Source organism: Phocoena phocoena, chromosome 18 (assembly GCF_963924675.1).
Source record: "Phocoena phocoena chromosome 18, mPhoPho1.1, whole genome shotgun sequence".
Taxonomy (NCBI): domain Eukaryota; kingdom Metazoa; phylum Chordata; class Mammalia; order Artiodactyla; family Phocoenidae; genus Phocoena; species Phocoena phocoena.
The window spans coordinates 16,704,037-16,848,215 of record NC_089236.1 but is presented as its reverse complement, the minus strand read 5'-3'; the positions used below and the strand labels follow the sequence as shown (position 1 = coordinate 16,848,215).

The window sequence follows — 144,179 nt, the reverse complement described above, 5'->3', positions numbered from 1 at the left end:
GCTAAACATCGTACAGTACATAGGACAACCCCACAGCAATCATCCAGACAAAAATGTCAGTAGTGTGGAGGTTGAGAAACCCTAGTTTAGAGTAACAATATTTATTCAGGTGAATGCTATGCTTTATTTATTTTTATTTTAAAGCAATCTTTTACTGTATATAGTGCGACCTAATATATATCAATGTCTTCCAAACTTTGGTTTGTAGAGCAAGAATAGCAAGTCTTGAGAAATGCTCTTTCTTCATTACCCCTCCCCCATTTCCTTCCACTAGACTCCCCAGGGAATGAATGAAGCAGTGTTCCAGATCAAAATTGAAAGGCCAGAAGGTCTCAGAGAGATTTGTGACCTTAAGCCAATTAGGTTAATGGCAAGGCCAAGACTGGATTCCAGAACCCCAGATTTCCACCAACCCACTCAGCCTGGGAGGCAGCTGCTCTGTTCCCTGGCTAAATCGGCTAACACCGTTTGGTACCTTAAGAGGAAACTGCCCTACAAATATGGGCTGCGTGACTTAGCAGGAGTTTAACATGAGTATTCCTGCTTCAACACCCGGGACCCAGCCCGCTCTCACGCAACTTTATGAGAATTTAGGTTGACTCTGTGAGGCCCCCGAGCTCTGTGCGGAATTGGATTTATGCAAAAACAACTGCGATTCATAAGTGCGAAGGAACTTCAAATAAATGTAGGTGATTTCGTCATACAAAAGGCAGAGGGAACTTAATACGTATATTTAAGGCTTTGGAGAAACGGCTTTTAGTTTGAAAGGGGTGGGAGGAGCTGTCCTCCGTCCCTAGAAGCTTCACATGTGGAAAGGGCCAGAGGAAGGTTTTGGCAAAGCCCTTCTGCATCTCCGTTCTGCAGTCAGGTGTGCCCCAGGTGGGCCCTGAGTTCCCTGTCCCAAGTACCTAATCCCCGGAATGTCACCTCCCTCATTCCCACTCCGAGGTGCTGAATCTCTGGGGGAAGCTCGACTTTGGATCCTGCGACTCAGCCTCGTCTGCATCCCGGTCCGCTGCCCTGCCCCAGGGGGAACCTAAGCAGGGGGATGGATGCTGGAGGCCAGACTCACCTTCAGGTGGATGGGGATGGACCGCTCCTGCTGGAGGGGGCCCAGCAGCGTCTGCTCCACGCTGACCAGCTCCGAGGTCGAGTCCACCACGCGGGCCAGCGCGCTGCGCATCGCCATCTGGGCCAGGGTGCAGGGCCCGCGACCCCGGGGTAAGGGCAGCAGTTCCGCGCCCCCCTCGGCGCCTCGCACCACTTCTACCTCGGGGGAGCTCGCCCGCGCCCCGGACCCCACATTCCTGGCCCCCTTGCCCCCGCCTTCCTCCCCACGCCCCTGCCCGGCACGGGCCAGCCGTGGGTCTGAGCGACGCTCTGGGGCGGCGGACACGTGGTCCAGGTCGCGTGGGCTCCCGGGGGCGCCCGGACCATCCCCCCAGCCCCACTCCTGCTGCAGAAGCTGCAGGGTGTGCAGAGCCACCATTTGGTGGCTGATGGAGGCCACTAAGGGCGCGGGGCTAGCCATCGCCTCCGCCCGCGGCTCGGCGCGCTCGGCCTTCAGGTGAAGCAGCGAGCGAAGGAGGCGGGGCGTTTGGGGTCGCCAGGGTCACTCTTCCTAAGCCGCAGCTCCTCCGCCTCCTTGCCTCTCTGCGCGTGGGGCCGGTCCGTCCCGTCCCCCGCCAGCTGTCAGTGACCTACGCTGGCCACTGAGCTCGCTTCAAGTCCGAATAGGCTTGTTCGGAATCAAGGCTGCCTGAAGTGCTGCTTCCCTTACACCTGAAAATCAGCCAAATGCTGAGCGCTGGTTCCTCCTCCTCTCCAGGGCTTACGCTGGCATGGCCGCTCTGTGTGGATGCATCTATCCGCAGGGATACCCCGCCCCCATCTCCTCTGAAGGATGCCTACCGGTGACCGTTCACGCCCTGGGGACTGGGGATGGGAGTGCACGGGTCAAAGACCCACCGGGAATCGGAAAGTGTGAAGTGCCAGAGAAAAGCTCACAAAACGAAAACTGTGCTTGATCGGCCTCCCTCCCTTTCCCAACCGTAGGGGAATTTTCAGGAGCTTCGCGGAGTAGCCTTCAAGGCTCCTGTCCCCCATACAAAAGAAGGGGACTTGGGTATCTTCTCTGCTTTGCTCCAAGCCACATGTGCTGAGAAGGCCCGACTGTCGAAGCTGAAGTTGCATCAGGGCCCAGCTCTGCCTGTTCCTGAAGCAACTTGCGAAGCAAGGGCTTGGCACTGTCCGGATGAGGAGGCTAAATGAGTTTTTTTGTGAAACTCCCGAAGGACTTAGGCAGCAGAGTTTGAAGCTAAATCCTTTTACGAGCCATGAACCCAGGGACAGCTGTACAAATAGTTGCTGCTTTTAATTAAACCTCACTTCGCTACTTCCTTGACTTAGGAAAAAAGACTGGCAAATTTATGCTTTGATAGATTGGAAACTATTGGTGTGCGATTACACTTTAAAAAAAAAAAAAGACATTTAAGGGGAATGGTATGGAGGACTGTCTCAGAGCAGCATGGTTTTTCCACTTTTTTCCTGCATGGGAAACCATGTAGATAACCCCACACGAAGTAAAGCAGAGGACAAGGGTGCAGGCCCATGGCAGACAAGTAGACCCTAGAAGACCCGGAGGATGGGATTTCATTCTTCCTTTAGAAGGGAGAGTCCACCTTTGGTGCTGTGGAATAAGATCTGGGGAGGCCCTTGCATGGGAAAGCTACTCCAGTGAGTCCATTAGTCGAGAAGTGCAGTCATCAGAGATACGGGGAGGGATTTGGGGTCCTTTAAGGTTTCTTTAACTCTGGGATAGTATGACCCAATATAATCCTCCCAACTCTCCAGTGAAGGTTCCTTCTAATTCTCAGTGTTTTCTTCGCCTATGAAAACAAATCTGGATGCCAAGGTAAAGAAAACCTTTCTTAAACAAAAACAAGTATGTTCACACTAATTATAACTAAGTAAAAATGCATGTCTGTGCATTGACAGAGAGGAAATTACTTTGGAGGGAAGTAAATAGTTTAATATTGATTAGATTCTCTTGATCAAGTTACTTAAGTTCATAATGAAAAAGAGAAATTCTTTTTTATGTGTATGTGTTTTTTTAATCCTCAAACATTGAAATACATTAGGTTCAGCAGAGACTAACTGTGAATAACAAAAACGAACCCCTAATTTCACAAAGCACGTCAGATCTCCAGGGGTGCTCCTCTTTCCAGATACGCAGGAAATCCTAGTAGGCCAAGTCTTCCACTATCAAATGACTGACTCAAAAGCTTCTTGACAGATGGAATTCCAGCCAACTGCAGAATTGAAATCACTAGACACAGGCTGACCTGAGGCCCCACTATTCTACATACCAGGCTGACTCTGAGAGCCATGAGACCAACTGAACTGCAGGAGGTAAGAGATGCGGGGCCAGAAAACCATAGAGCCTACGGGATGGTACATGAGGCTTCAATAGCTGCCTAGGTTTTCTGGTATCCTTTAGAGAGCACTAGATTATCCCGCAACTCAAGGCTTTGTCTGTCTTGGCCATGAGCCACCTTTTCCTTTGCCATGACCTGAAATGGCTGATGTTCCAAAGCTGGATATATGAGGTCCTAACTGAGGAAAAGTATACATAGACTATTGAGATGAGTCAATAGCATAGCAGATCCGCCTTTGATCTAAAACAGCTCCAAAGTTATATACGCTGGGCTACCAGACCAGGTAACAAATTATACACTCCCTACTCACTATACTGACAATTTGAGGCCACTGGATAATAAAAGGCACATTCAAAGGATGAAGTACTGGACACCTATATTTTTGCTTCACAGTATCTATTTCACTATTTATTTTATTTATTTTTTTTTTTTGTGGTACGCGGGTCTCTCACTGTTGTGGCCTCTCCCGTCGCGGAGCACAGGCTCCAGACACACAGGCTCAGCGGCCATGGCTCACGGGCCCAGCCGCTCCGCAGCATGTGGGATCTTCCCGGACCGGGGCACGAACCCGCGTCCCCTGCATCTGCAGGCGGACTCTCAACCACTGCACCACCAGGGAAGCCCCTATTTCACTATTTTATGTAAACCATACCCTAATTTCCCAGTAGCTATTCCTCCTCCTCTACACTCAGTCTGTGTCATCAGGTAGGATGAACCCGTCCCATGGCAGAAGTGGACTGGAGCATCTAGGCTGAGGCCAGTCACACATCAGTACAAGTTCCCATTGTGAATGGTCAGGAATAGGCACGTGACCCAACTACAGCCAATGACAATCACATTTAGGATGCTTTCAGCTGAATGTACTGTATAAGAGAAAATAATGGAACTAGAAGAAGGTGTAGGCCAAAAGATGAAACGGCGAAAAAGATGAATTCCCCTTTAACAAGAAAGCTTCACATAAAATAGTTTAATCAATAAGTTATTGTCTCAGATCACAAGTCTTAAGGTAGGATGGCCCCAGGGTTGATTAATCCGCAGGGGTGTCAGATATCCAGGGGTACTCCTCTTTCCAGAAACACTGGAAATCTAGCTTCATGAGGCTAACACTCCTAATATCAGATGGCTGACTGCAGGGACCCCTTGTGGATGTGAAACTGAGAAGATGTAAGTTCTGGAGCTTCTGCAGCCATCTTGTGAGTTTGAGGGGAGAGCCTGCCTAGGAATGAGCCAACACTTAAGAGAGAGAAGCCAAGAGATCTAGAGAGAGACCAGTGGTCTTATAACACCATCTGAGCCCCACATTGTGCTGCGTAAGAGGAGAACCCCATCTCTGAGCTTTTCAGTTATACAAACCACTAAAATCTGTTTTGCTTGAATTTACTTTAGGTTGAGTTTACTGCCTCTTGCCGCAGAAAGTCACAACTGAAGCAAACTGCTTGACATAGGTTACAGGATAGATAAGCTAATGCAGTGACCCTATGATCCAGTGCCCCTCAGGCAAACACTGCTAAAAGGTCCCTCCGACCTTTCCAGCAAGGCTTATGTCATTTACCTCATCTTTCTACTACCTTAGCAGTTGTGGGAAAAGATATTTGAGCAACTCTCATCATTCCTAAAGACTGACGGGAGCATTAGAAAATGACCAGTGGAGACATTCATGACTCTGGGCAGTGTGTGATGGAAAAGGGAAGAGGATGGAAAACTCAGTGAAGTGAGAAGCAATTTTCTACCCATTAATATACAAGGTAGAGCATTGTTAGATAAACAAGTATTCTGGTGCTTTATTAATCCAAAGGTTCTTTTCCCACATGAGCAAAAGATACGAACCCCTATGTGGAATCATGAAGAAGCTGGGCACAGTGAGAACAGAAGGGATCTGGAAGAAGGTACAGCTATGTGGAGCCTTTCTCAAAGGCCTTGGCAAAGCCCAGATACATTTGAGCCCTCCTTATATACTTTGGCAATTTCCTCCTAAAGGGATCCAAGAAAATTCCAGAAATGGAGCCGTTAACCTTCAACACACTCTGGTGAAGTTCATAGGTAGGGGCAAAACAAAACATGTGCAAAGAGACCAAAGAGTTATTATTCTTGAATGAAAATTATGATTGAGGAGAAACAGATGCTTAAGCGATGTACCGAGATATGAAAATATACTGTAAAAGAGAAAACAATGGAACTAGGAAAAAATGGAAGCCCAAAGAAAAAAGAGCAAAAAAGGATCAAATTCCCTTTTTAAACACACAATTGTAATGTTTGAATATGCCAAGTCATAAAAATGCACATGCAAGTCTAATTTTGGCCTAAACGTTTGATTTTCAGAAAAAAAAAAATGCAGTCCTGCCACAAAACCTCTGAATTGCCAAAAACAATTGTTTACATAGGGCAATGTGTTTTCAGGACATCTTGTATGTGCTGCCTGCCCAGACCTTGTTAAGCTGGTGAAGCTAAGGGAAGCTTGGTAAAACTAAGTGTAGAAGAATAGGGAAGTCTAGTAAAGGGAGGGAAAAGAGAAGTTAAAAATGTTGAACCCCATCTGCTGGTGCTGACATAATCTGATGTGCAGTGTAAGTCCTCGACACAAAATGCAATTCTTTCTGGACATACACATCATTTTACTTGGTTCTGCCTTAATAATAAGTTTATTTCCAGGAAGAATTCTTGATGTTGGCAAAAAAAAAATCAGAAGTGGTTTTTAAAAGAGTAAATATAACTTTTCCTATTTCTTCTACCTTTGGTAGATGATTTCGTGCTTAAGAGTAAGAGAATGGCCATGGATTTTCATGCTGCCTACACATGATTCCAACAAGACAGCCCTGCCGGGTTTTCCCCTTTATTTCTGATTACAAGATGTAACCCCTGAAGAATATCCTTTCCCTTAATGGGAAAAATCTAAAGCCTGCTTGGGTTCCTGAACAGTGATCCCTTTCCTATGGTAATTATAATGAAAAAAAGGGGGTGAGAGGGGGGATTGGGGGCACATGGTTTTGTGTTTAGCTTTTGCTACAAGATCACCATGCCTGTGTTTCCATGAAGTCAAAACTTCATGCTGGGAGGTTCAGTTCAGTCTCAACTCTTAAACCCTCAATTATATGTGTAGATATGGCTTGTAATATTGAAATTGGGGGAGAAATAGTAAAAAAAAAAAAAAAAACGGAGAAGAGATAAATATGGGGAGTGCTTTAATCCAACTAAATTCCAGGTTCTTTAATCTTAGTGGGAAAAAAATGTGACCACCCTCATCGCTCTTCATGATCACCCTTATTTTCAAGCTCTGGTAGGTACCCTTTTAACATGATGGGGGAAAAAAATGCTTGACTTGGATTGATATATTTTTTAAAATTTGATCTTCCCTATCCCTTTCCTTACATTCATCCTCATACCCTTATGCATTGTTTTTTCCTCTAAGAAATTATCTACTCTTGTTCTCCAATGTCTCTTCTGTCAGGCTTTATGGTTGAACAGACATTGGGGTTTTATCCACCCTCTCATTTTCTCCTCTCTCCCTTCTATTTTTCCAGTGATCCCTTTCCTATGGTAATTATAGTGAAAAAAGGGGGTGAGAGGGGTGATGGTTTTGTGTTTAGCCTTTGCTACAAGATCACTACGCCTGTGTTTCCATGAAGTGAAAACTTCATACTGGGAGATTCAAGTCAGTCTCCAACTCTTAAACCCTGGGTGCAGCAAGGGAGAACTAAACCAGTTTTTTTTTTTTTAACTTTATTTTATTTATTTATTTTTTTAGACAGCAGGCTCTTATTAGTTATCTATTTTATACATATTAGTGTATATATGTCAATCCAAATCTCCCAATTCATCCCACTACCACCACCCACCCCCGACTTTCCCCCCTTGGTGTCCATACGTTTGTGTCTCTATTTCTGCCTTGCAAACCAGTTCATCTGTACCATTTTTCTAGATTCCACATATATGTGTTACTATACTATATTTGTTTTTCTCTTTCTGACTGACTTTGCTCTGTATGACAGACTCTATGTCCATCCACCTCACTAAAAATAACTCAATTTCGTTTCTTTTTATGGCTAATATTCCATTGTATATGTGTGCCACATCTTCTATATCCATTCATCTGTCGATGGACACTTAGGTTGCTTCCATGTCCTGGCTATTGTAAATAGTGCTGTAATGAACACTGCGGTACATGTCTCTTTTTGAACTATGGTTTTCTCAGGGTATATGCCCAGGAGTGGGATTGCTGGGTCATATGGTAGTTCTATTTTCAATTTTTTAAGGAACCTCCATACTGTGCTCCATAGTGGCTGTATCAATTTACATTCCCACCAACAGTGCAAGAGGGTTCCCTTTTCTGCACACTCTCTCCAGCATATTTTGTTTGTAGATTTTCTGATGATGCCCATTCTGACTGACATGAGGTGATACCTTATTGGAGTTTTCATTTGCATTTCTCTGATAATTAGTGATGTTGAGCAGCTTTTCATGTGCCTCTTGGCCATCTGTATGTCTTCTTTGGAGAAATGTCTATTTAGGTCTTCTGCCCATTTTTTGATTGGGTTGTTTGTTTTTTTAATATTGAGCTGCATGAGCTGTTTATATATTTTGGAGATTAATCCTTTGTCCGTTGATTCATTTGCAAATATTTTCTCCCAATCTGAGGGTTGTCTTTTCGTTTTGTTTATAGTTTCCTTTGCTGTACAAAAGCTTTTAAATTTCATTAGATCCCATTTGTTTATTTTTGTTTTTATTTCCATTACTCTAGGAAGTGGGTCAAAAAAGACCTTGCTGTGATTTATGTCAAAGAGTGTTCTTCCTATGTTTTCCTCTAAGAGTTTTATAGTGTCTGGTCTTACATTTAGGTCTTTAATCCATTTTGAGTTTATTTTTGTGTATGGTGTTAGGGAGTGTTCTAATTTCATTCTTTTACATGTAGCTGTCTAGTTTTCCCAGCACCACTTATTGAAGAGACTGTCTTTTCTCCATTGTATTTCCTTGCCTCCTTTCTCATAGATTAGTTGACCATAGGTGCATGGGTTTATCTCTGGGCTTTCTATCCTGTTCCATTGATCTATATTCCTGTTTTGTGCCAGTACCATACTGCCTTGATTACTGTAGCTTTGTAGTATAGTCTGAAGTCAGGGAGTCTGATTCCTCCAGCTCCGTTTTTTTCCCTCAAGATTGCTTTGACTGTTCGGGATCTTTTGTGTCTCCGTACAAATTTTAAGATTTTTTAAATTCTAGTTCTGTAAAAAATGCCATTGGTAATTTGATAGGGATTGCATTGAATCTGTAGATTGCTTTGAGTAGTATATCCATTTTCACAATGTTGATTCTTCCAACCCACGATCATGTTATATCTCTCCATCTGTTTGTGTCATCTTTGATTTCTTTCATCAGTGTCTTATAGTTTCTGGGTACAGGTCTTTTACCTCCTTAGGTAGGTTCATTCTTATATATTTTATTCTTTTTGTTTCAATGGTGAATGGGATTGTTTCCTTAATTTCTCTTTCTGATCTTTTGTTGTTAATATATAGGAATGCAAGAGATTTCTGTGCATTAATTTTGTATTCTGCTAATTTACCAAGTTCATTGATTAACTCTAGTAGTTTTCTGGTGGCATCTTTAAGATTCTCTATGTATAGTATCATGCCATCTGCAAACAGTGACAGTTTTACTTCTTCTTTTCCAATTTGTATTCTTTTTATTTCTTTTTCTTCTCTGATTGCCATGGCTAGGACTTCCAAAACTATGTTGAATAATAGTGGCAGGAGGGGTGGATTAGTGCCTTCCCACACTGGCTTTCTGTGCTAGGAAAACAAGAGAGGCCAGCAGACCTGCTTGCTTTATTTGTTTGGTCATTTTAATCATTTTGTTTCAAAATATTATTGAGAATGGTCAGAAAAATTGAAACAGGTAAAAATCATTTAAAAAATAAAAATCTGATCAGCATGATTGAAGTGACCCATTTTTTTTTCCTTGGATGTAAAAGATATAAAATACTTTAAAATTTATGTTTACATAAAAATATAACATTACATATTTCAGTATAAAGACTGTCTATTTTTAAATTGTCATCATCTGGTTCTCTGCTCACTGTTAATTAGCAAGTGGGATCTTATAGATGCTAATCTGACCATAAAACTCAAATGTTCCATAGAAGTGATCAAATTTCCAAGTATTTGTTCAAAAAAATCATATGTAAATTTTATTTGGTCTGTACTTCCCATTTGAAAATTAAAACCACATTCAATAGGATCTTAAATGCCTCTGTTCAACTATCTAAGCTTCCTCAGAAGCTTAAATTGTAGTCTTTGGTGGATCATTCTTAGATAATGGTAGATAATTTGTTAAAGAAACATGAAAGGAATTCTTAATGCCCTATTCATTTTAGCTAAGAATAAAATCTAATACTTTAAGTGAATGTTATTTTAATACACAATTCTTCTTAACAATGTCTTATTTTTTAAAAAAATTTTAATGACTATTATTCCAAAACCGGGTAAAATCTAAAATATATATGGTGGGCAATATATATTTTTTGCCCATATATATATTCATGTTTCTAATTAAAACTTTTGTAGCCCCCTTAAATTTCCATGCTAATCTTTTAAATTCCCAAATTTAACACTCATAGGGGAAGCAACGCAGTATCAAAGCTAACAGATTGGGCTCTTATGGATGATAGAAACATCTGCCTAGAGAATTCAAAAAAAGAAACTGAAAAACTGTATGAACAAAGAAGAATTGACTTCAGATACGTGCAGTCAACATACAAAAACTGATTAGCATTCCTATGTACCACAATAGCCAATTAGAAATGTCAGAGGGAAAATGGTCCAATTCATAAAAACAACAAAGCTACAAAGTAGCTGGCAATATACTAAACATGAAAATTTTCAAAACTTATGGTTAAAAACTACATGTAAAACAAAATTACTACAAACTATAAAAGAAGATCTAAATAAATGGAGAAAAATACTTCTTTTCTAATTGAATAGTCCACATTTGTAAAGCCATCAGTCTTCTCTAAGTTAATCTATAAACCCAATGCAATTCCAAGAAAACCTCAATAAAATCTTTATGAAGCTAAGCAAGCTCATTCCCAAATTGAGCTTCTCAAGTTGATCTAGAAGAGAAAGCCTCAAAATAGCCAAGAAATTTTTGAAATAAGAACAGTTAGGAGGGACTTTCTCTAACACATATCAAAATGTACTCTAAGCTGTACTAATTTTAAAAGTGGGGTAATGGTACTGAAAGGGACAAATAGATAATAGAGTAAAAACAGGTATTTATATATATACTAGAAGCATAATCTCTCTATATAGTCTATATATAAGTATATTTTCATTTATGTCATATCAGTGAAGGAAAAATTAGTGGTATTACAATTGGCTATCCATTTGGATGAAAACAAAGATCTGTTCCAACTTCATATGCAAGCATAAATAATAAAGTGCTAAATACTTCAGTTAGAAAATACTGTTGTATATATTTATAATTACTGAGTGGGAAAGGCATTTCTAAACATGATACGGTATGTATACATCATAAAGGGAAAACTGGATAGATTTTATTACATAAAATATTAAAACTTTATTTGATGAAAGACATCATGAATAACATTTAAAAACAAGTAGAGTCTGAGAAAATATATTTGCAACATAAAAAACAGGCAAAGGATTAATATATGAATATAGAAAGAATAACTATAAACTTTTTTTACAAGATGGATTTTAATGAAATATAGGCAAAGGATATAGAGAAAATCAATGGTCCAATAAATATATGAAAAGATAGTCAGTCTCACTGATTATCAGGAAAATGCAGATGAAATCAACATTCAGTGGTACAACCACTATGGAGAACAGTATGGAGGTTCCTTCAAAAACTAAGAACAGAACTACCATATGATCCAGCAATCCCATTCCTGGGCACATATCTGGAGAAAACCATAATCCAAAAGGATACATGCACCCCAATGTTCATTGCAGCACTATTTACAACAGCCAAGAAATGGAAGCAATCTAAATGTCCATCAGTGGAGGAAAGGATAAAAAAGATGTGTTACTTATATACAATGGAATATTACTCAGCCATAAAAAAGAATGAAATAATGCCATTTGCAGCAACATGGATGAACCTAGAGATGATCATACTAAGAGAAATAAGTCAGACAGAGAAAGACAAATATCATAGGATATCACTCATATGCAGAATCTAACTTTTTAAAAAAAGAGATACAAATGAACTTATTTACAAAACAGAAACAGACTTACATATATCGAAAACAAATTTACAGTTACCAAAGGGGAAATGTGGGGGGAGGGATAAATGAGGAGATTGGGATGAATACACAACACTACTATATATAAGATAGATAACCCACAAGGACCTACTGTATAGCACAGGGAACTCTACTCAATATCCTGTGATAACCTATATTAGAAAAGAATCTAAAAAAGAATGAATATATGTATATGTATAACTGAATCACTTTGCTGTATACCTGAAACTAACACAACATTGTAAATCAACTATATTCTAATAAAATTAAAATATTTTTAAAAATTCAGATATGGCCTTACTCCTTACTTCTCAACCCCTCAGGTTGGCAGAAATAAAAGTTGATTAACTTATACTTAGCCAACAATGTAGGGTAATGGCTAGTCTCATATGCAATTCGTAGGAGTGTGCTGAGTCAGTCTTTTTGGAGGATAATTTTATCCTACGGAAATAATCACATATGAATCCAATTGTAGTCACAACGTGTGTAATTTTTTTAAAAAAGAAAAAAGACGCAAATAACTAGAATACCTGTCTGTAGAGGAAAGGATACATAAAATCATGGAACATCATGGAACACCAGGATAGCATATATCCCTATTACAATGAATGCTGATACAAAAAAATAGGTAGAACTACAGGTGCTAACATGGAAAAAAGCAAGTTGCAAAGCAATGCAGTCACCTGCCAGATATTAATAGTGGGTATCTTAACTGGTCGGGCACTGTTCTAGATGCTGGGACACAGAAATAAGTAAAACAAGCACAAATTCCTCCCGCAAACTTACATTCTAGTGTAAGTTTGACTGTAAACAAATCAACAAATAAATGTCACCCATAAAGTCCAATAATGATAAGTGCTGTGAAGAAAAAGAAAAAGAAAGCATGGTGTGTCATTTTTTTACTGCATTCAGCTGTAGGAGAAAACCCAGTTAGTTGAGGCTTAAGTGAATAAGGATTTAGCATGTGTAACAGAAACACAGGTGAGGGAGAGGGAAGCTGATGATAGGTTATGAAAGAATGCAGCTCCTTTTAGCTTCCTTTTGTACCATCCTCAGCATGTGGCTTTCATCCTCTTGGTTGCAAGATGGCAACTGCCCATCCATGCATTTGGTCAGGATTCCAGGCATGAAGAAGGAGGAAGAAAAAACACAGGTATCAACAGAGTTCTTTTTATGTAATTGGCCAGAACACTGTCATATGGCCACCCTTAGTTGAAAAGAAGACTGCAAAATAAAATATTTGGTTTTTGTAACATCAAGAGAAGAGTCAAATAAAAGAGAGCTTGGATGTGGAGAGTGGGACAGCCAACCTACAGACACTGTGCGTCTGCTACGCACAGTGAAGGGATACATACTAATAGGCAAGTATTATCCTAACACCAAAACCTGGAAAAGACAATACAAGAAAACTACAGACCCAGGTCCTTCAAAAACAAGCCCCCAATATGCTGATAAAATTTTAGCAGATTGAATCCAACAATATATAAAAATTATAATACATCATAGCCAGTTGAGGTTTATTCAGGAATGCAATATTGATTTAATATTTGAAAATTATTCAGTGAAACACACCACACTAACAGTCTAAAAAAGAGAAACTATATCATAATATCAATAGATACAGAAAGGCATTTGACAAAATACAACATCTATCCCTGATAAAAACTTGCAGCAAACTAGGAATAGAAAGAAACTTCCCCGACCTGAAAAAGTACGTCCTTGAAAACATGCAGCTATACCGTACATATGGTAAACGACTGAATGCTTTTCCCCGAAGATCTGGGACAAGGAAAGAATGTTCACTATCACCATTTCTAGTCAACATTGTTCTAGGAGATTCTAGCCAGTGGGAAGAGGCAAGAAAAATAAACATCCGGATCAGAAAGAAAAATGTAAAACTATCTTTTTCTGCCTTCAACAGGATTATCTATGTAGAAAATCCAAGGGGAATCTATGTGAAAAACCACTAGAACTAACAAACGAACTTAGCTTGTTTTCAGGAGGTCAGTATTCAAAACTCAATTGTATTTCTATATACTAGCAACAAACAATTAGAAATTGAAACTTTAAAAGGTATGTCATTTATAACAAATCAAAAAGTAAGAAACAATTAGGGATACATATGACAAAATATGTCCAATACTTGTATGCTGAAAATAATAAGAAATTGCTGAGAGAAATAAAAGATCAAAATAAATGGAAAGATACACCATGTTCATTGATCAGAAGCATTCAATATTAAGATGTCAATTCTTCCTAAATGGATATACAGATTCAACATTATCTCATTCAAAATTCCAGCAGGCTATTTTGTATAAGCTGACAAATTGGCAATAAAATTCATATGGAAATGCAAAGCCCTAAACTAGCCAAAGCAAGTTTGAAGAAGAACAAAGCTGATTTCAAGACTTTTTATAAGCCACAGTAATCAAGACAGTGTGGTGTTGGAATAAGCAAAGCAAATAGATCAATGAAACAGAATAGGGTCCAGAAATAGACCCACACATATATGATCAATTGATTTCTGACAAAATTGCTAAGGCAATTAAGTAGGGAAAGAAAATCATTTCAACAAATGGTGCTAGAATACTTGCAAAAGATTTAGAATAGTGAGAAATATTCTGAAAGAGAAGAGTGGAACGAGAGAACTTATACTATATATGTATGCATACTCAGGTGATTTTTGACAAAAATCAATCAATGGGGGAAAGTCTTTTTAATTGATGCTAGAAAGAACTGGATATCCATATTTTAATAATAAACTTCAACTCCCATGTCACTCTGTAGAGGAAAATTAAGATGTGTCATAGTCTTAAATGTAAACAATCTATAATCATACAGCTTTTAGAAAAAAACGTAAGTATTCTTAGACAAGACTCCAAAAACACTAACAAACAATAATAGGATAAATATTGACAGATTAGACTCCATCAAAATTAAATGTTCTGGTACTCAAGAGCCATTATTGAGAAAATGATTGCCAAGTCACAGACTGGAGAAAATATTTACAATAAACATCTGACAAAGGACTCTATCTTAATATATACAAGTTGATCATTGAAAAAATCCTGTTTTTAAAAAGGGCACAAAATTTGAACAGACATTTCACAAAAGAAGACGTGAATAGCCAACAAACAGAAGAAAAGTAACTGAACATCATTAGTTATCTGGAAAAAGCAAATTAAAACCACAATGTGCTGCAATTTCATATTCAGTACAATGGATTAAAAAAAAAAAAGACTGACAACAACAAATGCAAATGTAGGAAGGATGTGGAGCAATTGAAACTCTCATACATCGTTGGTGGGAGTGTAAAGCATGGTACAAGCAGCTTGGAGAACTATTTGGCACCGTCTCATAAAATTAAACACACATGTCCCCTATGACTCAGCAATTACGTTTCTAGGTACTTAGCAAGAGACATTCAAACATACGTTAACTAGGGTGTCCCTGGTGGCGCAGTGGTTGAGCGTCCGCCTGCCGATGTAGGGGACACGGGTTCGTGCCCCGGTCCAGGAAGATCCCACATGTCGTGGAGCGGCTGGGCCCATGAGCCATGGCCACTGAGCCTGCGCGTCCGGAGCCTGTGCTCCACAACGGGAGAGGCCACAGCAGTGAGAGGCCCGCGTACCGAAAACAAAAAAACGAAAAAAAAACAAAACATATGTTACTTAAAGGACTTGTAAAATAATATTTGTAAGAATTTTACTCACAATAGCCAAAACCTGGAAAAACACACATGTCAGTCAACTGGGAGAGTAGATAAACTATGTATATTCACAGAATGGAATACTTGCCAAGAAAAAAAAAGTTTAAAATGATTGATACTAGCAAAATATACCTGAAACTTGCAGATACTAATCTGATTTCAGCCAGTGAGCAAAAAAAAAAAAAAAAAAAAGAATTATTACAGTAGGTGGCAAAATTTTGGCCCCAAAGTCATGTTGTTATACCTGTGAATATGTTACATGATATGGCAAAATGGACTTTGCAGACGTAATTAAGGTTACTTGTCAGCTGACCTTAAAATTGGGAGATTATTCAGGATTATCCTGGGAGGTCCAATTAATCATACGAATTCTTGAAAGCAGAGGCTGAAGGGGGAAGTGAGAGATATTTGAAGCTTGAGAAGAACTCAGACTAGCTTGAAGATGGAGGAGTCCATGTGGAAAGTGTGAGAAGGAAATGGATTCTGCCAACAACCAGCGCTTGGAAGATGACTGAGCTCCAGATGAGAACCTCCCCTCAGCCAACACCTTCATTTTGGCCTTGTGAGACCATGAGCAGAGAATTAAACCATGCTGTGCCAGATTTCTGATCTATAGAAACTGTGAGATGATAAATGTTTGTTGTTTAAGCTGCTAAGTTTGTGGCAACTTTTTATGCAGAAACAGATAACTAACGTACCATATGATTCCATTTATTTTAATTACTAGAACAGCCAAAACTAATCTATGATAATGGAAGTCAGAAAATAGTTGTCTGTGTAAAAGGGGAGAACTAATTGAAAGAGGCACAAGGGAAATTTCTAGGGTAATAGAAATATTTTATATGTTGTTTTACGTGGTGATTACATGATTTATAAAATCATCAAAATTCATTAAACTTTATATCTCCATCAAACACAAACAAACAAACACAGTGAGAGACCCTACATACCCACTAGAATGACAAAAATAAAAAAGAGTGACAGTAAGTGTTAGCTAGGATGTGAAGCAACTAGAACTCTCATGCATTTCTGGTGAGAGTATAAAATGGCATAAGCAATTTGGAGAAGTGTTTGGAAACTTCTTATAAAGTTAAAGATACATTTTTCCCCATAACCCAGCAATTCCACTTGTAGAAGTTTAAGAAAAATGAAAACTATGTTTACGAAAAGACTTGTGCAATAATGTTCATAGAGGCCTTATTCATCATAATGGCCCCAGATTAGGGCCGTTAGGTTGAAAACATAACCTAATGTCCATCAAGAAAAGAATGGAAAAACAAGTTGCAGTATATCCATACAACAATACAGTGTATACTGAGTGGTTAAAAGGAGTGAATGATACTCATAGCAACATGGATGAATCTTAAAAATACTATATTGAGCAAAATAATTCCTGTACAAGAGAATACATAGTGTTGATTCCATTTATATGAAGTTTGTGAACAGTAAAAAATAACTATGGTGATAAAAACCAGGAATTGGTCGCCTCTGGGTTTGGGAGATGGGTAATTAAGTGGAAAGGGCCAGGAGGAAACTCTCCAGGGTGATGGAAGTATTCTATAATTTGTTTCAGGGGGTGATGACAGGAGTGAATAATTGTCAGAACTCATTCAACTGAATATTGGAGTCCTGCACATTATATTATATGTAGATTGTATCTCATTGAAAATGAAAAAGAAATCCTAAGAAAGTAGGAATAGTATTTATTTAGTCAGCATTTACTCTCTTAATGCAGTTAATTGAGTGTCTACTACATGCCCAGCCCCAAGCTAAGCCCTCATGCTGGAAGACAATTTTGTTTTGATGTTGTCTGTTGTTTTGACAGACGTGCTTCAAACCAGTCGTATTCCCTTCCTTAATGACAAATTTCATCATTTCAAACAGGTCTTTATTACATTAACAGTGGAAAGTTACCTGTAGTCCGCAGATGCTCAATGTAAGATGGTGTGGTATTTGCATATAACCTACACACATCCTCTCATATGCCTTAAATCTTCTCTAGATGACTTATAATACCGACTACCATGTAAATGTTGTATACATAGTTGTAAATACAATGTAAATGCTACGCAAATAGTTGCCAGAGTGTGGCAAATTCAAGTTCTGTTTTTTGAAACCTTCTGGAATTTTTTTTCTGAATATTTTTGACCTGCGGCTGGTTGAATCTGTGGATGCAGAACCCACGGTTAAGGAGGCTGACTGTATTATAATTACACTATTCGCCTAAAACATATGTGTTTCCAGCAACTACAGTATGAAACACAATGTAGCTTATTTTCATAGGAAATGGAAAATTGTGTCTAAGATTTAGAATTCTGAGTCAACCTGAACCGTATGAGTTTGAAAGCTAGCTTTGAGATTAAAGTGAAGGAAGCTATTGAGATTTACGTTCCTTTTTCACTTCTATTCTGGCAGCATTTTGCTTGCAATGGATTGTTTATTCACTGCTTTCATTCTTGCTGATACCATCCAAGATACGTTTTTAACATTATACCGTGGTGATTCTGAAGATTTGAAGTTTTTATAGAGAGTAGAGGGATTATTATAGAGATATAAAGTTTATTTTAAAATTTCATTTCACCTTTGCTGAGCATTTTTCTTCAAAATTTAAAGCAGTTCACAAAAGGAGAAATACAAATGATTAATAAACATGTGACAGAAGTTAAGCCATTCTAATAACAGAAGAAAACTACATTACAAATTAGATACTATGCTTTTGCCTCTCAAATTATCAAAGATTTATAAAAGTGACATTATCCAGGTGTGGCTGGGATGTATTATAGGTTGCTGGTGGAAATGTAAACTGGTACAATTTTTGGAAAAGCAATGTGGCTTCGTGCATCAGTGCCCTTACAAATACAGAAGCCCTCTCTTTGCATGGTGCCATGTTTAACTGAAACTCAGTCATATCAGAACTGTGCAAAGTGATCTGTATTGCTTTAGATACAATAATTCCACATTGAGGAATCTATTTTGAGAAAATAAATAGGGATGCCTGAAAAGATTAACATATAAGTATATTTATGGGGCATTATTTATAATAAAAATGGGAAATAATCCACATATCCAACCATAAGGAGTTGGTTAAATAAATTATGGTGCTTCCATATAGTGGAACACTATGCTTCCATAAAAATCATGTTTTCAAACAATAGCTAAAGACGTTTGGAAGTGCTTATGATATAATACTCAATAAAAAAGCAGGAGGTAAAAATTATATACAGAATGAGCTCAGTTTTATGTGAATCTGTGCAGCCATGCTCCCAAGAATATATGCACATGATTCTAGTTTAAATTGAACCAAACTGTTAAGAAGGCTCTTTCTGAGTGATGAGATTACAGATAATTTGTAATTTTTCTTAAAGTTTTCTACACTTCCCCAATCTCTGTTATGAAGCTATACATTTAAATTTTATATTTTAATATTTATAGTAAATATATTTTATAGTACATTTTTAAAATCTGGAATTGTATAGAGTAAAAAGGTAAAGTTCCCAGTCTATTTCCCTGTACAAAGGTCCAAACTGTTTTCTATGCACTCGCATAATGGTAAAGGTATATGTGCACATTTTAAAATGACTTCATTGAAAATTGTTACTACATACAATAAGCTGCATCCATTTAACGTGTACAATTTAATGAATTTGACAGATGTACCTCCCTATTAAACTGGCACCATAATCAGAACATAGGACATTCCCATTACCACCCAAAGTTGTCTCATGTCACTCTGCAGTTCAACACTCCCTCCACTAATCAATTTTTTGTTACCTTATTCTAGAACTTATATAAATGGAATTATATAGTCTTTTCTATTTAGCTTCTTTTTCTCATCATTGTGGTTTTGAGATTCATCCATGTGATGTGTATATAAGGAGTTCCTTTTTTATTGCTGAGTGGTATTGTATAGATCTACTATGTTCTGTTCATGTATTCACCTGCAAATATTTGGCTTATTTCTAGTTTTTTACTATTATAGATAAATATTTTTTAACATCTTTATTGGAGTATAATTGCTTTACAATGTTGTGTTAGTTTCTGCTGTATAGCAAAGTGAATCAGCTATATGTACACATATATCCCCATATCCCTTCCCTCTTGCGTCTCCCTCCCACCCTATTATCATTTGTGTATAGTATTTGTGTAGACATAATGTTTTCATTTTTCTTGGGTAAACACCTGGGGGGGTATGTTAGTCTGGGTTCTCCAGAGAAAAAGAACAAATAGGATATATATAATAAATATCTATATAGATACATTTGTAGATAGATAGATAGATGATAGGTTGATTTATTGATAAAGAGAGAGAGAGAGAGACAGAAAGGATTTACTATAAGGAATTGTCTCACTTGATTGCGAAGTCCTAAAATCTGCAGTTGGCAAGCTGGCAACCCAAGAGAAAGATTGGTACAGTCCCAGTGTGAGTCCAAAGTCTGAGTACCTGGAGAGCCAATGGTGTTAAGTTCCAGTCTGAGTCCAAGTCCCAGGGCAGGAGAAGACTGATGTTCTAGCTCAAAGATGATCAGACAGAGAGAGTGAATTCATCCTTCTTCAGCCATTTTGTTCTACTCAGGCCCTCAACAGATTGGGTGAGGCCCACCCTCAGTGGGGAGGACAACCTGCTTTACTCTAACTGATTCAAACATTCATCTCATCCAGAAACACCCTCACAGACACACACAGAATAATGGTTGACCAAATATCTGGGCACCCAGTGACCCAATCGAGTTGACACACAACATTAACCATCGCAGAATGGAATGAATGGGTCATACAGTAAATGTATGTTTACCTTTTTAAGAAACTGTCGAAAATTTTCCAACGTGATTGGACCATTTTACATTCCTACCAGTAGTACATGAGCCGTTGCACTCACTCCACACCCTCCCCAGCACTGGTACAATCAGTCTTTTTAATTTTAGCCATTCTAATAGGTGTTATCTCATTGTGGTTTCGAGTTACATTTCCAGATGATGTAAAGCATCATTTCATGTGTTTATTTGCCATATGAGTATGTTCCTTGATAAAGTGTTCAAATTTTTTGCCCAATTTTTAATTGGGTTGTTTCTTTCCTTATTACTGAGTTTTGAAAGTTCTTTATATATTCTGGATACAAGTCCTATATCAGATATATGCTTTAGAAATATTTTTTCCCAGTCTGTGGCTTCTTGTTTCATTCTCTTAACAGTGCCTTTCCAGGAGAATTCTTTCATTTTGATATAGTGCAATTTATCATTTTTTTCTTTTGTGGATTATGCTTTTGGTGTTACAGCTAAGATCTCTGTTAATGCAGGGTAACAAAGATTTTCTCCTATGTTTTGTCCAGAAGATTTATAATTTTACACTTATGTATATGATTCATTTTGAGTTTATTTTTGTATATGATGTGAGATGTGAATCAAAGTTCTTTTTTTAAAATATGGATGCCCAATTGTTCCAGCACCACTGTTACAAAGACTATCCTTTCTCCATTGAATTGCCTTTGTACCTCTGTTAAAAATCAGTTGTTCATCTGTATGAGAGTCTATTACTGGACTGTCTAATCTGTGTCATTATCTCTTTGTCTATATTTATGCCAAAACTATATTGTCTTGATTAATGCAGCTTTATACTCAGCTTTGAAGTCAGGTAGTGTTAATCTTCCCACTTTGTTCTTGTTTTTCAAATTTAATTTGGCTATTTTAGATTCCTTGCATTCTCATACAAACTTTAAAATTAACGTTTCATTTCCTACAAAAGACCCTTTTGAGATTTCAGCTGGGATTGTGATGAATCTATAGATCAATTTGGAGACAGCCAACATCTTAATATTGAATCTTTCACCTATGAACATGGTCTCAGTATCTATCTATCTGTCTATCTACCTATCTATCTATGTAACTATCCATCTATCCTAAACATTGTTAAAACTATCAAACATTATTAATATGTATATCAGCAGTGTGTGTATACACACACACACACAATATTGTTAAAACTACTAAACACTGCTGAGATATATATCAAATTCTATGTTGATTTTTTTCTTTTATTTCCTCACCATAAACTTGTTATATTTTCTTCTGGCTTCCATTTTTACTAAGGAAAAGCAGTCATCATTCTTGTTGATGTTCTGAAGGTAATGTGTGTTTTTTCTTGGGATGTTTTTAGGATTTTCTTTTTACCTTTGGTTTGCACCAGTTTGACTATAATGTGCCTCAATATGTTTTTGTTGTTGTTTGTTTTAGGCCTGCTTGGTATTCACTGAGCTTATTAAGTGTGTGACTTGGTAATTTTGATAATTCTTGGCCTTTAGTTTTTCAAATATTTTTTCTGCTCCATTTTCTCTCACCTTTCTTTCTGGGCCACTAATTACATGTATATTAGATGGTTTGGTATTGTCCCACAGGTGTTTCAGGAAAAAACATTTTTAAAGAACAGTATTAGATTACAAAACAGTTGCAAAGATAATATAGTTGCCACATACCCCATAACTAGTTTCCTCTGTTGTTAAAATTTGGGCCATTTGTGGATCTACTTCGAATGACATTTTCTCTTGACTGTGAGTCACACTGTCCTACTCTTCTTAGTATCTCAAATTTGGTTGTTGTATACTGGCCATGAAGTTTAAAAGAACAGTAGAGATAGAGGAAAATAATATTTACTCCTATCAAATAGCATGGCCCTTGCTCTGTTAGTCCTCTGTAGTTGGAGGCCTGGTCAATCTGATCTGTAGTTGGGCTGGTTCAGAGCTTTGTCGCAGGTATTTAGATTTAGTTCATGGCTGGTTTCATGAGTTTTAGGAGTGGAATCAGGACTTTTCTTTGTATATCTTGGAATCCTAGAGCTTGCAGGACCCTGGGAATTTCTCCCAGCTTTTCAGCCCAACCCCCAGCTTTCTAAACTGTGGGCCACATCTTTGTGCTTTATAACCCAGCCAGGAACTTTTTGGGTTTCTGTGGCATTGTCTAGCTTTCAGTAGGCAGCTACAGTGTACTCAGTAAAGGCCTGGTGTGCCTTGGGGTAGGGGGCTTTTCTCTCAGTTCTCCTTCTTTTCCCCCAGCTTCTGCACGGTGCTGCCTTGCACTAGGTGAAAGCCCATGCTCTTAGGAGAGGACTTCTGTCAGCTATGCTACCCTGTACACAAACTTTACTGCGTCGCTGCCTTACAATCAATGAAATTCATATACCTTGGAGATTCTCTCTCATCACTCCTGCCTTGCTTCCACTTTAGCCGGCCACTTTCTTCTACTTGGGGAAGACTTGACGTACCTCTGGAGGAAATTTCTCAGCTTTCCTGCTCTGGCGCCAACTTTTAGTGTACTACTCCCACGCGCTCCAGTGCAGGCTGAGTGGGCACAGACTAGCTTTATTACTGGGCACCTTGTGACTCCAATCTACTTTGCCAGCCCAAATGCAATCATTGAAAATTTGTTTGAAGATAGGCCTGTTTCTCCCTTCCTTTTGATGATCCTTCCAACATGCCCCTAGGTTGAAAGAAGCTGTAGGACTCCTCTACTAGGAAGGGCTTGATTCTTTCTAAACTGTAGTTAATGTAGGTGTTTTTGTTTTTGTTTTTTGTCTCATGGGTTCTCTGATGGGTATAAAGCAAATAAACAGGAACAACAACAAATCAAACTATGAATTTGTAGTGTTTCTGGCCTGTTCTCCTCGTTAGGGTAAGAGAGACAGACACTTGTAACTTTCTTCATCTTATTCGGAAAGTAAGTTTTTTCCCCTCATTAGATGTTGTGCATTGTCCTCAGGGTATAGGTTGTTTATCTGTCAAAAAGTTACCTTAAATACACACACACACACACACACACACATTCCTTTTAAATATAGCTAAACAATGCTGTAAAGGCTCAAAGTTCAACATTCATACTCAGTGTGAATGAGCTTAAACTCTCCTTGGTCTTCAAAAATGCCCTCTAGAACCTCCCTCATTTGCAATGGAATTTTCATAATAAATTTATTCAACAAACATTTATTTGGTACCTACTATGTGCTAAGGACTATTTCTGGACCTGGAGATACAGGATAAAAGTCCCATGGCGTTTAGATTCTAGTGGACTTAGGAACAATAGAAGGATCATGATTTAGTTGTGAGCGCCCCCATGATATGCAAGTTCACATAGTCTAACATTTGAAACAGCTATTTCAGGAGCCAAATTATTAAGGATAATTTATTCCAGATCCCTGCTGGAATAAACAATGCTTCTGAGTTCTGTACAGATGTGTAGCCAGCAGTGAACTGCCTGACTACCTCAGTTTCTAGACGTCTTTCAGCAAAGTCAGAGCTCCGCAAAGAAAGCTGAGTATTCGGGGCCTCTGTGCATTTTCAGGCACACCCTAGGGCCTCAGTCTAATGAGGGGATTACACTCTTTTGTGTGTAATTTTTCACTGGTGGCAGATTTAATGTGGATAATAATGCTCACTTAATAAGCAATACAATATAATTTAACAGAGGTTAGTAATTCAAGTTAAAATGAATTTTCATCTACAATTTTAAGTGTCGTGTATGATAGAGAACAGTGGATGAAGAGTGAACCTAAAAATAGTAACATCTTGAATTATGTGTTAGTGCATTCATTTCTTTCACTTAAACAGCTGAGATTATGAAAAGTGGAAAATGCATTTCATGGTAGAGACAATTTGGGTATAATATTTAGAGCTTAAACCAAAAGATTGTACCATTCACCTAACGTATTGTAAGACATGAAATCATGTTTACTTACACAGTTTTAGCCTATCAACTAAAGCAGCATTGGCAAATGTTTTCTCTAAAGGTCCAGACTGCGAATGATTTAGACAAAGCAAACTATACAATTTCTGTTACAACTACCCAACAACTCTGCCTTTGTAGCATGAAAGCAGCCATAGACAATAGGTAAATAAATGAGCATGGCTGTGTTTTTATAAAACTTTATTTACAAAAACAGGTGGAAGACTGAATTTGGCTTGTGTGCCAACTCCTAAACAAAAGCTTGGGAGCAGTGGAGCTGAAATTAGACTCTCCACAAGAATTTACAGGTTATGCACAAAATGTGTTGATCTATGCCTGGCTGCAGACTGTGTGTTATGCATTAATTATGACTATCGTGCAAATATTTCTAGACCTACATGATGGGATTTCTGAGTGGGTATCGTATATCCACCCATACATCATGACCCTCTTCTTCAGGGTGGTTAGGGAGATAGATCTCAATAGACTCTGATGTAGTAGCTTTCCACTGGGTGGGGAAGAATTAATTAGATTAAGATCTTAAGTTATAGGTGCTTTCAACACCATTCATTCATTCAACCAGCACTATGTTGTTCATATCATGCTAGGATCTGGGAATACAAAGATAAATAGAAAATAATATCTGCCCCCAAGGGTTCACAGTCTAGTGACAGGAAGTGATGAAAAAAAATAATTAGAGAGATTTAATAAATCGCATAGTAAAAGCAAGAACAAAGGACTCTGATATGGGAAAAGGGAAGCTCTCAACTTTTCCTGAAGATATTAAGGAAGACTTTGTGAAAAAGATGTCATTTATTTGGTCTTTAAAGACTAAGTGTTTGCCTGGCAGACAAATCAGAGAGGAAATTCTAGGCAGACAGGCAATTTCATTTTACTTTCTTCACTTTTTTCTTACCCGTTGTCACTGGCTTCTGTCTCCATGACTTAAACTATTCTCTCTTGAAGGACACCATCCCATCACCTCTTTCTCAGGCTGCATTTTCTCCTTGACTCTTCTGCCTCATTTCACATTGTTAATCACTGTCTTCTCCTTGTCCATTATTTTTTCTTCTTCTTTTTTTAAAACATATTCATGCTTTTGGAAGATCACTCAGCTTGAAGTATGGAAAATAGATGATATCAGAGAGACTGGTTACAATTTTATTGTGTTAATTAAAGTAAGAAATTATAGGGCCTAAGTCCTACAGAGAGGGGAAGAGATTCTAGAGTTGACTCCAGCGAGCAGGGACCAATTGGATATCTCATTGTGGGAGATGGATAAGGTATGACCCCACGAGACTGGGCTTGGTGTCTTAGAACCTTGACAGAGCAATTGACTTCTCTCTCAGAAATGCTTTCAGCCCTGGACACAGTATAAAACAGAGCTAAAGATAATTTTACTCATTTCTTTAAATTATTTTTTAAATTGTCTTAAAATACACATAAATTTTACCCTCTTCACCATTTTAAGGTGTACATTTCAGTGGCATTAAGTACTGATACATTCACATTGTTGTGCAACCATCATTATCATCCATTTCCAGAACTATTTTCATCTTTTGTGAAACTGGAAGTCTGTATTTATTTTTTAAAAAGACCTCCCCATTCTCCTTCCCCTGCACTGCTGGCAACCACCGCTTACATTCTGTCTCTATGGATTTGATTACTCTAGGCACCTCATACAAGTGGAATTACACAGTGTTTGTCTTTTGATGACTGGCTTATTTTACTTGGCACAGTGTCCTCGAAGTTTATCCACGTCGTAACATATGTCAGAATTTCCTTTTTAAAGCTGAATAATATTCTATTATGTGTATATTACCACATTTTGTTTATCCATTCATCCACTGATGGATACTTGTGTTGCTCCCACCTTTTGGATATTTACTTACTTTCTAAAGCCTAAAATAACTTTTGTGAGATGCTTATACTATTTCAAACTAAAAAATCTGCAAATTCTCAATATTTTAAAAAATGCATAAAGTTGTTATTTTTCACTAATTAGCTTAATGGAAAAAAAAAAGAGAGAGAGAGAGAGAGAAAAGCACAAAATTGATCTCAACCAGCACAGATTTCTCAAAATCTTCCACCTTCTATTTACTCTTTTTGTGATTTTCTCTGCCTTTTCCTTTCTTACCTTTTACGATATAGTTAAGAAGAAACTGGCTGTTATATAACCCTTAGAATAGCCAACATGTATAATGCTTACTGTTTGGTAGGCAGAACTTGTTTTGTTTTATTTGCATCTTTGCCAAATAAAGCAAAGATGCATTGCTTCTTACATCCCAATTCTCTCACCTGGTTTCAGCATTCTTCTTCCTGAAGAACATTCAGCAGCTCTTTCAGCAAAGGTCTAGTCAATTTCTCAGGCTTTGTTGCTCTGAAAGACTATTTTACCTCACTCTTGAATGAAAATAATAGGACTATAGTTAGACACATCACAGCGAAACTTCAGAACACCAAGGACAAAGAAGTCTACACACTTAAGAACTTAGACATAGACCTTTGGCATATGACAGAAGCAGCATTACAATTAGTGGTCTTGGGGAAATTGGCTACTTAGGTAGATGAAAAACCTAAATGTAAAAAATGCAATATTGTAAAAGTTTGGAAGAAAATAGAAAATAATATCTTTATGGTATTGGAATAGAGAAGTAGTTACTATTACTATATAAAATTCAAGAACATAAACCATAAAAAAGATAATAACCTTAAATATCTTAAATTTTAAGAAAATCCACACAATATGATATACAAAGTAAAAAAGCAAGGCACACACTAGGATATTTGCATAGCACACAGCAGACAATTACTACTGTGTAAAGAATTCCAACAAATCAATGAGAAAAAGTGATAACCCAACAGAAAAAATGGGCAAAGAATGTGAATAGGCAATTTATAGAGGAATAAACTTGAATAACCAATAAACATGTGAAAACATGGTTAATCTCACCAGTACCCAGGGAAATTAAAAATAAAGAAACATTGAGATCGCCCTTTTTACTCATTGGATTTGGCAAAGAATATATTTGAATATGACCACACAGAATGTTGTTAAGGACGTGAGAGAAAAAGAACTTTTAAAAAATCATTGGCTAGAGAGCAAATTGCTACAGTCACTTTGAAAAATTTAAAATTGCTTAATAAATTTGAAGGTCCACATAACCTACAACAAGGCAGTTCCACATCTAGGTATAGATCCTAAAGAACCTCTCCAACATGTGCAAAACGGCCAAAGACACAGGCATTCATTGCAACACTTCTGTAACTGCATCTAAGGACTAGCTCAACTCAATGTGTAAACAGAGTGGTTTACATAGAATAGAAAACCAGGTAGCACTTAGGATGAAGGCACTGGACACAAATCAACCTACATAAATCTTTAGAATATGATGTATATCAAAGTAAGTTGTATTTCTTCTTTGATTTCTTCAGGGATCTCTTGGTTATTTAGTAGTGCACTGCTTAGGCTCCATGTATTTGTGTTTTATACAGTTTTTTTCCTATAATTGATTTCCAATCTCATAACGTTGTGGTTAGAAAAGATGCTTGACCCAATTGCAATTTTCTTAAATTTTCTGAGGCTTGATATGTGACCCAAGATGTGATCTATCCTGGAGAATGTTCCCTGTGCACTTGAGAAGAAAGTGTATTCTGCCACTTTAAATAAAAAAATACATAGAAACAAATGAAAACATGACGACCCAAAACCTATGGGATGAAGCAAAAGCAGTTCTAAGAAGGAAGTTTATAGCAATTCAATCTCACCTCAAGAAACAAGAAAAACCTCAAATAAACAATCTAACCCTACACTTAAAACAACTAGAGAAAGAAGAACAAAGAAAACCCAAATCCAATAGAAGGAAAGAAATCATAAAGATCAGAGCAGAAATAAATGAAGTAGAAACAAAGAAAATAGCAAAGATCAATAAAACTAAAATCTGGTTCTTTGAGAAGATAAACAAAATTGATAAAACCTTACCCAGACTCATCAAGAAAAAAAGGGAGAGAACATAAGTAAAATTAGAAATGAAAAAGGAGAAGTCACAACTGACACTGCAGAAATACAAAGGATCATAAGAGACTACTACAAACAACTATATGCCAATAAAATGGACAACCATGAAGAAATGGACAAATTCTTGGAAAGGTACAATTTCCAAGACTGAACTAGGAAGAATTAGAAAATATAAACAGACCTATCACAAGTAATGAAATTAAAACCGCAATTTAAAATCTTCCAACAAACAAAAGTCCAGGACCAGAAGGCTTCACAGGCGAATTCTATCAAACATTTAGAGAAGAGGTAACACTGATTCTTCTCAAACTCTTCCAAAAAAATCCAGAATAAGGAACCCTCCCAAATTCATTCAACGAGGCCACCATCACTCTGATACCAAAACCAGAAAAAGATATCACAGAAAAAGAAAATTATAGGCCAGTATCACTGATGAACATAGATGCAAAAATCCTGAACAAAATATTAGCAAACAGAATCCAACAACACATTAAAATGATCATACACCATGATCAAGTGGGATTTATCCCAGGGATGCCAGGATTCTTCAATATATGCAAATCAATCAATGTGATACACCACATTAACAAATTAAGGAATAAAAACCATATGATCATCTCAATAGATGCAGAAAAGCTTTTGACAAAATTCAACACCCATTTATGAAAAAAACTCTCCAGAAAGTGGGCATAGAGGGAACCTACCTCAACATAATAAAGGCCATATATGACAAACCCACAGCAAACATCATTCTCAATGGTGAAAAACTGAAACCATTTCCTCTAAGATCAGGAATAAGACAAGGATGTCTACTCTCACCACTATTATTCAACATAGTTTTGGAAGTCCTAGCCACGGCAATCAGAGAAGAAAAAGAAATAAAAGAACACAAATTGGAAAAGAAGAAGTAAAACTGTCACTGTTTGCAGATGACATGATACTATACATAGAGAACCCTAAAGATGCCACCAGAAAACTACTAGAGCTAATCAATGACTTTGGTAAAGTAGAAAGATACAAAATTAATGCACAGAAATCTCTGGCATTCCTATACACTAACAATGAAAAATCTGAAAGAGAAATTAAGGAAACACTCCCATTTACCATTGCAACAAAAAGAATAAAATACCTAGGAATAAAACTACCTAATGAGACAAAAGACCTGTATGCAGAAAACTATGAGACACTGATGAAAGAAATTAAAGATGATACAAACAGATGGAGAGATATACCATGTTTTTGGATTGGAAAAATCAACATTGTGAAAATGACTATACTACCCAAAGCAATCCACAAATTCAATGCAATCCGTATCAAACTACCAATGGCATTTTTCACAGAATTAGAACAAAAAATTGCACAATTTGTATGGAAACACAAAAAGCCCTGAATAACCAAAGCAATCTTGAGAAAGAAAAACGGAGCTGGAGGAATCAGGCTCCCAGACTTCAGACTATACTACAAAGGTACAGTTATCAAGACAGTATGGTACTGGCACAAAAACAGAAATATAGATCAATGGAACAGGATAGAAAGCCCAGAGGTAAACCCACGCACATATGGTCACCTTATCTTTGATAAAAGAGGTAAGAATATACAATGGAGAAAAGACAGTCTCTTCAATAAGTGGTGGTGGGAAAACTGGACAGCAACATGTAAAAGAATGAAATTAGAACACTCCCTAACACCATACACAAAAATAAACTCAAAATGGATTAAAGATCTAAATGTAAGGCCAGACACTATAAAACTCTTAGAGGAAAACATAGGCAGGACACTCTGTGACATAAATCACAGCAAGATCCTTTTTGACCCACCTCCTAGAGAAATGGAAATTAAGACAAAAATAAACAAGTGGGACCTAATGAAACTTAAAAGCTTTTGCACAGCAAAGGTAAACATAAGGCGAAAAGACAACCCTTGGAATGGGAGAAGATATTTGCAAACGAAGCAACTGACAAAGGATTAATCTCCAAAATATACAAGCAGCTCATGCAGCTCAATATCAAAAAAACAAAAAACCCAATCCAAAAATAGGCAGAAGACCTAAATAGATATTTCTCCAAAGAAGATGTACAGATTGCCAACAAACACAATGGAAGGATGCTCAACATCACTATTCATTAGAGAAATGCAAATCAAAACTACAATGAGGTATCACCCCACACTGGTCAGAATGGCCATCATCCAAAAATCTTCAAACAGTAAATGCTGGAGAGGGTGTGGAGAAAAGTCAACCCTTTTGCACTGTTGGTGGGAATGTAAATTAATACAGCCACTATGGTGAACAGTGTGGAGGTTCCTTAAAAAACTAAAAATAGAACTACCATATGACCCAGCAATCCCACTACTGAGCATATACCCTGAGAAAACCATAATTGAAAAAGAGACATGTACCACAATGTTCACTGCAGCACTATTTACAATAGCCAGGACATGGAAGCAACCTAAGTGTCCATCAACAGATGAATAGTTAAAGAAGATGTGGCACATATATACAACGGAATATTACACAGCCATAAAAAGAGATGAAATTGAGTTATTTGTAGTGAGGTGGATGGACCTAGAGTCTGTCATACTGGGTGAAGTAAGTCAGAAGAGAAAAACAAGTACCATATGCTAACACATATATATGGAATCCAAAAAAATATATGGTTCTGATGAACATAGGGGCAGGACAGGAATAAAGATGCAGATGTATGGAATGAACTTGAGGACACGGGGTGGGGGAAGGGTAAGTTGGGACAAAGTGAGAGAGTGGCATGGACGTATATACACTACCAAATGTAAAACAGATAGCTAGTGGGAAGCAGCCACATAGCACAGGGAGATCAGCTCTGTGCTCTGTGACCACCTAGAGGGGTGGGGTAGGGAGGATGGGAGGGAGACACAAGAGGGAAGGGGATATGGGGATGTATGTATACATTTAGCTGATTTACTTTGTTATAGATCAGAAACTAATACAAAATTGTAAAGCAATTATACTCCAATAAGGATGTTAAAAAAAATAAAATTATGTAAGTAGTTATAGGGGGAATGTGACTGCATTTGTATTTGAGTGTCAGCATTCATGAGATTGAACATATTCTCAGCTTTACTATAAAAGACATTTCATTCTGAATGAAAAAGAAGTGAGAGTTGAAATAATCTCATAGATGGTGCAAATGACAGTGTGAGGAAGGAGACTCTGGTGAGCAGCCTGGGGCGATCAGGAAGAGAGTAGATGCAGCTGGGCTTGTGGGAGGGGTGGACGATCCACAACATTTTCTATTCGTTTTCTAAATCCCTTTCCTTAATGTCAATTACCCATTTAATAAAACACTATAAAACAGAGATTCCTCTTCTAAAATAAGGAATGGGTTTAATCTAAATCTTATGTTCCACTTTATGAACAAATACACTTTAAAAAGTCATTTTAGGATAAGAGTACTGCATGGTGAACCTGTCAAGATCATGCTTCCCACGTCAGTGCTTAATTGTTAGAGCAGATACACCTGGCTGATGATAATGTATAAACTGCAGTATCATAACCTATCATCACTAAGGTTAAATCAAGAATAAATACAGATTAGCATTGGGGTACAACCACTTCCCACTCAGTGAGTGACCTGATTATTTTCAAAATGTTTGCCTGCAGCTTCAGCATCTGTGCTGCCCTGTATAGCCCCGGTCCTCACCAACCGCTGGAGAAGCAAGGAGGGTTCCTGGGCAGTGGAATGTGGCGCTGGGGTTGCGCTCCCAGTCTCCTGCTCTTCCCGATGGTGAGTGGATGCTCAGCTGCCATTCACAGGACACTTACCATCCCCTCAAAGCGTCTCTCACTCTATAAAAGGAAAAAGAGTAAAGGAGGGAAAAGAAGGTCAAGGAGATGGAAGAGGAAAGCAAGAACAGAAAGATGAATTAGAAGGGCTGTGGTTTTGAAACACAAAGGCTGAATAACAGAAAATGGAAACAGAATAAAGGCATAAAAAAATTAAAGCTGTGGAACAAAGGAATATGAGCAATGAGATCTTAAATCTGAAAAAAAAAATGTTTGATGATAACAAGCAACAGGAGGCAGCTCAAGAACATCCTGAAATTTCCTAGATTATACTAAAGGAAGAACTGGACCAAAGTGTTACTCATGGTCATTTTATGTCTGTAAGAATGTTAAGTGTAAAAGTTTAATTGACGAAAAACAACCTCGTAGGAGAAATCAAAGTGCTAGTTTGGTTTAATATGGGCCTGAACAAGCTAAATACACCCGCTTTCTTCAAGCGCTTTGCAATAGTCAGTGGACTTTGTGGGTTCTTTGAGACCATCCGGGATCCCAGCCATACTTGGGATCTACTCACTTTATAGTATTGGTACAAAAGCCTTACAAACGCGGTTTGTGTAGAGAAAGCAGTGATATTATAGAAAGCCAGCATTCATACAAAAAATTCCAAAGGGAGCAGTAACATAAAATGATGAAAATGCCAAAGATATGAAAAATAAAGACAATTGTTACAAGACACAATAGCTCTGAATGTTTGCTTTTATGTGACAGATGTTTTTAACCAAAGCTCAAAGTTGGCAGTTTAAGTACACTTATGATTTTAATTTGTGTTCTATCCCCTTTTCATATTGATGTCTACTTACAACATCTGTGAAGTCTCTGTAACCTGAATTTGACAGGGGAAAGTGAACAGACTGCCTTTGGAGTGTTTCCATTAAGTCCACGTAATAGACTGTTAACAAAAATCTTAAATAGCTATTCTAATCATCAACAGCAATCTTACACAAATTAAATTAGACCCAAAGGGCCCGATTAACTTTAAAATGCCTTACAGGCATGTAACATAAGTTTAACTCTTTTTTTCCTTTGGAATAGAATAAGATTGTTCAGTGTGAGTCTGAGGTACAGTTAAAAAAAAAAGTTAGCATGCATGTTGGACTCATAAGGACTTGGAGACAGGGTTTCATTTTCTTTATCAGGAAACCACACTTCTGTGCATAGAAATTCAGTTACGCCACAGCCAGGCTCTCTGTTTACATGCAAAGTAGATGCTTTGAAAGAAGTAGGGAACACAGCTCCTCTCATAAGCTCAAGGAGGTCTTATTGGTAAAGAAAGGAGGCATATAACAATAGGCACTAACATTAAAATGATGCCATTAGCAGAGGTAAAAGCTGAGCTAGAATTTCTGCAGTTCAAACACACCTATCAAGAAATAAGCTGGATTCATGATTCAAAGTATAATTATACCATGCATCAAGGAAAAACCATTGCTATAAGTATCTTCCATTTGCTTTAGCCAAATCCCCAGAGGCCTGTCCAAATGCATTTCTTGAATTTTCACTCATCCCAAATCCCAGCTGTCATTTGTACATTTTGGTATAGTCTCCAATCCCCACACATAGTTGATAACTTCTTGTAGGCAACTTCCTTCCAGCTGCATGGAACATGTCACTTCCGCCCAAGTCAGTAGCAGTGAATGAGAAACCCATTTCATATTAAAGAATATGAAATTACCAAAATTACCAAAACTACATTGTGGACATTTGAGGAACAAATGGCCTTTCAAGTCTTATAAAGCTATCAGAGACACCCATACTTGTCAACACCCCAGTGTTCTGGTGCCCTAACAGTAAGTGTTTTCAACCACTAGGAGTTGTTCTGTGTTCCCCGCCTCCCCAGATACTGGATCAGAGTCATGGAAGATGTTCACTGCCTGCAGAATATTCATTAGTACCTTACAGAACCAAAATGCTTTTCAGAAACTTATCCCTCTTCTACACCTCCCAACGGATTTGATGACCACCTAGATCTCCAAGGATAGAACCGGATTCATTTAAGTCAATGGCAGTCACCCAGCCACTGTCATTAGGCCAGGGATGGGCATGTAATCTGAGATGGTATAGGCAGGAAAAAAAGAAGGACTTCTATTTCATGCTTCAATGTAAACCAGGAAGCATGTAGCTCCCATTGCCACTGGCAGCCAAATTGTGAGCACGAAGAGAGCCAGTCTTAGGATGAAGCTAGGCTGCTCTACCTTTGGAATCTGGTTATACAGTTAAATGTTCTTATAGTTCGTGCCAGCCTGAGTCAGGGATTTTAATTCCCTGCAGTTGAAAATACTCAACTGATTTAAGCGGTCTTGTGAGTAATTTGTACTTCAATGTCTCTGAATTTTTCCTAGAATTCAACCACCAGTTCATGGGGCCTGGGCCAAGAGGCTCTAAATAGTAGAGCATGTACTCCATACTGTCTCCATTCTCTAGTGCTAGAGACCTGGTTTTGAACCAAGCATGGGCTTAGCTCTCTAAGAATGAGTTCCTCTCCCTAGAGAATTCTATCCTCATGCAACTACCCACCTGCCAAGTATGTTCGGTTATGCCCTAAAAATATGTCAGGCTAGGCTCAAACTAGAACCCCTGTTAAATAAATAAATGTATTTTTATACATTTGAGCTAAAACCTACTTTTTTAGTTTATCCTTCTTCACCCCCCTCAATTTTAGATGAAACCTGGACTGAGGAAGGGGCCAAACTCAGGAAAACAACTGACGAGACCCTGAGCTGGGACTGAACCCATGTCCCTGCTCTCAGTTCAGGGCTCCGCCTGAGGCTCTGACACACTGTGCCTTCCAGCGTAACCCTAATGCCCTTTCCCAATGGCCCGGGAGCATTATACGCGCATTATGTTGGGGATTTGGAATAAAATTGTTGAAATTCTGTATTTAAGAAGTCTGAATTTTTCATATCTGCCAAATTAGTTGTTAGTACAATTACTGCTATTTTCTGAGAAATAGTGCTTAGAGGCAGTGAAAATCTAAAGAAGGACAAACCATTGGGAAAGGGTTCTAAACTCCAGGTTAAGTCTCAGCAGATGTTGTCTGACTGATGATAAGGTCAGTCCATTCATACCTGGGCTTCTTTCCGTAAGTGTGTTCTAAAGTAACTGAGTGGTCATTTAACAACAACAACAAAATTTATATATTTTAACAGAAAAAAGAAGCAGAAAATGCATGCAGACTTTTATTGCATACCTAATCCACGTGAAATATTTAATTGTGAAAACTGCTGCCAAACGAATCTTGGAAACGTGGTTGTCAATACACCTCTGAGCTACTCAAGAACACACACTGGCTTCTCCCCCCACTCCCTCCTCAAGTCTAGAATTCTCTGGCTGATCTTCAGAGCATCCTGTGACCACACACCATTAATCAACTGTTTCACTTCACCACCTCCCATGCTCTCCAAAACATCTGCACTATAGCCAGACCCTCCGTTTAACAACATTCTCTGATATTCAGGAATATTCCTCCCTCAGGCTTTAGCCCACATTTAGCAGACATCTGAAATGCCCTCAACCCTTCTCTGACTGTTCAAGTTCCATCCATCCCCCAAGACTCCTCATAAACCCCTCTTCATTACCAGTGAGCCCAATCCACAGTCTTTACTACTGAAGTGCTTGGCCTTGATTATCAATTGCTGTGTTATGTTTTTCTGATTATTTCACATGCATGGACCTTTTCAAATTTGATTGTACACTTTTTAAGAATAAGCAATGATGTTATCCTTTCCCATATCCATTCTGCAGAGCACCTTGCACAGTGTGGAATGTGAAAGACCCTCTACAAATGCTTGTTGATGATGGAGAGAAGTAGCCTGGAATAGAGGTGGAGCAGTGCCGTACCCTGCTTCACTGGCGCCCCCAGAGCCTTGGTCGCCTCCGTCCTGCTCCACTAGCTTCTCATGTTAGGAAAAGCTCTTATGAGGACTGCTGGCCAAGATTTCTTGTTCTCTTCCTCTTTGTCCTTTCTTCCTTGCTCTAGATTCTGAGTAGATCAGTTAAGATCTTCAGATCTATAGAGTTGGCAGACAGAATCTCAAATTTCAAAGGACATCTATGACATTGATAATCCCTTCTATTTCCAAGTAGGCTAGGATCTAAGCTGTTTCAGCAAAGCTCTTGTTCTCAAAATCCCCAGGCAATCTTGAACATCTTGCAGAGATATGAAGTTATTTCTCATGGCTAATCTAAATCTCTTTGGCTGCAACTCAAGTCTGTTCTCTTTATCACAGCCCTAAGTAGATATAGGGACTAGGGCTTTCTTTGCTGAAAACCATGTCCACACCATATAACTGATTTTTTAAAACGTATTTACCAGCCTATCTTCTTTACAAATTAAGGACATGGTGTTGTGTTTTATATCTGGTCTCAGTTTTAAAGTAAATGGTTATCTGTAGTACTGACTATAATAAGGCAAGTCCTTTAAATTTTCAAACACTGGGGAAGTACAGAGAAATTTTGTCACATTTGCTTTAAATATTTTAAATATTAAGGTATTATGGGTATAGTTGATGCTGCCTTTGTACCATTGTCTCTTCTCTCTCTAGAAGGGTAAGGACTATCTTGAAACAAAGTGCATATTCTTCCTGCCCAGTTTAAAAATCATATATGTGTGTATATCATGTGCATTTATCATATGCACATATCATACATATGTGTGTATATATAGGGATATATAGCAGTCATTTCCTCATTACTTATCTTCCGGTTTATCACTTCTCTATTGACTGTGTCCAGTATAGAATTTATTCTACATTTATTTTAATGACTGTATTTTTCATTTTTAGGAATCTAAATGGATTTTTAAAAATATACCATTGTTCTTCCTTTATTTCTACCAATTTTTAAATTTTATAATATCTTGTCACTTCTTATGAGGGCATTCCTTTATCTCTTTGGGACTCTAAGACATTTATATTAACACCAGTTTCAGATTGCTCTGTTATTTTTGTACCCTGTTGAGAGAATCCAGGTTCCTATAGTAGATTCTCTGGGCCGTGTTTTACTCAGTAATCATCCTCTTCCACATGTGTTTTGGAATTCCAGCTTCCAGGTTCATCTTAAAAGGTAGGTTTTCCTTCTGTTTATCCTCCTCATCCTTACCTCCTGTTCCACTTCTGCCCCCTTATCTAGTAATATTTTGACTTCCTCCACTCAGCTCCCAACTCAGAGCCAAGTCTTATATCTGTAGCTCAGGCCTCCTACCCTTGGTCATACTGGGGATACCCAAGGTCCAGTCACCTAGTCACAGATGGCTTTGCCAGGTCCTGGCTTCGAGGCTATGTCTACAGCTTCCCTCATCCCATTATCCTGCGTTTCATCCATCCTTACCTCATTTCCTGGTTTGAAATAATGAGGCCACCCTGACCCCTGTCTCACATGGGGTACGTTTATTCCTGGTACCCACCAGAATGGAACTCCCAGCTGCCTATGCCTGCCTCTGAGCCCAGACTGTAGGCCTGCAGGGCCAGTTCCAACCTACTGTTCTGTATTTCCCTCATTCCCATAGGGATGCTTGTCTGGCTTTACAACATGATCTATGCCTTTTCAGTTTTTACATCATGTCTATAAATGCTATCTGTTTGGACTAGTGTAGGCGGATACTTGAAGTATGAACTCACTGTGCAATGTGAGCTGATGTGCTCCCCGTTGGAACAGCCAAGAGAGAACCTGGAGCACGAATGGAAGGAATGGCCTCAGTGAGGCTTAATTTAGTAAATAATTTAATAACCAGTAGGAACTTGGACATGGAAGATGAGAATCAACGAGTAGTTGCTTCACTAAGACATTCTGAGAATTCATAGAATGTCAACAAATTCTTGATTCTTGAGAAGACTATTTGTACTTTACAGGTTGTACTTAGAAGGTTTAAAACCTTTAGATAAAATTATCTTTATAAGCCAAAATAAATCATAATTAATACTTACTAGTTATTTTTCCTTTCATAATTATTCTACAACAATTGTTGTAATTTTTAGACTTCAAAAAATTTACTTATTCATCCACTAACAAGAATTTACTGAGCATTGATTATGTGCCAGTTTCTGTGCTATGAGAAGATAAGACAAGATAGACAGGGTCCCTGCCCTCATGGACTTTACAGACATTAACTAAATATGTAATCACAGGGACAAGTTTAATTAGTGCTGTGACAAGTGCTCTCCAGTGCCCTTTTTCATCTTCTTCACATATGTGGCTCCTTCCTTCCTGCAGGGTCTCAATGAAAATGTCATATCCTCTGAGAATCTTCTCCCCACCTGCGATTATTCTCTGGTACAGCTCAGAGCCCTGATTTAAGATGCTATCACAATTTACTCTTATTTTGGTTATTTTAGACAGTCTGTCATCCTAACTAGACTAAAAGCTCCACAAGGACAAAGAGCCTGTCTATTGTCCTACCATCTTTGCTGTCACTTACCAGCCCCTAGCACAATGCCTGGCTCATAGATGGAACTCAACAAACGTTTGCTGAATGAGTGAATGAATACGTGAGCCACAAAGAGAAGGAGACCTAAGAAATGAGTAGTCTTTGGCCAGGAAAGGAGGACGTGAGAGGACTTTTGGGTGGGAGTGGAAAGAACTTCCCGGCAAAGGGAACACCTTGTGCCCAATTTTTGAGGGTAGAAGGAACACGGCATGTTGCAGAGGCAGAAAGAAGACCTGAGAGGCTGGGGTCACGGTAACCTAGTGGTGGGCAGGGGTCAGCTCATCTTGGTGTTGAATGCCAAGTTGAGGATTTTAAATTTTACTTGTTGGAAATTGTTGGAATTTCCAACATTGCTGGAAATAAAGGGGTTTAAGCAAGGCAGTGACTTGTTCAGGTTTTCACATCATCCACATTTCAAGTGCTTAAACGCCACAAGTGGCTAGCAGCTACCTTAACAGAGAGCACAGATATAGAGCATTTCCATCATTGCAGAAAGATCCTTTGGATAACACTGTGGGAAAAATTGGACACTTGCTATGTGGTAAGTGGGTTGGATTGGAGGGGATATTTCCAGGGTACAATAAAACTTGAACCTATACAATGGCAAATCTAAGGACTTTTTGCAGTGGCAAAAAAATATATTTAAAAGTATAACCTAGTTGAAAACAAATTTTGCGTTTTGAAAGGACAATTTAACGGTTCAGAAAAGTACCAGTGCTTATATACTCATAAAACCAAACTGTTCTCAAACATTTTGAGAAACTCTCAAAACATTTTGAGATCCAGTTCTAAAATTTGCACTGTTTTCTAAAACAAATATATCTAAAGATTGGTCTGGAGATAATGAACAGAAATCTATTAGCAAATTTACTAATTAGGGTCATGTCTACGCTTCTACGGAAACATTAAACATTTGTTTATTTGAAGTAAAGTCTCTTTAGTCAACTACCATAAATATTGGCTGCCTGTCAGAAATGATGTACCCGAATTTCACATGTTTTACATTTCCTAATAGTGACTTAGCCCACACAATATTTTTATATGACGACAGCTGTCATGAAAGCAGAGTATCTTGTATATACATAGGCTTTTGATTAATGAGCTAATGGTGGTTCCCTGTTTAAAGTCATTAGGCCTTATGTATGTTTAGCCAAAGCTCACTCAGAGTTGACAATGATGTTGATTATGTCATCCACATGTTAGGGTGTAGCCAAAATGATCATATTACTGATTAGCAGTGCTCTTTTAACTGTACATCACAACCCATTACTAGGTTGTGAAATCAACTTAGTCAATGTTATCAGCATTGAATAAAGAAAAGAAATCTAATAGCCTAGAATTAGAGTACATTGAACATAATGTGTGTAAGTACTGGTTTGTGAAACTTTTGTTTTATTTGTACATGTGTCTTTTGTGTGACGGCTGGGTGATGCTGTAAAATATATTTCTTACTGTGGATCACAGTGGAAAGCTTTTGAGCGACACCGGGCTTCTTTCACGTTTTTAGTTGCAATGCTTGGTTGTTCTACCTTTTTCCCTTTTCTTATGCTTTATTACACTCTTTTAGCACTCCTTGGTCAGCCCTCTGGGGAGTCCCATTTTACCCCCTCCCATGGCATGTAAGGTTCTCACTTCTCCAAACTCATCTCCTGCTACCTCTTCCCCTTGCTCACTCCATTCAAGCCACACAGCCTCCTTTGCTGTCCTCGAATGTGCCATAAAAGCTGCAGTCTGGAGCCTTTGCACTGGCTGTTCCCTGTGCCTGAACACCCTTCCCTCAGATATATGCATGCCTAACTCCCTTTCTTCCTTCAAGTCTTTGCTCAAATGTTACCCTCTTAATGAGGCCCACCCTGATTGCTTTATTTAAAACTGCAACCCTCTTAGTTCTCACAAGCCCACTTGCCCTGTTGTATTTCTTCCCTACACACTACTGGCCCTCTTCTATTGCACTATAGAGTGTGTTTATTATGTATATAGCTTCCCTGTCTCCCTCTACTAGATGTAAACCCCAGGAGGGTAGGCATTTTTATATGTTTTATTTATATGTTTTATTTACTGAATAAATAACATTTATTATTGGTTGCCCAAGCAACCAAAACAGTGTCTGACACAGAGTAGGTGTCAGTAATATTGTAGAATTAATTTAGATTGGCCCAACTGGAGAGAGAGAGAGAATGAGAGGTACCAAGCAGCAAATACAAAGTAACAACCAGGAGATTGTTGTTTCATTATTAGGTTATTTCCTGCCTTTTATCAAAAACTTCTAAAAATTGAAGTTTGTACGTACTTTTAAAGGACAATCGTTTTATTAAGTTCTTTAAAAAATAGGAATATTTAATAAACTAATGAAGGAAGACTGAGTTTTCAGGAATGTCACATGGTCACTGTAATTACAAAAGTCAACATGAAATTGACTATTATTCTGTAGAAGATATAGCAGTTCCTCTTGGAATAGTCACTCATTACTTATTTTTGCTGTTGAACAAAACATGGGGTGGAATTCACATTACCAGAAAAATTGTGAATCTTTTGCAACAGATCAGCTATATTTAGCAGTTGCAGTTCCTATTTTCAGCTAGCTCAACAGAATTAGTTAATAAAATATCTTATTACTATTTGAAGAGTATTTTACTTTTAGGCAGAGAACAGCAGCAATGTACTGTTTTGATGTTATAAATGAATGTGTATCTTTAAGTCGCTTAATTATGAAATTATTAGTAAAAGCAATCAGGACTTACCAAAAAGAGACCCAGAATATTATTGTTTTAGCACCTAGGAGGAAGCACAGAGTAAAAAACAAAAACAACCTAGAAATTAATAATATTGCTATTATCAAATTAAAAATATTAACTGAACAATTTTGGAAAATATATCAAAGTAGAAAGAAATGATTAAAGGACAACTATGGTTAGATGTTAGTCACGAATCTTTTATTTTTACTCTTCTTCTTAGTTGTAATCATATTCTCTATACAAGTTTGTACCCTGCTTTTGAAAATTAATATTTAAATGAAAAAAAATTTTTAATTAAAAAAATAAAAACTATGATGGATTTTGTAAACAGGAAAAAAAAGAAGTCAGTATGTTTAAAAAAATAAATAAAATAAATGAAAAATAGCCAGCATTTTGGCATTTCTCCATTCATTAACTTGTCAGGTAACTCATAGCGTAAAAAACATGTCTCAAAAACTCTGCACTGCAGAAAATATTAAAAGCACATATAAAAGCAAAGTGAGAATAACTAGGACATCAAGTTATTGAAATTTTCTGAAGTGTATGGTGATTGCTTAGGCCGTCATGCAGCAAAATATGTAATTATCTGACTATCTGATTCACTTGACCATGGTGGCCTAGCCCTATAGGTAGTTCAGTTGCAAAAGTACATTTTGGAGCTTGAATTGCCTGAATTTTCTTGCTACCTTAATTTTATGTGAATGTATGTAAGGTTTATAACTGTACACACACACATACACACAGGGAAATGAGTAAACACAGTGGCAACCCCAAGTTTAGCCCAAGACCACCAGGAACACCCCTGCAGTTGAACGGGAGAACACAGGCCATGGGAAGTCAGGGGCGTCTTACTAGATGGAGGATGTTGGGAGGAAGCTTTGGAGGGTTGGGCTCTGGTTGGGTGACTTGGGGAGGGTCTAAGGATGCAGGGATCCACTCTAGTTTGGGTGCTGTTAGAAAGTGGTGTCCCAATAAATCTCCTCTACAGGGAGTGGGGAGCTGGAGTGAGGATGAAGCTGGAATTAGTAAAGAAGTAGCAGTCACTCATTTCAGCTAACAGATGAGGTGTTCAGTATTTTGTAGGTGGCAGAGTGACCTGTTTTTGTCTGTGCTTTGCCCAAATCATGAAGTGGCCTTGCTCTGTCCTCATTTTATTGTGGTCTCAGGACAGCCTTGTCTGAGGCGGGTGTTCTGGGAGATTTGTTTAAGATACTGGGAGAGTCACCATGATCCAGCTGGGAGCCCCAGGCCAGCTTCTGAATGTCTGGGGCTGCTCTTCTTTCTTTCTCAATAGCTTCAGTCATTCTTGTTGTTCTATAACTGGCAGATTTCACAGTTTTATATGTGGGTATTTGCATACAAATTATGCAACCTTTTGCAACAAGTAGGATCCTGTTTTGGGTTGGGTTGGATAAGAGAGTGAATATAAAGGAAATATTCTCCCCAGAAAGAATGGTTCAGTACTACTGCTTGGTCTCTTTTCTAAACAGTTGGCCCTTTTGAGAGCTGATGCCTTTCTCCTCCCCATATGATTCTCCGGTACCGTGTTGCCTTCCCTGTCGTCCCTAGATGAGCATTTGGCAACAAGACAAAACACAAGGCAACAATTCTTTCTTAGGATGAAAGTGATGATAAACATGGATTTTCATTCTTATTTTGTTTTGAAAGAAGAATTCTCATAAGTGTTTAATAATCTATTAGAGAAAAAAAATCACTACCCTTAGTTCAAGCTCTCTCTGTTTTGGTCACCACTAAGCACTGGTAGAGGTCACTGGACTCTGAACTGTTTTTAAACATTTTCCCCAGTTCCTTTTATTTTTCCACTAGAAAATGAACATTTCTTATTTCTGGCATTTAGAAGAGTTTCTATGTTTCTCTACTCAGAGGTATCAACGTTGCTGCTCCCTTCTTGTTCCTTGAAGAACGACCTGCTTGTCTCTTTGCGTGTTAGTATAACTAGTAGAAAAATTAATTTATGGAATATTTTATGATATACTAGATGTAATCACTTTGTTCTTGTTTATAAAACTTAGGAATGGCACAGGCTACACTCACTGTTACCATAACTGCCTATCTATCCACATACATGTTTATTCAAAAATATTTGTGGAGCATATGCTATGTGCCCATACAGCTTTGTCCTAGGCATTGGGACACTAGGGAAGGAGGGAGGGAAGGTTAAGAGCCCAATTTCTGGGTTGGAATTCCTGCTCTGCCACTTGCTGGTTGTGTGTGTTGGGTAATTAGTTGATCTCTCTAAACTTTACATTCTTCCTCTGTAAAACGTGGGGATCATACTCATACTTCCCCTTAAGACTTTTGGGAGGACTGAAAGAGTCAGAGTTACATGTTCAGCGCAGTACTTGTCACAGTTGGTATGCAGTGAAAGGCATCATTATTTTTTGAGGATAAACTGGTGAATTATTAGATGCTGTCCTTCCTCAAGGAATTGACTGAAAATCAGGCTCACTCCTTAGTGAGGTAACTGAGAAGACTGGAGGCATCTCATTCATGGGGAGGATGTTTGGAGACAGGAAGAGGAGTGCAATGAGAAGGTTTTGTCTCAGTGAGCCTGATACATGATGAAATGTTGTCTAGATGAAGTGGAGGGTGAGAGAAAAGGCAGAGGAATGAGGCTAGTTGAGAGGAGCGTGGTTCCGACATTAGGAACACAGTGTCAAGTGCTGGATGTGACAGAGGGCAGTTCCTCATGGCCAGACTGTGGTCAAGGTGGGGAGGGAGGGAGGCGGCAGAAACTGTGGCTGGAGGGGCAAGTGAGAACCAGATCTCACAGGCCATGTGTTCCAAGCTTAGTACCTTGGATTTTACCCTGAAGACAATAGGAATCTTGAGCCAGTCTCCAACATCACCACTTGGTCCCCCGTCCAAGAAGGTACTTAATTTTTTTAAGTGGATAAATGAAATTGCTTAGAGATGTTTGTTGCAGCACATTTTTTTAAAAAAAGTTGTCATCCTTGGACCTAAATGTCAGAGAATGTATTATAGTCTCATTCATAGGACATAGTGACAGTCATCCACGTGCACCCTGGCCCCTTTTGATTTTTCTTGCCTTCTCATTCCTTATCCATCCCCAATCCCATTCCCCTCCCTTTTAAAGACACCCATTTCTTATGTGATACATGGCCTTAAATGTGCATATATCCTTCTAGAAGATATAATGTTGTTTTATGTGTGTTTTCAATTTACCTACATGGTTTTCTGCCATAAATCTCTTCCTACTTCTTTGTTTCCCTCTTGATATAAAGCATCCATGCTGCAACATGTGCATCTAGTTCATTGCTTCAAACTGCTGCATAGTCCATATATAGTATACATTGTAGCATTTTTTAGAATAACATTTTGAAATAATCTAAATATTGTACACTAAGGATTGGTCAAGTAACCTTGGTACATTAGCAATGTGAAATAGCATGTCTCCAATGACAGTTCTGGATGCCGTGGGAAATGTGTTCATGGCAATGTTAAGGTACAAAAGCAGACAAAATTGTCTTTGCATTGTGAAAACAACCACATACAAACACATGTTCGAACAGCCAACGGCTGGAAAGGATCAGAAAATGATGAAAACAGCTCTAGAGCAATACCAATCTGCTGCCTGCCCCAGAGTTAGCATCTGGGTCCCCCTCCTCAACCAGAAAGGCTTCCTCTCTGCCAGGTGTGTCCTGCAGTCAACTTGAGCTGCATTTGTCTCCCCTCATGGGAAACAGGACTGAAATTAAAAAATCTTTTCAGAAGGCTGAGATAGATCTAGTGCTGCAGTATTTAACTCCCTTCAAGATTAAGCAAAAAAAGTTAAGTGCATTAAGAGTTATGTATATTCTCTTCCATTTGTGCAAAAAAAAAAAAAAGACACATAAACTTGTTTTTGAATGGAAAAATTCTGAAGAACAGACAAGAAACTGTTAACAGTGATTGCCCCTGGGGAGGGGGACTGGGGATCTGGGGTAGCAGGGAGTCATACTATTCTTAGGTATGAGACAAATATTTATTATCTTCTTTTCTAAAACCATGTACTATTAAAATTTTATTTTTAAAAGTTTAAATCCCGAAATTTCATGACTCTTAACTTTTTGAACATCAATTTTAAAAGTCTTAATTTTTAACTCATTACAAATCAATGTCTTCCAAAACAACAAATGCACGTTTTGAGCCTCAAACTGTGCCCCTCTTTTTAGTAATGAGGACTAACCCCAATTTGAGGACCGCTTTACATGCATTTTGTTATGAATCACAAAGCACACCAGATTCTGACATTAATTCCAACGCAGAATGCAAATGATATATAGAAACGTTGACAAGGAACGGTGGCATTAGGATTCCGATGTGATAGCTGTTGTCCTTAACGTGGATTTGCTCCAGGCTTTTCCTCCCGCTAGGTGTGCGCGAGTCCGCCAGCCCTCAGAGGTGGCAGGCGTCATCCCTCCGGGAGCCCCACTCCGCAGAGACCCGGCCTCGGCCCGCTCTCCGCAGGGTGGGGAGTCCCTGGGCGGAGGGCCGCTGGGCGCGCTGACCGGGCGCCCCGAGACTGCGGCCACCCCGCCCGCCGCCGCCGCCGCCGCCGCCAACCTGGGTCGCCGCCCCCCGCGCCGCGTCACTGGGCGCCGCGGGTGAGCACCTACCATTGGCCGAGCCGCGGAGGGGAGAGGCCGTGACCCTGCCCCGTCGGCGGGCGACGCGCCAGTGGGCCGGCGGCCTGGGCCTGGCGCTCAGTTTAAAAGCTTAACAGGGGCCTCTGGCGGGCTCCGGAAACGAAACGAAATTCGGCCCACTGGCCGCCCTCCGGGCCCCGCCAGTCCCTCCGCGCGCCGCGCTCCCCGGAATCGACCCTTCTCCCGCCATTTGCCACCGGGCTCTCGCTGAGCCCGCCCTCCCAGGGCTCAGAGGCCTGCGGCCGCCGGAACCGAACGGGCGGCATGGCGGCAGGAGTGGACTGCGGAGAAGGGGCTAGCGCCCGGCAGCACGTGTTCCTAGTCCCAGGTAAACACGCCCGTCCCGGGACGGCGGCGCGCCCGGCCGCGGCCGGGCCTCCGGCCCGGGGCGGCCCGGCCCGAGAGCGCGCCAAGCAGCGGCTGGGGCGGCTCCCGGGCAGGTTCTCGGCGGCGGCAGGGCGCGCCCCCTCTGGCCCGCGGCCCCCGCGCGCGCACCCCAGAGTGTTCACGGGTCAGCGCAGAGCCGAGGCGCAGCCGGAACAGGCCCTGCACGCCCCTCGGCCGCGCGGGCGGGACCCGAGTGCCTCGCGGAACACGTGGTTCCTCATCTTGGTTAGAGTGCCAGCAGCTCCGCTTTTCAAAACCTCAGCAGGAAGCGCAGAAACCGACCAAGCGGATTTTCCCCCTTCTGGTTCTTTGTGGATCCATCGGGTGGGCTGGAGGGAGCGGCCCAGGTGGGGGGAGAGCAGTGCGGGTTCAGGGCCTCGAGGCCTGGAGGTGTCTGCTCTTGGGGTGTAATTAGTAATCCCCCACTCGACAGCTGGCTTGGCGGCTGAGTCCTACTGGATCGGAACCTAGGATCCAGTAGGTCCACATTGGCCTGGAGCCTGCGCTGTCTTAACAGGATCCCAGCCCTGGGACAGGCCTTGGTTTGTGAGGCAGGAGGGGAGCTGGATGGTGGCAGGGGTTAGGACAGGGGTGGTTCAAAGAGATTCAGGCAAGTAGCTAATGACAGGAACGCTGGAGCCAGTATTTTCAGCCTCCCCCGGGATGATGACCACATCCACGGTCTGCTGGGGCTTGGGATGATGGACATCAGTTGCCACCTATGATGGCATGAAGTGGCAGAGTAAATGGAGTTTGGGACCAGGGAGTGCAAGACAGAAAGGTTTGGCCTTTTCATAGGGTGAAGCATTGATTTGACGGCATAACATTGGCTATAGGGAAAACCCATTGTTTTCTTTCTGTAACTTTGATATTTAGCTTAGCAAATACAGTATTTTTGCAGTAAATGATACTCTGATAATTATATAGTCGCCCAGTAATCTAGATTTTTATGATGGATATTGAAAATAGTTACATGACCACCTGTCAAGACTATGTTGTGCATGTTTAACTTTTTCTCCCTTTATAAAGAAGTGTAACATACATAACGTGTACCAGTTTAAATGTACAACTCAATGAACTTTTCATATGTATACACCCCTGTAACCATTCCCCAGGTCAAGACCTAGAACTTTTCCAGTGAGCTCCTCTTGCCTGTTGGTAGATAGCCTCAGTAACCTCTATGCTGACCTCTGTCACCAGAAATTTGTTCTGCCTGTTTGGATAAGTGTGTGTTAACTTTGTACCTGGCATCGTTTACTCAGCTGAGGTCCACCCATGTTCTGTGTAGCAGTAGTCTGGTTTGTTGGTTGCTGGGTATATTTTATTGTATGCATATTCATAATATTTATCTCCACTACTGTGGGTGGATGTTCGGATTATTTCCCGTTTGTAACTATTACGAGTTACACTTCTAAGAACACTCTTTTATGAGGCTTTTGGTAGATGGAAGTGCTCATTTCTCGGCAGTATAGACCCAGGAGTGGAATTGCCGGTCCTGGATGTTGTATGTTCAGCTTTGGTAGACTCTGCTCAGCAGTTTTCCAAAGTGCTTGTACTGATACATACTCCCAGCTGCTTGTGAGAGTTCCCGTTGCTCCATATCCTCACTAGAGATGTTTGTAGTTTGTATAGGAAAAGTTAATGCAAAATTCAGGGTTTTCACAGAATCTAGTAAAGGGCTACCTGATACATGCTTTACAGTAGAAAACATCTCTTCTCGCTGTTGTCACATTAATTCAATGAGATTTTAACGGTGGGAACTCATTCAGAATCAAGTGCATTATTTTTATTCAGATACACACAACGGCTGAGAATAATTTGAATTTCTTATCTTGTTCTATTTAATCAGTATTGAAATTTTCATTCTTAAAGTGTGTCTGTATCGTCACCGTATTAAACACAAAAACCTTTAAGATCATTTAATATTGATCGCATCTCTGATAACTGTTGGTTTAATGTCTACTGTCAGGCGGTGAGAAGAATTTCTGTCTAGTTCCTGTTCAAAGCTGAGTTGAATTGTGACCTTCCAACTCATTGGAGGAGGCTGAGCCAGCTGTTAAGGAACTGTTAAAGAAGAACAGTGTGGTCAGGCAGGCTGGTTCTGTAGGACTTAGAACTTGAGCTTCTAGTGCCTGTAATTCTTCTAGCTGGACTTTACTGCCATCTGCAGGCCCTGGGTGTAGAAATGCTGGTGGTCTGATAGTTAACTGCTGTGCAACTATGCTTCTCAATCTTGAGGGCATCAGTCATCTGGGGAGCTGGGCCCCATCCCCAGAGTCTCTGATTCAGTAGGTCTGGGGTGGGGGCCCTGAGAATGTGCATTTCTAACAAGTCCCCCCCGCCCAGTGCTGCTGGTGCTGCTGGTCAGAGGACACCACTAGGAACCACTGAAGTAGGACCAGCCCTAGGGAGCTGGATTGGGAGATAGGAACAGCCAGCCTCAGATTTAGCTTTCTGGCGGGTCAGAATTTCCATGGTCAGGGGAGTGCATGTAAGTACAGGATATGAGGCCCATCTTCACAGATGTATTTGTTGTTTTTTCCAGCCTATGGGAAGTCATCCCCAGTAAGTTATGCATTTAAGAGATGGAGACTATACCCCACCATAGGGCTGTATTATATAGTAACAGAGGTGTCTCTGCCACTCGTTTTCAGTTTGTCTGGAAAAGTCAAATATCTCAGAAAAACAAAAGCTGAAACTTGGAAGGGATACTTGGAGGTGGTCGGACGTAGCCTTGATTTTCATAGGCCAGTGGAGATAGAACTGCCTTCCGTTTCAGCAGGGTAAGCATTCCTTGCACTTTGGGATGATCTCAAACGTTTCTCCCACATGCCCTGGAATACTAGCCTATTCGCAGCTTTGGTTACTGTAAGAGACCGTGAATATCTCAACTTTTTGGAATAAGGTAGAAGTTTCCATCTCTCTTTGCTGCCCTAAAAGTAAATGTTTAAGTTATATTTTTAATATTTTTCTCTAGTCCAAGTTTTGTACGCTTGTCAGTCCTAATAAGTTGGAGTGGATGCCAGCGTGAGAGGCCAGCGGGAACAGATTCACTGAGTGTAGGAGAGAAGACTGTGTTATATGCTTCTGTGGCTGAACTCTGTTACTTAGCCATCTCCAAGGAAATGTTAAAGCATTGGGAAACCCTAATGTTACTTGAGGAAAAAGGGAAAGACAGAAATGATCTCAGCATCCACCTAGGCTGAAATCATCCCCCAGTCAGCCCCCTGATTAAAGAGCCTCGAGGTCAAACTGGAATTCAGATCGCATCTTCAACTGTAGACAAGTTTTGCAATAAACTTATTCCCCTTTATTTTATGAAAATACACATTTAAAAGTATTTTAGGAAGAGTATTTCTCTTTGTTATTTTTTCCCCCCAAGATAGCATAAGTAATGCCAGTTTCTGGGGGGTAGAGGAAGGGGTACCCTTTGGGAGATAATCCCAGGCCTGCCTGCCTACCTTAGACATTCCAAATACAGTAATGACCCTTTTATGTGAGGTGCCATGATAATCACCATAAAATGTCATATTTGTCTCTCCAAAAGGAACACAAAAATAGATTTGTATAACTGCAAGCTTTAGAACTGTATTCTAATTAAAGGATTAAAAAAGAAATCAAATTTAAAAGGAAAAACGAATTTCCTATTTAATAATGGAGAAAATTTATGTTATTTCTGATTAGAGACTTGTAGCTTTTTAATAAGCCCACAAGAAACACCTCTTGTTTGAAAAGTAGAAGTTTAAAGTATGTGGCAAAGGAAGAATTACTATAGACCCAAATGACTTTTCAGTGACCCTAAAAAAAAAATAAAACTTTTCCTCTTTTACCTGAGGGCATGTGGTTAGTCTCAGAAGAAGAAGCAAGTATTTTGTTCTTTGTCAACACTGTTTGCTTGTGTGTATGTTTGTGTTTAGAAATATACCTCGTGGGCTGAAAGCTTCCTTACTTTCAGAAGAGCTTTTTCACCAGGGAGGAACCTGCATTAACTTGGCCAGAAATGGGGAACCTGGAGGATTCAAGTGCTGACTTTAGACAACTTCTGAATCATTCAGCTCAGCTTCTTGGAAGATTTGTCATTTACTGAATAGTCTCCTGCAGGCTGTCAGCCGTCAGGGAGTCTCTGAGTTTTCCAGCACAGTGTATTTAACATTTTCCACACAAATCCTGAATCTGGCTTTGTCTTTATGAAACGTTTTTGGAGGGAACCCGACTGACCTTTCTCAGATGGCCACTCACTGGATCTGCTCCCCTTGCTATCTGAGCACATTCTGAAGTGGATGGACTTAATCAGTTGCCAAGTGGTATAACTGGGCTGTTTCCAGAGCCTGATCTTGTCATGCTAGTAATTGTTCCAAAAGGCCCCTGGACGTTTATAAGTCAGAACTCATGACTCCCACATATTTATCCTCCAGGGCAGAAAAAAATTCATAAAAGGAAAGTAAGAAATGTTCATGATTTTTTTTCCACTTCAGTTGCGGAATAGGGACTGAATGGGTTTCTCCGTATCCTCTGAGCTTTAACCATGATGTTAAGAAACAAACAAACAACAATGTTCTTGAAAGCCTGGCTGTAATAAAACACACCTACAACTAGATTTACGCTATTTATGAGCTCTGTGTCCTTGGACAAATTGCATGCTCATTGTAAAGCCTCGATTTCCTCATCTCTGCAGTGGGGAGAACAGTACGGCCTCACGGGGTTGTTGTCTGTTGGTTTGAATTACACATACGCTCTCTCTTGCACCCCAAGCTTTTAGCCTCCCTGGCCTGGGACAGAGCAGGCATTCAGTAAACATTTGCTAAAAGAATAAATGGCTCACATTCTGTTTCTCCCTGCAGCCTTTGTCTTTGCTCACGCTGTCCTTTTTCTTCCCTTTCCATTTCCATCAACTTTAGTTTCCATGAAGCTAAGACATTTGTATGTATCACAAAGTGAATTCCAGTGTTCTTTTTTCTATTTCTGCCTTTATTTTACTATTTATTCTTACTACGTATTTATTGGAACACCCACTAAAATACTTAGCGATATTGAGGTTGCATAACTTCTCTTTCTTTGAGTGCTCATGACTTTGTGTCTGCCTGGACCCCTACCCACTCTTTCCCACGTTCTCTGCTTGGCAACTGCGTACTTATCTTTTAAACCCAGTGCAAGTGTCACCTCTTCCAGGAAGCCTTCCTTCTGGGCCTCTCCCCGTTAGTGTGCAAGTTAGTGGTACCTCTTAGACCACCTACACATTTCATCGTCGTTATTCAGTTCACTGTCATTTTTATATGAGTATGTATGTATTGGACGCCCAGTACCTGCCAGAAGCTGGGGAGGATCCAGGCACGTTCTCCCCGGGTGGCCCCCGTTAGCTCCTCATTGGTGGGCTCGTTGGCCTTAAGCTTCAGAACCCAACCTTGCCTGGTGCCTCTGAAAGCAAGCATGCCACCTAGGCCTTCCTGACTTTTCGTTCAGAGGTCCTTTATATTTATTTTTAAAATATCTTTGAAAGTGCCTTTCTGTTCTAGGTATGACTGTTCGCTAAAGTGGAGTGAGCTCGCTGGTGAAAGGGTCCGATATGCTGTGAGCCTGTTTCCTTACCTGCCTCTGGAACTGCTAGAATCCAGGCTGGCTGAGGGCTCCCCAGCCAGAGCTGATTTCCCTGCGAGGGCCTGAAGTCCTCACAACATTTGGCAAGACTCTCTTCCATCGTCAATTGCTCTTTTAACTTCTGTTCTGACCATCTAACTCTTCACTTACACGTTTTTTTCCCAGTGGTTTTTTTTTTCATTAACTTTTTTTATTAGAGCAGTAGTACGTACCCAGTGTAGAAATTTTAGTAATGCAGAAAAATATACAGAAGAAAAGAATTTGTCCATCATCCTGCCACTGAAAAATAACAGTTTTGGAAATATTTTTTCCAGGCTTTTTGTGTTGTATGTATCATAGAATGAATTCCAGTGTTCTTAAATTTTTTCTCATTTTTCTATTTCTGCCTTTATTTCACTATTTACTCTTACTTCTTATTTGAGGGAACACTGACTAAAACACTCAGGGACACTGAGGTTACACAAGAGTACTATCTGGTTCTGTTTACTATAGTTCTACATAGAATTAGAAAAAGATGGTTAGACTGATTTAATGGGGAGCTAGGGGGCTGAATTTTTTTTCTTTTAATTTTGATAAAGACAGAAACTCAGACAGTGACATGAATAAAGCTGACAAAGAATCTGTAGGTCATATTTTGAGCACTGAAGAGGCTTGTTATGAGTTTACTTATAACAAATATACCAAATAAGAAGTATTGCTTCACAGAGTAGGCAGTACATACTTGAAATGGATTATCTTTTTTTAAAAAATATCTTTATTGGAGTATAATTGCTTTACAATGTTGTGTTAGTTTCTGCTGTATAACAAAGTGAATCAGCTATACATATATCCCCATATCCCTTCCCTCTTGCGTCTCCCACCCACCCTCACTATCCTACCTCTCCAGGTGGTCACAAAGCACGGAGCTGATCTCTCTGTGCTATGCAGCTGCTTCCCACTAGCTAGCTATTTTACATTTGGTAGTGTATATAAGTCAGTGCCACTCTCTCACTTCGTCCCAGCTTACCCTTTCCCCTCCCCGTGTCCTCAAGTCCATTCCATACGTCTGCGTCTTTATTCCTGGCCTGCCCCTACGTTCATCAGAACCATATTTTTTTTAGATTCCATATATATGTGTTAACATACGGTATTTGTTTTTCTCTTCCCTTTTTTTTTTTTTTTTTTTTTTTTTTGCGGTACGCGGGCCTCTCATTGCTGTGGCCTCTCCCGTTGCGGAGCACAGACTCCGGACGCACAGCCTCAGCGGCCATGGCTCACGGGCCCAGCCGCTCCGTGGCACGTGGGATCCTCCCGGACCGGGGCACGAACCTGCATCCCCTGCATCGGCAGGCGGATTCCCAACCACTTCGCCACCAGGGAAGCCCCTGTTTTTCTCTTTCTGATTTACTTCACTCTGTATGACAGACTCTGGGTCCATCCACCTCACTACAAATAACTCAATTTCATCTCTTTTTATGGCTGAGTAATATTCCGTTGTATATATGTGCCACATCTTCTTTAACCATTCATCTGTCGATGGACATTTAGGCTGCTTCCATGTCCTGGCTATTGTAAATAGTGCTGCAGTGAACATTGTGGTACATGTCTCTTTTTCAATTATGTTTTCTCAGGGTATATGCCCAGTAGTGGGATTGCTGGGTCATATGGTAGTTCTACTTTTAGCTTTTTAAGGAACCTCCATACTGTTCTCCGTAGTGGCTGTACCAATTTACATTCCCACCAACAATGCAAGAGCGTTCCCTTTTCTCCACACCCCCTCCAGCATTTATTGTTTGTAGATTTTTTGATGATGGCCATTCTGACTGGTGTGAGGTGATACCTCACTGTAGTTTTGATTTGCATTTCTGTAATGATTAGTGATGTTGAGCATTCTTTCATGTGTTTGTTGGCAATCTGTGTATCTTCTTTGGAGAAATGTCTATTTAGGCCTTCCGCCCATTTTTGGATTGCGTTGTTTGTTTTTTTGATATTGAGCTGCATGATCTGCTTGTAAATTTTGGAGATTAATCCTTTGTCAGTTGCTTCATTTGCAAATATTTTCTCCCATTCTGACGGTTGTCTTTTTGTCTTGATTATGGTTTCCTTTGCTGTGCAAAAGCTTTTAAGTTTCATTAGGTCCCACTTGTTTATTTTTGTCTTTATTTCCATTTCTTTAGGAGGTGGGTCAAAAAGGATCTTGCTGTGATCTGTGTCATAGAATGTCCTGCCTATGTTTTCCTCCAAGAGTTTTATAGTGTCTGGCCTTACATTTAGGTCTTTAATCCATTTTGAGTTTATTTTTGTGTATGGTGTTAGGGAGTGTTCTAATTTCATTCTTTTACATGTAGCTGTCCAGTTTTCCCAGCACCACTTACTGAAGAGGGTGTCTTTTCTCCATTTTATATTCTTGCCTTCTTTGTCAAAGATAAGGTGACCATATGTGCGTGGATTTATCTCTGGGCTTTCTATTCTGTTCCACTGATCTATATTTCTGTTTTTGTTCCAGTACCATACTGTCTTGATAACTGTAGCTTTGTAGTGTAGTCTGAAGTCAGGGAGCCTGATTCCTCCAGCTCCGTTTTTCCTTTTTTGTCTTTTATTGTGGTACGCAGACCTCTCACTGTTGTGGCCTCTCCCATTGCGGAGCACAGGCTCTGGATGCGCAGGCTCTGTGGTCATGGCTTACGGGCCTAGCCGCTCTGTGGCATGTGGGATGTTCCCGGACCGGGGCACAAACACGCATCCCCTGCATCGGCTGGTGGACTTTCAACCACTGCGCCACCAGGGAAACCCTCCGTTTTTCTTTCTCAGTATCACTTTGGGTATTTGGGGTCTTTTGTGTTTCCATACAAATTGTGAAATTTTTGTTCTAGTTCTGTGAAAAATGCCATTGGTAGTTTGATAGGGATTGCATTGAATTTGTAGATTGCTTTGGGTAGTATAGTCATTTTCTTCCAATCCAAGAACATGGTATCCATCTGTTTGTATCATCTTTAATTTCTTTCATCAGTGTCTTATAGTGTTCTGCATACAGGTCTTTTGTCTCCTTAGGTAGGTTTATTCCTAGGTATTTTATTCTTTTTGTTGCAATGGTAAATGGGAGTGTTTCCTTAATTTCTCTTTCAGGTTTTTCGTTGTTAGTATATAGGAATGCAAGAGACTTCTGTGCATTAATTTTGTATTCTGCTACGCTACCAAATTCATTGATTAGTTCTAGTAGTTTTCTGGTGGCATATTTAGGATTCTCTATGTATAGTATCATGTCATCTGCAAACAGTGACAGTTTTACTTCTTTTCTGATTTGAATTCCTTTTATTTCTTTTTCTTCTCTGATTGTTGTGATGAAAACTTCCAAAACTATGTTGAATAAGAGTGGTGAGAGTGGGCAACCTTGTATTGTTCCTGATATTAGAGGAAATGGTGTCAGTTTTTCACCATTGAGAACGATGTTGGCTGCAGGCTTGTCATAGATGGGCTTTATTATGTTGAGGTAGGTTCCCTGTTTGCCCACTTTCTATAGAGTTTTTATCATAAATGGGTCTTGAATTTTGTTGAAAGCTTTTTCTGCATCTGTTGAGATTATCATAGTTTTTATCCTTCAGTTTGTTAATATGGTGTATCACATTGATTGATTTGCGTATATTGAAGAATCCTTGCCTTCCTGGGGTAAAGCCCACTTGATCATAGTGTATGATCCTTTTAATATGCTGTTGGATTTGTTTCGTAGTATTTTATTGAGGATTTTTGCATCTATGTTCATCAGTGATATTGGCCTTGGATTATCTTGAGGAGTGGATAAAGACTGAAAATACAATCAGATGCAGGAGGGGTGAAGATAAATTCACAGAACCATAGTGAACATACGGCCTGGCCAGGATGTTTTGAAAGCCATTTGAGCTTGAATTTTTGAAGACAAGCATGGTTTTCTGCAAACGACCTTGGTGTGTTTGCCATAAATAGGATGCCAGTTTGAACGGACCATGAGTCTACCTTAGTATGGTAATTACTCTTTCTTTAGTGTGGGGCCAATGCATCCTGATTGTGTATTAGAAAGCGTGACTGATGCTTCTTCAGGACTTCCTTAGCAGGGCCATGTGTTCCTAAGAAGGGCCGGCTGTGTTGGGGGCAGGGTGGCGGGCTGGTGGAGAGCTCAGAGACCTCTGGAATAGGGCATTGCAGCACCAGGAGGTCCAGGGTTTCTGCCTCTCTCAGTGTTAACTTCCTTGTCTCAAATCAACTTCTTCCGATTTCTATAAAACAGGCTGCATACACCCTGCACCCAAGCCCCAAGCCTCCTGGTGTCTGCTGGGAGAAGCAACCCCTCTTTTCTTAGTTCTTTGTTTACGGTTTTCAAGACAGGCTTCTGACCGGCCCCTGAGATCACTTGTAACCCTAGCCTCTACCCACTATGAGCTGTACCCAGGGAGGGGTGAGCTCCACTACCATTACAGGTGGGAGAGAGCGATGGCAGAGGGCGCTGAGGGTAGGGAGTGTTTTGTCCAGAGGGAGGAAAAGGTGCAGGATGGACAGCACAAGCGCCGACCACTGCCCTCCCTCTCCAGTGAGATCCGCCCCGGCCAGGAGCCTCAGCCACGTCACCCAGCCTGTGTCAGTCAAGCATTCTGAGCTTCCTGTTAATTGGTGGTCTTTGAACGGCATAGAGATGTGGCAGAGGTTTATTGTATGGAGAATTGGGTTGGACTATAACTTATACTCTCCTTCCTTTGCCAAGGTTTATATAATTTTTAGGAAACCTGTCTCCTAGGCCCATATCTTCCATCTCTTATACCATTGTAATACACTCTGATGATGTTGTGTGTTATTGTATTTGACCCTCACAGTGATCATGGGAAGCAGGCAACACAAGCTTTATTATTACCATTTTACAAGACTCGGAGAAGTCAAATAATCTGCCCAACACTCAACAGGAATTAAGTGGCAAAGACTGTCAGCTCTCCTGCGTCCTCCAGGGCCCCTGCTCTGTGCGCAAGGCCACTCTGCAGGCCGATGATGGTCCTTGCCCCTGTGGGAGAGGTGGGAGGACAGGAGGGCTGGGTGTCCTCTGTTGTCAGTTTGATGACCAGGAACCAGGCACACCTCCTCTCCATGAGCCAGTGCTATTGTCATTGGACGTCCCAGTCAGGTCTGTCCTTTCTATCTCACCAGAATTTTCCTGCTTCTCGGATGTCTCAAGGCCTTGGCTCCATCTCTATATGTTGCTGTTCTTTGTGGCTTTGAGTTGGCTACAGACTTGAAGTTCTGCATCAGTTTCTTCTTCAGTGCACAAGCCATTCCTAGAAATGTGGCCATTGATAGGTCAGCCCTAAAAGAATGGAGATGTTATCTTCTATGGCCTTGGCAAAGGCCATTTTCAAAACTTCAAAATGAAAAGATATTCTTAGAGGAACCCGGTACTTGGAAATTCTTTTTCTATTGCATGCCACTCTCTAGCTTTTCTTGGTTTGCCTCCTGTAGTGTCTGAGGAAGCTGAGAGCTTCAAAGCCAGGAAAATGACCCAGCTCTCTTTGATGGCAGTACTAACATCTTGGGAAAGGAAGGCATATAGTTATTACTGAAATTAACATTCCTGGAAGCGGCAAGTAACTTGGAAATTATGCTGATTTGTCTTGCATGCATCGTATTTGTGTCCTAGCAAAGCGTTCCCAAGGAGGTATCCCTGCCAATCAGGCAGAAGGGAACCAGTGGGTCTGAATATATTCTAATGGATGAAGTCTAAAGAAAATGAACTGGGGCCTGTTTAGGGCATATTGCATGAGCATGAGAGTGATAATCTCTCTCTCTCTTTTTTTTTTTTTTCCTATTGGATCTTCATAAGAAACCTGAATAGCCTTGATATGGTATCTAAAAATAAAATGAGTGGTGCTTTGATGTCTGTTCTTTCTTCTCCGTGTAACAGGGGGTGTGTGTTTCTCAGAGCTTATCTGCTATGTGCCAAAAATCGGACAGGGTCACGAACAAATGCCCATTGCTTCCAAGTCATAAGAACACTTAGCAAAAAGGTGGCGCTCTCTCTCTCTCCTGTCTCGTGTCTTTGAACTTTAAATGATATGAAGAAACTTGTCTTAACCAAGAGAGGGATAAGAACGAGCTGCCAAGTTTAAAAACTAGTTGATAAATAACTTCATATCAAGTGTACAACACCCCATACTGTATACTCTGCAGATGAAAAATAATGTTCCATTTTGGCTTGTATAATACTTCACAAGTAACTTTTCAAACATACTGAATGTTTAAGTCTATGTATTGATAATGTGCTGTGCGCTCTAATTTTTAAGCATTAAGATGTCATAGATAATTGGGGGCAGAGGATACATGCAGCTGTGCATAGGGTATTGTAATCGCTAATAACATCAGTTTCCTTTTTTTTCCATTGGTCAAACTTGAGTCATCTGTTTTTATCACCAGATGTTTCTTGTATCCCACAACAGATTTCTCTCATCCTTTTATCTATTTTTTGATCCTTTCTTTTTCTCTTTCTCACTTTCCTTAGCTCCCCCTCCTTCTCTTCCTTTTGCTGCACCCCTTACACTTGGGGGGTACTGGCTGGATTGGAGTGGGGCAACTGATGAGAAAGAAGTCTCTGAGGAGGACAGGACAGGAGGGGACAGATGAGTTTGAGATGTTTGTGTCACAGGAGAACAGTTATACCAAGATAATTATTGTGCTTTACAGCCACAGTTTTGTTTCCTGAGTTAAGAAGGAAGGATGGGACTTCAGATTAAGAGATTCTCTAGGGCTTCCCTGGTGGCGCAGTGGTTGAGAGTCCGCCTGCCGATGCAGGGGACACGGGTTCGTGCCCCGGTCCGGGAAGATCCCACATGCCGCGGAGCGGCTGGGCCCGTGAGCCATGGCCGCTGAGCCTGCGCGTCCGGAGCCTGTGCTCCGCAACAGGAGAAAAAAAAGAGATTCTCTAAAGTGTCATAGTTTAAAATATTTGTTGCCTGATTTAAATCTTGGCTCTGTGTATAGCTGAATAGCTCTGTGACCTTGGACAGGTTTCCTAACTTTAGGCAAATTTATCATCTACAAAACTGGGAGTTAAAATGGTACCTACCTCATAGAGATATTACAAGGATTATATGAGGATTATATATACATATAATCAGATGAATATATATGTGTATATATATATATATATATACACATATCATATATATATATAATGTCTGGTATACAGTAAATGCTGCATACATATTAGCTTTTATTTGTTATTTTACATTCACTGGACACAGTTGTCTCTTTGTCATGGGTATATTTTCTTTAAAGTTCAAATGTCAGGAAAGTAGCAATCAGAGTTTCCTTTCTGTTGAGGTGTTTAGATCAGGATGGTAAACAGATGGAAGATACGCTGCTAGAGTTCGTGGTGACCAGTGGGACATAAAATTGGATCTTTATAGAGAAGGCAGAGACCATAAGAAAACTGTGTGGAATTGGCTAGACATCAACTCAAGAGGCAGGGCTTGAGATAATTGGAAGTTTAAGACATTATTGAATCTGAAATGCCGAAAGAGACTGAGGACCTGCTTCTGATTTGTCTGATTTTTTTCTGTTTTTGTAAAATACTCTTTTAGCCAGCATGGCTTATGTCATCTCTTATGTAAGAGAAAACAGTCAAAAAAAGAAAGTGTAAAGCTTACTCTTTAAGAAATAAAATGTGAAGTCTTATTTTATTCAGCATGGTTTTAAAAGAAGGTGTTTCACATGAGTAAATTTTCCATATAAATGAAGTTTGGCTCATTAAATATAAAAACTTGCTTTTATCATTTCTTACTGAGCTTGTTCTAAAAATCAAACAACACATTCATGTGACATTTATCGAGCATATTCCATGTGCCAGAAACTGCTGGGTACTTTACTATATGTTATCCTAATTTTTGCACATAAAATGCATTGTGTCTGGCTTCTTTAAAAGAATACACAAGCATAATTTTTTTGCGCTTTGCTTTATTGCACTTCACAGATACTGCATGTTTTTACAGATTGACAGATTGTGGCAGCTCTGCGTTGGGTAAGTCTACTGGCGACATTTCTCCAACAGCATTTGTTCACTTCATGTCTCTATGTCACATTTGGTAATTCTTAGAATATTTCAAACTTTTTCATTACGACTGTATTTGTTATGTTGATCAGTGTGATCTTTGTTGTTGTTACTACTGCAAGATTACGACTCACTGAAAGATCCAATGATAGCATTTTTTAGCAAAATTTTTAAATTAAGATGTACTTTTTTAAAGCATAATGCTATTACACACTTAACAGACTACTCTATAGTATAAACATAACTTTTATGTGCACACTGAGAAACCAAAAAATTCTTGTGACTCGCTTTATTGCGATATTCACTTTATTGCAGTGGTCTAGAACTGAACCCACAGTATCTCCGAGGTGTTCCCATACTGGTCCTAATTTAATCTGCTCTTGGAAAGCTAATTGTTAGGCCCTTTGGTAGTTCTGTGCTTGGAATTCTTGACTTTTATATTTTGATCTTAATATTCCCAGCACATTCTTAATGTTTCCACATAGTTAAGAGCAAGGACACTGGTTCTTAATTGAGTGCTTATTGCATGTTCTAGCCGCTTTCACATTTATTTAAGCCTAACAAAAACCTGTAAAATAATTACTATGCCCGCTTTGTAAATGAAATAAGTGAGGCATGAGAGGTTGAATATCTTGCCCAAGGTCACACTACTGAGTAAGAAGAGGAGCTGGGAATGGATTATGGATCTGACTTCAAATCTTGTGTTCTTTCTATGCTGACATGATCAAAGAAATAGATATCAGTTAAAAATAGGTTTATAGAAGAAAACCCTTCTTTACAGTCCCAATCCTACTTTTCTGATTCTTTCCCATTATTCTAAAAGCAGATATTTTTTGCTTCCCTAATTAATTTACCTATCCTTCAGCTGTGCTGATGTTGCAGGTAAAAGTTAGAAAAACGATGGAGCTTCCAAGCTTGGTGGGTGAAGAGCTAGCCCATGGGATAACCCAGGATTTTCCAAATTTAAATGAAAAATTTTAAACTCTTTTTTTTTTTTTTTTTTTTTTTTTTGCGGTACGCAGGCCTCTCACTGTTGTGGCCTCTCCCATTGCGGAGCACAGGCTCCGGATGCACAGGCTCAGCGGCCATGGCTCACGGGCCCAGCCGCTCCGCGGCATGTGGGATCTTCCCGTACCGGAGCACGAACCCATGTCCCCTGCATCGGCAGGCGGGCTCTCAACCACTGTGCCACCAGGGAAGCCCTAAACTGTCTGTCTTTGACAGAGCCTTTAGTGTATAGTCAGAAGTAATTTTGTGTGCTTAAGGGACACACATACAAAACTATCAACTAAGGGATATATTAGAAGTATTATAACAATATGAGTTATTTTTTCATACTAAGTCTTCAAAATCTGATAGTGGTAGATCCACTCCTCCGTAAAAGCAGTGAAAACATTGGCAAAGATGTCTAAAATCAACTTTTTCAGAACTCTTGAAATTAGCCAAAGGCTTCCAACAATCTGAGGAGTGTTTATTCAAGAAAAACTGCTGAATCTCATTGAGCAAGGTTTGTGGCATTGCAACTTGAACTGCTCCCATCTCCCTTTGCTCAGATCTACCGTAACCTTTAAAACCAGCAGGCTTGCAACCACTGGATGGGCAGGCCATGTTTGGGGCTCCTCAAAAAAAAGTCCCATTCCCAGAGCATTGTCCCTATTTGACCTGTCTTCCAGCTCCCTGGAAAAGCCCTGTTCACAGGGCATTGTTGTCATTTGACCTGACTGGAGCTCAGAACTCACTCGGCAGGAAAACCCTATCCCCAGGACCTTTGTCAAAAACAGTGGCAGTTGATACTCAGCTGCTGAGGGGGCAATGCCAGTTGCAGAAATGAGAACCTGACCAAAAACTTAAAAGGAAGTTACGGGAATAAAATCTCCGTAAAAGGCTTTGAAAAGCTCTGACATATTCCTAGGGAATTACAGCACTGTGCACACATGCAAAGCTGTGTGCATACGTAGGAAAGACCTGAGAAGCCCGATTCTCTCACCTCTGACTGACCTTGAGGCCCAAGGGAAGCAATAAATAAAAGCTAAGGCAGAAGTTTAAATTACCTGAGTGTTGAAGGCATGCCCCAACACACATGAAGATCCCCTCAGCAAATGTTGGGAGACTTTTTGGTTCAAAACTTTTAAGGATATCTCAGACCAGTCATTAGCTAACGCTAAGCTAACTGAGACATCAGTGGTTGCACACAACAGGGAATAGAGACTACAGGATTTGTCCAGAAAAGTCACTAAACAAACAAATTGTAACAATTGCAACGATGACCAAAAGCAGCAACAACAATAAGTCTTAGAGAGTTAGGTAAAGGGACTCTGATTTCCAGAATTGTCACATTTATTGTTATATTATCTAAAATGTGGAGTTTTCAATAAAAAGATATGAGACACATGAAGATATAAGAAAGTATGCCTCATACACGGGGGAAAAAAGTAATCAATAGAAACTGCTCCTGAGGGGGCCAAGATGTTGGACTTATTCTACAAAGATTTTAATCAGCTATTATAAATATACTCAAAGAACTAAAGTGAACTATGTCTAAAGAATTAAAAGAAAGTATGACAATGAAATCTCACAAAATAGAGTATATCAATAAAGAGATAGAAATTATAAAAGAATATATAAATTCTGGAGTTGAAAATTACAATGACTGAAAAGAAAATTTCATTAGCAGGCTCCACAGCAGATTTAAGCTAGAAGAGGAAAGAAACAGCAAACTTGAAGATTGATCAATTGATATTATCCAGCCTGAGGAACAGAAAGAAAAAAGAATTGAGAAAACTGAACAGTCTCAGAGACCTGTAGTACACCATCAAGCATATCAGAAAATTTATAATGGGTCCCAGAGAAGGAGAGAAAAAGAAAGGGGGACAAAGAATATTTAAACAATTAATAGTGAAACATTTCTCAAATTTTTTTTTTTTTGCGGTACACAGGCCTCTCACCATTGTGGCCTCTCCCGTTGTGGAACACAGGCTCCGGACACGCAGGCTCAGTGGCCATGGCTCATGGGCCCAGCCACTCTGTGGCATGTGGGATCTTCCTGGACCGGGGCACAAACGCATGTCCCCTGCATCGGCAGACGGACTCTCAACCACTGCGCCACCAGGGAAGCCCACATTTCTCAAATTTGATGACAAATAATATACAGATTTAAGAAGCTCAGTAAACTCCAAGGGGATAAACTAAAGGGGATCCACACCTACTCACATCATAGTCAAACCATCAAAAGACAGACACGAAGAATCTTGAAAGCATCAAGAGAAAAATGACTTATCAAATACAGGGAGCCTCAATAAGATTAACAACTGACTTCTCAGTAGAAACCATAGAGGCTGGAAGTTAGTGGGATGACATATTAAAGATGCTGAAAGAAAAACTGTCAACCAAGAGTTCTCTGTCTGATAAAACTATCCTTCAAAACTGTGGGAGAAACTAAAGCATTCCTAGATAAAGAAAAACTAAGACCTGAAAATCACAATGGGGTCCTTCAGATTAAAAGGAAAAGACACTGGATGGTAACTTGAATCTGCATGAAGACTATAGATCACTGGTAGAGATAAATACATAGATAAAAATATAAAAGACAGTACAGATGTATTTTTGTTTGTAACTCTTTTCTCTCTCTGATTTAAAATACAACCTCATGTGGCAATAATTATAATATTGTTGATGGGCTTATATAAAGATGTAATTTGTATGATAATAATAGTACAAATGAGGGGGTAATACATTGCAGGGAAATTTCTTTATGATATTGAAAATTTCAAGTTAGCATTAATCTGAACTACGTTCTTGCAAGTTAAGATGCTGATTGTAATTCCCAGGGCAACCACTAAGAAAATAACTCCCCCTAAAATATAGTGAAAGAAATGACAAGGGAATTAAAATTGTGTGCTAGAAAATATCTATTTAACAGGAAAGAAGTCAGTAATAGGGGAAAAGAGGAACAAAAACTTCATGACATATAGAAAACAAAGAGTTAAATGGCAGATGTAAATCTTACCTTATCAGTAATTACATGAAATGTAAATGTATTAAAAGTTGTTACTGGACAGAAAAGGGGATAATTATAATGATAATTAGGAAGCTATAATAATTATAAACATATGCACCTAATGACAGAGCCCCAAAATGCATGAACCAAAAACTGACTGAATGGGGGTGGGGGGACGGGAAAAAAAAAAAAAAAAAAAACTGACTGAAAAGAAGGGTAATGTGGAAAACTGAGCAATAATAGTGGGAGATTTCAATAACTCATTTCAATATGGATAAAACAACTAGGAGGAAGATCATTGAGGAAATAGAAGACTTGACCAACTCTGTAAACCAGCAAGACCTAAGAGACATCTATAGAACATTGCACTCAACAACAACATTCTCCAGAACAGACCATAATCTAGGCCATAAAACAAACCCCAATAAATTTCAAAGGACTGAGATCATACAACATATGCTCTCTAAAAATAGTGAAAGGAAAATAAGCAATTAATAGAAGAAAATTTGGGGAATTTGGGCTTCCCTGGTGGCGCAGTGGTTGAGAGTCCACCTGCCAATGCAGGGGACACAGGTTCGTGCCCCGGTCCGGGAGGATCCCTTATGCTGTGGAGCGGCTGGGCGCATGAGCCATGGCCACTGAGCCTGCGCCTGTCCAGAGCCTGTGCTCCGCAGTGGGAGGCCCGTGTACCGCAAAAAAAAAAAAAAAAAAAATTGAGGGAATTCACAAATATGTGGAAATTTTAAGCAGCATACTCCTAAATAATCAATGGATCAAGGGAGAAATTACAAAGGAAACTAGAAAGTACTTTGAAAAGAAAGAAAATGAAGCACAGTAACGTAAGGAATGGAAGTAAAGCAGCATTCAGAGTGAAATATATAGCTGTACATGCCTATATTAAAAAAGAAGAAAGATCTCACATCAATAACCTTATCTTTCACCTTAAGAAACTAGAAAAAGAAGAACAAACTGAACCCAAAGCAAACTAGGGGAAGAAATAAAGATTACAGAAAAACAACACAGAAAAATCAGTGAAGTCAAAGGAGGCCTTTTGAAAAGATCAACAAAATTGGCAAATCTTTAGCTAGACTGACCAAGAAAAGGAAAATTCAAATTACTAAAATCAGGAATGAGAGAGTACATCATTGCCGATCTTATAGAAATATTCAAGAAAAAAGGAACATAAGGGAATACTATGAACAACTGTATGCCAACAAAGTAGATGATTTAGATGAAACGGACAAATCCCTAGAAAGGCATGAACTACAAAGACGGACTCAAGAAGTAGTAGACAATCTGAACCGACCTATAGCAGGTAGAGAGATTAGATTAGTAAATTAAAGCCATTCCATAGAAAAAAGCCCAGTCCCAGATAGCTTCACTGGCAAAATCTTTTAAATAATGAACAAATTAATACCAGTTCTTTACAAGTTTCTCCCCAAAAATGGAAGAAGAGAGACTACCTCCCAACTCATTCTGTGAGGCCAGTATTACCCGCATACCAAAGCCAGACAAAGATGTCATAAGAAAAGAAAACTACAGAATATATCCCTTATGAACATAGGTGCAAAAATCCTCGAAAAGTAACAAACCAAATCCAGGAGTATGTAAAAAGGATTATACACCATGACCAAGTGGGATTTGTCCTAGGAATACAAAGTTGGTTCAACATACGAAAATCAATCAATGTAATATATTGTCCTATTTCAATAAAATATAAAGGCCCCAATCCACATAATAATCTCAGCAGCCACAGAAAAAGCATTTGAGAAAATACTCTTTCGTGATAACAACACTCAAAAAATTAGGAATAGGAAACTTTCTCAGTCTGTTAAAGGGCGTCTATAAAAAACCCACAGCTAACATCACACTAATGTATTTCATATTTTTTAATGGTTTGAAATAAAAATATTTTAGATATATACATTGGGTTAAATAAAATATTTCATTGAAATTTTATTTTATGTATTTTTAATATGGCTTCTAGAAAAGTTTTAATTACAAATGTGGCTCATATTTATGGGATGCATTTTATTTCTGTCTGACAATGCAGTTCTGGACACGGGGGCTCTAGGTTCTGGCAGATCTGGGTCTTACTCCCTGCCCTGTAGCACTGGATAGTCGAGGCGCGAGGGCAGAGGATTGAGGGACTGGGGTGGAGAAGAAGCAGACAGGGGAAGATGAAGGGGTGTATTAAATGCAGTCTTTCTGTGAGCATAGGGGCTTTGTTTTATTCACAGCTATATCCTCAGTGCCTAGAATAGTAAAATTGGTAATAGAATCAGTTTCAATAAGAGGATAGTGTTTATTACTAAATGGTTACTTATTCACATCTGATATTTGCTGTAGGTACCTAGAATCTAGAAAATGAGAATGCAGTTTAGTGAGCACAGACGTGACATTTGATAATCATCCAACCATGAGGTGAGTGTACAGATGCCTTGGAAGACTAAGGGGAACTAGACAGTGGTAGCTGCCATTTAACAAAATGTTCGTTGTTGCCAGGTGTTTTGATAGTGCAAGGCAAATCTTTGCCCAACGATTTTTTTTTTCATATTTAGGGAAAATATATCTCATGTAAAATTACCTGATTTCCAAATATTGGCACCTAATTCAAATTTTTAAAAATGTGCATAGCAAACAAAACCCTCCTGTGCACTGGATTTGGCCCAGAAGCCAACTGAATATTTAGCTGGTAAAGTGAATGCATGCTTCCTTTGACTCCTTAGGCATCAAAGCAAAGAACTCAACCAGTGCTACACACAGGAAGCCTTCCCAGACCTCCTTATCTGTGTTACATCCTCTTTCATAAGGTCTAATAGTCCATGTAGTTCTTCTCAGCAGTTGTTACATTTGCAGTCTACATTTGTGTGATTATTTGATTCACGATATGTCTCTTCCATGGGACATCTGAAAGCTCCCCATGGGTAGAGGCTGGGTCAGTTTTTACTAATCAATAATTAACAAATGAATGAATGAATTGGGCAGGAGAGATGAATTTTGAAATGCATGCTGTGTTAAAGAGTATAGCATCTCACTTGGAATTCTGTGTTGAAAGGTTGAGTCCAACAGCTAGTTGTTTTGTAGGCTCTATATGAGCAAAGATGACTTTTTTCCCGTTACATAGACATTTCAGTGTTATCTACACTAATAGATCTTAAAGCCTATTTCAGAGAACACTGGCATTTGCAGCAGAACACATTAATGTCAGCATTTATTTGTACTTAGTAATTCCAAAGTTCTCATAGTTTGACATTTTAGGCTGTAGCTAATCCTCTGGACTTACTGCTCTTCCTGGGAAAAATGGAAACACTGCTTCCCTTGAATAGTTATTAAAAATATCTTTTTTAGATTCTGGATATTTGTAAAGTTTGATTATTTTAAGCTCTGGAGGAATGGGAAAGCTGGAGGAAGAGCTGGCAAGGATCACTAGAACCAAAGTTTTCTATTAAAAAAAGAAAAACAGAAATCAATAATAATTTGCCAAGTTACAGTTGAAAGATTTACTGTCATACTGAAATAAAATAAAGGCTGTATTGCTGAAAAAAGAGTGGTCACCTTTTCTATGCCTTGAGATATAATGAAGAAATATGATGCTGGGAAGTGAGAAACAGCAGGCAGGGAAAGGAGAGAAGACCACAACCTGTTTCAGTTTGTGGACAAGTTTTGAACAGTGCTAAACTTTATCCTTTACATTTTTATAAGTTGCAGAAAGGAAAGTCTTAAAAGATTTCTTAAAATTGAATCTGTATGGTTCCATTTATATAACATTTTCAAAATGACAGCATTTTAGATATGGAGAACAGATTAATGGTTGCCAGGGGTTAGAGATGGGGCAGAAGTGTCTATCGGTTTTTGCTTTGTGTATCTTGAAGCTCTGTGTGTGTGATTGTAAACATTGAGGATTATTTCCTCCTGACCCTTCTATCATTATGAAATGACCTTCTTCATCCCTGGCAATATCCTTTGTCTGTTATTAACAGAGCCATTGCATCTTTCCTTTAATTAGTGTTAGCATGATAAGCACACTCTATCTTCTTCCTTTTACTTTTAATCTACTTGTATCTTTATATATAAATGGTGTTTCTTATAGGAAGCATATAATTTTATCTTACTTGTTTATCTAGTCTGACAATTTCTTTTAATTGGGATGTTCAGTCCATTTACATTGAATGCGATTATTGATATGGTTAGATTTGAGTCTGTCATTCTGCTGTTTGTTTTCAATTATCTCACCTGTTCTTTGTACTTTTTTTTTTTTTTTTTTTTTTTTTGTGGTACGCGGGCCTCTCACTGTTGTGGCCTCTCCCGTTGCGGAGCACAGGCTCCGGACGCGCAGGCTCGGCGGCCATGGCTCACGGGCCCAGCCGCTCCACGGCATGTGGGATCTTCCCGGACCGGGGCACGAACCCGTGTCCCCTGCATCGGCAGGCGGACTCCCAACCACTGCGCCACCAGGGAAGCCCCTTTGTACTTCTTTTACTCCCTTTCTGCCTTCTTTTGAATTGAGTGTTTTTTATGATTCTGTTTTATCTCCTTTGTTGTCGTATTAGTAACAGCATTTTGTTTTGTTTTGTAATTTAACTGGCTGCTTTAGGGTTTACTGTACACATATTTAAATGATTGCGTCTACCTTCAAGTGATATAACACCACTCCACATATAGTATAGGAAACTCTCAATGGTATATTTTCATTTCTCCCTTCCTGGCCTTTATGCTATTATTGTCATATATTTTATTTATGCATATGTTATAAACCCTGCACTAAATTGTTATTTTTGTTTAGCCAGTGATCTTTAAAGATATTTAAATAGTAAGAAAAATTCTTTACCCCTGCAGTCACCATTACCAGTGTTTCTCATTCCTTTGTGTAGATTCATATTTTCATGGGGTTTCATATTCCTTCTAGCAGAAGAACTTCCCTTAGCATTCCTTGTCATGTGGGTCCATTGGTGATTATTTCTTTCAGCCCTTGTATTTCTGAAAGAATCTATTGACCACCTTCACTTTTCAAGGGTATTTTCTCTGGGTTCATCATGTGTTCTTTTAGTATTTTAAAGATGTTTCCCCATTGTCTTCTGGCTTGCATTGTTTCTAATAAGAAATTTGCTATCATTTTTAGCTTTGTGCTTCAGTACATGATGTCATTTTTTTCCTCTCTGCTTTTAAGACGATTTCTTTATTACTGGTTTTGAACTATTGATTCTGATGCATAATTTTATTCCTGTTTCTTTGTGCTTTGGGTTTATTGAACTTCTTGGATGTGTGGTTTTATAGTTTTCATCAAATTCAAAACTGTTCTGCCATACTTCAAATACTTCTTCTGTTTCCCCCCTGTTCTCTTTCAGGAGCTCCAATTCACACATAAATTATTAGGATACTTGAAGTCCCACAGTTTGCTGATACTTTATTTTTAATTCTTCTTTCTCTGTGTTACCATTTTAGATAGTTTCTATTGCTATGTCTTCAAGTTCATTAATCTTTTCTTCCATTGTTAATCGCATCTGGTGTATTTTTTAATCTCAACTTGGGTCTTTTTAGAAAATCTTCTGTGTCTCTACTTAACTTTTTGTACATGAGGAATACTGTGTTTAATCCTTTTGTCTCTTCATTCTAACATCTGTGTCTAACATCAGCACCCCCTCTCAACAATTGATTTCTTTATTTTTCTCATTATGGGTCATATTTTTTTGCTTCTTTGAATGCCTAGTAATATTTGATTAGACATTGTGAATTTTACCTTTTTGGCAGATGAATATTTTTGTATTCCTATAAATAATCTTGAGCTTCACTCTGGGACACAGTGGAGGTACTTGGAAACAGTTTGATTCTTTTAGGTCTTGCTTTTAAAATTAGTTCGGTGGGACTGGAGCAACATTTAGTCTAGTCTGTCCCCTACCACTGAGGCAAGACCCTTTGGAGTACTGTACCCAGTGTCCTCTGAATTATGAGGTTTTCCAGTCTGCCTGGGAATAGGCCCAGTGCAGGGCCCTGAGTGCATGTGGAGTACTGTTTCCTCTAATCTGTTCAGCAGGTTTCTCTCCTACCCTTAGGTAGTTTCATCACGTGCATGCACTGACCAGTACTCTGTTGAATACTCTACTCAAGCAGTACTCTTTGCTGATCTCTGGGGATTTCTCTCTTTGTTGCTCAGTTCCTGCATGCTGACCTGTGAACTCTAGCCATGGTGTCTTGAGAACTCTCCCCTCCATCTCTACAACTCAGGGAGTCAGCCAGGCTTCACCTGGGTTCTCCCATTCTGCACCGTGGCCTGGAAACTGTCTCAAGGCAGTAAGCTGGGGCGATCACAGGGCTCACCTCATTTGTTTCCCATCTCTCAGATAACTGTCCTGCATGGCTCAACCTCAGTGTATTGAAAATAGTTGTTTTGCATATTTTGTCCTTTTTATTTTTGTTTTTTGGCTGTTAAATTGGGTTTCTGTTATTCCATTTGGTTGCAAGTGAAAATCTCAAAATTAGGGGTTTTTTTCTTTATATATTTAATGTCACTATTGAGAAAAAAGTTGTACCTACACCATTTATCAGTAAGCCAGTTTCTAAACATGCTTGCTATATTTAAGTTTATGAAGATCTGAAGTGGGGTAAAGGGAGTGGGGCTGTAGAAAATAAAGGTGACTAAGTTCCCTTCCTTCCTCAGAGCTTTCTGATTTACTCTTTGGTAGATTGTTGCTCTGCTCCCTTATTAATCAGAGTCCCTTGGTTCCTTTTGGAGAGAGATTCTTTAAATGGGTTTAAATATGCCACTCAGAATGTATGAGGATGTTATAAATAAAATTGTCATGGTCTTTATGTTTTAATCTGTATGATTTAAACTTTGACATTAAAATATCATGGAGGAAACATAATGAGAGGACTTAACTCACCAGATATTAAAATGTATTTTAAAGCTACAATAATTAAAATATTGAAGTACTAATGCTAATATAGCCACAGATTCATGGGTCAAAATACAGTGTCCATAAACAGACTCATAAATGTGTTTGAAACACTTAGCATAGGGTTATTCAGTTAGATGGCATGGAGACAACTGAACAACTCATTGCAAAAAATTAAAGTTGGATATCTCCTCCCCATATCTTATACAGAGATGTATTCCAAATAGGTTAACTATAATCTAAAAGTACTAGAAGAAAATATGGGCAATTTACATTATCTTGAGGGAGAGAAGGCCTTTCTAAGTATGACATAAAAGATACAACCATGAAGGAAGTTATTGATGAGATTACACAAAGATTTTATATCTCCTAAGTGGTGAAATAATCATTAAAAACAGGGAGTTCCCTGATAGCCTAGTGGTTAGGATTCAGGGCTTTCACTGCCATGGCCTGGGTTCAATCCCTGGTCTGGAAACTGAGATCCCACAAGCCACATGGTGTGCCCCGTCACCCCCACCCCCCCAAAAAATATCATTAAAAGCAGATTTGATATCCTTACTGTGTAAAGACTCCTAATACAGCAGTAAAAAAAAAAAGATGAATGCCCTACTAGAAAAATGGGCAGAGGACATGAGTAGATAATCATAATTAGGGGCAAAAAACATGAATGTCCAGTACATATTGATTTTTTAAATGTTCTATTTAATAATAATAGTAACAAAAAAATAATAATAAGAGCTGTCACTTATTATTTATTATTTCTGTTTGTCTGAATATAAGAACTTTAAACAAATTAGCTAGTTTAATCCTTTGAAAGGCAAGTGTACATATTATCATCATCATTTTATACATGTGACGGCTGAGACGGGACATGAGGACCCTTGCCTGAGGTGACAGAGCTGTCAGGTGCTTGAGCCAAGGTTTAACCCTTCTGAGCCCTGCTCCTCAGCACTTCTCAAAGAAGTAAATTAAAACTACCTTAAATTCCACTGCACTTCACAGAGAAGTTGATAGTTTGCATAAGATCACACAATTTATAAGCAATAGAAGAGAGCTAAAATTTTTAGGAAGAAAAATCATAAAAACAGAAGAAAGAAAAAGAGTAAAGTGAGCAACAAAACAGATGTCTTTTAATTTTACAAACTCACCATTTCTTTTCAGAGTATTTAAAAGACGCTTCAAAGAAGATGAAAAGTGGGCTTATGTTTGTAAAACTGGTTAACCCGTGTTCAGGTAAGCGCTCTTGCCCCCGCCCCCCCCGCCCCGGTAATGGTAACTTGAACATTTTTAAAACGTTGTAGCTGAAAAGTGTGTATATTTATTTGTCTTTGTATGTTTGTTCTTCCTGAATAGCTTTTAAAGGTAGGATAGCATTACATGGTGACAAAAGCAAGCTAATGACATAACCAGTCTTCTAAGATAATTCACTTGACTTAAACGTTTTTTTATTTCTTCTTAATTTTAATCCATAGAGCTGTATTCATCAGAAATGATGGCAAAACAAAACAAAAAAATGTAGCATGTTTGATTTCTCTCTGAAAACAGATGAATTTTCCTTGGTCTTTTTAAGCCAATTTTTCCTAAAGTAGTTATCCAATATTAGCCTCCATTTATACTCATTTTATGTTATAAAGTAAAATAAATAACCAGAGTTTAAAAAAAAAAAAAAGGAAGGCTTTTACTGGACATGCCAAGATTTTGAATAGTTTCATTTTTAGCTGTACTTACCTTATTTTGTTCAGACCGAAAAGTAGTATATATATTTTTTCCTGTCAAGGGGTGATTTTTTTGCATTAAAAGCATTGTATTTTGAGGAGATACATGTTTTATCAGGAACAATTTTACCTTTATATTCAGTGTATTTTGCTTTGTCTTATAATTTTTAGGCAAAAATATTAAAATACACTATAAGTATATAGTAATATTGGTGATACTGTTTATCTCTGTGTGAAATTTTTCTCCGTTTATTTTATAAGATTTACCAGGTTATTATTAATTTTATAAGGCTTTGAGTAGATACCTGATATTTAGCAAATTAGAGCATCCTCTTGGTGACTGTCGTACTGAATAGTGAAAGCAAGAGAAATCCAGTGAGCAGTGCCGTGTTGTTATCGTTGTTGCAAAGACACATAAATAGAAACAACAAGAGAGGCAAAAATTCCGGCTTCCTCCAGTTTTCTTTTCCTCAAAATGAAATTGAATGTAATTGGTCAGTTATATTATGTGGAACTCCTAGGTATATGTAAGACTAAGATGAGGTGAGAAATGTTTTTTCAAGAGAAGTTTTAGTTATCAGTAAAGCATTTAACAAAAGGAAGGTACAAAAAAGGTCAGGCTTGTAAAATTCATTTCATCTAAATGTCCGTGGACAACATTTTGCTATACTGACTATGGAGAAATAAAGGCTAACTTTTGCCGAGCACTTACTAACGTGCTGTGTTAGGAGCTTTACATGTACGTATTCTATCTTTTCAATCCTTATAAAAAAAAATACTGAGGTATGTTCAGTATTGCTTGCAATTTACAGATATGGAAAGAGAAGTACAGAAAGGATTATATAGCTTCCCCAAGGGCTCACGCCCAGCATGTAGTTGAGATAGACTCAAACTCAGGGCCCTGGATTTTGCTGTGCTTAGAAAAAAAATTCGTGCATTGGAGGGATTCATTCAGATTCATGCAGATGTGCCCAGTCCCTGCCCCCTTCTAACTTCCTTTTTTTTTTGGTGTTTTAAGAAAGGGAAATTTTCATCCAATTGGGTGTGGCTTTCCTCACTCCTCATGTTGTAAAGCACGTTGCTGTTGTAGGGCCCTGGCCTTTTCTCCTGTGGAGCTCGCCTCAGGTGTGCAGGCCCTGTCTCCCGCCCTCTGTATGGGAGGCTGTACACTGCCCTGGAGACAGGGCCCACAGGCCAACTCAGTCCATCTGGCTGAGCCATTAGGTTTGGGTAGTTTAAGAATGGGTTTTTCTTCCTGATCTGATAGAGGACTCAATGAGAGGCTCTGTAGCAGTTAAGATAAATGATTTGTACTTTTGTGTTTATTGGTCTAAGTTCAGTGAGGATTATACAGTTGGAAAACAAGCATCTGTATGTAATAGCTGCAAGCTTTCCTTGGAGTCACTTTGTATAGACTAGATCTGTGTATGTTTATGTTCATATTAGGAGCATTGCTCAGAACTATGAGATCGTCTTTTGATATTTGTGTGTGTGTGTGTGAAAACTTACAAATAAAAAACAGATTTGTTTTAACAGGGGAAGGAGCCATTTACTTGTTCAATGTGTGTCTACCACAGCTGTTTGAAATAAAAGTTTTCAAGGAGAAAAACCATTCTTGGTTTATAAATGAATCGGTTCAATCAGGTAAGTGACTAGTGTATATATTTACATTAACACATACCCTGACTTTGCCGTCCTTCACATCTATCTGCCCAGTTTGGAGTCTGGTCCATGGTTTTTTCTTTGTTGGCGTCAGAGCAGGGTTTAATCAAGGAGAAAGGAAAGATTTAAACAAGTTTAGATCAATAACTGTGTGTCTTAGATGGTAGGAAATTTTTAACTAACAATTCTGATTTTTCTCCTAAAACACTGACACACCCCGAGTCAGATGACTTTTGTACTACGGAGTGCACATTGTGTTCACTGGAAACTCTTTGCTCTTATCCATTTTTGAGGATCTTCAAGTTTTTAACATCTTATTTCCTTGCAAATGGATGTTGATATAGCTTCTAGAATAAAATAGAAGAGAAGAGAAGAGAATGCTTTCTCATATAAATTACTATGGCCACCCCACCTGCCCCCAACACACACACCCAACACCCAATTTCTATTTCTTTTAAGAGCGTTCCTTTGATTTGGGGCTCAGCGTTGACTCGGAAGGAAAAAGGGTACCACACGTAGTCCTGACAGTTCTGGGTGAGAGTGGGAGGGTGCGTCATGGGGTATCTCAGTTCCCTCTGTCCCTCTGTCTCTCGTTGTTTGCAGAGAGTGCTTTCCATTGCTTTCTAAGCCCTCTGCTTTCTGTTGACCGTCTAAGTCACCACTTAGTGCTAAGGTAGGAAGGCCACTTTGCCTTTCTTGTAAGGCATACAGAAGAAGAGTTTATTGCTGGTGTTGAATTTCATATACCTGTGTGCATGAGAAGATTTGAAGTGGTTTTCAGTTGCCGAAATGCAGTGGTAGACTGTGTATTTAGCCTGGTAGGTGCCAAGTATACATTCCTTTTTATTGTTCTCTTTTCTTATTTTTCATTTGGCAATATATGAGAGTTCCCACTTCTAATGTAGTATACTTGCCTTTGAGTTTGGCTGGATAGACACAGTAATATCCAGATGAAACTGGAAAATATTCAGAAGCAGTGATTGATTAGCTCTCCTGGACTGTCTGACTTGGTACCTGCTCTTTTTTTTTTTTTTTAATAGACCTTTTTTTATAGATTTTGGTTCACAGCAAAGGTACCTGCTTTTTTCATCGTCTTCTTTTTAAACGTAACCTTCAAGAAAGAGCTGTTTTTGTTTTTGTTTTGTTTTGCGGTACGCGGGCCTCTCACCGTTGTGGTCTCTCCCGTTGCGGAGCACAGGCTCCGGACACGCAGGCTCAGCAGCCATGGCTCACGGGCCCAGCCGCCCCGCAGCATGTGGGATCTTCCCGGACCGGGGCACAAACCCACGTCCCCCACATCGGCAGGCGGACTTTCAACCACTGCACCACCAGGGAAGCCCAGAAAGAGCTGTTTTTAAGAATGGCTACCAGGATATTGTTTTCAGAACAAGAAACCTGTTTCTAATTTCTGAATATAGTGGATGCCTCATATAAACTGAGCTTAGAGCTTCTGATAGGTTGTTTCATAAACTTCTCTTCTACTTAAAAAAAAAAATAATTAACTAATGTCATCATGTAAAATTACGTCGTTAATTTTTTTTCAACATACTGTGAAATGGATTCATGTATATAATTTATGGTTAGAATTTCTTGGCTGTATAAGTAGGTTGCTCTGTTAGAGAATAAAAGTCAGTACATGTTTCCTGAAACCAAATTAATAAGCATGGAGATGAATTGTTTATTGTTCTTTTTGATGAAATACCTCTTCTGGTTCACTTCCATGGAAGAAGGACTCTGGGATGCTTGGAGGGGAGTGCGGTAGAGAAAAGTGGGGCGCAGGCAGCCTAGTTGATTTGCCTTTTTTCCTTTCAGCGTGGAGAGCACCACTCATCTTACTGCAGAGATTCCAGTTTCTTATGCTCAGTCTTGTTAGACTCCTGCCCTCTTGCATTTTTCTTTGGGAGGAGGGATGGGGTAGTTTCTGGCGACCTCTGAGCTTTGAGTCATTGACAGTTCAGAGCTGTGAGCCCAGAGCCCATAGGAGAAGCCACGTACAGAGGAAATAATATTGCTTTCCCATGGCTTCCTCCTCAAAAGCACAGGAAATTACATTTTACTGCAGCTTTGTAGATAGACTTATACAGGTTTCCTAATGTTTGCCTGATTCACATTCTGTCTGTATTCCCCCGAACCCTGCTATTTTTTTTGGCAGGGGGTGGGAGGTGGGGAGAGGAGGGCCTCTATTAAAAATGATTTCTAAAAAAGAAATGGAAAGTTAAAGATCAAGTTCAGTGTCTTGGCTGTCCTCTCCACACCAGGGATTTGAAGCTGTTTGGAGTGAAATCTCGTGGACCATGTTCTGCCTTTTGAGAGAATCACATAATCTTGGGCCTGTGTAGGAGGAGCTTCTGAATTTGGAATTTCACATATATTTTTCAATGAATGGTTCCCACATTGGGATTAAGGTGAAATAACTAAGTTGTCTTTCCGTGTTGTTGAATTCTCTTTTTAATCTGTAGGAGGTCTTCTTCACTTTGCCACACCCATGGACCCTCTGTTTCTGCTTCTCCACTACCTTATAAAGGCTGATAGAGAGGTGAGTTTCCCAGTTTGGGATATTAACAGTGGGGAAACAGAATAGATTGTTTTTTTTAACATGATCTCCTCTCTCTCCTTATAATGGTCCAAATGTAGACTCCCCACAGTTCAGATTTAACTTGGTTGGTATACAACACCTATATCGTGTGTGCTGGTACAGATCAGAGCACTGATCGGCAGACCTGAGATCCAGCATCGTGATCTTGGACTAGCTCACCAACGAGTCCTGAGAACTGCCTAACCCTTTGTGTTACCTGCCTTTCTTGTTTGACAAAGTCTAACAATGAAATTCTCATTACATACCCATTAGTTTTGAAATACAGTACAAATGTTAAGACCTCAGGCCTTAAGAGAATAAAGAAGATTTATCGTCTTTCATTTTCTTCTGTGTGAGACACTGTGAAATAGGTACTCTGGGGGTGTGTCCAGCAAAAGCTCCTTAATGGGGAAGCTGTAGTTGAGGAATCCCAGATGGAGTAAAATTTACCTTTGTGATATAAGACAGAGTTTATTAATAGTAATAGTTCCAGCCAAAGGTCCCAGGATACCTTTACAGTTGACAATCATTAAGGATCCCAAAGAACTTTTTGTTTCTGTGTGTTTTATCTATCAATATTGACTACATTAGAAATTGAAACTGAGAAATTTAAAAATAATTTTATTAATTTATTTTTAAAATAAAAATAATAAGCCCATTATACATTAACATATGACGTGTTTCTAATGAAACAAACAGTAAAAGTCAGTGAGGCGTATGGTACTGTTTTACATTTTTGCAAATCTCTTTGATGTCTGGCTTGAGAGAAGACAACTGGATTTTCACATCTTGTTCTGCATTCGGTCTGTTTCCATACACTGTTTGAGTGGAAGTGTGTAAAGAATATGCAGCCTTTCACATATGAGGTCAGAAAAGGAAGGAATTGTATATTAGCCTTTTAGATAGTTGTGGATACTCTGCTTTGATACTACTCCAAAAACCAACAAGTGGTGGTTTCTTAAAAGTTAGTTGCAATGTGGAATCTGAAACCCTGTCAATGAACTTTCCGTGTTCTTGTTAAAAAACAAAATTCAAATAAGTAAATTTTAAAGATCTTATTGGCTTTCTTGAATGATTCACGAATTGGGCAGCATCTATTCTAGCAGACAGAAGGAAGCTCCAAGGAACTGTACAAAATGAAAAACTTTTACAGTCAGAAGGGAATAAGAACAAGAAAGTTCAACTAGAGTCTAAAGGGGGATTGGTTATGGCAAGCTCACGTTTCTTTAGGGCATGCCTGGCGTCTATCAGGCAAATGACCTGGCTAGTGCTCCTTAGCAGATTACTGATTGGCTGGTTTAAGATTCCTCTTCTGGGTGAGCTGAAACTAATTAAGTCTCTGTTTGGGCTTAGCACAAACGACTCCATTTGGGGCCTGCTGTCTGGTTTTTAACACTCTCTTACGTTAAAATCTATTGGATCTTTCACGCATATTACTTTGCAATATCATGCATTGGTCATTTGGAAAATATTGTCTCACTGAATTATGCAGTTCTTCCAAATGTCTACACAACTTATTACACACACACACACATACACATACACACACACACACACACACACCTTTGTTAATTTAATATTACCAGTGATCTCTTTAGAAAACTGAGTGTTGGGAAGCTTGTCGTAGTGGCAGACAAATTCTCTACAATTCTAATTTTTGCTTTAAAGTTCAAATTTTATCGTTGGCTACAAGCACTGTCAATCTTTCCCTTGAAGTGACAGGTTCACTTCATTTATGTTCTGTCAGTACTCAAGTCTGAATAACCATAGTTCATAGTGGTTCTTTTGGGTAAAAAATTGAGAAAAAGGGAGCTAGTTCTGCTCGCAACTCGGACAGTCACACAGCGCTTTTCCTTGAGATGATCCCTGAGCCTCGACGATAGCCGAAGTACTTCAGCCACACTTGACTTTCATCACACAGAGCATTTAACCTACCTGCACTCCAAGGTGAAGATTTAAATAAAAGAAATTGCTTTCACTCCTTGATCAAGGAGACCCTTAAGTGCAGCTGGGATGTTTTTACCTGCTTGTCCATGGCAGTGAAGAGTGCAGCGGCTGCCGGACAGTTTGCTGGCACCACCCTGACTGGTGCTGAGGAGCCAGGGCGTTTACCCACCTTTGGACTGAAATCATCAGTGCAAATGTTGACACAGTGAAAATGCAAACAGCATTGTAGCCTTAGCTTGAAAATAGTTTGGCGCTTGTGGACCCCCTGCAGGGGTACTGTATCTCCCAGGGATCCACCAACCACAGATTGAAAACCTTCGAAATGACAACTTTAAGGAAGGGTGTTATTTAAACACTTAGAGGAATCTTATTTTTGCACTCTCATGTCTGCAAATAGTTTAAGTGCTTATGGGTTCTCACTGAGTACTTAGATCCATTCTCCAAAACTCGTGTTTTGTATTTATATTGACTTAATTTGTGATAAATACTGAGAGTAATAAAACTGACTTAAAACTTTAGGTGGTGCTTTCTCCTGATGCACCTTGTCGTCTCTTATTCTCCTCCTCTCCTACATTCTTTGTTCTTTATTGTGGATTAGTGAAGTTTTATTCCTTAGTTTAATCATGTTTCCCCTTACCTGGAAGCTACTACGGTAGCCGCTATAATTAGGGCACGGCGAGCAGTGAGGCCGGTGAGCCGTGTATCTCTAAGGAGCAGAAACGGTTCTAGTCCCTACCAGGAAGGCCCTAGAAGTATTCAGGGAAGAAGATGGAAACTTCAGGTGGCTCCCATTCCTGGTGTTTCTAGGATACATTAGCGGGAGGAAGCCACCAATCAGCCTTAGTATCAATACCTGTGTTGATGCACCTTTAAAGGCCCTCCCCCCATTTGGGGGAACTGTTTGCCTATTTCCCATTAAGACCCTGACTCTGGTGAATTAATCCTCACCCTGGCCCTCTGGGAGGCTCTGGGGGTGCTGTGGCTGGTTCAGGGAGGCAGATGCAGAATGAAGCTCATGGTGGTAGTTGGCTTTCACTGTAAACCATCTTGCTCTCTCTTCTCAAATACTTAAAGTGCCCCTTAAAATAGCCCATGAGACATTCAGATATTTCCTCCCCTACATTTTAGATGTGATCTTTTCCTATTTAATTAAAAAAAATTAGTATGTACTTTCAAAATGTTGACCCATTCTTTGTTAAACATGATTTATTTTAACGTCAGTAAAAATAATTCTTCTGTCTAGCTCTCCCAACTGTTATTAACTTTATATCCAAACAAGTTTCTTATTGCAAAACCTTTTTATGTATATATGGTAAAGAAAACAAGAATGAAACATTAGTGTATTATGAAATGATGATGTCAAGACTGTGTGGTAGTCCATTACATATTAGTAAAATATTGTTTTAAAGTAGTTAAATATTTAACACATTGGGTGATCATGGAAGAATATAGATTAAGGTAGGAATCTAAAGACAGTAACTTGGGAAACCTGTGAATTATTCTTACTATCTGAAGGGAAAAGAGAACATTTAAATTAAAACATTTCTTGCCACTTGATGGAACCCAGGTGCTTTCAAGAGCTTCCTAAAGGGAGCCGAGAGTCAGTTCTGGAGCCTGTCCCGTTAAGGGAATCCTTAGGTGGAACAAGTGACTTTGAAATTAGTTTAAAGGTCCAGCTATGAGGTTATATATCTTTGTCTCTTTTTTTTAATGTATGAGTTTGTTGACTGGAGTACTTGCATCCTGACTGACTAAAGTCTTTTTTTTCAGGGAAAGTTTCAGCCCCTGGAACAAGTTGTGATGGATGACATGTTTCCGAATTGCATCTTGTTGCTGAAACTTCCTGAACTTGAGAAGTTACTTCGACATGTGACAGAGGAGAAAGGTATGGCATACGGCCTTTGAAATCAGGTTTATGGCTGCCAGAAAAGCTGGGCATCTGTCTGAGAATGCAGTGGCTTGAAGGCCTGTGGGATGTGATGCTTATTCTGTGTAGGTCATAGGGGAAGCTGTCGTTCAGATTCGCTTCCACTTGTCAATATTCATCCTCTGTTGCACTGGCTTGTTCAGTCTGCGAAATTTGAACCAGTGAAGTATGGTGGCCTGTCTCCTGCAGGGCCAGGATTCACGAGGCTCAGGCTTTAGTCTCAGCTCTTCTTTCAACTAGGCTGTGACTTTAGGTAAGTGCCTCAACTGCTTTCTGCCTCGGGTTTCTCATTTGTAAAATTGAATAAAATCTATGCCTTTATTGATTCAAGAAACATTTATTGAGCACCTACTAAGAAGCATATGTTGAGCACTAGAGCCAGGCTCTAGGGATAGTCATAAATAAAATATTATCCTTTGCCTCACTTCGCTTCTACTCTGATGGAGACAAATGACAAGTAGGGCAATGACAGTAGGGAATAAGGGATGTGAACTCGGGGTTTTGTGGGGACGCACAGGACAGGTTTATAACCCGGCCTAGGTAGGGTGGGAAGTGCGGGTAGGGGGGTATTGGGTTGCTTTCCTGTGGGAGATAACCTCTAAGTGGAGGCTAAGTCAGAGTAGCAGCATGGATGTATGGAAAAGTTTGTCGTGCTTAGCAAGATCCAAGAAGTTCAGTGATACGTTTAGGTTAGTAAGGAAAGAACAGGGGAGAGTGCTGCGCAAGGGTTCAGGTGGTGAAGGGCCTTATACGTGTCTGGACTTGACCTAATGGTAGTGGAGTGTCAGCAAAGTTTTAAGTAGGGCAGTGCTGTTGTGTGGAGAAGCTAAGGGCTGGTCCCCAGAGGCTGCTGCTGTGGTCCAGGCGGGAGGTGATGGTCACCTGAGCTTAGGAGGTGGAACCAGACGGAAGTAGCAGCCTCGTGTGTTGACTGGATGATGGTCAAGAGAAGGAGGAATCAAGGATGGCTTCTGGGTTTGTGCCTTGACCCACAGGATGGGTAGAGATGGCCCCCTGGAGACAGGGGACATGGGTGCGAGGAGCAGGCTGGGGGTGACAGAGATGAGTTGTAGGCATTCATTTGAATTTTGAGAGGAGGAAGTGAGGCAGTGTGTGAATGTGTTTTGACAGGTTTGTAATAGCATTCAGACTTAGCATCAGTGTCTCCAAAAATCATCCAAGTAGTTTTAGAGTTAATACGGAAACACAGTGTGAGAACCGAAACAGCAGGCTGATGAGTTATGCTTATTTGGGGTTCTAGATGGTTTGGCCAACTATGGTAGTTCTTCTAGAACCAAGAAAGTGGTGACTCCAAGAAGTGTAAGCTTATGGTGGAAAAGGGGAAAACCTCGTTCATTGCATTTCACATTCGAAGGGTCTACTAAATTCACACTTGGCCAGACACAGAGCTCTGTTTTGAGCCTGAGGGGTATGTGGTGCCCAGGTGTTTATCAAAGCAGCGCTATTAGTGACACTCCCTGGTGCTGATCTTGGCAGGAGACAGGAATCTTTTTGTGGGTGACAAATGAAGTAGCTCATAGCCATTTCTGAAAGCTAAAGCAGTGAGGAGTAATCACAAGTCATTTTCATTTTGCCAAGTTAATGGAAGCTGACAACACGATTAACTCATTAGCCAAAAATCTTCCAATAGTTGTATAAGAACAGTTGCCTGAAACCAAAACCCAGCAGCCCAAATTCAGAAATAGTATTAAAGCATTGTCATTTGTTAGTGTACAGCCTGTGTTCCAAAGCAGGAGCTTCCCTCACTTCCATTCCTTCCTCCTTGCTCACTGACCCCCTGACCGTCTGTTGAATCATTATCTGAACTCCTGTCCTAATCTCTTTCACTTCTCAACATCGCCTAACTTTTGGAAGTTCTGCTGTAGTAGAAAGTGAATGCCCTATACTTGTCTTGTTTGACCAGCTCTAAATAACCAGTTGTAAACTTCAAGCTACTATGTGTTTCTCTTTGGATCTTTGTGGGAAATGATGTCTGTCTTAGTATTCTGTCCTTGTATACAGAAATGACATGAAGAAAAATATTTCACATATTTGTGTTCTACGTCAAGGGGTGGAGCAAGTGATGTGGGATTGCTTCTGTTTTGATGAAGAGGCCTTTTTGAAGGTTGAGGCATTAGAGATCTTATTATTTCTTGTTTTTAAAAAATTGGGGGGTAATTCCCTGCCGGTCCAGTGGTTAGGATTCCGTGCTTTCACTGCCGAGGGTGCAGGTTCAGTCCCTGGTCGGGGAACTAAGATCCCGGAAGCTGCGCAGCACGGGCAGAAAAAAAATTATTTTGTTTTGTTTTGTTTTTGAACCTTCCATTATTTTAAGATTTACAGAATGTAGTTCATTAGGGGAAGAATTAAATTATGAAGGAACTGCCAAGACTTCTAGAGAATTGCATACATCTTTTACCTGTGAAATTTAACCTAAATTACTTTGTTTTGCCTTACTATCATTAAAAAAGAAAGAAAGAAAAATTTGAGGCCTAGGGTTTTTAGAAACCTGGCATGTATAAAGGATGATATAACTGCTTTGAAAATGAAAGTACATAGGCAAGGGAGGCAGTCTTTTTAATCAAAAAATTTAAAGGTACAGAAAAACTCGGGGAAAAAGCTACAAATATTTGTCTCCAACTGCAAAATCAACCAGTGTTAATGTTTTGTTATTTTTGCTTCATATCTCTTTCAGGGAAAGAATTTCTTTAGGAACAATCTGGTAATCTGATCACAGGATTTGATAGCCTACAAGAAAAATTAAGAATGTATTTGCTACATGGTTTTGAGCAAATCATTCAAACTTTTCAGCATCCTTGATCTGTAAGATGAAGGGTTAAGAGTATCCCTCTTATTCTGCCATATGTTATAATTAGTACTCTGCAAAGTTGTTCTAAATCGTAAAATAAAGCTTTCCTTCTCTTGCCTTTAGAGTGTTGAGGTCTCTAAATTACAGCATATGAACATTATTTAAGAATTGCAGTTAATAGTATCTACTATCTACCACAAAGAGATGCTTTAGGAATTAAATGAAATCATACAAGTAAATCAGTGCCCAGAGAGTGCTGGGTATAGAGTAAGTGCTCAATAAATGTTTGTACCATTAAGACTTGTGAACTAGAAATTTTAAATTCTTTGCTGATGTTTAAGTACTAGGTACACAGTAAGTGACGAATGCACATTTGTTTGATGGTCCATTGATTAATACAGAGTCAAGTGGTTTAAGTAGGAGAATGGGGATAATCAGATAATAATAAAAATGTCTACCATATATTAACAAATTATTATATATCATCTCTGTGCTTGTTGTTTTACGTATGTTATTGAATTCTTGCAGTAATTCCCTTTCATTGTTAGTAGAACCAGAATTTTTACAAATGAGGAAATTGAAGCTCAAAGAGTTTAAGCACATTGACTAACATAGAACTTGAAGTGGTAAAATCAAGGTTTGAACCCATGTCTGTCTGACGGCAACTCTTCCTCTTCCTTCTTACAACTGTGTAACACTTCCAGGAGACTCTGTTAGAGTTTTTAGGTGTTGTCTCATGTAAAAATAGAAACTTAATTTTTTGTTAGTCTTGTATATCCCATTAATAATGTCTCTTTGTGAGACAAAGAGAGAGACAGGAAAGGAGACACTGGGAACTTCTACAACTTAAGGAAAAGACAATTCTCATCCTGGCAGTGAGCGTTCTGTTTTCCAGGCATCCTCTTTTAGTGATTGCCTTGGGTCCTGGCTGCTTGTTTGAATTAGATTTTTGTGTATTTTTAAGTTAGTATTTGGTTCCATTCTCTTTATTTTATTGCTAGGGTTTTTAACTAAGAAACAAAGAAGACTGCTAAAGCGTGGTCAGGTACTACCCGTGACAGGGAGCAGAGATAAAGAGGAAAGTTGATGTTTTTTCAATTCCATCCTCCCCACAGGCACTGTGCAGAGAGAGTAAAAACCTGAAATGCTCAAATTCCCCAGTCAGCTATTTTGATATTGGACTCCAGATGCTGTCTCAAAAGTCTGTGGCATTAAAGATCTCGTTAAGCCTGCTAGGTTTATGAGAACCTTTCCTTCTCCCTGCCGAATAAACCCAGCCACAGTTGTTTGCATCCTGAATGATGATGGTGGTGATCTTAGTTAGTTAGCACTGCCTGCTTTATTAGTGAAGGAAACGATGTGTCTCAGTTTGCTAGCTCTGGGGCTCAGTATGCTTCTTGCCAAAAAAGCTCCCATTCAGTGGAGAGATGACAGGGGAAAGGACTAATAAAGGGTTATGAACTTCATCTTGAGTATAATACTCTGTTTCATATTGCAAGCAAAAGCTATGCTGTGCTGTTCATTGTGATTAACAGGAAGAGCCAGGAAAACTTACCTGATTAAAATACCCCAAGCACAGTTGCCAAGTGTCTATCCCCAGGAGGCAGGAAAGAAAAAAAGAGACCATATGAGTTTCTCAGTTATGGAAAACATTCAGAAAGTAGATGTGAAAATCTGCTCCAGGCAGTTTGTTCAACAATACATCAGGGAAATTCAAGTTTGTGAACTGATTACCCAATTGCTGAACATGTTATTTAATTGTGGACTCCTTTTTATTCCGTCTTTATTTTGTAAACCCAATCTTTCCAGATGTTTGAGACCAGTTTTATAGGCACCAGACACATTAGGGAAAGAAACCTTTCCAGCACGTGCACATGTCATCTAACTCACAAACTCGCAAATATTAAATTTAGGACACAATAGAACATGTTATGGTATTTTTCATAATTGTGGGTAATCTGTGGCCTTCGTGAATATTTTAAACCACCTTGCTTATCAAAATGTGTAAATTTTAAAATTAAACAGTAGTTTATGCACTTCATCCTTATATAGTATTTTGGGATATTCAAGCTTGGTACTTCTTAGTGATCATCTTGTCCAGGGGAATGTTTAGTTAGAAATAAATTCGTAATTTAAAAACTTCCTAGGAAAAAAACTCCAGGCCCAGCTGGCTTCACTGGTGAATTCTACCATACTTTAAGAAAAAAATAATACTCAAAGAAATAATGATACTTAGTCAAATTCTTTTAGAAATTAAATGAAGAAGGCATATTTCCCAACTAATTTTATGAAACTGGAATGGCCCCAATACCAAAATCAAAGTTATTACAAAAAGAAAACTAATCTAGTATCCCTTATGATCATAGATGGAAAAATCCTTTAAAATATTTGCAAATTAACTATGTAAAAAGGATAGTACATTATAACCAAGTGAGGTTTATCATAAGAATGCAGAGTTGGTTGAACATTAGAAAATCAATCAGTATGAGTCACCATATTTATACATTACAAAAGAAAAACTGTGATCATCCCAATAGATGCAGAAAAAAAATTTGACAAAATTCAGTCATAATATAAATTCTCAGCAAATTAGAGATAGGAAGGAGCTTCCTCCTTCTGGTAAAGGACATCCATGACAAACATAAGCTAATATCATACTTCATTACTTTTACAAGTAATATCATACTTGTAAAAGACTGAACACACTTTTCCCCTAAGATTGGTACAAGATAAGGATATCAACTCCTCATCCTGCTAGCGGAAATCCTAGCATTTGCAATAAGGTAAGAAAAAAATTTTGACTTCCCTGGCAGTCCAGTGGTTAAGACTCCATGCTTCCACTGCAGGGGCATGGGTTCAATCCCTAGTCAGGGAACTAAGATCCCACATGCCAATAAATAAATAAATAAAAGCTATGCAGATCAGAAAGTAAATAGTGAAACTATCTTTTTTTCATAAACAGTATGGTCGTGTATGTAAAAAGCTCCAAAGAATTTACCAAAAAAAAAAAAAAATCACTAGAACTAATAAGTTCTCAGGATATAAGGTCAATATAGAAAAATTCTATTTCTGTATATTAGCAGTGAACAATTGGACAGTGTAATAAAAGCACACCATTTATAATATAAAAAATCATGAAGTTGTAAGGATAAATGAAACGTAAAATATGCAAGACCAGTACACTGAACATTACAAGACATTGCAGAGAAATTAAAGAATTAAATAAGTAGAGAGATATACCATGTTCATGAATTAGAAGACTTAATATTGTTAAGATGTCCATTCTCTCCAAAGTAATCTATAGAGTTAATGGAATGTCTATCAGGCTTTTTTTTTTTGGTAGAAATTGAGAAGCTGATTCTAGAATTTATATGACAGTGCAAAGGATCTACAGTAGCCAAAACAATTTTGAAAAAGAAGAACAAAGTTGGAGAACTTACACAACCTGATTTCAAGACTTACTGTAAAGCTACAATGATAAAGAAATTATGGCATTGGTATAAGGTTAAATAGATAGATAAATGGAACCAAATAGAACAGAAGTGGACCCACATTTATGTAGCCAATTTTTTTTTCCAACAGTGTCAAGATAATTTAATGGGAGAAAGGATAATCTTTTCAACAAATAACCAGGAAAAATTGGATATCCATATGAAAAACAATTAATGTTAACTCTCACCTCAGAGTCATACAGAAAAATTAACTTGAAATGGATCAATAATTTAAATGCAAAAATGAAAACTATTGAATTTCTGGAAGAAGCCATAGAAGAAAACCTTTGTGAGCTTGAGGACTGGCAAAGATTTCATAGGACACAAAAACTACTAACCATACAAAAAAATTATAAATTACATATCATTAAAATTAATATCTTCTGGTCTTTGAAAGATACTATTCAGAAAAGAAGACAAGCCACAGTTGGAAGAAAATATTTATATGACATATATCTGATAAAAGATATATATAAATGTAAAAGGAACTCTTTTAACACAATAATAAGATAATATCCAGCCCTGTAGAAAAATCAGCAAAAGGTTTGAACAGACTTCACAAAAGAAGATTTATGAATAAGGCACATGAAAAGATGTTCAATATCATTAGTCACCAGAAAAATGTAAATTAAAATCACAGGGAAATATCACTGATATCCACCAGAGTTGCTAAAATAAAACAGACAGACACTACCAGTAAGTTATGGAACAACGGGAACTCACCTACCTGGCTAATGGAAGCATAAAATGGTCAAACCACTTGACAATTTCTTACGACTCAGTAATGCTACTCCTAGGTATTTGCCCAAGAGTTATGAAGACACATGTCCATACAAAGATTTGTGCAAGAATGTTCAGAGCAACTTTTTCAAAATAGTCCAAAACTGGAAACAACCTAAATGCCCTTCAGCAGGTGAGTGGGTATACAAAACATGGGATATCCATACACAGGATACTACTCCATAATACAAAGGAAAGAGCTATTGCTAGCTGCAGCAAAATGGAAGAATCTCACAGAAATTATGTTGAGCAAAAGAAGAGGGTCACAAAAAAGTACTTACTGTATGATTCCATTCCTATGATGTTCTAGAATAAAGCAAAAACAATTCTGTAATCATAGCAGAGCAGTGGTTACCTGAGGTCTGGATAGGGGTGAGAGAATTGACTAAGCTCAGGGGAACTTCTTGGGCTGGTGGTTACATGACTGTATGTAGACATTTGGCCATACTCCTCAAATCGTACACCAAAAATGGGTGTGTTAACATACGAACATTATTCCTAAATACAGTTGTTTTTTTAAAAAAATGAAGTAGAACTGATCCAGCACAAGAAGCTAAGCCTCCTGATTTCAGACAGTTTGTTTTGGGGTTTTTTTGTTTGTTTGTTTTGATTCTTCCTCCCTCGTTGTTCTCTACAAGATAATGTTGGCTCCTTCCTGTCTCCCACGGAATCCAGTGGGAAGCAAGGCAGGAGTGACTCAAGCCTGGGCGACCAGGAAGGTGATTTGGGAGGAAGATGACACACAGAGCCTCAGCTCGGGGCTCTGGGCTTCCTGGATGGGTTTAGTCTTGCTAAGACAGGATGAAGTCATGCCCAGAGAGAGATACAAGTTGGCGTCCAAGGAGGAGGCAGTGGAGCCGGAAAAGAGTCAGAGGAAAAGCCATTAGAGATGCAGAACGACCAAGAGAAAGGTTGTATAGGTCCATGGTGGAGAGTCTTTTCCCATAAGGAATAGGGGCGGAAGTACTGAGTGGGGTGAGGACTAATTGATCTCAGTAAAATGAACACCAGATGCACGGCTTTGAAGTCAGGTTGGGAAGGAATCCAGTGCTCCTGTTTACCAGCTCAGTGACTTTGGACAATTTATTTAACTTCACTCAAACCTAATTTTTTAATATGGGGACAAATAGTAGTTTTTACCTGAGATTCATTCTGAGCATTCAGTGAGAAACTGTGTATGAAGAACTTAGCACAGGCCTGACTACGCATTAGACTCTGATGTTATTATCATTAACAAGTTATAATTCAATTTTTTCATAACTAATACTAAGTATTTGATGTGTGCCAGATGTTGTGCCATCACCTCATTCAATAGGTGACTTCCTGAGGTGACATCGTGTGCTGGGGGTGTAGGAGCCCCAGCAGTACGGCTCATAGCCTGGTCTCCACTTCTTCTGAACCAGCATTTCCAGAGGGAAAGAAGGGGCCTGCAAGGGGCTCAGAGAGTGAACGAGAGGGAGGAAAGCTATGGCAGGTTGTAGAATGTCCTTTCAGGAAATTTGGAGGTAGAGACAAGTGAGTGGCAGAGTCAAGGTGGGATTCCTGGGAGAGACCTGACCACTGAGCTTCTATCGAGATTGTCTCAGGCAATGATCAGAACGTCTGAGACTCATTCAGCAGCATACATGTACTAAGTGATTGCTGTATGCTCTTAGAATTCTCCCTATTTTTGTACAAAGACATATTATATCACCTCCAGGGAGGCTGAGTCTAGTCTCATCTGCCTTGGTTCCACAGCACGCGGTTTGCCAAGCAGTCCTGGCTCCAGGAGAGCAGGCATTGCGCCTTGGAATTCTCAAACTTCTGGCAATGCCAGAAGTGGGTCCCTCATTTTCATTATTCCAGTGACGTGTCCTGAGGAGATGGGTGCAAAGGTCCAGCACCCACTCCATCCACCTCCTATTGCCCACAGTGTTGACGACCACAGGCTGAAATGGGGAGGAAATGTGCAAGAGCTCAGGCCAGCCCTTCCCCATACCAACCGTTCAGTGAAACTTCAAGTTTAATAGATTGCTGAAAACCACCCTTGAACAAGCAGTTTCCGTTTCCCACCATGATCATGAGGAAAGAGAAAGCGTCATTCTATGTAATTCAAGCAGAGTCACATGTGGCAAGTTTGCATCTGGCCGTGGGAATTCCAGTGGTCACGAAGGTAACTCCTGCATGGAGGCGGGAGGCCGGAGTGGAAGAGCTGCGTCTGCTGACTGCACAGAAAGCAAGAAACCCTGTGAATGAAGTGTTACCAAGGAAATAATGGCTTAATATCATATACCATGTATGACATTAAGCGGTTAGATTACATAAAGCTAGCTGGATTGTGAGGAGAGGAAGTATCATTTATATGAGATGAGACTTTTATCTCCATAAAGGGCCAGATTGAGCCTATCATAACTCTAAATTCCCCTGAAATAGCTATGGCTATATTGGTAATACATTGAAAGATAGATATGTCTTTTCTTCTTTCTCCACTAATCCCACCAGAACAGCACTAAATAGTTAACAAGATTCTTTTCCTGAATGAATGCAATGAACTTCATGGGCACCTGCATTTAGCTTCAATTTTCTTTCTTGGGATTTCCGTTTTTATTTTACAAAAGGAGTCTTTCATTGAAAGCATTGAGGTGAGCTTAAAATTATTCAGAAAAATTAAGATTGCTCGGTATGTTAATTTGCTGATTTTAAAAATTACCTTTTGAGATGATGACTAGATTTATTGTGGTGACCATTTCAGAATGTGTATAAATATCAAATCACTACACCTGAAACTTAATATAATATTGTATGTCAGTTATACTTCAATTAAAAAATTACCTTTCCTCCAGATTTATCTGTAGAATTGTTTTCAGTTTTATTGAGAAATAATTGACATATATTACTGTGTAGGTTTAAGTTGTACAAAATGATGGTTTGATTTACATATATTTTGAAATGACTATCAGTAGATTTAGTTAACATCCACCATCTCGTATAGATACAATAAAAAGAAGAGAAAAAAAATTTCTCCTTGTGATAAGGACAGTTTGTATAATTTGATAATTTTCTTAAATTTCCACTCATTTAATAGTTGGTTGAGATCTGAGGTATCCCAGTTCTGTTTAGGGACTTTTTTTTAATGTCTCAAGTATGTTCCCAGGGTTATAAATTGAGTTTTTCAAAAGTGTAAAATATTAGGACTTTTTTTTTTTTTTTTTTTTTTTTGACCACGCCTCACGGCTTATGGGACCTTAGTTCACCAACTAGAGATTGAACCCAGGCCCTGGCAGTAAAAGCAGAGTCCTAACCACTGGACTGACAGGGAATTCCCTGAAATATTTTAAAACTGTTATCTTGTATATGATATAAACTTACGAGTTTATTTTTTGTTTAATCCACTGCACTTTTTTTTTCTTTTAATTTAATCCAGAAATAGACAAGAAGAAATATTACAAGTACAGCAAAGAGAAGACATTAAAATGGCTGGAAAAAAAGGTATGGTATCTCTCCAATGCCTTGTGGCAGAAAGAGTTTAATGCTCCTTTTTAAACATATTTAGAGAAGGTAGTAAGCCTGACCCCAAAGACCATCTTGAACATCAACTGCAAGAGAGAAGCTGTACAAAGACCTCCAAGTGGGAGAAGAATCTTTGGCTTTTCATTCTCCCTAATTCATGTATTTTTTTAGCTTGATATGTTCCTTTGACCTGCATCCCCATTTCCCTGTGGTCCTCACCAGTGAGAATGAAGAAATTCTTGCTATTTGTTGGTGTAGACTTGAGTCTTTCAAGCCAAGTGATACCAGGGCTACGTGCACTTGATGCTGTCAGTCCTATAGGCGTCTCAGAGGTCGACGTTGCTCACACATGACCCACAGGGGACCAGGCAGATGGGATTCAGGCTTAGTGTCTGGATGCTGAAGAGGGGTCATCTTCCAGGCAAACCCTGTATCTTAGTGATCCTAAGAATTAGACCAATGTAAGGTCTTGGGCAGTGTTTTTCAAATCGATTTAGTGGATCACAATCAGTATTTCTCTTAGAATGGAATGGGATAGAATAGGATAGGATGTATTAAAAAGATAGCACAGAGTATAGGCAAGTATTAAGTATGACTGTATGAAACGTACTTATATATGTTTTGGGGTATTGGGTTGCTGTGTATTTCTTATTATGGGTATAGTAAAGGAAAAAACAAAAAAGCTACTGGTCTAAGGATATTGCATACTTTCACCGTGATAAAGAATCTCGCCAGACCAGATCTATGGATGACAAAGTTTTTGTAAGTTCAGTGGATACCAGTTCTAGTACTGATTCCTAAGATTCTCTTCTATCTTGTATGTGAAAAACATGTTTGTAATATCATGTTACTGAGCACATTGGGAACTTGGGAACATAGAAATGAACCTTGCAGAATTAATCAGGTTCTTATGTACAGAGTGGTGAAAAGATTTGAAAAGTACCCATGTTTCATTTTTCATTTGCTTTAATGGTAAGTAGTATTTGCATTAGTAGAATTCTGTGTAGGTGAAAAATGAGAAGTACTGAGCAGAAACTTGGCATTTTGTTTTTGCTCTTAGCAAATGATAATGACACAAAATAGCAAAGTGAGGTTTATGTTTATTGATTGTGTTTCCTTTCTTAAGTTCCTAGGAAGTGAGAAATTTATATTATTTATTCTATTTAGAAAATCATTACATATAAGCTTTGTGCCATTTTCTGTACTAAGAGCTTAACATACATTAACTCATTTAATCCTCACAACAGTACTAAGAGATAGGTACTATCTTTATCCCCCTCTCATAGATAGAGGCACAGAGAGGTTAAGTAACTAGCCCATGGTCACAGAGCAAACCCAAGCAGCCTGCCTCCAGAGTCAGTGCTCTCATATTGTGTAGGCCTTAGGAAGTCCATGTACTGAGCTCATCCCGTAGTGCTGTTACTACCCTTCACCTTTCTTCAAATGTGCAGCTATCTCTCATCTTGTGATATCTGGTGAAGGTATTTCTAGATCCTCAACTACTTCTTCCTGGATCTAAACTGGATTGAGAACTGTCTGGAAAGTCATGGGGTTTCCAAAGTTAGTTGAAAATACCCTGATATTCCCCTTCCGTTTATTTCATAGGTTAATCAGACTATGGCAGCGTTAAAAACCAATAATGTAAATGTCGGTGCCCGGGTACGGTCTACTGCATTTTTCTCTGGTGACCCGGTTTCCAGTGACAAGGAAGGTAAGTAAATCATTTCATCAGAAATTATTTTTGTCTGGAGTAAGTTGCTGACCAGAGTAAATGCCAGTCTTATGATTTTAAAATCTTAATGTCTCAGAAGCTTCACATTCTTGCCGATGTATTCTCATAGATCTTGTGGCAGGCGTGCATTTTATTTCAGAACCAAGTAGTACTTCTGCCGTAGTTCACTTCTTTCACTAGTTGATACTTAAATCATTCATTCAAGAAATACATATTTTGCGCTAACAGTAATAACAGCCCTAAAAACCCTGGCTATCATTTATTGAGGGTGTGTTGTGTGCCAAGCCTTTTACTAAGCTGCCAGTGTGCACACATTAGCCCATCTGACCCTCCATCTAAGTCTCATTTTACAGTGAGAGTCCTGAGGCTGTGTCCAAAGTCACACAGCTAGTAAATGGCAGAGCTGAGCTACTAATGGAGCTTGCCTGACTCTTAAGCCCACACTCATAACCTTCTTGTTGTACTGTTCGTGTGGCACAAGGATTTCCAATGAGCTGTATCTGTTTGCATCTTACTCTCAAGAAGCATAGGTCCTACTGTAGGTCTCAATATTTTGATTTTAGATGAAACTTTATTCAATTGGCAGTTTTTTCTTTTAGGTTATTAAGGTAAATTTTTTGCTTTTTTACAGCGTAGTGTCCTCTTATTTTTATATGTGTAGTTGAATAAAAACAGCTATCTAATACAATTAACTTTCTGAAATGGTAGGACAGACATTATTCTGACTTTAAGCTCCAATTCAGTGTTCCCCTGTTCCAGTATACAACTCCAAAACATCAGAGTTTCATCATTAAAAAAAAAAAGAACTAGGAACGGTGGCCTGTTGGTAATTCAGGCAATCTTCGACTCGCAGAAATCCACCTTACAGTACGTTGTACATATGGATAATAGCTGGCTCCTGCCATTCTGGGAGTGGTAGACTTGCCCTTGACATCTGAGTTTACCAGCTATCAGTGTCTTTGATTGGCTTTAACAAAAGAAGAGAAGGGACTGAGTCAAATGGCTGGACAGATAGACAGATGCATGGATTGATGGATGGATGGATGGATAGATGGATAAAACCATAGATTTTTGTTAAAGTAGGAGAAGGGGTGTTAGAGGTTATTTAGACAGATCTTCTCATTTTAAAAATGAAAACCTGTGGTCTTAGAGAAGCAGATGACTTATTCAAGGTCACCCATCCTAGCTAGCAGGCCAGGTCTTCTGCTCTGAGGCCAGTGTTTGTACCAATCTCTAAATATGAGTCTGGGCTTGGCTACATGACCATTTAGGTTCCCAGCCATAAAGTAAGCTTTATACTCTGCATTCTTTCCTTTTTTAGATCTTTAGCTTGATATGCTACCAGAAGAAGCAAACAGATGATATATTGGCTTTCTTAAAATAACTTTGTCTATTCATGACTCATTAGATAATTACTAACTCAGAACCATGAGCATATTTTAAGAAGGGTCCAATGATAACTTTCAGTTCTGTGCTGGCAGTGAAAATCTCTTACTGAAGACTTTTTGAGAATGAGGTGGACCAGGCAGCAGTCACTTCCTAAATAATACTGAGGCAAATTGTTATCCTAACATTGAAGGTAGAAGAGAAAGGAAAAAAAGAAGAAAATGAATATCCCAGCAACAAACCTGGGATATTGCTTTTGGTAGTTTATATCCCCTTGTGATTATCCCATCTATTAAGTTTGATTATCCCCTAGTATTCTACAAAAAATACTGAATTAAGGAACAGAGCTTTAAAACAGATTTTCTCTTCTGTTCTGTATTTAATTGATACCAGAGTTTCATTTTAGTACTGAGAATCCAAATGCTTTAGAAGTAAAGATTATACTCTCTGCTGAGTTTTGATTTTTTCTATTTTTTAAGGCATTTTATTAGTTTGGGGGTATATATAACATTCAGGACTCTTATAAAGCAAGTACTTAATAGAGACATATCATGTATTATTTCTCTTAAATGAGCATACTCATTTACTCTTCAATAATTAGATTTATTTTATATTGAAACAGACCTAGAAAAGATTAGTCTTTTAAAAAGACGTGAATATTTCATACTGTTACATCTGATTTTTGAACTTTATTTGTATTCAAGGGCCTCAGCTAAGAAAAGAACCCTGAGTTTTTACCTGTTATTTAGTGGGCATCTGCTGTATTGTGCTTGATGATCTCATCATATCTTTGATACCATCCTACATATCCAGCCATCAGATTACCCCACTACTGTGACAGATAGATAAAAAAAGCTTAAGTGACTCTCTAAGGCCAGACAGTGCCAGAATTTGAACTCTGGTCAATTTGACTGTAAAGCTACCATAATTATTACTAATTTTTTTTTTCATTCTCCATTCTGTTTCTTTCAGAGGATTATATTTGTTATGCCCATGGTCTGATATCTGATTACATCCCTAAAGAATTGAGTGATGACTTATCTAAATATTTAAAGTAAGTATGGTTCAGCTTTAGTCATAACTAAGCATAATTGTGCTTCTTGGTTTCCAAGAAATAGGGTTTCTTTATGGCTTATATCACTTTTTCTGATAAGAGATTATTCTTGAGTTATGTCATAGACTGTATGATTTGGAGGTGAATTTTAATGGATAGTTTTTTGATTGGAACAAGCTGATTTAATGGATACTCGTTGTAGGAACCCCTGAGTGTTAGGATTGGGGTTATCAGTTGTTTTGATATTAGAGGGTAAACTGTGTTAAAATTTTATCCCCAGCCAGACTTAACTAATTTGGTTCGTGGGAAAGAAAGAGTAAGTAGATAGCAGAATAGAATATTTTTGAAAGTTATATTTAAAGGTTTTGTACCATTTTTATTATCATTAGATGTTCACTAAGTATTTTTATTATGCCCAACACTTGGAACTCAATGAAGAATGAAGCATAGTCTGTGTCTTTGAGGGGGAAGAAGGGTTTGAGAATGACCTGATTTGTGTTCCTTCCTTCATAATGATCTTTAATAAAATATAAAGACTTTATCTTAGGCTGAAAAATATGTTTATTTTCTGTATTTTAGCAACTGTTGTTCAGATTTCATGTGTGTGATGATTTAATAGCCTTTCCTGATTATTATAATAATTTTTTCCTCTGATACATGAATATAAGATGACTTTTTAATAGATACAGTTGCCGTTTTTAGCAAATTGCATCTTAGGTCCTACTTTAAAAAAACAATTAGTAGATACTGGTTTCTGTAGTATAGTAATATAGTATGTTGAAAGCCTGCTTTGAATTGATAAACATATCCTTCTGTTTAATATTTTCCTGGATTTCTTTGTACCTGCTTATCTTGTTAGAGACTTTATGTCTTTGTATTCCATTATTTTTTTATATTATTTTTTTAACATCTTTATTGGAGTATAATTGCTTTACAATGGTGTGTTAGTTTCTGCTTTACAACAAAATGAATCAGTTATATATATATATGTTCGCATATCTCTTCCCTCTTGCGTCTCCCTCCCTCTTGCGTCTCCCTCCCTATCCCACCCCTCCAGGCGGTCACAAAGCACCTAGCTGATCTCCCTGTGCTATGCGGCTGCTTCCCTCTAGCTATCTACCTTACGTTTGGTACTGTATATATGTCCATGCCTCTCTCTTGCTTTGTCACAGCTTACCCTTCCCCCTCCCCATATCCTCAACTCCATTCTCTAGTAGGTCTGTGTCTTTATTCCTGTCTTACCCCTAGGCTCTTCATGACTTTTTTTTTTCCCTTAAATTCCATATATATGTGTTAGCATACGATATTTGTCTCTCTCTTTCTGACTTACTTCACTCTGTATGACAGACTCAAGGTCTATCCACCTCATTACAAATAGTTCAATTTCGTTTCTTTTTATGGCTGAGTAATATTCCATGGTATTTATGTGCCACATCTTCTTTATCCATTCATCCAATGATGGACACTTAGATTGTTTCCATCTCCGGGCTATTGTAAATAGAGCTGCAATGAACATTTTGGTACATGACTCTTTTTGAATTATGGTTTTTTCAGGGTATATGCCCAGTAGTGGGATTGCTGGGTCATATGGTAGTTCTATTTGTAGTTTTTTAAGGAACCTCCATACTGTTCCCCATAGTGGCTGTATCAATTTACATTCCCACCAACAGTGCAAGAGGGTTCCCTTTTCTCCACACCCTCTCCAGCATTTATTGTTTCTAGATTTTTTGATGATGGCCATTCTGACTGGTGTGAAATGATATCTCATTGTAGTTTTGATTTGCATTTCTCTAATGATTAGTGATGTTGAGCATTCTTTCATGTGTTTGTTGGCAGTCTGTATATCTTCTTTGGAGAAATATCTATTTAGGTCTTCTGCCCATTTTTGGACTGGGTTGTTTGTTTTTTTGTTACTAAGCTGCATGAGCTGCTTATAAATTTTGGAGATTAATCCTTTGTCAGTTGCTTCATTTGCAAATATTTTCTCCCATTCTGAGGGTTGTCTTTTGCTATTGTTTATGGTTTCCTTTGCTGTGCAAAAGCTTTGAAGTTTCATTAGGTCCCATTTGTTTATTTTTGTTTTTATTTCCATTTCTCTAGGAGGTGGGTCAAAAAGGATCTTGCTGTGATTTATGTCATAGAGTGTCCTATGTTTTCCTCTAAGAGTTTGATAGTTTCTGGCCTTACATTTAGGTCTTTAATCCATTTTGAGTTTATTTTTCTATATGGTGTTAGGGAGTGATCTAATTTCATACTTTTACATGTACCTGTCCAGTTTTCCCAGCACCATTTATTGAAGAGGCTGTCCTTTATCCACTCTACATTCCTGCCTCCTTTATCAAAGATAAGGTGACCATATGTGTGTGGGTTTATCTCTGGGCTTTCTATCCTGCTCCATTGATCTGTCTTTCTGTTTTTGTGCCAGTACCATACTGTCTTGATTACTGTAGCTTTGTAGTATATTCTGAAGTCAGGGAGCCTGATTCCTCCAGCTCCGTTTTTCGTTCTCAAGATTGCTTTGGCTATTCGGGGCCTTTTGTGCTTCCATACAAATTGTGAACTTTTTTGTTCTAGTTCTGTGAAAAATGCCAGTGGTAGTTTGATAGGGATTGCATTGAATCTGTAGATTGCTTTGGGTAGTAGAGTCATTTTCCAATGTTGATTCTTCCAATCCAAGAACATGGTATATCTCTCCATCTATTTGTATCATCTTTAATTTCTTTCATCAGTGTCTTATAATTTTCTGCATATAGGTCTTTTGTCTCCTTAGGTAGGTTTATTCCTAGATATTTTATTCTTTTTTTTGCAATGGTAAATGGGAGTGTTTTCTTGATTTCACTATCAGATTTTTCATCATTAGTGTATAGGAATGCCAGAGATTTCTGTGCATTAATTTTGTATCCTGCTACTTTACCAAATTCATTGATTAGCTCTAGCAGTTTTCTGGTAGCATCTTTAGGATTCTGTATGTATAGTATCATGTCATCTGCAAACAGTGATAGCTTTACTTTTTCTTTTCCGATTTGGATTCCTTTTATTTCCTTTTCTTCTCTGACTGCTGTGGCTAAAACTTCCAAAACTATGTTGAATAAGAGTGGTGAGAGTGGGCAACCTTGTCTATTTCCTGATCTTAGTCGAAATGCTTTCAGTTTTTCACCATTGAGGACGATGTTGGCTGTGGGTTTGTCATATATGGCCTTTATTATGTTGAGGAAAGTTCCCTCTCTGCCTACTTTCTGGAGGTTTTTTATCATAAATGGGTGTTGAATTTTGTCAAAAGCTTTCTCTGCATCTATTGAGATGATCATGTGGTTTTTCTCCTTCAATTTCTTAATATGGTGTATCATGTTGATTGATTTGCGTATATTGAAGAATCCTTGCATTCCTGGAATAAACCCCACTTGATCATGGTGTATGATCCGTTTAATGTGCTGTTGGATTCTGTTTGCTCGTATTTTGTTGAGGATTTTTGCATCTATGTTCAGCAGTGATATTGGCCTGTAGTTTTCTTTCTTTGTGACATCCTTGTCTGGTTTTGGTATCAGGGTGATGGTGGCCACGTACAGTGAGTTTGGGAGTGTTCTTCCCTCTGCTATATTTTGGAAGAGTTTGAGAAGGATAGGTGTTAGCTCTTCTCTAAATGTTTGATAGAATTCGCTTCTGAAGCCATCTGGTCCTGGGCTTTTGTTTGTTGGAAGATTTTTAATTACAGTTTCAATTTCATTCCTTGTGATTGGTCTGTTCATATTTTCAATTTCTTCCTCATGCAGTCTTTGCAGGTTGTGCATTTCTAAGAATTTGTCCATTTCTTCCAGGTTGTCCATTTTATTGGCATAGAGTTGCTTGTAGTAATCTCTCACGATCCTTTGTATTTCTGCAGTGTCAGTTGTGACTTCTCCTTTTTCATTTCTAATTCTATTGATTTGAGTCTTCTCCCTTTTTTTCTTGATGAGTCTGGCTAATGGTTTATCAATTTTGTTTATCTTCTCAAAGAACCAGCTTTTAGTTTTATTGATCTTTGCTATCGTTTCCTTCGTTTTTTTTTTCATTTATTTCTGATCTGATTTTTATGATTTCTTTCCTTCTGCTAACTTTGGAGTGTTTTTGTTCTTCTTTCTCTAACTGCTTTAGGTGCAAGGTTAGGTTGTTTATTTGAGATGTTTCCTGTTTCTTAAGGTAGGCTTGTATAGCTATAAACTTCCCTCTTAGAACTGCTTTTGCTGCATCCCATAGGTTTTGGGTCATCGTGTCTCCACTGTCATTTGTTTCTAGGTATTTTTTAATTTCCTCTTTGATTTCTTCAGTGATCACTTCGTTATTAAGTAGTGTATTGTTTAGCCTCCATGTGTTTGTATGTTTTACAGATCTTTTCCTGTAATTGATATCTAGTCTCATAGCATTGTGGTCAGAAAAGATACTTGATACAACTTCGATTTTCTTAAATTTACCAAGGCTTGATTTGTGACCCAAGATATGATCTGACCTGGAGAATGTTCCATGAGCACTAGAGAAAAATGTGTATTCTGTTGTTTTTGGATGGACTGTCCTATAAATATCAATTAAGTCCATCTTGTTTAATGTATCATTTAAAGCTTGTGTTTCCTTATTTATTTTCATTTTGGATGATCTGTCCACTGGTGAAAGTGGGGTGTTAAAGTCCCCTACTATGAATGTGTTACTGTTGATTTCCCCTTTTATGGCTGTTAGTATTTGCCTTATGTATTGAGGTGCTCCTATGTTGGGTGCATAATTATTTACAATTGTTATATCTTCTTCTTGGATTGATCCCTTGATCATTATGTAGTCTCCTTCTTTGTCTCTTCTAATAGTCTTTAAAGTCTTATTTTGTCTGATATGAGAATTGCTACTCCAGCTTTCTTTTGGTTTCCATTTGCATGAAATATCTTTTTCCATCCCCTTACTTTCAGTCTGTAAGTGTCTCTAGGTCTGAAGTGGGTCTCTTGTAGACAGCAAATATATGGGTCTTGTTTTTGTATCCATTCAGCCAATCTGTGCCTTTTGGTGGGAGCATTTAGTCCATTTACATTTAAGGTAATTATCGTTATGTATGTTCCTATTCCCATTTTCTTAATTGTTTTGGGTTTGGTATTGTAGGTCTTTTCCTTCTCTTGTGTTTCTTGCCTAGAGAAGTTCCTTTAGCAGTTGTTGTAGAGCTGGTTTGGTGGTGCTGAACTCTCTCAGCTTTTGCTTGGCTGTAAAGGTTTTAATTTCTCCATCAAATCTGAATGAGATCCTTGCTGGGTAGAGTAATCTTGGTTGCAGGTTTTTCTCCTTCATCACTTTAATTATGTCCTGCCCGTCCCTTCTGGCTTGTAGAGGTTCTGCTGAAAGATCAGCTGTTAACCTTACGGGGATTCCCTTGTGTGTTATTTGTTGTTTTTCCCTTGCTGCTTTTAATATTTCTTTGTATTTAATTTTTGACAGTTTGATTAATATGTGTCTTGGTGTATTTCTCCTTGGATTTATCTTGTATGGGACTCTGTGTGCTTCCTGGACTTGATTAACTGTTTCCTTTCCCATATTAGGGAAGTTTTCAACTATAATCTCTTCAAATATTTTCTCAGTCCCTTTCTTTTTCTCTTCTTCTTCTGGAACACCTATAATTCGAATGTTGGTGCGTTTAATGTTGTCCCAGAGGTCTCTGAGACTGTCCTCAGTTCTTTTCATTCTTTTTTCTTTATTCTGCTCTGCAGTAGTTATTTCCACTATTTTATCTTCCAGGTCACTTATCCGTTTTTCTGCCTCAGTTATTCTGCTATTGATTCCTTCTAGAGAATTTTTCATTTCATTTATTTTGTTGTTCATCATTGTTTGTTTCATCTTTAGTTCTTCTAGGTCCTTGTTAAATGTTTCTTGCATTTTGTCTATTCTATTTCCAAGATTTTGGATCATCTTTACTATCATTATTCTGAATTCTTTTTCAGGTAGACTGCCTGTTTCCTCTTCATTTGTTAGGTCTGGTGGGTTTTTATCTTGCTCCTTCATCTGCTGTGTGTTTTTCTGTCTTCTCATTTTGCTTATCTTACTGTGTTTGGGGTCTCCTTTTTGCAGCCTGCACGTTCGTATTTCCTGTTGTTTTTGGTGTCTGTCCCCAGTGGCTAAGGTTGGTTCAGCGGGTTGTGTAGGCTTCCTGCTGGAGGGGACTAGTGTCTGTGTTCTCGTGGATGAGGCTGGATCTTGTCCTTCTGGTGGGCAGGTCCACGTCTGGTGGTGTGTTTTGGGGTGTCTGTGGACTTATTATGATTTTAGGCAGCCTCTCTGCTAATGTGTGGGGTTGTGTTCCTGTCTTGCTAGTTGTTTGGCATAGAATGTCCAGCACTGTAGCTTGCTGGTCGTTGAGTGAAGCTGGGTAATTGTGTTGAGATGGAGATCTCTGGGAGATTTTCGCTGTTTGATATTATGTGGAGCTGGGAGGTCTCTTGTGGACCAGTGTCCTGAAGTTGGCTCTCCCACCTCAGAGGCACAGCACTGACTCCTGGTTGCAGCACCAAGAGCCTTTCATCCGCACGGCTCAGAATAAAAGGGAGAAAAAGTAGAAAGAAAGAATTAGTAGAAGTAGAAAGAAAGAAAGGAGGGAGGGAGGGAGGAAGGAAGGAAGGAGGGAAGGAAGGATAAAAAGAAAGAAAGAGATAAAATAAAGATAAAATATAATAAGTTATTAAAATAAAAAAATAATTATTAAGAGAAAAAAAACAACAGAGGGATAGAGCCCTGGGACAAATGGTAGAAGCAAAGCTATACAGACAAAATCTCACATAGAAGCATACACATACACACTAACAAAAAGAGGAAAAGGGGAAAAAATCATAAATCTTGCTCTCAAAGTCCACCTCCTCAATTTGTGATGATTTGTTGTCTAAAGGAGGGAAGGAAGGAAAGAAAGAACGAAGATAAAGTAAAATAATTAAAATAAAAAGTAATTATTAAGAAAAAAATTAAAAAAGAAAAAAACGGATAGAACCCTCAGACAAATGGTGGAAGCAAAGCTATACAGACAAAATCTCACACAGAAGCATACACATACACACTCACAAAAAAAGGAAAAGGGGGAAAAATCATAAATCTTGCTCTCAAAGTCCACCTCAATTTGGGATGATTGGTTGGCTATTCATGTATTCCACAGATGCAGGTACATCAAATTGATTGTGGAGCTTTAATCCGCTGCTTCTGAGGCTGCTGGGAGAGATTTCCCTTTCTCTTCTTTGTTCTCACAGCTCCCAGGGGCTCAGCCTTGGATTTGGCCCCGCCTCTGCGTGTAGGTCGCCGGAGGGCGTGTGTTCTTTGCGCAGACAGGACGGGGTTAAAGGAGCAGCTGACTCGGGGGCTCTGGCTCACTCAGGCCGGGGGGAGGGAGGGGCACGGAGTGCGGGGCGAGCTTGTGGCGGCAGAGGCCAACGTGACGTTGCACCAGCCTGAGGCGCGCAGTGCGCTCCCCCGGGGAAGTTGTCCTTGAATCCCGGGAGCCCGGCAGTGGCTGGCTGCACAGGCTCCCCGGAAGGGGGGTGTGGATAGTGACCTGTGCTCGCACACAGGCTTCTTGGTGGCGGCAGCAGCAGCCTTAGCGTCTCACGCCCGTCTCTGGGGTCCATGCTGATAGCCGCGGCTCGCGCCCGTCTCTGGAGCTCCTTTAAGCAGCGCTCTTAATCCCCTCTCCTCGCGCACCAGGAAACAAAGAGGGAAGAAAAAGTCTCTTGCCTCTTCGGCAGCTCCAGACCTTTTCCCGGACTCCCTCCCGGCTAGCCGTGGCGCACTAACCCCCTGCAGGCTGTGTTCACGCCGCCAACCCCAGTCCTCTCCCTGCGCTCCGACCGAAGCCCGAGCCTCAGCTCCCAGCCCCGCCCGTCCTGGCAGGTGAGCAGACAGGCCTCTTGGGCTGGTGAGAGCTGGTCGGCACCGATCCTCCGTGCGGGAATCTCCCCGCTTTGCCCTCCGCACCCCTGTTCCTGCGCTCTCCTCCGTGGCTCCGAAGCTTTCCGCCTCCACCACCCGCAGTCTCCGCCCGCGAAGGGGCCTCCTAGTGTGTGGAACCTTTCCTCCTTCACGGCTCCCTCCCACTGGTGCAGGTCCCGTCCCTATCCCTTTGTCTCTGTTTATTCTTTTTTCTTTTGCCCTACCCAGCTACGTGGGGGGTTTCTTGCCTTTTGGGAGGTCTGAGGTCTTCTGCCAGCGTTCAGTAGGTGTTCTGTAGGAGCTGCTCCACGTGTAGATGTATCCCTGGTGTATCTGTGGGAAGGAAGGTGATCTCCGTGTCTTACTCTGCCATCTTCCCGGAAGCACTCCCTATTTTTTTTATATTATTTACTGCTGAAATTTTTAAGTTTTGGTTAAAGAGTTGAGGAGAAAGATATGTCAATTAAACTCTAAGAGAAGAAAAGTAAAGTTTGTATGACTTTTTGTCAACAGTTAAAATAATTTTCACTTTTGTATATATTCTAGATTCATCATTTATGATGAAAAAATACAGTACCAAAATGCAAATTTTTAGAGGCTAAAGAAAAGCAATTCCATTTCAGCAAATGACTTCTCATTTTTTTCTTTCTCAGACAATTCCAATACTTAGAATTAAGGAGGCAAATGAACATTTATTCACTTAGAGAAATTTCACTCTTTCCACTGAGGTGATTGAACATTAAGATATATGGAGGTGAAACTACTAGATGAAAGTAGGACTTACTAAGTCTGAAGTTGGCCCAGTTTCTCTGTTTGCTTGTCTATGAAAAACCATGACTATGATTTTTATTTTTTACTCCTCAGGCTTCCAGAACCTCCAGCTTCAGTGCCAAACCCTCCATCAAAGGTAAGAAGCTGTGACTAAGCTATCTTTGGAGGACTTAGAAAAATATTATACTTTTGCCACATAAATTTAGTTTAGTGTATTTTAAAACATACTTCATTCAACTTACGTGGCATAAAGACTATACTGGGTTCTTCATCAGTATTTTTATTTCTGTGGCTTTTACGTGAATGATAAAGTGCTGTTAGAATCAAAGAGTTGATTTTAGCTGGATACCTATGTCAAAATATTAAAGAAGTATAATGAAAATTAAGTCTTCTTGAGTGAGCTAGATCCTGTAATTAACTTTATTAATCACCAGGAATACTCTAGAACTAAAACTCATTTTTCCAAATATAATTATCATGGGCACAAAGGCACATAGAGCATGATTTTTGCAACACAGAGAAGCTATCAGTGGAAAACCTTTTTCCCCTTCCAGGTGTTCTCAAACTGCCACCCACAGCTCCTCTGCACTGTGGGCTATGGCCTAGGTTTGTCTCCCCGATATAGGGAGTAGAGAAGCCAGCTATAAACCACACTTGAGAGCAAAGAGTAGCATCCCAAAGTCCAGGCGTGATCGCAGACCAGTGAGCGCTGCTCAGACACAGGGAAGTAAACACATGCAACAGTTGTCAGTGAGGTCATTCCCCTGCCAGAAGAGTAATGAGTGCTTTGCAAATGAATGTAAAGTGGGTGTTAAACAACTTTCCTTTTTCCCTGCTTTCAAGGTGACCAACATGCTCAGGATATTTTTTTTAATCATTCCTGTTTGAGGGTGGTCATGGCTCTAAAAACATTCATTACTTTGACTTTTAGAAAAGGACATAAAATTTAAAGTGCAACAGTGTTAGTTGTGGGCCTTTTTCAGCAAATTGCCCAAGGAGGTTCATCTTTTCTTCTCTGGAAGAATAGTACTGGAGGAAGTCAGTTGGTGTAAGATGTAAAGTTATTCTCGGTCAGACCCACATTTCTTCCAGTTCAGTAGTGAACCTCTGACAACAGCACCAGGGGACATAGATATAGTTGTCTTGCTCTAACTAAGAGGACAGGAGTATTTGTTTCTTTCTTATTTCTCTCCCTCCACAAGCTAAGCATATTTCTTTCTCCCAAATATCTGTCTTCCTTAGTAACATAGAGATCATTCATGAATGGATCAAAACCTGTACTTGAAGGTTTTAGCCTTTGATACTGTTGCTGGAGGGTAGGTTCTTGTTGTGTCGCAGAAAGAATTCAGAGCTGAGACTGAGAGGCCAAGTAAGCAAAGGATTTATTGAGTGACTACACTCTCAGGAGGGAGCGCAGGCAGGCTCAGGTGAGCAACAGTGAGTCCTTTCGGCAAGCTGGTTTATACAGGGTGTGAAAATGAATGGGCGGAATATTCATCAAGAAGGGAGGGATTTGGGGGGTAATTTCCTGGTTTTCATCCCAGGTCCACCTTCCCGAGAGGAGGGGGAGTTTCTGTCCTTATTTGGCTTTGCTCGGATCTGTCATGGTGCCGGTGCATGATGGGTACTGCTCTGGTTGCAATGCTAATTCTACTGTAATGAGGGCATAATGAGCAAAAGGTTACATTCCGACCAGGAGGTTCCTGCCTTTCTTTGTTTGCCTCTAGGACCCTTGTCTTCACAAGATATATGGTCCCCTGTCAGCCCGGAGGTTCCCGCTTTTCTGTGTTTGCCCCTAGAACCCCTGTCATTGCAAGATGTATTATGGTCTCCTGTCACATGACCTGTGCCTCCCTCCTCTGCTCATGTCTGGCTAACTGCCTGCTCTAACGTCTCCCGCCTCGAGGAGTCTGGACCCTTAAAATCTTTTAAGGGTCAAAGGGTCGATGGTCCGTCTTCCGTAGCTGCTTCAAGCTGAGCAGGGCCATTGTCCCTACCAGTGGGGTCCAGATCACCTTGCTCTGTCAGAGATAGGAGGTCTCAGGGTCATGTACAGTGGCAGAGATGGAGAGTGGGGAGTAGAAGGAGGCTGCAGCCCTGTCCAGTGGATGTTGATGGTCCCCATCTTCTTGCAGGATGGGTTGAAATCCCTGGCATACCATCACCTGTAGGTGACACTGTCGTAACCTGAAGAAACAAACTTAACAAACAGGAGACTAAAAAGGCAGGGGCCCCAAATCAGCAAAAATATTATTGCAGTCAGAGGTCCAAGCAGGGGTAGGAACCAGGTCATGTTTGGTAATACCCCTCTGACTGCAGTCCATGTGGAGCTGGCACTGGGGTCACCCTTCCCACAAGTGTGGAGCCGCTGGGCCTGTTCATGTATCTTTTGCATATCTTATTCCACCTGGCCAGTGGTGTTGATGTAGGTGCAGCACATACCCCTCCCCGTTCAGCTAGCAGATAGTCCAGGGCCAGTCTATTATCCATCACCACACTTGCTAGGAAATAAAGGGGGTTCCCCCATGGTCCTGGCCAGAGGAGACAGAATATCTGGCAGGTTACAAAGCATTGCCTCAAGGTAGGCAAAGCCGCCCATGGGGCCACCAAACAACAGCTGCTCCAGTTGCTGCCAGGATGAGGCCCATCAGCCTCTTATTTCAGGAGTGGCGGATATTATGGATGGATACACCTAGGTTCATCTGATTACTTAGTTGGCCTAGCGTGCACTGTCCCGCAAGCAGGGGGCAAGGCCACAGCCAATCCTGGGGAGGGGAAGGAGAGCTGGGGTTATTCTGAGAAGGCAGCTGGTTTATGTTCAGGCCACAGAGGGACAGGCGTCTGGGGGAGTGCACGCCTGGCGCACTTCTGAGGAGCTGAGCCATTCCTGTAAGTGGTTTGCCCAAGAGGGTGTACCCACGCGGCTTGAGGAGAGAGGCCACCGTTACAAGAGGGGTCGTGAGGTGTGGGGACTTTTCTGTAGGCCTTAGGAGGGCCATATTGTAAATGCCGGACAACTGGCGTTTTCCCTCCCTCTTCCACTGGTCACTAGGGGCAGGGGCAGCAAGACAGGCTAGACTCATTGCACTTGAGAATGAGTACTTGGTATTGGTTAGAAATATTGATGTGAGGGGTGAGATCCAAGCATGGAAGCTGCGTTAGGGACGCGATACGAACTTCAAGAGAGATAGGTTTAGCAGAGCCGTTGACCAGGGTGGGAGTGAGGTTGTCATTCTTAGGCATAAAATGTAATACCTTTAATCCATACGTGTCACTCTGAGGGTGGGGATGACAGATCCAGCACCGGAATAGATTTTCTCCATGGGCTACAATTCTTGAGAGATTTACTATTGAATTAAATTCCCATTTCCTTAGTGTGGACACCCAAAAAAAGAAGGAGAGAAAGGTTAGGGTGAATAATGACTTCATGATGACGGAGGTGAGCTAAAAGTGAACAATCCTTTTTGAACCCAGCATGGACTGAACAGAGCCCCCTCGGGTATAGGTGCTGAACCAAGGCGGCACTCACAAAGGATAATGAGAGTAAGAAGGAACGAGAGGAAGGTGATAAGCATCCATATCCACCAGAGCACATTAGTTAGTTTGTGGGTGGACTGGGGTAACAGGAGGCAAAAGGAAAACAGTGACTATGGGTTCTCAGCCTTGAATTTGTGGAGTTTCTTCGTCCTTCGTAAATAACAATTTCAGGTCTTGAAGAGGTTCACTCAACCTTTGGACTCTTCTGGCCGTCCAAGATCCTCTGTATCCTCTAAAGACTCGGGGGGAGGGGGAGGTTTGATTCTAGAAAGGTGCACCCAACTAGTGTTTCCCCATACTTTCACTACAATAGGAGTGCTGAGAAGGACGTGGTAAGGCCCCTTCCACTTGGGTAGTAATTGTTCAGAAGGGGACCCTTCTCTCCATGTTTTTAGGAGGCAAAATCTCCTGGCTGAACCTGAATGGGGTCAGGTTCTTGGCTGGGGCTGGTAAAATCTGATTTCCAGATTCTGCAATTGCCCTTTGGACTTGTCCCAGATTAATCAGTTACTTAGTGAGCTCATTGGTGTCAGTGCCCACCAAAGTATCTGAAGGTAAAAAGGGCCTACCTACCGTCAGTCATTTCAAAGGGGCCTGAGCCTTAGCCCCATTTTAGGTGCCACCCTGATTCTCAGGAGGGCTATGGGTAAAATTTTGTCCAAGGTTCCAATTTCTCTTGACAAAAGTTTAGCCAGGGTTCTTTTTAAAGTGTGATTTGCCCTTTACACCTTCCTCGATGACTGAGGGCTCCAGGCAGCATGGAGGTGGTAGCAGATGCCTAGGGCACTAGAGATTTGTTGGGTAACCCTAGCCATAAAAGAGGGACTGTTATCACTTTGTAAAAACCATGCAAGTCTGAACCAAGGAATTATTTCCTTTAATAATGCCTTTAGTACTTCCTGAGCTGTCTTGGTCCTTCCTTGTTGGAAAGGCTTCCACCCATCTAGTATAAGTGTCAATAAAGACCAGAAGGTTTTTATACCCCTGGGAGGATGGCATCTGGGTAAAGACTGCTTGCCAGTCCTACCTGGATAGATTCCTCTTCTTTGGATGGGCTGGAGAAGTAGAGGCCTTAGTTTCCCCCGGGCTTACTATGGTGTCATATATTACAGGCCCTATGACTTCTAGGATAGTCTAGAAACACCCATTCCAGAGAAGACTTTCTCTACCAGGTTCATCAAAGCATCCCTTCCCGAATGAGAAGAGTCATGGAATGATTTAAAAATTTCCACTGTAATGCTCTGGGCAGTAGCATTGTTCTTCCTTAATCCACCGGCCATCAGGGCCTTTTTGGCGTCCACTGTATTTCCTTGATTGTGTACTGAGGTGACGAAAGCGGGTTGCGGGTTGGTACCTGGGGGAGCAAGCCAGCCCGAGTAAAAGGGGTTTTACAAGAGCTACACTCTGTGCCAGGCTGTTTCCTTTTATTATGTCTGAGTTTCCTTTCTGATGTCCCTTGCAGTGGATAACTGCCACCTCCTTAGAGGTGCCTCTGGGAGTTCTGAGAGCTCCTGGCAGTGCTGGATTGGGGAATCCCATGCAGTTAGGGGTCCTCTGTGCTTCCAAATGGCAGCATATGCATGTAACACCAACAAATAGATACTCAGAATGGCTATAGATACTGATCCTCTTGTCTCTTCCTAGCCTGAGAGCTTGAGCTAGAACTATAAGCTCTGCTTTTTGCTGAGATTTGAGGTGGCAGGACACCAGCTTCTGTGATCTTACGTAGATCTACTGTGGCATACCCTGCCTTCTGGACGCTGTCTTATATAGAGCCACTTCCATCAGTAAACCAGACAGCTTCAGGGCCATCGAGAGGCTGGTCCCTAAGGTCAAGTCTGCTAGAGTACACCTGTTCGATGGTCTCAGTGCAAGAATGAGGTAGTTCCTCTGGGCTTTCTGTTGGTATAAGGGTGGCTGGATTTAGGGTCTGACATACCTTAAAGGTCACTTCAGGAGAGTTAAGAAGGAGGGCATCATATTTTGTGACAGAACCTCCAGTCAGCCATTGGTATCCCTTAATTTCTGGTATTCCCTGTATCGAGTGTGGCGTCAATACCTCTAGGGGGTTGACCCATGGTGAGTTTTGTTTTGTTTTGTTTTTTGCGCTACGCGGGCCTCTCACTGTTGTGGCCTCTCCCGTTGCGGAGCACAGGCTCCAGACGCGCAGGCTCAGCGGCCATGGCTCACGGGCCCAGCCGCTCCATGGCATGTGGGATCTTCCCGGACCGGGGCACAAACCCATGTCCCCTGCATCGGCAGGCGGACTCTCAACCACTGCTCCACCAGGGAAGCCCCCTGGTGAGTTTTGTGGCCTCTTCAGTTAGCAGGGCTGTGGCCGCTACAGCTCTCAGACACATCCCAAGGCCACTGGGTCCAGTTGCTTGGAGAGGTATGCCACCGACCATGGGACTGGTCCCCCCTTTTGGGTGAGAATTCCCAGGGCTATTCCCTGTTTTTCTGAGGTAGACAGAGTAAAGGGCTTGTTTAGATCTGGCATCCCTAGGGCTGGGGCACTAGTCACGACGGTCTTCATCTGATCAAATGCTCTTTGTAAGTTGCCCATCCAATCTACAGGTTCTGTGTCTAGTCCCTTCAAGGCCTCATATAATGGCTCTGCTATGAGACCAAACCCAGGGATCCAAATCCTTCAAAATCTAGCCATCCCTAAGAAGGTTCTGAGCTGTCTCTTTGTGTGTGGTGGCTGTCAGTGGCGGACTGCCTCCTCACGCCGGGTCGTACAGGGGCGCTTTCCCGGGCTTAGACCACAACATGTCCCATGTAGGTGACTCTGTGAGAGATTTGGGCTCGGGGTACCTTTTACCCCGAGCCCAGGAAACTGAGGGCCTGTACAGTGTTTTGGTCTGAGGCTTCCTCCGAGGGGCCGAAAATAAGGAGGTCATTTACATAGTGTAATAATGCCCACATCTCTAATGTAAGTTCCTTAAGTTCCTTTGCTAGGGTGTTGCCAAACAGGTGTGGTCTGTCCCAGAATCCCTCGGGAAGGACAGTCCAGGTATACTGTTGGGTCATATTGGTGTCTGGATCAGTCCATTCAAAGGTAAAAAGGTATTGGGAATCCGAGTGAACACGTATACAGAAGAAGGCATCTTTAAGATCAAGGACTATAAACCATGCTGTGTCCTTCGGGGTCTGAGTAAGGATCACGTATGGATTGGAAACAGTCAGATGGAGAGGAATCATAGCTTCATTTATGATTTGAAGATCTTGGACCACTCTATAGTCCCCATTTGGTTTGAGGATAGGTAGGATTGGAGCATTACAAGGAGACGGGCATGATACCAAAGGCCCACATTTGATGAATTTTGAGATCTGGGGTTTGAGTCCTTGTCGAGCCTCTGGTTTTATGGGGTACTGACCCCTGGAAGGGAAGATATTAGCCTCCTTTAAAAGGTGATTTTTAAGGAGTGGCAAATTTTGCCCGTCCTGGGATTCCCTGATTCCCAGACCTGTGGATCTGTAAGTTTTTCGATTTCTGGGGAAATATTATGGGCTGGACTGTCCATGTCTTGTATAACGCATAATCCAGCCAAAAATAGGCCTTGGTTTTGGTTTTCAGGGAGAGTAAAAGTTGCCCCCAAGGCTGAAAGAAAGTATCTTCCCAATAATGGGCTAGGGCATTCAAGCATGACAAGAAACTTGTAAGTTATAAGGGTCTTTCCCAGGTGCAAAGTAGAGGGGTGGTGAAAAGTTTCAGCTTTGACCTACCTTCTACCCCAATGATACAGCAAGTTTCAGGGACAAGAGGCCCAGCGTGAGAAGTCAGGACAGAGTAAGTGGCTTCTCTGTCCACTGGAAACTGGACAAGCTTAACCTGGCACGTCAGTGGTCACCCATGGTTCCTCCCTTGTGATTATGACTGTCTTCTCAGGAGCCTTGGGAGGTCCCAGGTCTCATCAATCAACCACTGACATGACTGGCAAGGGGGAATTTCCCTGCTCCCTTTGGAGCTGAGGGCCCTTCCCTGCTCCAGTGACCCATCTTCTTACAGAGTGAGCATGGCATCTTGGGTAGAGGCTGGGACCTATTTCCTGGGCATTCCTTGCTCCAGTCTTTGGGGCTCCCACAGCTAAAACAGGCTCCTTTACCTGGTGGAGCCTTCTGGAAGTACCTTTGGGGTGACAAGGAGGTGGGTTAGGTCCTGCCATAATGGCTGCCAGAATCTTGGCTTGCCGATGGGCCCTTCTCAAGTCACGCTGTTTCTTCCTTTCTTCCTCAGCCTGATCTCTATTATTTATTTATTTTTTTTTTAATTTTATTTTATTTTTTTATACAGCAGGTTCTTATTAGTCATCAGTTTTATACACATCAGTGTATACATGTCAATCCCAATCACCCAATTCAGCACACCACCATCCCCACCCCCACCGCGGTTTTCCCCCCTTGGTGTCCATACGTTTGTTCTCTACATCTGTGTCTTAACTTCTGCCCTGCAAACCGGTTCATCTGTACCATTTTTCTGAGTTCCACGTACATGCGTTAATATACGATATTTGTTTTTCACTTTCTGACTTATTTCACTCTGTATGACAGTCTCTAGATCCATCCACATCTCAACAAATGACTCAATTTCATTACTTTTTATGGCTGGGTTATATTCCATTGAATATATGTACCACAACTTCTTTATCCATTCATCTGTCGATAAGCATTTAGGTTGGTTCCATGACCTGGCTATTGTAAATAGTGCTGCAGTGAACATTGGGGTGCATGTGTCTTTTTGAATTATGGTTTTCTCTGGGTATATGCCCAGTAGTGGGATTGCTGGATCATATGGTAATTCTATTTTTAGTTTTTTAAGGAACCTCCATACTGTTCTCCATAGTGGCTATATCAGTTTACATTCCCACCAACAGTGCAAGAGGGTTCCCTTTCCTCCACACCCTCTCCAGCATTTGTTGTTTGTAGATTTTCTGATGATGCCCATTCTAACTGGTGTGAGGTGATACCTCATTGTACTTTTGATTTGCATTTGTATAATAATTAGTGATGTTGAGCAGCTTTTCATGTGCTTCTTGGCCATCTGTATGTCTTCTTGGTAGAAATGTCTATTTAGGTCTTCTGCCCATTTTTGAATTGGGTTGTTTGTTTCTTTAATATTGAGCTGCATGAGTTGTTTATATATTTTGGAGATTAATCCTTTGTCCGTTGATTCGTTTGCAAATACTTTCTCCTACTCTGAGGGTTGTCTTTTCATCTTGTTTATGGTTTCCTTTGCTGTGCCAAAGCTTTTAAGTTTCATTAGGTCCCATTTGTTCATTTTTGGTTTTATTTCCATTACTCTACGAGGTGAATCAAAAAAGATCTTGCTGTGATTTATGTCAAAGAGTGTTCTTCCTATGCTCTCCTCAAAGAGTTTTATAGTGTCCGGTCTTACATTTAGGTCTCGAATCTATTTTGAGTTTATTTTGTGTATGGTGTTAGGGAGTGTTCTAATTTCATTCTTTTACATGTAGCTATCCAGTTTTCCCAGCACCACTTATTGAAGAGACTGTCTTTTCTCCATTGTATATCCTTGCCTCCTTTGTCATAGATTAGTTGACCATAGGTGCGTGGGTTTATCTCTGGGCTTTCTATCTTGTTCCGTTGATCTATGTGTCTGTTTTTGTGCCAGTACCATATTGTCTTGATTACTGTAGCTTTGTAGTATAGTCTGAAGTCAGGGAGTCTGATTCCTCCAGATCCGTTTTTTTCCCTCAAGACTGCTTTGGCTCTTCAGGATCTTTTGTGTCTCCATACAAATTTTAAGATTTTTTGTTCTACTTCCGTAAAAAATGCCATTGGTAATTTGATAGGGATTGCATTGAATCTGTAGATTGCTTTGGGTAGTGTAGTCATTTGCACAATGTTGATTCTTCCAATCCAAGAACATGGTATATCTCTCCATCTGTTTGTATCATCTTTAATTTCTTTCATCAGTGTCTTACAGTTTTCTGCATACAGGTCTTTTGTCTCCCTAGGTAGGTTTATTCCTAGGTATTTTATTCTTTCTGTTGCAATGGTAAATGGGAGTGTTTCCTTAATTTCTCTTTCAGATTTTTTATCATTAGTGTATAGGAATGCCAGAGATTTCTGTGCATTAATTTTGTATCTTGCAACTTTACCAACTTCAGCAATTAGCTCTAGTAGTTTTCTGATGGCATTTTTAGGATTCTCTATGTATAGTATCATGTCATCTGCAAACAGTAACAGTTTTACTTCTTCTTTTCCAATTTGTATTCCTTTTATTTCTTTTTCTTCTCTGATTGCCACGGCTAGGACTTCCAAAACTATGTTGAATAATAGTGGTGAGAGTGGCCATCCTTGTCTTGTTCCTGAATGATGTTTGCTGTGGGTTTGTCATATATGGCCTTTATTATGTTGAGGTAGGTTCCCTCTATGCCCACTTTCTGGAGAGTTTTTATCATAAGTGGGTGTTGAATTTTGTCAAAAGCTTTTTCTGCATCTATTGAGATGATCATATGGTTTTTATTCTTCAGTTTGTTAATATGGTGTATCACATTGATTGATTTATGTATATTGAAGAATCCTTGCCTCCGTGGGATAAATCCCACTTGATCATGGTGTATGATCCTTTTAATGTGTTGTTGGATTCTGTTTGCTAGTATTTTTTTTATTTTTTATTTTTTTTCGGTACGCGGGCCCCCTCACTGTTGTGGCCTCTCCTGCTGCGGAGCACAGGCTCCGGACGCATAGGCTCAGCAGCCATGGCCCACGGGCCCAGCCGCTCCGCGGCATGTGGGATCCCCCCGGACCGAGGCACGAACCCGTGTCCCCTGCATTGGCAGGTGGACTCTGAACCACTGTGCCACCAGGGAAGCCCTGTTTGCTAGTATTTTGTTGAGGATTTCTGCATCTATATTCATCAGTGATATTGGTCTGTAATTTTCTTTTTTTGTAGTATCTTTGTCTGGTTTTGGTATCAGGGTGATGGTAGCCTCATAGAATGAGTTTGGGAGTGTTCCTTCCTCTGCAAGTTTTGGAAGAGTTTGAGAAGGATGGGTATTAGCTCTTCTCTAAATGTTTGATAGAATTCACCTGTGAAGCCATCTGGTCCTGGACTTTTGTTGGAAGATTTTAAATCAGAGTTTCAATTTCATTCCTTGTGATTGGTCTGTTCATATTTTCTATTTCTTCCTGGTTCAGTCTTGGAAGGTTATACCTTTCTAAGAATTTGTCCATTTCTTCCAGGTTGTCCATTTTATTGGCATAGAGTTGCTTGTAGTAGTCTCTTAGGACTACTACTTAGGATTTCTGCGTTGTCTGTTGTAACTTCTCCTTTTTCATTTCTAATTTTATTGATTTGAGTCCTCTCCCTCTTTTTCTTGATGAGTCTGGCTAATGGTTTATCAATTTTGTTTATCTTCTCAAAGAACCAGCTTTTAGTTTTATTAATGTTTGGTATTGTTTTCTTTGTTTCTATCTCATTTATTTCTGCTCTGATCTTTATGATTTCTTTCCTTCTAACTTTGGGTTTTGTTTGTTCTTCTTTCGCTAGTTCCTTTAGGCATACGGTTAGATTGTTTATTTGAGATTTTTCTTGTTTCTTGGGGTAAGCTTGTATTGCTGTAAACTTCCCTCTTAGAACTGCTTTTGCTGCATCCCATAGGTTTTGGATCATCATGTTTTCATTGTCATTTGTCTCTAGGTAGTTTCTGATTTCCTCTTTGATTTCTTCAGTGATCTCTTGGTTATTTAGTAATGTATTGTTTAGGCTCCATGTGTTTGTTACATTTTTTTTCCTGTAATGCATTTCTAATCTCATAGCCTTGTGGTCAGAAAAGATGCTTGATATGATTTCAATTTTCTTAAATTTACCGAGGCTTGATTTGTGACCCAAGATGTGATTGATCCTGGAGAATGTTCCATGGGCACTTGAGAAGAAAGTGTAATCTGCTGTTTGGGGATGGAATGTCCTATAAATATCAATTAAATCTATCTGGTCTGTTGTGTCATTTAAAGCTTCTGTTTCCTTATTTACTTTCATTTTGGATGATCTGTCCATTGGTGTTAAAGTTCCCCACTATTATTGTGTTACTGTCAATTTCCTCTTTTATAGCTGTTAGCAGTTGCCTTATGTATTAAGGTGCTCCTATGTTGGGTGCATATATATTTGTAATTGTTATATCTTCTTCTTGGATTGATCCCTTGATCATTATGTAATGTTCTTCCTTGTCTCTTGTAACATTCTTTACTTTAAAGTCTGTTTAATCTGATATGCGTATAGCTACTCCAGCTTTCTTTTGATTTCCATTTGCAGGAATATCTTTTTCCATCCTCTCAGTTTCAGTCTGTATGTGTCCCTAGGTCTGAAGTGGGTCTCTTGTAGACAGCATATATATGGGTCTTGTTTTTGTATCCATTCAGCAAGCCTCTGTCTTTTGGTTGGAGCATTTAATCCATTCACGTTTAAGGTAATTATCGATATGTATGTTCCTATGACCATTTTCTTAATTGTTTTGGGTTTGTTTTTGTAGGTGCTTTTCTTCTCTTGTGATTCCCACTTAGAGAAGTTCCTTTAGCATTTGTTGTAGAGCTGGTTTGGTGGTGCTGAATTCTCTTAGCTTTTGCTTGTCTGTAAAGCTTTTGATTTCTCCTTCCAATCTGGATGAGATCCTTGCCGGGTAGAGTAATCTTGGTTGTAGGTTCTTCCCTTTCATCACTTTAAGTATATCATGCCACTCCCTTCTGGCTTGTAGAGTTTTTGCTGAGAAATCAGCCATTAACCTTATGGGAGTTCCCTTGTATGTTATTTGTCATTTTTCCCTTGCTGCTTTTAGTAAATTTTCTTTGTCTTTAATTTTTGCCAGTTTGATTACTGTGTGTCTTGGGTTTATCCTGTATGGGACCTGCTGCGCTTCCTGGACTTGGATAGCTATTTCCTTTCCCATGTTAGGGAAGTTTTCAACTATAATCTCTTCAAATATTTTCTCTGGTCCTTTCTCTCTCTCTTCTCCTTCTGAGACCCATATAATGCGAATGTTATTGCATTTAATGTTGTCCCAGAGGTCTCTTCGGCTGTCTTCATTTCTTTTCATTCTTTTTTCTTCTGTTCCACAGCAGTGAATTCCACCATTCTGTCTTCCAGGTCACTTATCCGTTCTTCTGCCTCAGTTATTCTGCTATTGATTCCTTCTAGTGTAGTTTTCGTTTCAGTTATTGTATTGTTCATCTCTGTTTGTTTGTTCTTTAATTCTTCTAGGTCTTTGTTAAACATTTCTTGCATCTTCTCAATCTTTGCCTCCATTCTTTTTCTGAGGTCCTGGATCATCTTCACTATCAATATTCTGAATTCTTTTTCTGGAAGGTTGGCCATCTCCACTTAATTTAGTTGTTTTTCTGGGGTTTTATCTTTTTACTTCATCTGGTACATAGCCCTCTGCCTTTTCATCTTGTCTGTCTTTCTCTGAATGTGGTTTTTGTTCTACAGGCTGCAGGCCTGTTGTTCTTGCTTCTGCTGTCTGCCCTCTGGTGGATGAGGCTATCTCTGGTCTGTATTGTTAAAGACACTGAAGGCCATATCCATAAGAAGGTTGAGAGGGGTTTGGGGACCCACGGCAAGCTTTTGCAGCTTCCTATGGATGTCAGGGGCCGAATGGTAAATAAAGTAAGTTGCAAGCACGATGCGTCCCTCAAAAGCATCTGGGTCCACATTTGTATACTTTCTGAGGGAATCTACCAAGCAGGCCCGAAATAGGGCTGGATTTTTGTCCTCACCTTGGGGGATCTCTTAAACCTCATCATAGTTGACAGGTTTAATTATGCACGGCTGTCTCATCCCTTCAGTGAGGCAAAGGATCATGTGGTCTCTTCTAGGGATACTAGGTTGGCCTAGTTCATAGTCCCAATTGGGATCAATCAGTGGCACTGCTGTCATGCCCACAGGGTAATAATTGGGTTGGACAATGTATAATCCATCAGCATATGCTTGAGCATGCACCCAAATGCAGGTCTTCTCCTCACGGGTGCTGCAGTGGGAAATGGCGACATTCAGGTCCTTCCAAGTAAGGTCGTAGGAAAGCATTAGTCCCTGGAATTCTTCAGTGAACTGGCTAGGATCCTCTGAGAATCGGCCTAAGTGAGTGCAGCACTGGTTGAGGTCAGACAAAGAAAGGGGGTGCAGACTCTGGTCATTCCCTGAGGTCTGCCTGTTACTTCTTAGAGGGGGCAAAGGAGCTCTGGCTACACTTCTGGTATGGAAGGATAAAGAGGCTTATATGGTGCTGGAGGGGCTGAAGATGGCGAAAGAGGACTTAGGTCTTCTGTCCGAGACTTATTTTCCTGCAGAGATACTACCAGAGGGGGTTTTTGAATAGTTTGAACAGGTCCCAACCTGCAAGGTTCCCTAACACAGGACTTGCATAGCTCCAGGTTCTCTCTTAGGGCCATAAGGGCCTGATCATAAGGAATCTCTGTCCATTTTCCATGCCTTTCACAAAAAACTTCTAACTGTACGATGGTATTATAGTGGAGGCTTCCATTTTCTGGCCAGATCTCATCATCCTCAAGTTTATACTGGGGCCAGGCTGTATTACAGAAGAAGATGAGCTTTTCCTGTTTAAAAAAATCTAGAGAAAACTTGTCCCAGTGACTTAGAATGCACCCTGAGGGGTGAATCCTTGGGGATGGAGGAGATGCTTCCCACTGATCCTTCAGGGAGAGAGGGCTCCTGTAAAAGAGAGGAGCACTACAGTTAGGATGTCCCTTTAGGGGTTCCCTCTGTCAGGACTGGCTACAGGCATCCCTGTTCACCTTGTCCTGTCAACTTTGGCCAATGTCAGGGTAGTGGCCCTGCCACATGGCAACTCTGCCAGCCCCAGAGTGCTGGGGCCTGTGTCCTATCCTGACATCTCTGGTACCTAGGATGAACGACCTTCCTGAGGGTTTCTCTATAGATTCTCTGACCATTGAGTAATCCATGTGTTCCAGGGCCCCTGGAACAGACGTCTTGATAGTTCCAGGAGCTATTTAGGTCCCAGTCTCCTTTCTCTAAAAGGGTGGTCAGGATCTGAAAACAGGCACTGGCCACTAAGGGAGGTGGTATGTAGGACTGTGTACAAGCCTCCTTTCTATTATCTAGGAAAGTCTTAATTTCCTTTCATTTACAGTCCAAGTAAGGCTGCATTTTATATTTCCACAAAGTTGAACCTGATCACAGTTAATCAAATGGTCCATGTCCCTGGCTGCCTGTGAAAATGGCTGGAAACTTTTCTTGACATGCCCTATGCATATGCAATAGTGAAATGTGTAGGACCTAGCAGCTAGGTTGGAAAACGCCTGACAGATTTCTTCCCCCCATTTCCAAGGAAGTAATAAGAGCAAGATAGAGACACAGAGACAAAGACAGTCAGACATAAGTGGACCTAAAATAATCCTGTGGGGATAGCCACAGGGAAAGGGAGGGTTTTATGTTTTAAGCTTGTGTGCCTAAAAACGTTGCATGGAAGTCGTTTTAAGGTGGGTGGACAGACCTATCTTCTCTCTAGTCCCTTCCATGACCCACATATCCTTACACGGCAGGAGTCTTGTGGTGGCAAACACCCTGGTGTCTTATATATGCTTGACCCATGCCCACGTATGTTGCAGCAAGCAGGTCCAAAAGGTGACAGGCAAAGGGAGCAAAAGGGAGAGTAATGACAAGAAGTCAGGCAGTGGCTCTCAAGCACAAGTGAGATGAGAGGCTAAGACTTGCCAGGGAAAGGAGGAGGGATATTTGACCTCCAAGTAATTCTCCTGGCTGGCTTACCACAGATGTTGCCAGAGGGTAGGTTCTTGTTTCCTCACAGAAAGAATTCAGAGACAAGTCACAAGAGGCCAAGTAAGCAAAGCGAGGATTTATTGAGAGATAGTAAACTCTCGGGAGGGAACACGGGCAGGCTCAGACAAGCTAAGGCTCAGCCCCTTTGAAATGACTAATGGTAGGCCCTTTTTACCCTCAGATATTTTGGTGGACACCGAAACCAGTGAGGTCACTAAGTTCCTAATAAATCAGGATAAGTCCTAAAGGTGATTTCAGAGTCTGGAAATCAGGTTTTGCTGGCCCTAGCCAAGAAACTCACCCCATCTCTCTTGAAGTTCATATCGCGTCCCTAACGCAGCTTCCATGCTTGGATCTCACCCCTCACATCAATATTTCTAACCAATACCAAGTACTCATTCTCAAGTGCAATGAGTCTAGCCTGTCTTGCTGCCCCTGCCCCTAGTGACCAGTGGAAGAGGGAGGGAAAACGCCAGTTGTCCGGCATTTACAATATGGCCTTCCTAAGGCCTACAGAAAAGTCCCCACACTTCACGACCCCTCTTGTAACGGTGGCCTCTCTCCTCAAGCCGCGTGGGTACACCCTCTTGGGCAAACCACTTACAGGAATGGCTCAGCTCCTCAGAAGTGCGCCAGGCGTGCACTCCCCCAGACGCCTGTCCCTCTGTGGCCTGAACATAAACCAGCTGCCTTCTCAGAATAACCCCAGCTCTCCTTCCCCTCCCCAGGATTGGCTGTGGCCTTGCCCCCTGCTTGCGGGACAGTGCACGCTAGGCCAACTAAGTAATCAGATGAACCTAGGTGTATCCATCCATAATATCCGCCACTCCTGAAATAAGAGGCTGATGGGCCTCATCCTGGCAGCAACTGGAGCAGCTGTTGTTTGGTGGCCCCATGGGCGGCTTTGCCTACCTTGAGGCAATGCTTTGTAACCTGCCAGATATTCTGTCTCCTCTGGCCAGGACCATGGGGGAACCCCCTTTATTTCCTAGCAAGTGTGGTGATGGATAATAGACTGGCCCTGGACTATCTGCTAGCTGAACGGGGAGGGGTATGTGCTGCACCTACATCAACACCACTGGCCAGGTGGAATAAGATATGCAAAAGATACATGAACAGGCCCAGCGGCTCCACACTTGTGGGAAGGGTGACCCCAGTGCCAGCTCCACATGGACTGCAGTCAGAGGGGTATTACCAAACATGACCTGGTTCCTACCCCTGCTTGGACCTCTGACTGCAATAATATTTTTGCTGATTTGGGGCCCCTGCCTTTTTAGTCTCCTGTTTGTTAAGTTTGTTTCTTCAGGTTACGACAGTGTCACCTACAGGTGATGGTATGCCAGGGATTTCAACCCATCCTGCAAGAAGATGGGGACCATCAACATCCACTGGACAGGGCTGCAGCCTCCTTCTACTCCCCACTCTCCATCTCTGCCACTGTACATGACCCTGAGACCTCCTATCTCTGACAGAGCAAGGTGATCTGGACCCCACTGGTAGGGACAATGGCCCTGCTCAGCTTGAAGCAGCTACGGAAGATGGACCATCGACCCTTTGACCCTTAAAAGATTTTAAGGGTCCAGACTCCTCGAGGCGGGAGACGTTAGAGCAGGCAGTTAGCCAGACATGAGCAGAGGAGGGAGGCACAGGTCATGTGACAGGAGACCATAATACATCTTGCAATGACAGGGGTTCTAGGGGCAAACACAGAAAAGCGGGAACCTCCGGGCTGACAGGGGACCATATATCTTGTGAAGACAAGGGTCCTAGAGGCAAACAAAGAAAGGCAGGAACCTCCTGGTCGGAATGTAACCTTTTGCTCATTATGCCCTCATTACAGTAGAATTAGCATTGCAACCAGAGCAGTACCCATCATGCACCGGCACCATGACAGATCCGAGCAAAGCCAAATAAGGACAGAAACTCCCCCTCCTCTCGGGAAGGTGGACCTGGGATGAAAACCAGGAAATTACCCCCCAAATCCCTCCCTCCTTGATGAATATTCCACCCAATCATTTTCACACCCCGTATAACCAGCTTGCCGAAAGGACTCACTGTTGCTCACCTGAGCCTGCCTGCGCTCCCTCCTGAGAGTGTAGTCACTCAATAAATCCTTTGCTTACTTGGCCTCTCAGTCTCAGCTCTGAATTCTTTCTACAAAAATACAAGAACCTACCCTCTGGCCGCACGAAGACAGCCACAGACAATTCATAAGCCAATCAGTATGGCTGTATTCCAGTAAAACTACATTTATAAAAACAGACAGCCAGCTGGACTTGGCCCCTGAGCGGTACTTGGCTAAGCCCAGATTTAGATCTTGGCATCTCATTTCTCCTACATCTCAACTTCACCTCCTAGATTATTTTAGTTGCTTTCTGAGGTTTCCTGCTCTATTGTGTCTTCCTGGGGCTCCAGTTTGTACATTGCAAACTTCACTGGATGATGTACCATAGTTGAAACAAGTGTAGGATAATGTCTGCTGCTAGGTTTCCCAGCTGTGTCCAGGATTTGATTGATTTTTACAGAAATATAGTTGATTGTTTGCAGGAAATAACGTTCCAATGACTGTTAGGTATCTTTGCATCTGTGTTGTAATCCGTAGCATGGAGCCTCTCATCCTTAATATGTTTTGCATTATTTTATTACTATTATGTTTGACTATGTTGAGGCCCGGCTTCCAATTCTCACCCCCTTGCCTCTTTTGTATTTATCACTGTCAGCTGGCAGAGCTGAATGCAATCAGTGGATTTGGAGATGTTCCTAAGTGCCTTCTTTGCAAGTCATTTGTAAGAATAAGACCAATCTTAGCATTAGTTCCTCTGTACTTTTCTGTCTGCCTTTTTTTCCAGAACTGTACCCATTTAGTCAGACCCTTTGTTACTGTCTTTCTGAGCCACTTTTCTATTTCTTCTGAAACATTCCCCCAAATCTGTAGTGATTCAGTCTTTTAAATAACAGAAATTTAAGTAGATGTTACAGTTAATGTTTTTTTCCCAACGTATTCAACAGTGTGCTGGTGAAGAATTTCAAGACGTGTCATTTTACCCACTTGTATTGTACATGGGCTGTGGCATCTTTTAGTACCGACTCTACAGTTCTTTGTGTAGTGAAAGCTGGGTGTGAAGAGTGAAGCTGGGAACAAATCTGCATTTCCTAGGGTTGGTCCATATTGGGTCTTGTCAACCCAGCGTCTCCACAGAGAGCTTGAAAATCTGTAAAAGTCCAAGTTGTGATCCCTGTGCAGTCAGTTCTCCATGTTAAACATCAAGACTTACCTGCCCTGCTATGTGCCTTTTACATAATAAATGTGTCAGATTCCTACTGTAATATGAACATGTGGCCACAGTCTAGCTCTTGACAAGATTCTCACATTCGTTGATTGGTGCAAAATGCTCATGTGAAAGGTGAAATCATGAAGTAAAGGGTGACTTAACTGCATTGGGTCCGATGGAAAGAGCACTTGTACCATAGTTGAGATCTCACCTCAAGTCCTCTGCTAGGTGACCTTAAGCTGTTCACTTAACCTCTGTGCTTCCTTCTGCTTGCTTTGCAAGGTTGTTCTTATGTGGATAAAATGAGATAATTGAATTGAAAGGAGGTAAGAACATAAAGCTATACAAAGATGGTGACAGTCAGAATGCTGTTCCTGTATTCCTAAATGGACATTACAGCAGCCCTGCAGGTGAATGAAGTCGGGGTTCTGGCTGGACCCCTGGCCATCTTAAAGGAAATTCTCTTCTTTGCCTTCTGTGCCTGCATTCACCCCCCTTAGACTGTCCTGGAAGTCAGCAGTCACCTCGATGCCCCCTGTCCCTGGTACATACATTATATGATCATACCGCTAGACAGCCTAAGGGCTGGGTCATGGGCTTGCCTGCTCACATCTCCCCATCACCACGGCTGCTTCTCGGAAGGGACGTCTGGCTTAGTTCCTAGATAATTGGCAAAAAGCGAAGGGACTTGTAAAAAGTAAGCCCTCTGCAGGGTCTGCTGCTCCGTCTGACCTCGCTGTTGGTCTAAATCGCACATACGTGTTGGGTTTCTTTTTAATGGACTGATACAAGTGTCAAGGTGACATTTGACACTTCACTGCTCTAACATTGCAGAAAATAAAGTTATCAGATGAGCCCGTAGAAGCAAAAGAAGATTACACTAAGTTTAACACTAAAGATTTGAAGACTGTAAAGGTATGTGTCTGGGTGCAGCAGCAAATACTCTTGAATCCTGTGGCTGTTGCTGCATGGGGACTTCGAGGAACGATTGGATGCTTGATTGTGATTTTATCATTTTAACCATGAAGAATTATTAACTTGCATTTCTGTGACTTAAGAATTAATTCAAAATTATGAATGGTGATGAAAGCGTCAAGCAAAGAAGACTTTTTACAGATAAAGAAAGGCAGTGTACTTATTAGCAGGAGTGTGCCTAAACTTTGCAATCTATTCAGAGTGATAGGATGGGGCAGAGGAAGGGGCTCCATCGACTCTACTGCCCAGTAGCTTCCCAGAAATTATGACAATGACAACAATTATTAACAACTCCATAATTCAGCAACCACCCCAGCAAGTATTTTCATAACATTTCTTACTGATTTATCCTATACATCATCATATATATATATATATATATATATATATATATACACACACACACATATAGTTTGGGGTTCTGCCTTTTTCATTTAGCTCTATATTGTGAAAATGTTCATGTCATTAAGCTTTCTTTGAAAAATTATTAATGGTTTCGTGATATTCAGTCATGTGTTATTTTATTTCACCACAGGGAATATAGTCTATTTAATCATTCTCCTATTTTTGGACATAGGTTACTTCTGCTTTTTTGTTTTTGTTTTAATGAGGTGATAAACATTCTCATTTATAGTCTGCATCTCTATTTCATTAGACACAATTTAAAACTAAGAGTAAAGGCTTAGAACACATGAACTCTTTCCATGATCACTGGTGCACATATATATAGCTAAAATGCTTTCCAAAAGTGTGGCAGAAATTTGTGCTCCCAGCCACTACTGCTGACGAGTGTCCATCTCACATTCTTGACAACAGCAAGTATTATTTTTATTCTTGAAAAATTTGCCTAAGTAGGCTACTTTAGGTAGAAAGGTTGTTTTTCCAAATGCTTATTGCCTATCTGCATTTTTGCAAATTGTCAGTTCATGTTTCTTGCCTGTTTTTATATTGGGATAGTAACGTTTTTCTTGTTGATTTGTAAGAGCTCATTCTAAATTCAGGCTATTAACACTTTTCATGACATATAGGGTACAGATAATTTTCCAGTTTGTTTAGGCTTTTCATTTGACTTTTGAGCTATTTTATCTGAGGATTAAATATGGAAGTTTTTTATGATTTTCTCATTTTTATGCTTAGAAAGACCTTGCCTGCTCCAAGATAGGTTAACTTCCACCTAGATTTTAAGAACACTTACTCTCCTTAGATTTAATGTTTTCTAAAAATTGTATTCTTTAATCTACATGTAACTTATCAGGGCATGGGCTATCAGGGGATAATCCAACTTGAGATTTGGCTAAAATAGCTGGTTATCTCAGTGCTTTCTGTAAGCAGGGACATTTTCGAGTTTCTCTGTGAGGAGTATTTCTGCCCCACCCTTCTAAGTGCTGCTTCCCATTGTATCCACTTGGGCACCGCACCAGTGAGATAAGAGGTTGGACCAGGATGTCAGTTAATTGCAGAGGATGGAGGATAACTTGTCTCAGAGACTGTCACTTTTCCCCATCCAGCCAAAATATAAGCCTACTAAATTATAAGTGACAGAATGTAAAAAGCAAATTTTTAGGGATCATATATTGACTGTGCCCTTAAAAGATACCTTGGCAATGGCTCTGTCTCACAGTTCCCAGGGAGACAGATGATTTTTTCTGTGCTGATTCCTATCATTTATGCTTTTGCTGAACACTGAAGTAAAATCAGCTGCTATTTCCCTTCTGCCAGTGCTTGTTATAGGACATGGCAAAACAAAACAAAACAAAAACAGCGACCAGGAAGAGAGAGAATTTTAAAAGGCAGAGTTATTTGGAGTCAGCTTTTTAGAAAGTATTTTTTTGTTGGAGGAAAAATGGGACAGCTATCCTGCTGGTCCTGGATGCTTTGCAATACAGGTTATCTTTTGAATATAATAGCTTTGTCCTTGGTTTCCCATAGAGCCTATGAATAAAATCAGACGGTAGATTGTTGTGAATTATTCATCATTTGGTAATACAAGGCTGTAATTCCTCCCTCTGACAATTGCTGCCTGTGTCAGTTCCATTGTTTGTGTTATTTCACTTAATACACCCTCCAGAATTATTTCCCCTAAAGTAAACCGTTGGTTGTAACATTCCACTCCTTAGAAGGCGGCAGTTTTGTCTCCTGCCTCTTTTAACATATTTTGTCTCTTAGATCTGAATTCTGAATAGAAATCAGAACTTTTAAAAAGAATCACTCCTTTATGAAGCATGTCAGCAGCAAATGCTTACCTCCCTTAACGAACCTTGAGACATGCATGGTCTTGTTTGATTTGCATGTATGATTTATAAATGTTACATTCATAACAATTTTTCTCTCTTATTTTCAATAACAGAAAAATAGCAAAATGACTGCAGCTCAGAAGGCTTTGGCTAAAGTTGACAAGAGTGGAATGAAAAGTATTGATTCCTTTTTTGGTGCAAAACATGTTAAAAAAATTGGAAAGATTTGAAACTTTGAAAATTAAATCAAGCAAAAATATTTGCCTTCTACATGTCCCATTTTCAGCCTTCCTCCATTCCACTGTACTTCCTAACCCTTAATTACCACCTTTTGAAAAAAGTAGGAAGGGGGCAATTTTCAGATTCACTTGAACATTTCTTTGTGTTTGATTTTTGTGTTTCCTGAACAAAATATGGGAAAGTAATTGTGTAACTTCATGGCTTGTGGCCTTTGGAGTTTTGTTTGACATCATGAAAAGTAATCAAGTGAATAGAATTAACCTCTAGCATCACAATTTCCTCAATAAACTGATGTGTGACAATATTTGAGTGTATGCCTGTTATTTTATGCAACGTTGCACATGGTAGCTATAGCAATATGGTTTTCAATATACTGAGAGAAATATAACAACTATCAGATAAACTACTACTTTCTAAAAGCCTTTAGTTTTGGGTAAATCTTTTGTTTAATGTATTTTCTGTTTTATGAATACATGTTTTTTGCAGAAAATAGAGAAAAGTATAAAACAAAAATGATAATCTCCCGACTTTTCATTACCTGGAGGTAATATGGTGCATTTTCTTCTATAATAATTTTTAAAGGAATTATAATAGTAATTTTATAACCTTTTTTCTTGACATCATTTTGTGAGCATTTTCCCAGGCTACTCTTCTTCATAAATATACTTCTTTAATGACAGTAATTTTTAATTATTTGAGTATTTGATTATTTAATGATCATAGTCCTATTTTGGACATTTGTATTATTTTTAAACATTTGCTATTGGAAGAATCAGATTCTATGTGAATATTTGTCCATATCTTTTATTGTTTTCTTAGAATGGATTTTTAGAAGTGGGCTTACTGATTAATAACTAAGTTTTTCAAATATATACTTTTGGGAATATATTTCACAGAAAGGTTATAGTATCTTGCACTCTAACAAATGATGGTATGAGTCCTTATCTTATTAGCTTTGAATAGTGTCTTTGCAAATAAGTGGAAAAAAGGCATGTTGGTGTGGTTTTAATTCACATTTTTCTGATTAATAATGTCAACTGAAAAAAACCCCACACAACCTGAAAGTTGAGAGTTATGTTTTCTTCGGGGAACTTACAGAGGACTATAGCCTGGGAGGCAGCCTCTCAGATAGCTCTGAGGAACTGTTAACAAAGAGGTAAGAGAGAAGCCGGGATACGTAGGAATTTTTGTTGAAAAAAAAACATGCAGTCAAACATCAAAAGATTACTGCTAATCATACACACACACAAAAACCCCCAGACATCTCAAGTTAATGAGTTTAGTGCTTTTCTGGATATGCGAAGATGCAAGAGTCTGGGCTCATTGAAATTACTCCTTTGATATGTATCTGAACTGTCTAGGGCCAGTATTCTGTTTTTCTCCATCCTGAATTCCCCTCAGGGCACACCGAGGTGGGGGGAGGCGGGGGGCTGGTGAGGGGAAGCTCTGCAGAGGCTGATGGCTTGATGGTGGGCAGCATTTGTTGTTTTCTGAAATGGCAGGCAACATTTTTTTGTCCACAGTAATAATATTGTTCATTTTTTCACATTTACCTATCATTTGCCATCTTATAGAGAATTATCTGTTTATGCCCTTTGTTAAATTATTGGAGTATCAGTATTTTTCTTATTGATTCTAAGAAGTATTTTATAACTTAAAGACATTCATTTTTGTCTACTGTGTTCATTGTAATTTTTTTCCCTTGGTTTGTAATTATTTTCTCACCTATTTATTTTTTTCCATTAGATTTGTAGGATCATTTTTACAGGTTCTAAGAGTAAATTCTAATGGGTTTTACTGAGATTTTGAAAGACCCATAAATTATTTTGAGAAAAACACATCTTTACAAAAGTCAGTGTCCTTATTCAGGAATATGGTATTTGTCTATATTTACTAAAATCCTAATCATACCTTTCACTAACATTTGGTTCTTCATCTTCATGTAGGTTCTAGATACTTCTTTTTAGGAGTATCTCTAGGTATTCTTGTTGCTATTAATGAAATCTTTTTTTTTTTTTTTTCAGTTATATCTCCTAACTGGCTATTTTGTGGTAAAGTATTACATTTTTATATATTTATCCTTTAAATAACTAATTTGCTAACTATTAATCTAAATTTTAAAATTTTATTCATATTGGGTTTTCAATGCATAATAAGGTACATAATCTTAACTTCGAAAAATTTGTGTGCAGTTCTTTCTGATAGTTATAGCTCTTTTATATCATATTACATGGGTAAGACTATCTAGAACAGTATTGAAGAATAATATGTAATAGTAGTTATCTTTGCCTAATTTGTGATTTTATTAATGTGCGTTACCATCAGTTCTGACACTAGCTATTGTTAATGTGATAAAGAATATCTATCTTTGGTATTTCCTTTTATACTTAGTTTCCTTAAAGTTTTAATTAGTCATTGGTATTGGTTGTTATCAAATATCTTTTTGGCATCTCTTGTGCTGGTTGTAGAGTTTTTATCACAATTAAACTGTGCTTGAGTTCCTACACTAAACTCTACCTGGCAGTAGATAAAGGATAGCATCATGGATGCTCCCTATCTGGTTTAACCATTGTCAAATCTAGTTCTCAATTAGGTTTTCTAGGCTTTTATTTAGAATGATTGCATCTATATTCGAAAGCAATATTGCTGTTAGGTCTTAGTGTTAGAATTCAGCTGGCTTTCAATCTTTCCCAATATTCTGGAAGGAATAATTTTGCATAAGAACATTCTATTTCTGGAAACTTTTAAGGAACATCTGTGGTAAAACTGTCTGGCACTGAGCCTTCTTTTGTCTTCTTTAATCTGGAAAAACTTCTCACCTGTTCCTTGTCTTACTTGACCTTGACATTTTTGAAGAGCACAGGCTGGTTATTTAGTCGAATGTTCCTCACTTTGAGTTTGCCTAATGTATCCTCTTGATTAGATCCAAGTTTTACCTTTTGGGCACCCACAGAAGTAATGCTGTGTCTTTCTTAGTGCACCATGTCAAGAGTCACATGACCCAGTACTAGGGATATTAACTTTGATTGCTTGATTAAGGTGGTGTCCACCAGGTTTATCCACTGTAGAGTTATTATTTTTCTCTTTGTAATTAATAAGTGATTTGTGGGCAAATACTCTGGCACTTTTAAGTATCCTATTCCTCATTCAACATTCACTCACAAGTTTTAAAATAAAACTGATGTTTTTTCCAACTCCATCATTTCTTTTATATTTATTTATTTTACATTTATATTTATTTATTTTGGCATTTTTCTAGAAGGAAGGGCTTTCCCTTCTCTACTTATTTATTCATTTATGAGCTTATATCATCATGCACTTGAAGGTTATTTTATCCAGTGATTTAAATTACATTATTCTGTTCCTCATATTGTCCCAGAAGGGCCAGTAGGAGTCCCTTCAAGCTGCCTACTGTATCGTTTTGTTATGTTTCATTCATTTTTAAATACTTCATTACTTCTTCTGCAAGAGGGTATTCCAGACTCTTCATGTATTTTCCCTGTCCAAGCCCTGGAATCAGCCTTTTTCCCAAGCAGCCAGGGTTCCTTTTAGAGGAGAATGGTATTTAGAAACCAATATCCAGGCAAGAGGTGTGCTTGCTGCTACTATCGATCTATGTGTGTGGTTTTTGTAGATTTCCTTTATCAGACTGAGGAAGTTCTTTTCAGTGAGAGTTTTAATCATGAATGGATATTGAATTTTGTCAAATAAGTTTTCTTCATCTATTGAGATGATCATGCAGTTTTCCTTTAGTAAAGGAATATATTTTAATATGTGAAGTATAATGATCGATTTTTGAATGTTGAACTTTACATTCCTGGGATAAACTCACTTGGTCTTTTCATATATAGTATTGTGTTTTATTTCCTAATATTTTATTAACGATTTTTTAATCTCTGTTCACGAGGGATATTGGTCTGTAGTTTTCCTTATTTGTAATGATTTTGTCTAGTTTTGCTATCAGAGTAAAGCTGACTTTATTAAATGAGTTGGGAAACAGTCTGTCATCACCCATTTTCTGAAAGCGTTTTTGTGAGATTAGTATTGTTTTTCCTTTTTATGTTGGACAGAATTCACTAGTGAAGCCATTTGAGCCTGGAATTTTTTTTTTCTGGGAAATCTTTTAGTTACTAGTTCAATTTCTATAATAGATGTAAAGCTATTCTAATTTTCTTCTTTTTCTTGTGCCAGTTTTAGTAATTTATGTCTTTCAAGAAATGTATCTTTCATCTAGTTGTCAAATTTATTGGTATAACTTGTTTCTTATATTTTTATTATCCTTTTTATGTCTGTGAATCTGTAGTGATATTCCTTCTTTCATACCTGATTTGGTTATTTGTGTCTCTTGTTTTCTTGATTATTTTCATCAAATTTGGAAAATTTCTGGCCAGTATTTCTATAAATTTTCTGTTCTTCACCCACCCACCCCCTTTTCTCTTCACCCTCTTGGCTTCTGGGACTCCAGTTACATGTATGCTAGACTACTTGATGTCCCACAGGTCCTTTAACTTCTGTTCTTCTTCTTTATTTTCAATTTTACTTTGTCTTGTAGTGTTTTATTTTCTATAACCTCAGTGAATTTTTATTTCATATATTGGAATTTTCAGCTCTAGATGTTCCATTTGGCTCTTTTTTATATCTTTGCACTTCTCTCCTCATTGTGTTCTCCTTCAAGTAGTTTGTTAACAGTAGCTGCTTAAATGTTCTTGTCTGCTAGTTCCAACATCTCTGACATTTCTATGCCAATTTCTTTCTTTTCTTTTGTCTTTACTTTTTTACTTTGAAATAACTTTAGACTTATAGAAAAGTTGCAAAAACAGTAGAGAGTATACATATACCCTTCACTCAGCTTCCTCTAACCGTAACACCTTATATAACCAGTACAATTATCAAAACCAGGGACTTTACAATAACACAATATTATTAACTAATCTACCCCCTTGTTTGAGTTTCACCTATTTTTACACTAATGTTTTTCCATTCCAGGGTCCAGTCCATCCTTCCACATTGCATTTAGTTAAGCATATCTCCTCTTTTTTGTAATGTGTCTCTCAGTCTTTCTTTATTTTTCCGTGACCTTGACACCTTGAGAGTACTGGTCAGTTATTTTGTGAAATGCCCCTCCATTTTTGAGATACCTTGAAATTGTGCTAATATCCTGTTTCTCATGTGATCATTTCATGATACTAATAACAACAAATACTGTCTAGCATTTATGTGCTTGGCACTGTTCTGAGCACTTTACATATAATAATTCATTTAATCCCCACAGTAGCTGTAGTTGTAAGGCAGGGTGCCATAGGAGCCAGGAGAGTGACACCCAACCCAAAGGGCAAAAGGATGAGAGAAAGGCTACTTAAACTCTTGAATTATCACCCCTGTTGAAGGTAAGCTACTTAAGAGCAGGAACTCTGTGCTATTCACCTTGTGTCTCGCACAGAGTATGCAGTTGGTAGATGTTGGTACACACTGGATAGGTTGGGCACAAATGTTGGATAGGTTGAGTATTCTAACCAGTGTCCTCACTAATTGAGACTTGACCTTTTTATCCCAAGGGTCAAAGTCATGATCTTGATCAATCTTGGTCTTTCAAATTGTCTAAGCTATTACATGACCTTCTTGTTGGTCCTTGAATATGCCGCAGTTCCCATATCAGTGCCTTTGTGTGACTTGTTTATCTTTTATATCCTTCCTCCAGATCTTCACATGATTTGTTCCATCATGTCATTTCAAGCATCTCAAGCATCATTTTCTCAGAGATGCAATTCCTGATTCCTCACTTGCCTCCAATCCTCTCCCATCTTCCTGCCTCACCCTCTTCACAGAACCTTGCCTGACTAGGTCACAGTTATGTCCACAGCACCTAACATGGGGCAGCGCGGAGCAGGCCTTCTATAAAGGTATGAGGTAATCAATCAATCAATCAGTTAGTCTGTACCGGACACCTCAGAAAAGTGTTCTGCAGTACAAAATGGGGCTCCTTGACATTTTATGGCTGAACTTTGGAATTCAAGTTTCATTCTGAGTGGTTTTCTGTGGTACTCTTTGAGTTGAAGTTTAAGAACATATTCATAAACTCCTTGTAGAGGCTTAATAGAAATAGATATAATCTTTAACCTCTGGATAAAGGGCTGTGAATTTTCTTCTATCAGTTGATTAAACTTCACTTACTGTAGTCATTTTATCTGCATCAGAACGTCTCAAGTTAGAATACATTGTTTACATCTGTGCTGTTAATAAATTTGCTTTTACATGGCATTTAAAGATTATTCATATAAAGCCCATAACCTAAATTATTGAAGTTTGAGAGTATATGTGGTCTATATACTCCTTGTCTTCACAGAAGCTTTTATCTTTTTCCAGCTTTATAGAGGTATAATTGACAAATTAAATTGTATATATTTAAAGTGTACAATGTGATGTTTTGATACACAATGATTGTGAAATGATTACCATAGCCAAGCTTGTTAACGTATTTGTCACCTCACTTGTTTACCGTGTGTGTGTGTGTGTGTGTGTGTGTGTGTGTGTGTGTGATGAGAACACTGAAGATCTATTCTCTCAGCAAATTTCAAGTGTACAATACTTGAAAGTATTATTAACTATAGTCACTACACTGTACATTAGATTTCAGGAGCTTTAAATAGGAGCTCACATCATGACTTAGCTATAGATTAAATGGGAATCTGTGAAATCATCAATTTTGTTTTCTTCCATATTTGAGTTTACTTTTGATTTCAAGATGAAGATACTAATCCTACTTGCAATGTGCAGTGTTAACTAGGAGTTGAATAGTAGTTGAAGAGTGAAAAACTAAAGGTGTTACACCGACCTGCCAAGTGCTATTTTGGGGAATAATATTAGGAACAAATCAATGTGGACTTTACATACATACATGCACAATATACACAAATAGACACACATGTATATACACACACACTTAAATACAAATACATGCACATATACACATATGCACCCACAAACATACATACGTATATACACACATACACGTATATATCCTATCCTTCCTTCAAATTTAAAGAATTTCAAACTAGAGACTTTTTAGACTTTATTACCAAAGGTACAGTACCAAACATTGGGGTACTGTACCTTACTCAGATCCTTTGGCACTTTGCTTCTCTTACTTACATCATTTATCTTTTTGATTAATGTGCTGAGTTTGGGGAAAGTTTCAAAAGATTTCTGCAAACTCTAAAACCACTTGTGTACACACACAAGAGCCTCCATCATTTTCATCAGACCATTCATATTTCTGAAACTGATCTCAGATTACCAACATCCTTTCCTTTTTTGTGCCTGGTTTATCTTCGATTTAAATCTTCCTTGTACTCTGGCTCTCAGGCTCTTTCATCTTCCAGGTTTGTGCTTCTCGGGTTCTGACTCCCAAAGAGATTCCCCTCCATCAGGTTTAATGTGGATATCAAGTGGGACTGGGTTTCATCCGTTCAGGTCTATTCATAGTGCGCCGCCCTCCACTCCCACGCTCCCGTTTCTCTTACTCAGGGCTTTAGCCAGACACAAAGGCAATGTGGAAGTGAGAAGCTGAAATGTACCCATTTACGTTCACTAAACGGACAGTGTTTATACTGCATGCAAACTTATGATGACAGTAACAGTAAACAGATGAAAATGAAGTGAAAACGAGCGACCATGTTTCAAACTAAACTAAAAAGTTTACTTTTAAAAAGTAAAATAGTTGGTCTAAAAAGGCCAATTAATTTAAAGGAGCTGGATTTATACTTGGTTGTAGTCCTAATCCTGCCTTAACTCTGACCCATGGACAAACCACTAGCATGGCTGACCCACAGTGGTGTCTTCCGTGTGAGATGAGACTAGATCATTGGGTTGTTTGATGTCTGTCCTGCGGTCACTGCTGCTTGGGGCGCCTCATCTCCTCCACCCGTGAGGCTGTGCCCTCGATTAGCATCTGTCCTGTGCTCACCCCACGTCAGGCCCTCGTCTGAGCTCCTCGGGTGGATTATCTCATCTGTTTGACTGGAAGCAAATACACCAACATGTTCACTCTGGCTATTGTGTTCATGTTATATATTTGTCTTTTCTTCATTTTCCATAGATTACATTACTTTGCAGTGGAAAGAACTGCAAAGAGCATAATTCTTAGAAAGTAATAACAAAGACTGGCAAAGTGCCTTGCAATTTTTAAGCACTTTCCCCATGAATTTATGTGTTTAAAATCCTTCCGGAAACCATGTGGCACAATTGGTATTATTTCCTCCATTTTACAGTTGAGAAGGGTAAGGTCATTTCATTTGCCCAAGGTCACACAGCTAGTAAATAACTGAGCCAGAACCTCAACTCAGGACTTCCGACTGCCGGGCTCTCCACACCAAATTAACTCCCTTCCCCAGAGGCCCTAACTTCGACTTGCGTTGCATCCTGGGAAGTCACCCCTTCACCAGATTTGAAAGACAGGCTCTTCACATAGGTTAAGATTGACTTTCTCTGCTCTTAAAGTTGATCTAACTTAACTAGCTGACTTGTATCACGTATGCTTTTTTCCCAAACAGCCCTTTCTCCAGGACTAATCCAAGATTTGGAGATCTCCAGAGTTAGCTGCATTATACAGTTGAACCTCTTGGTGGAAGGCAAGGAGCTCTGAGTCTAGGAAGGCAAGTGAAAGGCTATTTGTTAGTGTCCTTGGAAGATGTCCACAGGCTTTGACCTCATCTGAATAAGGAAGAAATGATTAGATTCGTACACCTTTTGATACACAGATTTATACACTCCTCCAGTTTATATACTTAGGGTCATTAGACTGATGAAAAGTACCTTATGTTTAATAGTACTTTACAGTTTTTACAGCAATCCTGTATCAGTAGTTAAATTAATCTTTACCACAACCTTCTAAGGTAGACTGGAAGGGGGGTGTATCCCTGTTTCCAAGTGAGGTCACCCAGACTGTCAGTGGCCAAGCCCAAGGCTGCCCTTCCACCCTCAAGCCCAGCCCTCTCTCTTTTTTGCCTCCCCAAGGTTCTTATCGTTATGTATGTAGCTTTATGGCCATTTCTCCTTCAGTAGTCTGTTTTAATTGTGAATTTTATCCTAAGAAAGGAAAAATCAGATTTATTGTTTCATCTTTTTGCTCTATTCATAATGAATTCTGCAGGTCAATTTATCCTCAGCAGTGCTGAGCCAGAATTAAAGCAAAGCTTCTACTTAGCTATTGCATTTGCATGCCAAGTCTTTAATTCAGCTGTCAGCTTTTTAGCATTTACTGTACTTTTGTTAATAAATGTTATTTTGATGGTCTCACACTAATCAAGCCTATTTGAGACAGGGAGGGGCGGAGGGAAGCACCGAATGTGATTTACAGAAGAATCAGAGCTTCTTCATGGATGTTGAGAATTGTTACCTTACACATGTGCTTTAATCAGAATGTGTAAAATTAAAGTTAGTCAAGTAATAAGTTCTTTCAAGAGAAAAAAGGAGCCAAGGAATAAGCTTAGATTCATTTATTCTTTTAAGAGCATATACTGAGCACCCGCTTTGTGCCAAATGTTCTAGGCACTAGGAATGCAGCTGTCCACATGGCAAAAAAGACCTGCCTTCGAGAAGTTTCTGCTCTAGGGGTGCGGCTAGATGGAGTGTCAGATATTGCCGGGGGCTGTGGAAGAAGCTGAGCAGGGAAGTGGACAGAGTTCTGGTGAGGCGGCTGGTCAGGGAAGGTCTAACCTCTGTCACATCTTATCCACTTATGGCACAGAAGTCTGATTTCCATCAACTTTTTTTTTTTTGATAACTTATAGCTCCAGAGTAAATTGTTTGACTTTGTGATCAGTAAGAAACCAGCTTTCAATAATTACACTTGTCCCATGGCATTTTTCAGGAGGATATTAAGGACTACTACTTCCACCAGCAAGTCTATATTTATTTTTTATACATTGGATCTGTATAGGAAAAGAGAAGAAAACATGGTTTAAGAATTATTCACCTTAGAACTTATTTTCATCTGTTTCTTGTATTATCATTTTTTTCCTAAAATGAGGGTATCTATTCCCTGAGTTTGGGCAACCTTAACATTATTTTGTATTTCACTCCCTTTGAACACTGGAAGGAAAATGTGCGTCTCACCCACCTCCAGGAGCCTAACATTAGCCCTAGAATGAGGTCGCCCAAATGGAAACCGCTTCCTTTGCCTGAGGGCTTCTCTTTTTTATTTATTTATTTTATTTATTTATTTTTGGCTGCATTGGGTCTTCGTTGCTGTGCACGGGCTTTCTGTAGTTGCAGCGAGCAGGGGCCACTCTTCGATGTGGTGTGCAGGCTTCTCACTGCAGTGGCTTCTCTTGTTGTGGCCAGGCTTCAGTAGTTGTGGCATATGGACTCAGTAGTTGTGGCTTGCGGGCTCTAGAGCACAGGCTCAGTAGTTGTGGCACGTTAGTTGCTCAACAGCATGTGGGATCTTCCCTGACCAGGGCTCGAACCTTTGTCCCCTGCATTGGCAGGTGGATTCTTAACCACTGTGCCACCAGGGAAGTCCCAAAGGCTTCTCTTTGAAGCACAAATGCACAGCTGCTGATCTCAGAACTAACCCAACCAGCCTTGCTTTTCTGTTCTAGAAGGTGCAGATGGTCCTCGGGATTGCAGGTGACTTGTTCTCCTCACCAGGATACAACATGTATTCTCCTTCTCTCCCTAGGTGGCAGCACAAAGACAGAAAAGGGACAAGTGACAACAGATCCATGCAAGACTTGGCTGCTTCTCATGTGATTTAAGACAGACACTCCCAAACGGCTAAAACTTTTTCTTCTGCACTTCCTAGAAAATCACCGAATGCCAGGAGATGTAAAGGACTAACCAGGAATGTTCTATTTCTGTGATCAATACCGCTAGTCCCTTCAGGCAGCAGCAACTTCCCCTGGGGGCGACGGGCATGGAACTAGAAAGCAGCCCTAGTGTGATTCTGCCCTGAGGAATTCAAGCCATGTCACCCCTCTGCCCCAGCCTACCCACCATAAAGGTACGGGTTTTTAACAGTCTAGTGCTTCAGATTTCAAAACATTGGGAGGAGAAGGCTCACTGTGAAAATCGGGTCATTTCTTAAGCTGGACCCTGTTGGCCTGCTGTTTTCCTGGGGTCAGGACAGCACTTTTGGGTTTGCATGTGGTGACTATAAGTACTAGATTCCACACCAGAAGCTTTGACAGACCAAGTTTCTACCCTTATTAAAAAAAAGAAAAAGGGGGAATTGCCGGGAGGGCCAGGGGGAGTAGTCAGCACGTTCACTGCCGCGGCAGGGGTTCAGTCCCTGGTCAGGGAGACAGGATTCGCAAGCTGCGTGGTGCACCTCCCCCCACCCCCAAAAAAAGAAGAAAGCCTGACCTTTCTTTACTCCTTATCAGTTTGGCAGCTTCTAGTTCATAACAATACCTGAACATGTGCATTTTATGGTGTGCCGGAGTTGTAAACATTGCTTCATTTTTAAAAGATTTGTCCAATGTGTGCATTATTATAGTTATTTAGAGTGTGGGCATAAGATATGGGGGAAAGTTAGAAGTAGATGCCAAAAAGTAATCTAGCGGGGGATTCTGATGCATAGTGAAGACGTTTAGGGGGCGCAGACAAGTCCAGGAGTTGGTGCCGACTCACCAGCTTGACCCGCAGGATTCGGGTGGAAGCCGCTCGGGTGATCTTCGTGCCTCCAACAGGACCCCAAACCTTCTCTTTGGGAAATAATTTTGTTTCTGAGTCTCTAACTCCATCAGGTAAGTAGGTTCTGGAAAGTACTCTAATTTTTTACACACCTCCTTTCACACAGGGAAATTTTCTTTAATCTGTAGGACCTTTAACACTCCCGCGCTTCCGTACCTGATCGTGTGGTGTAGTTGTAGTGAATCCTTGTCTCCAAAAACTCAATTCTAGGAGTCAGTTGTGGAATTTGGGATGTAGCACAGGCTTCCAAGAGCAAGCACTCCAAAGAAATTACCTGTTTGATTGATAGCCAGGCCACGTGGGTAAGAATCGAGAGCCTGACACATAGGTCGGCATAACACTGTGGTGTTAAAATCGGGCTTTTTCTGCCTTCTCCTTGCACGATCCCAAATACTGTCCTTGGAGGTCAGTGGACATATATTTTGGCCCAGAGCAACTTCGGGGTGTGTTGTGTGTCTTTGAGCAAATCGGTTCTCCTTTCAGGACCACATCTCAGGGTGGGAGAGAAAACTGGCTTGATGCAGGCTCTCCCCTCCTCCTGGAAGACTCACCCCTGGGAAACGTGGGTACTGTGCTCCCACTTGTGTGAGGCTCCCCCAATTTGAGGAAGACTTGGTGGAACAGTTCTGTGTCTTCTACTGGCTCCACTTCTCAGCTGTGTCTCGGCCCTCTGCCTCCCCTCCACCACCCTCTCGGCACACACACACACACACACACACACACACACACACGCTCACACACACACGCGTACTCACTGCCTCAGATTTCGTCCAGCCCTTGGTGGCCAAAGCCACTGGATACTGAGGACACCCAGATCGTCACTGGAAGCCCTACTCTCTTACCTGTGCCCCAAACTCATATTCCACTGGCCTCTGAACTTTGAAGAACTACTAACATTTCAAATGCAGCACACCTAACATTACAAAAATTCATTATTGTTTTTTCTTTACACAAGTAAAGATGCTTCCTCCAAAAGTTAAAAGGAGAAAGCAAGAGCTGTTACCAGCCTCACCCCCACCCAGGCTCCTCTAGGAACTGTCTCCTTGGCCCTGAATAAGGTCCTTTTAGTTACCCAATTTCCAATATCCAGTTTCCTCTATCCTTTTTCTAGCTGGCAGCCCTATAGTCACTTTTCATGCAACCAACTTCTATCTAAGAATCAAATCCTGTTGATTCCTCCTTCAGAAATACCCCCCAGGACAGAAATGCTTCCCAGCACTCTCACATAAGGCCCCTCCCCTCTGCAGCCAGCTGCCACCAAGCATCAGGTTTCCCACCTGATTGTCAGCTGTCTTGAGGGCAGAGACCACGTGGCCCAGGTCTCGTCACAGAGCTGAGTGTGTTTTGTGTGTTCCACGAAAGCATGTGAGTCACTGATGCACAAATAAAACGAGATGCTTGGGCTTCCCTGGTGGCGCAGTGGTTGGGAGTCCGCCGATGCAGGGGACGCAAGTTCGTGCCCCGGTCCCGGAGGATCCCACGTATCACGGAGCGGCTGGGCCCGTGAGCCATGGCCGCTGAGCCTGCGCGTCCGGAACCCGTGCTCCGCAATGGGAGGGGCCACAACAGTGAGAGGCCCGCGTACCGCAAAAAAAAAAAACCAAGAAAACAAAAACAAAAAACGAGATGCTCCTTCTCTGTCAAATTGTCAGTAGTGCTCAGAGCTGGAGCAGTTGTGGGAAACGGGCACTGCTAAGGAGAATATAAAAAGGTACAACTTCTGGGGAGGCCAGGTTGGAAACAAATGTCAAAAGCTTTAAATGTCTGCACTGCCTTTGCTTCAGCAATACCCACTGTTAGAAATACAGGCTTAGGAAATAATCATGAATGTGTGCAAAGCATTAGCTATGAGTATTAGTTGTGAGACTGTATAAATAGTGAATAATTGGGAAAAAAACTAAATTGGAGAGCTGAGGGAAATTAGCTTTTAAAATTGGTGTTCAAAGTATAAGTAATTTCTCTTTTGTCTTCTTTTTTTCTTCTTGTTTGTCTCATGTTAGAAATTTTTATGACAAACATGTATTACTATTACATTAATACAAAAATAATAACCTTAAAAATACTGGGTATATTTATACCATGAGTTCCTTAAATTTTTTCTTTCAAGATTACTTTTTTACTTTTTAAAGTTAAGTTTCTTGGAGAAAGAACTGATGTTTCACTATTGTGTGTTTAGTATTCAGGTGTATTCTTAGCAAATCTATAAGTAATCACTTAATTGCTCCTTTCCTCAAAGCTTTGACAGTTTCAGATCCCTGCCATTGCTTCCTTGGCTTCACTTACCCAGTCAAAACTATGTTTCGCTTTAAATTGTATGCATTTGACATGTACCCAGATGGTGAAATTAATTAATTTTGCTCTGAAGATTTACTAAGAGCCCCAGAAATCACTGCAGATACTCTGGGGTATTTCACAACCAGACTGAGAATTACTGTATCTGTCTACAAAACTGAGGTGAAGCAAAAAAAAATGACTGATTAAAGAAAACACAGAAAATAACCTGACATTTGTTGCTACTCGCCCTTTTCTGGTTTTCTTCCCTAGTACACAGTAACCAAATTACTCAACTTCGAAGTAAGAACTGAAGTCCCTATCCCACCACCCCCTGCTTCACTTCTGACTTCTCAGTGCTTTCTCACTGCTCTTAGGGTGAAGCCCCACATCCTCCCCGTGACCTGCAAGGCCTTGCCTGCCAGAACTCCAACTCTTCCATCTCGGTTACAGACACACTACTTTTTACATGCTTCCTCTGGCTCCACGGCTGTTAGACCTGCTGTTTCTCACCTAGAAGGTTCTGCCAGCCCTTGCGAATTAACTAAGTTCTGATCTTTCTGAGTTGGTGGGAAGCCCTAGGGAGGCTCGGCTGACCTTCCTGGCCAGGTCAGACTCCCTGCAGCAGCTCTCCTGGCAGCCGGTACATCTCCTTCCTGAAACTTTCACAGAGAGGTGGTGATATTTGTACACATAATGATTAGACAAATGTTTCTCTCTCCAACTACACAGAGCTTCAGGAAGGCAGAGACCATTTCAGCTTAGCATTTCTGCAGAAAACAGGTCACATAGCAGGGCTGAGACCACCTTCCTTGCCTGCTTGCAGGGTCGGCCCTTGGTTGATGTCTAGAAACTTGGCTTCTCACACTGAGATCCTCCGAGCTGCCCACTGTGCCCCAGATGGCACAAACAATGTGGTATATCCTGAACACCTGCTTTTCTACTGGGGCTCTGGAATTTGGGAACGTGCTGGCCAGGGGGTGCTCACGTGATAAAGACCTCAAGCCGAAGTCTCCAGTGGTCTCCCAGGCAGTCACTGCCTGCCTGTGGCCGCACTTGGCTGGGGGTGCACTCTGCGTGACCCCTCTCGCGGGGGCGGGGGGGGGGAACGAGCCTGAGGAAGCCTGCACCTGATCCTTCCCACTCCTCTTTCCTTGCGATTCGCCTGTGTCCTTATCACACAGCTGTGATAAACCTTGGCCGTGAATACAAGTGCATACAGCTGCTGAGTCCTCACAGCAGAGAGCGGTATGGTCAACACACCATTGTATCCCCAGAACCCTGCACAGTATTTGACATTTCGTAAATGATTTACTACCTATTTTCTGAAAGGAAAATGAAAATGACCTCAGAGGACTAGGGCTAAGGCTACCCTGTGGAAATTCTCAAAGGAACTAAGAAACAGAACTTATCAACTACATTCTAATAACCCAAAGAATGTACATGCTTCTAAAAACGGCAGAATGAAATTGATTCAGGAAAGTTAGCAATGTCAGAGCCTGTCAGAATTTCTTTCTCACAAAGACGAATGTTCTGGATCTGTGACAGGGCTGGGGAGCCATGGGCCAGGACCTGCACACGGCCCCCCCATGCAGTTTCCAGCTTTCCTGTCCCCTCCCTCCTTCACCACGTCTGTACACTGTCAGCCCATTGGATCAAGCAGAGTGACACTCAGTATTGGGAGCAACGCAACTCTGGAATCATCTGGAAGCCTTAAAAAAGACATGCTGGGACCCCACCCCTAGAGATTCTGATATAATTGGTGTGCTGTGTGGTCTGGGCACCAGGACTTCCATGTACAGCCCCTCCTGATACCCTCACTCCCCTTCTTTTCCTCTCGCCCCATCTCTACCTTGACAATTTTATTTCCCAAGGTCCAGGCTCCCACTCAAGGCCAATCTCTTATTTTTTGGAAGACTTCTTAAAATTTGTTTTCTGCCAATAGGCAGGCACACTGATCAGAGGAAGAAATAACACCTTTTATCTCAACAGTACCGGAGGGGAGCCACTAGGACAAGCAGGCGGAACTCAAAACCGTAAAAATCAGAGCCATTTCAGAGCGGGTCATGATTAAGAACATCCCGACAGTGCGAAGTCATTCCTGAGAATGTTGTTTTTAACAATGATCAGCCATCTACACCACCACTCGGCTGCCCCCTCCCCCCATGCATGCTTCACTGACCTATCAAATGAAGTTAATTAATTTTATTTTGAATATTTCATAAGAGCTCATTATCCTTGACGAGAGTGCGCATGTCACTTACTGCCTTCGGGAAGCACTCTCCTCCAGGAAACGTAAGCTCGTCCGTTGCCAGTTTTCCAGTCTTCTCTGGGGAAGACAGCCGACTCTGAGATGCATCAGCGTTAACTGGCAGAGCTGTGATTTCTCATTTCTTTGTAGCACCCAGCAGGGCTGCTCAGGGAATCCAGTGGGTGATAAACCGGGCGAGGAGGGTTATCTAGGTCTTGAAAGTCAGCAGAGGAGTTTGAAGTGGATCGAAGTGTAGGTTCTCAAACAGAAGAGAGGAGCGGTGAAAAGAGGGAGGGCTCTGTGGAGGTGGGCCTGGGCTGGAATGATTGGATTTAGGCAGGTGTGGCCCGAAGCCAGGCCCAAAGGAGCAAAGAGCTCCTTTGGGAACGCATGCACCTACTGTGCGCCCACCTGCCCTTTGCTCAGAAGGAAAAGTGGAGAATTCCTGAGGCAGTCTCAGCTCTGGAGAATCCCTTTAGGGTATAATTACACTCTTCCTCTGCTTGGTGCTGTGGCCTAAAGGTGGCAGTGGAAATGCCAAGTCAGGTTGTGGTTAGAACCTCTGTCCCTGGGAGAGTCCACAAAGGCTGGCTAACAGGCCTGGGTGGGCGTGGCCTGTCCAGGGGCCCTGGAGTTGGGCAGGCACAGGCAGGAGTGAAGTCAGGAGACCTCATTTACTCAGGTGCTAAGAATGGCGTCAACTTTCAAAGCCCTCACCAGGCAGAGGTGACAAATCACTTAATGGGCACTAATCATTTTGTGGCTCATTTATCTTCCCAGTGAATACTTTTCAACACAAGCATTTACATTTCCAAAGAATAAAGCCTTGTAAAAAGGCTGGTGGAATTTATGGCTGCAGGAAACTGGCTCCCAGTTTGCTCTGCTGACAGGTTTATAAGGCCAAGGAAGTTCATAAGGTAAAATGAATTTCCAAGCAAATGAATTTTTCGGAAATGAGTTGACTTTTTTAAAAAAAAACATATACCAAGGTTATTTGCATTGATTTCATTAGTGAACAATGAAAAGTGGTCAAAATGCAGTATTATCTTATTTTTTTTAATGTGAGCAAAAGCACCAATGGCTTTTTGTTTGTCTTGTTTTTAAGAAACGATCTGGGTAAAAGATTCCTTGGGTCTTCAAAGATATTTGGTCTATTTTTTAAATGGATGATTTGTCTAAATAATTTTGTTAAAGTTAGTAAATATCCTGTCGTTTAGAGTGTAGTTTCCAGAGCACTGGCCTGGCCAGGCAGAACGTGGTTACCGTAACACGTAACAGCCTGAATTTGGTCATCAGGGAACTGAGAGCAGAGGGAGATCCAGTTATTTCGGTTGCATTCAGGATTAGAGACTAAATCAGTACGTATTAAAAGTATTAAAAGGCCTGGATTTAAAAAAATTGCCATGGAGATGGGAAGGAAGGCAGGAGGCAAGGGCCCTGGAGACTGGAGATGTTACCGCAGCCCATGCACGTCAGGCAGGACAGGCCTTCACACCTGCGAGAATTGCTCCGAGAAGAACATTTGGCCCCAAAACCAGGAAGGCCAAGATTTCAGTCCTGGCTCTGCCATCCTGAGTAAGTTATCTAACCCCTTGAAACCCCTATTCCCATGCCTCTAAAATGGAGCAGGTAATAATACATGCTCCCAGGAGTATTAACATATGTAAAGTTCCTAGCCCAGAGCCAGGCCCTAGTAATTTTTTCTCTACAAGTTAATTCTTCACTTGACACTTCAGAGGCCCAAGCTGCTCCCCCATCCAAGCAGCCTTGAGCCTAGATTCCACTACCCGTGATTTGTTTCTTGGACTTAAACCTTGGGTTGTCCACCCTGTCTTAAGGCTTTAGAGAGCCTTTCCCCTCACTGGAGAAATGAGGTCCAGAAAGATAAGACGTCTTGCCCAAATGATAAACTAAGAAAATACCCTGAATACTTTAAATCTATAACCGGGGCTAATCACCAGTTAAATCCATTTCACCTGTAACCTGTCTTTA

General features: G+C 40.0%; 2 protein-coding genes across 2 annotated transcripts in view; one reads left to right on the top strand and one right to left on the bottom strand.

The window, feature by feature from the left end:
- The window catches only part of DLEU7 (deleted in lymphocytic leukemia 7), a 15,514-nt gene extending 13,983 nt beyond the window's left edge, over nucleotides 1-1,531 (bottom strand). The window contains exon 1 of the mRNA XM_065896296.1: nucleotides 1,073-1,531. Coding sequence (XP_065752368.1) covers nucleotides 1,073-1,531 — 459 coding nt within the window. The remainder of the gene's footprint in view (nucleotides 1-1,072) is intronic.
- Nucleotides 1,532-45,839: 44,308 nt separating this feature from the next.
- On the top strand, nucleotides 45,840-126,272 carry RNASEH2B (ribonuclease H2 subunit B). Its single transcript, XM_065895793.1, has 11 exons — nucleotides 45,840-46,100; nucleotides 71,847-71,918; nucleotides 73,937-74,044; nucleotides 76,522-76,598; nucleotides 80,355-80,469; nucleotides 90,995-91,059; nucleotides 92,686-92,791; nucleotides 95,171-95,252; nucleotides 104,028-104,070; nucleotides 123,357-123,437; nucleotides 125,845-126,272. The coding sequence occupies exons 1-11, from the start codon at nucleotides 46,037-46,039 to the stop codon at nucleotides 125,959-125,961; spliced, it is 930 nt and encodes a 309-aa protein (XP_065751865.1). The 5' UTR covers nucleotides 45,840-46,036; the 3' UTR covers nucleotides 125,962-126,272.
- The last annotated feature ends 17,907 nt before the right edge of the window (nucleotides 126,273-144,179 follow it).

Excerpts from the sequence above, each read along its gene's own strand:
- RNASEH2B (XM_065895793.1), top strand. The coding sequence starts at position 46,037 with ATGGCGGCAGGAGTGGACTGCGGAGAAGGGGCTAGCGCCCGGCAGCAC. Across the intron at positions 95,253-104,027 it reads GACTTATCTAAATATTTAAA|GCTTCCAGAACCTCCAGCTT; the intron begins GTAAGTATGGTT and ends TTTACTCCTCAG. Across the intron at positions 104,071-123,356 it reads TGCCAAACCCTCCATCAAAG|AAAATAAAGTTATCAGATGA; the intron begins GTAAGAAGCTGT and ends CTAACATTGCAG.